This window comes from Neoarius graeffei, chromosome 3, assembly GCF_027579695.1.
Source record: "Neoarius graeffei isolate fNeoGra1 chromosome 3, fNeoGra1.pri, whole genome shotgun sequence".
Classification (NCBI taxonomy): Eukaryota; Metazoa; Chordata; class Actinopteri; order Siluriformes; family Ariidae; genus Neoarius; species Neoarius graeffei.
The window spans coordinates 102,377,920-102,522,098 of NC_083571.1; the positions used below are offsets into that span (position 1 = coordinate 102,377,920).

General features: G+C 42.8%; 1 protein-coding gene and 1 long non-coding RNA gene across 2 annotated transcripts; one reads left to right on the forward strand and one right to left on the reverse strand.

The window, feature by feature from the left end:
- Window positions 1–24,065: 24,065 nt before the first annotated feature.
- Window positions 24,066–92,574, reverse strand: LOC132882638 (aquaporin-1-like). The gene is made up of 2 exons (XM_060915724.1): window positions 92,534–92,574; window positions 24,066–24,795 (listed from the first exon to the last, which is right to left on the reverse strand). The coding sequence occupies exons 1-2, from the start codon at window positions 92,572–92,574 to the stop codon at window positions 24,066–24,068; spliced, it is 771 nt and encodes a 256-aa protein (XP_060771707.1).
- A 17,912-nt stretch (window positions 92,575–110,486) lies between these two features.
- LOC132882999 (uncharacterized) lies at window positions 110,487–111,375 on the forward strand. Its single transcript, XR_009654269.1, has 2 exons — window positions 110,487–110,738; window positions 110,861–111,375. It is a non-coding gene; the product is annotated as an uncharacterized LOC132882999 (long non-coding RNA).
- Window positions 111,376–144,179: the final 32,804 nt, after the last annotated feature.

The following is a 144,179-nucleotide window of genomic DNA, read 5'->3' on the forward strand; positions in this document are numbered from 1 at the left end:
GAGCACCCGGAGGAAACCCACGCGGACACAGGGAGAACATGTAAACTCCGCACAGAAAGGCCCTCGCCGGCCCCGGGGCTCGAACCCGGACCTTCTTGCTGTGAGGCGACAGCGCTAACCACTACACCACCATGCTGCCCATGATTAGTAAATATTCATAAAAAAGATTGTGTTCTTGGATCTTATGCTAAAGAACTTAGAGTTGTGCTAAGAGACTTTAGAACTTGTGCTAAAAGACTTTTGTGCGAAATAACTGTAAACCTTTAAATTTTTCCTGAATGTTCAAGCCCTTACCCAGGATTAATTCTCGCCTAGTTTGGAGAAGCATGTCATCAGCACAGATTTTTCTTCCCACAAATTGTACTATTTTGTTCCAAGAAGGCATTCTATTGAGTTAATTTCCTGTCAGAAGCAGAGGTGGAAAAACCCGGGTGCAGAAAGTAAAAACCCTGCCACATTTTTGCTCCAGCCAATTCAATGAACCAGCTGATCCTAATTACCACATCCCCTAAGCCAGGTTGATGAGCTAATTGGTGAAATCACCTGTGTTGAGAGCACAGGCAGAAGGAAAACCTAAGCAGGACTTTTACTTTGTCAATCCAGTTTTTCCACCTCTGGTCAGAAGTGACTGCACATAAATCCTACTGTTTCATGGAAATCCTAAGTACAAACCCAACCAAAGCCCTGAACATATAAACCTACTATGCGACAAGGAAATTATAAATAATTCCAAAATGTTCCATAAGAAGCACATTTACAATGTGCTACATATCAATTAATTTACAGAATGACAACATTAATTATATGCATATGCAAGTCATAAAATTCTGATTTCTACATTGCAACTGTGTATAATTCCTTCAGACATGAAATTAACTCCATCCATCTTCTCTGCAGACCACAACATTCCGGGTCTTGTGAAACACAAGGTCAAATAACAAGTCACAAGTTCCTGAGAGTGGATCGCTTTCCTGCAGTGTGGTCACACTTATGTTTACTTGAAGTGAAAGTTAGAGCTCTGTTCTTCGATACCAAAAATTGGTTTCCTGGACTACACTCAGATTCAAAACCAGCTTTCACAAATGAACAGATTCAAAGCAAAGCCAATCTCTGAAAGACACATTGAATGGAGTCAGGGATATTTACCTCGCCAGGGACGGAGTCCACCAGGGGGCGAGGTATTGTTTTTGGTGGGGTTTGTTTGTTTCTTTTCTTTTTTTTTTGTTAGCAGCATTACGGGAAAACGGCTGGTCCAATCTTCATGAAACTTTCAGGATAGGTGGAGGTTGGTCTCAAATAGAACCTCCAAAATGTTGAGGGTCATCTGGTAAAGGTCACCAAAAAGGTCAATCATTTTTTCATGATACAGTGTCTTGCAAAATTATTCATCCTCCTTTATGTTTGTCCTGTTTTGTCACATTACAAGCTGGAATTAAAATGGATTTTTGGAGGGTTAGCACCATTTGATTTACACATCATGCCTACCACTTTAAGGTGCAAATTGTTGCTTTATTGTGACACAAACAATAATTAAGATTAAAAAACAGAAATCTGGAGTGTGCATAGGTATTCACCCCCCAAAGTCAGTACTTTGTAGAGTCAGCTTTTGCTGCAATTACAGCTGCAAGTCTCTTGGGGTATGTCTCTATTAGCTTAGCACATCTAGTCACTGCGACTTTTGTCCATTCCTCAAGGTAAAACTGCTCCAACTCTTTCAAGTTAGATGGGTTGTGTTGGTGTACAGCAATCTTTAAGTTATGCCACAGATTCTCAATTGGATTGAGGTCTGGGCTTTGACTAGGCCATTCCAAAGCATTTAAATTTTTACCTTTAAACCACTCCAGTGTAGCTTTAGCAGTATGTTTAGGGTAATTGTTCTGCTGGAACGTGAACCTTTGTCCCAGTCTCAAACCTCTGGCTGACTCAAACAGGTTTTCCTCCAGAATTGCCCTGTATTTAGTGCCATCCATCTTTCCTTGAGTTCTGACCAGCTTTCCTGTCCTTGCAGATGAAAAATATCCCACAGCATGATGCTGCCACCACCATGCTTCACTGTAGGAATGGTGTTCTCAGGGTGTTGGGTTTGTGCCACACATGGCATTTCCCATGATGGCCAAAAAGATACATTTTAGTCTCATTTGACCAGAGAATCTTCTTCCATGTGTTTGGGGAGTCTGCCACATGCTGTTGGGCAAACTCCAAATGTATTTTCTTAAGCAGTGACTTTTTTTTTCTGGCCACTCTTCCATAAAGCCACTCTCTGGAGTGTATGGCTTAAACTGGTCCTATGGACAGATTCTCCCATCTCCACTGTGGATCTTTGCAGCTCCTTCAGTGTTATCTTTGGTGTCTTTGTCGCATCTCTGATTAATGCCCTCCTTGCCCGGTCTGTGAGTTTTGGTGGGTGGCCTTCTCTTGTCAGGTTTGTAGTGGTGCCATATTCTTTCCATTTTGCTATAATGGATTTAATGATGCTCCATGGGATATTCAAAGTTTGGGATATTTTTTTTAACCCAACCCTGATCTATACTTCTTCACAACTTTGTCTCTGACCTGTTTGGAGGCTCATCGGTTTTCATGTTGCTTGCTTAGTAGTGTTAGAGTCAGGGTCCTTCCAGAACAGGTTGATTTATAAAGACATCATGTGACAGATCATGTGACACTTTGATTGAACACCACTGCATCTTAATCAACTAATTCTGTGACTTTTGAAGTGAATTGGTTGGATCAACTCTTATTTAGGGGTTTCATATGAAAGGGGGTGAATACCTATGCACACTCCAGATTTCTGTTTTTTCATCTTAATTATTGTTCATGTCACAGTGAAACAACAGTTTTCACCTTTAAAGTTGTAGGTGTGTTGTGTAAATCAAATGGTGCCAACCCTCCAAAAATCCATTTTAATTCCAGCTTGTAATGCAACAAAATGGGACAAACACCAAGGGAGATGAATACTTTTGCAAGGCACTATATTTTCTTTCATGTTCATCATATTTACTTCAAACCAATTCCAATTCATCTTTCAATTCTGCTTCTATTGGTATGCTACATGATGGGGTATCTCTCATAGTTTTCTTCGCGGTTGTGGATCAAATGTTGGGGGGGTCAAGGTCATTGCTAAAATTTGCATATTTTCCATCATTTGGGCTTTCATTTGGCACCATGACCTTGTTACTTTGTTTGTTTGTTTGTTTGTTTGTTTGTTTGTGTGTGTGTGTCTGTCTGTTAACAATCTAGATGATTCAGTCTAGACGGCTGCACCAATTGACTTCAAATTTTCAGAGTAGGTGGGCAACGGTCCGTAGATTACCTGATTAAATTTTGGGCATAATAAGGTCAAGGTCACCGAAAAGGTCAACCTTTTGGTCAAAATAACATTTTTCATTATAATTCAAGCGGTTGCTGATAAACAAATGTTTACTATTAAGAGCATATAGGGACTCCCATATGGCCTTTAATTTGGCACCATGATCTTTGACCTTGAAATGTCAAACTCAAGGTCACAGATTTTCAGAGGGCTGTAACTTGAAAACGGTTGATGGTAGACAGATGTTTACCCTTATCAACTTATAGGAAGTGCCATATGGGCTTTCATTTGACACCATGATCTTTGACTTTGAAATGTCAAACTCAAGGTCATGGATTTTCATAGGACTATAAACTGACAGCTGATGACTGAGAAATTTTACCATTATCAACATATAGCTATAAAATAAGTGCTGCCGGGCGAGGTTTTTTTTGCCTGGCAACACTTGTTGTAAATGGATCAGCTCCATGGACAGAGATATAGTTGTATACCAGTTAGTATCACTCTGTAGAGAAATGGTATAATCATTCATATAAGCTTTAGCTCTGTGAACCGAAACACCATGAGCTGTAGTACTGAGGCACAAACATATGAGTAATCACAGTCCTAGTCTCTAAGGACCATTTCGCAACTGAGGAAGCAGACAGAAGAGCTTGATTTGGACTGGAGCTGAAATGGACTCCATGCATGTCAAATGGTTTCTGCTGAGCTGCAGAACACACTGCTCATGAAAACACTGTTTCAGAATCCAGACGTGTACATCTTATATTCTCTGTGTCCAATACGAAGGGCTATAACTGTGTTTAATGTATCAGAGATGTTAACAAATTTTGGAAGACCAATATGCTAGAGAATTGCTGAATGGGTTTTTGTTGCCTTTAACTTCCTACTGTTGATTTCGGACTGTTAAATACAACACAGTTTCAGCCCTTTATTACCCTGTTTCCTGACATGAGGCAGGTAATGGTACTGCAGCGCCACTTATCTGTTGTTGTTTTTTTGTGGTCTGATAGAAAAATAACAATCAAGATTGATCATGGCAGCATGGTGGTGTAGTGGTTAGCACTGTCGCCTCACAGCAAGAAGGTTCTGGGTTTGAGCCCAGTGGCTAATGGGGGCCTTTCTGTGTGGAGTTTACATGTTCTCCCCGTGTCCGCGTGGGTTTCCTCCGGGTGCGCCGGTTTCCTCCACAGTCCAAAGACACGCAGGTTAGGCTAATTGGTGGCTCTAAATTGACCGTAGGTGTGAATGTGACTGTGAATGGTTGTTTGTCTCTGTCTCAGCCCTGCAATGATCTGGCGACTTGTCCAGGGTGTACCCCGCCTCTCGCCCATAGTCAGCTGGGATAGGCTCCAGCTTGCCTGCGACCCTGTAGGACAGGATAAGTGGCTACAGATAATGGATGGATGGATGGATATTCACATAACTTCTGTTTTATCACACAAGCCCATAACTTCTATTGCTATCACCAAAACACACCTCTCGTGATAGTGAGTGAGTGCTCTCTATAGTGAGTGCTCTCTATTTATTTAATTGCTTCCTCTGAGGATATGATGAAAGGATAGAAGGATAAGATGCAAGATTTGAGGAATCAACGTGAAATATATATATTACTGAATGTTTCATTCTTGCCCTCTGAGGCATCACTTTTAAGTGATATCATTTCTCAGTGAATTAGCGGACAGTTGAATCTCCTTTCACTGGCCACAACGGGTCTGCAAATCACTACACATCATGGTATGATTGTAAACTGAACAAACATTAATTAAAACATTACACAATGTTCATGACACATAGCTAAATGATGTTGATTATTATTATTTTTTTCAATACAAGACTGTACGCCACACTTGACTTCTAATATGGGCATTTTTTTTTTCAGATGCATTTAAAATTGTGCCATGATTTTTATTTGTATTCATTGTTTCATATTTAATGATATTAATTTTGTACTTGTAGTTCTTATTACTGCATCATTTAATTGAAATTTTATTTATACCGGAGGCTTCTGTCACACACTGCAATAAAAATGACATGTGGGATACACATCTTTGCTCCAGAAGCTTTCTTTCTCTTCATTCCTTTTAACTTGGAGTGGCTAATCATCCTTTCTTGCAGCTGAATTACAAAGGACGTAGCTCAACATGGCCAAGTCAAAGGCATACAAAGGTGCTACTGGCAGCCACCATACTACTCATGTCTGACCATGGAACACAGCTCAAATATTCACACTTATGGACAATTTAGAGTAGCCAGTTAACCTAACTGCATGTCTTTGGACTTGTTTGAACATGGAGTTTGCATGTTCTCCCCATGTCTGTGTGGGTTTCCTCTGGGTTCTCCGGTTTCCCCACAGTTTAAAGACATGTGGTTAGGTTAACGTGGGGCAGCCATGGCCTGAAGTGCCCCCTGACTACTGCTCGGGGTATGTCTGCGCTCATTGCTCACTTGTGTGTGTGTTCACTGCTTCAGATGTGTTAAGTGCAGAGAAGAAATTTTACTATGTGCTTAAGTCTGTGCTTGAGTGTATGTGTGACAAATAAAGGCTTCTTCTTCCTCTTCTTCTTCTTCCATCCATTATCCATAACCACTTATCCTGTGCAGGGTTGTGGGCAAGCTGGAGCCTGGACAAGTCACCACATCATCACAGGGCTGACACATAGACAAACAACCATTCACACTCGTGTTCACACCTTCTGCATGCTCTTGCGAAAAGGCTTTCGCAGACAGCTTTTCGCAGACAGTTGTAATTTATCGTTGAGCGGGGAGTAATAGGCATGCGCGATGTTATTCACCGCTACAACGCAAGGAGGCGCGAAGTCGCGAAATCGCTAGGAGTAGTTGGTGGGTGTGGTTAGTGGAGTGTTTATCCTCCGGTTACTTATAATGACTAGAACTGGAGTCGTATAGATGTACATACTTCCTCACTTCCTCGATCAACCGCTCTTCGTGCTGCTCCATCTTCGCTCGTGTTTTTAAAAATGGCGGTCGTGAAAACAAACCAAACCGGGAAAGTAGGGAAGCGGAAGTGCGTGTACAGCGGATGTAGAGTGGACCAATCAGAGCCCTCTTGTCTGCGACGCTGTCTGCGAGGCTTCTGCGGTGGTCAAAATTTTTGGGAGGTGCGCGCAGAGCGTCTGCGAAGGTGGGGGGGCTACGCAGACGCTATCTGCGACACCGTCTGCGAGGACTGCGTTGTCAGCATAAATTTAGAGCCACCAATTAACCTAACCTGCATGTCTTTGGACTGTGGGGGAAACCGGAGGAATGTGCAAATGTGGGTTTCCTCCAGGAAACCCACACAGACACTGGGAGAACGTGCAAACTCCACACAGAAAGGCCCCTGTTGCCCACTGGGCTCAAACCCATAACCTTCTTGCTGTGAGGCAACAGTGCTAACCACGACACCACCGTGCCACCCCTTCTTGTTCTTCTAAGAATGAATTTAAAAGATCTGTACTGTAGATATATGGCAAGCTTCAATAGATTTCCACGTTAATCTCAAGGATCAAGGTGACAATGAATCATTCATCATTATTGGGAAGCAACCTGGTGCCATTATTTATACCCCACCCCCTGATAGCCTTGTCATTACCTTAGCAAGTTCTGAGTCATGTCTTGGTTTTGGATTTTATTTTATTTCATTTTGAACTCTTCGGATTACACCTTGTTAATTTGGGATTACACTTTCTGTTGCTTCTGTTGGTCAGTGCTACGTGATGATTCATGAATTTGGCTTTTGCTTTGTGTTGATTTGTTTTAAACTTTCCTCATGTAATACTCATTTCTCCACTTAATAAACGTGTATATGGATCCACACATCCCTGTTGTGTCAGCACTGTCACTACTGTCTATGCATGTCTAACAGTCAAGTGAAAGACAACATAGTATGGTTTACATATTTAATTTGAAAATCTGCTCAAAGATTTTTTTTCACCTTCCCAGTAAATATTAGTTGTTTTTTTTTTGTTTTTTTCTTCTCTTGAGCCATTGATTCATGGTTGTACTGGTAACTTGGCTCATTTTCTCACTTATGATGTTTATAAACCTTCTCATGTCCTCATCTCTATTTTGCTGTCATGTAGACAACTTGAGTTGTTGTCATGACGATGAAATACCCTTCTCCCTGTCCCAGCTCCTGATGTCTCTACTTCTTTGGTTCCAGTCTAGCAGGTTTCAAAACTGAATTTGCCAGCTGAGAACCAGTGAAAAAGTGTGGAACGGGTCAAGATTAGACACCTGCTCCAGCACCGTGTCGGTGGGAAAACACTGTGTGTGTGTGTGTGTGTGTGTGTGTGTGTGTGTGTGTGTGTGTGTGTGTGTAAAAATAAATAAATAAATAAATAAAAAATACTGTAGCGAATCAGGCATGTCACTCACAGGGAAATAGATGATAATAATTAGGAGTCCCTCTGGATCAGTCTGCTACATTTCTAAGATTTTACTCCTGGATTCATGCCGCACAAAACATTCCTCCTACACAAAACAAAAACACAGTCGATATTATGGATTTACAATTAGCCAGGTCCTGTTGCTTTTTCAGCTTTAGGCACTCCGTTGATATCTACGTGCAACACCATGTTCATTCCAAAAATAGGACAGCAGTTATGCTCCTGTGACAGCAAAAGTTCTTAGTCTTAGAATAATTTATTATTACTATTATTATTATTATTATTATTATTGGGGCGGCATGGTGGTGTAGTGGTTAGCGCTGTTGCCTCACAGCAAGAAGGTCCGGGTTCGAGCCCCGTGGCCGGCGAGGGCCTTTCTGTGCGGAGTTTGCATGTTGTCCGCGTGGGTTTCCTCTGGGTGCTCCGGTTTCCCCCACAGTCCAAAGACATGCAGGTTAGATTAACTAGTGACTCTAAATTGACCGTAGGTGTGAATGTGAGTGTGAATGGTTGTCTGTCTCTATGTGTCAGCCCTGTGATGACCTGGCGACTTGTCCAGGGTGTACCCCGCCTTTCGCCCGTAGTCAGCTGGGATAGGCTCCAGCTTGCTTGCGACCCTGTAGAACAGGATAAAGCGGCTAGAGATAATGAGATGAGATGAGATTTTTATTTTAACACCATTCAAGGTCACTTCACGAGGTGAAAAAACATGATGTTAGGAAATAGAGATGATGATGCAAAGGACAAAAATTATGGGATGTTTGATATAGGAAAAAAAAAAGAACAGGCACAGGGATATTTTCAAATGACATTACACTTAAAATAAGGTGAACTCCAGATTGAATGTGAATGATTTTTTTTTCCACCCAAAAAATGAGGGGCAGCACGGTGGTGTAGTGGTGAGCACTGTCAACTCACAGCAAAAAGGTTCTGGGTTTGAGCCCGGTGGCCGACAGGGGCCTTTCTGTGTGGAGTTTGCATGTTCTCCCCGTGTCTGCATGGGTTTCCTCCGGGTGTTCCGATTTCCCCCAAAGACATGCAGGTTAGGCTAATTGATGGGTCTAAATTCACCATAGGTGTGAATGTGAATGGTTGTTTGTGTCTATGTGTCAGCCCTGCGATGACCTGGCGACTTGTCCAGGGTGTACCTGGCCTCTCACCCATAGTCAGCTGGAATAGGCTCCAGCTTGCCACGACCCTACACAGGATAAGTGGTTATGGATAATGGATGGATGGATGGATGGATGGATGGATAGCAGCATGAGTCAACATAAAAAAGGTAGGCTGTAGTTTGTATTTTCTCGGGAAAAAATGGAGGAGCTGGTATTTACTAGGCAGTGCTTACACTGGACTTTGGCTCTGTTTCTTAAGGCTGCATGTTGCTCACATTTGCGAAAAAAAACCCAACCTAGCCATTGAACCTAGTTAGCTGTTCACTAATTTACAACATTCTCTCTAAAATCACATCCCATCACTCCCACCAACAACTACTTGAGTTTTGATATAAACAGTGCTTTCCTATGATCTGGGATCCACTACACAAGCGTGAATGAGATGCCAGTGTTATCACCTTTTTTTCTTCCCATTTACAAATAACTATTAATACTCTTTTGGAAGCATTCTGACTCCACTGGCTCTTCTAAATTTCAGAAAAAATTATTTAATAAAACTTTGGAACAGGGCATACTAACTTCATTACAGTTTATAACTTCAACAAAACAGACTTCATGTTAAAACTATAATGATTTTCCTGTTTTCACAGTTAGACTTTGACTCTATAGGATACAGTTTTTGAAGTGAGTTATTTATAATCACGCTATCTGTTATCACCAGTGCTTTAAGTGGGCCGGTACGCACTGGTACACAGTACTGCCACTTCTAGATTTTAACCTCTGGTGTACCGGGACTTTTTACGGTGTACCAGGACTTCTCACAAGCTCACAGTACCCTTTCCTGTCCTCTCCATATCAGTGTCTCTTGGCGATTTATTATGACATTTAAACTACATTACCCAGGGTGCACTACACAACGCTTGTCTCTCTTGACACTCGCGGAACTATGTGACACTCACTCACTTGTCAAGTCAAGTTTATTTGTATAGTGCTTTTAACAAGAAACATTGTCGCAAAGCAACTTTACAGAATTTGAACGACTTAAAATATGAGCTAATTTTATCCCTAATCTATCCCCAGTGAGCAATCCTGTGGCGACAGTGGCAAGGAAAAACTCGCTCAGACGACATGAGGAAGAAACCTCGAGAGGAACCAGACTCAAAAGGGAACCCATCCTCATTTGGGCAACAACAGACAACATGACTATAACATTAACAGTCCTAACATAAAGTCAGCTTTGTTGATGCTATAAACCCCCCACCGACGGAAACCCGAACGCAAAACCGTTCACGACAACCGCAGTCCCAAAGTCAGTAAGTCAACTGCAGTCCTAAAGTCAGCAAGTCAACTGCAGTCCCCAGTTGTTCATGGAGAAGTCAGAAACAACAAATGGGAAAAACAAAAATAAAAACAGGACAGTAATGTTGGCATGGCTACAAAAGGGCACAAAGAGAATAAGAGTCAAAATGGAGTCGGATGATGACACAGCTCTTCAACTGTCAAGAGACAATAACATGCTTTCTCTGGGTGTTTTCACACTTGGTCCCTTTCAGCTATCTAACCAAACTCAGATCGATGACTCAGCATTTTTTGCGCATATGTGAATACTCCAACCGTACCCAGACCCCTTTAAAGCGAACCGAACTGAGACCACCTCAGGAGGTGGTCTCAGTACGGTTCGCTAAAAATCAACGGTACGGTTCGCCTAATCTGCACATTGTGAACAAAAAGCGCACCGGGTTCACTTCGCCTTTTTCACTGTAGTTTAACCTTCTTCGTTTGCCGTAGTTGGTCACGTGACTGTAGGAGGGAAACTCAACTTCCTTTTGGAACTTACCACAGCCGCTTTACTGACTGATGAGTTGGCCACAATAATATAACTATATTATATATATATATATATATATATATATATATATATATATATATATATATATATATATATATATTTTTTTTTTTTTTTTTTTATTTATTTTCCTTAATCTGCACTATTTTGATCAAAGAATACAGCAGGGCAAGCATGGCAGCAGACATTTTGATTCAAGAGAAAATTACCCAGAATTCCGTGCACTGGGGGTCTGAGGGCTCTAGAGGACCTGGTGTGAACAGAAAGAGGACTGAGGCCCCATCAAAGCTTAAGTGGACCAGGAAGAGAACCCAGTCCTCTTTGTAATAAATTCACAGTGTGAACACAAAAAGAACTGAGTTCTTTTTCTGTTGGTCCACTTTTTGGTCCACTTAAAGAGGACTGAGTCTGGTTCCTTTAAAGGGGACCAGGTGTGAAAACACCCTCTGACTGAAGTAGTTTGTTTAATACATTAATTTTGTGAAAATCAGAATTGTCTTCCGATCTTTTATTTACTGTAACAATTCAGAATGTATTACCTGATGATCGGCTGATACTGACCGCCCGACTCATACGCTAACAGGTGACTATGGGGAGTATTGGCACTTGTTTTTTTCCACTTAAAGCACTGGTTATCACCCAAATGAGGATGGGTTCCCTTTTGAGTCTGGTTCCTCTCGAGGTTTCTTCCTCGTGTCGTCTGAAAGAGTTTTTCCTTGCCATCATCGCCACAGGCTTGCTCATTGGGGATAAATTAGGGATAAAATTAGCTCATGTTTAAAGTCTTTAATTTTCTGTAAAGCGATAATGTCTATTATTAAAAGTGCTATACAAATAAACTTGACTGACTGGAGTTTTGGTATGCAAGCAAAAATTTTTATTACTTAATCAGGTCATGATCAAAGTTTGCTTTCCCCCTGAATCTTAAATATCTTTTTCTGTTGTTGTACTCATTTCCTCTCAGGTCACTCTAAAACATGTATGGACTTTGAACTGATGCAAAACCTTGCAGATTGTTCTTAGCTCAGAGCAATTTGTTCTGGACAGTTTTCACATGTATGACCTTTCTTGACTTGACTTGTCTTTGCCTAGCCCTTTGATGATATTTCTGGTATTCTGGTATCCTGCCTTTTCTGTGATTAAAATTTTTTATTATGTTTTCGACTGGAAATACCTGGAACTTTGTGTGACTTTAGCCATTAATGTTTTGACTCTGCTATTTGTATTAATAAATCTCAAGTGAATGGATTCTAACATATTTGCGAGCCCTTTGGTACATAAGGCTTTGCCTAGCATTGCGGATCCAGCTGAGCTGTGCGACTAGGGTTGCCACATCTGAGTTGTAAAAAACCGGGACACATCGGTCGGCGGCCGCGCCTGCGCGCACGTACGAGCGCGGGGGTTGAGGGCTGCGGACACGCACATCTACGATGCCTTATGTGAATGTTCACGTTTAAAAATAAAACAGTTCAACTGGTGCAGTTAGGCGTTTAGTTAAAATTCATTTTGTCTTCTTAACCCTTAAATGGGCACTACCACAAATATTATTACAAAAAATAATTTCATATAGGAATGATCTTATTTGGACGCCAATTTTTTTTTTTAACAAATATTTAATAGTAGGCTAACAGCCCCCTGAAGAGCATGCATCTTACTTTGAAGCTTTAGGCCAAGTTTTAATTACATACAAAAATAAAAGAAAATACATTTGACTCCATAAACAAGTTTTGACATTTGTCTCTTCATAACAATAGTAGGGGTTAACAGAGTAAACAGTTATTTTTATAGGGATAATCTTTTTTGCCCCCCTCCCTTCTTTATCAGTGCAGGTTTTGAACAATGTTTTTTTTTTTTTTTTGAACAATGCTTTTTTTTAGGGCATTCGCTGAATGTGTCAAAATTTGCCCATCCCTCGTTGAATGTCACATGTCTTTTTTTCTTTTTGACAGGTACCGGATCTTCTACTTCATTCTGTCCGACTCCCTCATCGTCTGTCTCTCCTCCCATTCCGTTTCCAAATCAAAATAATACAAATATAATCAATATAATTTCTCTCAGTCTGCTTCGTTGTTGTTTTAGCCTTTTCTCTGGAGAACTGAACTTTAAAAGTTAGACTACCGTATCATACCAAATAGCCCTAATCCTTTGTTTTAATCACAAGAGAGAGGTGCTATGTTATTGGGACAACTGATTTATTCATTTCTCACGCCAGTGTTCAGGCATTCTTTTTTGATATATTTAATGATTTATTTAATGATTCATTTATTGATGAAATTGGCCCAGGCTTTAGAACCAGCCTTTATCAGAATCAGAACATAGGAAGTAGACAGCCAGCCTACTCGCGCACCGACCAAGGGAACTCTCACCTATTGTTTGGTATTACGGTATTCCAGTATCTTTGATTTCGCACGTCCGCCGTTGTATTGACCACGATCACCTAGCAACGGCGACTGGCTGCGTGCGCAAACATTCGGTGAGGCCACACAAGTAGCTGCCTACAATATGCCCGCTTACGTGAAAACTATTAATATGTTAAGTGGCTGCGAGAAACATTAATGATTTGTGTTTATTTCAATGGGGGATAATGTGAGGAAGTAAAAAACCGGGACAAAACGTGTCCCGGGAAGGTTATTCCATTTTCCTGGACATTTTCCATTTTCCACAAAAAAAACGGGACAATCCCGGAAAAACCTGGACATGTGGCAACACTATGTGCGACCTTCGCTTGGCTGTTGTCTCTCAAGGCCAATTGCTTGGAATTCATGCCTAGCAGCTCCAGCAAATTTCCTCAGCCATGGAAGAAATCATCTGGGTCTGTGGTCTTCGTGACTGCTATCCTTTGATATACTGCCACAGATAATGCACTAATTTTCTGGCTGCAGAAAACAGATAGAATGAGCTGTCATTAACCATCTTTTTCAGGCAAGGCCTCAAAAATGCACTCCACTCTGAGTTGGCATATAGAGATGACTCCTTTTTCAATCTTCTCAAGGCCTGTAAACATCAAAGTTCCAGTCCCAGAAACCCAACTGTCATGGCAGATGCAGAACCCATGACAGTCACACAAGTAACACTTTTCACTGAGGAAAGGAGCATCATAAGGGATTCGGTCTTTGTACTGTGGGAATAAAGGGCATCCATGGGCAACTTGCACTCTAAGGCCTTAAAACAGTAGATATAACCAGGTGAGCCACCCTGTGATCGAAAATAAACATATTAATCTGCCCATAAAGCTTTCATGGTTTTCTGGGACCTACATGTTTAACTGCACTCATTGACTCAGGGGCAGCTGGTAATTTCATGGATGAAACTGTGGCTCAATTACTTAATATCTCTCTTGTCCCTCTCACAGGCTCCTTGAGGTTCCTTCAGGAGGTGAAAAAAAGTTTCAAGTCACTATGCCCCTTAAAATGCACACAGGCATATTGCACGTTGAAATGCTCTTATGATAACAAAATCTCCAAGCAACCTCATTGTTTTATGTTCATCATAGTTATCTACTCATGATCCCTAAATATCCTGGAAACAAGGTGAGCTAATTACCTGGGGGTAAATTATGTTATAATAACAACTGCCATTCTTTGTCATGTCTCTCCATCCTTACTGAAACCCAGAGTAGAGTCCCTACTCAGACCTTGTCAAAGTCTTCAACAAAACCAAAACCATTCGGCTGCCACCACACTGCCCTTGGGATTGCACCATAGACCTCCTGGCAGGTACTATGCCCCCTATGGGGCATGCTTACCCACTGTCATTTCCAGAAGACAAAACTATGGAAGACGACAGCCCCAAGGCAGTAACACATACTTCAATCTCACGAGCTGCAGCTAGTTTCTTCTTTGTGAGAAAAAAAGATGGCAGACTTTGGCCATGCATAGACTATCAAGGTTTGAATGCAGTCAAGTACAGCTACCCCATTCCACTGGTTCCTGCCCAAACTGATAAACACATCATCAGTATTTATTTTGCTACTCAGACATAAGGTACACCACCACTCTTGCTGGAGCAGTTGGGGATTAGGTGTCTTGCTCAAGGGCACTTCAGCCAGTCCTGCTCGTCCAAGGAATTGAACTGAATAGACTTGCATGGTGTTTATAACCTCATATGCATCGGAGAGATTGATGAATGGAAAACTGCCTTCATTACTAATGCAGGTCACATGACTATTTGGTAATGCCATATGGTATTACTGGCAACACAGTGGTGCAGTGATTAGCACTGTCACCTCACAGCAAGAAGGTTCTGGGTTCAAACCTTGTGGCTGACTGGGGCCTTTCTGTGCAGAGTTTGCATGTCCTCCCCGTGTCTGTGTGGGTTTCCACTAACAGTAAAAAAAAAAAAAAAAAAAGACATGCAATTTAGGTCACCTGGCAACTCTAAATTACCCAGAGGTGTGAATGAGTGTGAATGGTTTCTTGTCCCTGTGTTAGCCCTGCAATAGATTAGTTACCTGTCCAAGGTATACCCCGCCTCTGGCCTGAAGTCAGCTGAGATTGGCTATAGCTTCCCCTGTGAGCCTGATGGACAAGTGGCAGAGATGATGGATGGATATGGAATTACCAGGTATACCCATGTAAACTATGACATGGGGAACTTGTCTCTTGTTGAATGGCATCATTGGTTAGAGGGAGCTCTAGTTCCCATTTCTGATCCTCATAGAACTTTGAATATATTAAAGCTGCAAAACAATAGAACTCTCATCAAGCCAGGTGGGTCCTCCCCCCAAGGTTTAACTTCACCTCAACACATAGACTTGGTTCTAAGAATGGAAAAGCTAATGGAAATGCCACGAGTATCTGAAAATTCCCAGAAACATAATCATTGGACAATGTATTCCTGGTCCTGTATGCAAGGAAATTCTTGATGACATGGTTTGAGCTCAACAAGATGACCCCTCACCACCAGCATGTCTCCAAGTGTCTCAATACATGCAAGACTGGGTGTTGCAATGGACACACATGCCCCTCAGCTTGGGACACCCTAGCACCTCAAGAACACAGTGGATGGTGGAAAACAAATTCTGGTGATAACTCTTAAAACATGATGTTCAGCAGTATGTCAGACCTGGTTCTGTGTGCACTCCCACATTTCCAGATACCCATGGGGTCCCTGAACCATTCCTGATACTTCAAGGACCATAGTAACACATCTGTCTTGATTATGTCACAGACTTCAACAATTCGCAATGCTAAAATCCATCCATTATCGATTACCACTTATCCTGTGCAGGGTTGCAGGCAAGCTGGAGCCTATCCCAGCTGACTATGGGTGAGAGGCAGGGTACACCCTGGACAAGTCACCAGGTCATCGCAGGGCTGACACACAGAGACACACAACCATTCATACTCACATCTATGGTCAATTCAGAACCACCAATTAGCCTAACCTGCATGTCTTTGGACTGTGGGGGAAACCGGAGCACCCAGAGGAAACCCACACAGACATGAGGAGAACATGCAAACTCCACACAGAAAGGCCCCCGTCGGCCACTGGGCTTGAACCCAGAACCTTCCTGCTGTGAGGTGACAGTGCTAACCACTACACCACCGTGCCTCCCAATGCTAAAATGAACCCAATAAATTGATAATTATAGCATATATAGTTGAACAATAGAAGAGACCTTTGAAATTTGTAATAAGTACTTTGAAGGTCTAAATAAACATAAGCAGTGACATGTAAGTGTTTTTCTTGTAATTGTAACTGACTAAAAGTAATTAAGTTCAATTTCAAGTATAAATACATAAAAATAATATTTAAATATCATAACTCAGCACAACTACTCAGCATTTTCCACCTCAGCATATATTTAATGATGAATTAGAAATGTTTATTTTGCTTTATCCTGAACAATAAAGCACATTAAACTTAATAAGTTCATTCTGCAGTTATAAGTCATCCTAATGTAATGAACTCTCCAAACTCCCAGACTGATTACCTCCCACTCACAGTACACTAACACAACCCACTCTGTCAGCTTTTGCCTGCATATGAAATCATGTTACTCTGTGTTTTTCCTTTGTTATTCCTATTGATTTGTATTTGCTGTGTAAATGTAACAGATGTTTGATCTAGACAGTTTGTTGGCAATTTCTGAGTGATGCTTTCTTGCCTGTTGGATTTAATTAATTTAAAATAATTTAAATAATCGTTGGTGAGAGAAAAGCTTACTAATTTGTGCTAAACAGAGTTAATTAATCTTGTATCATTGTTGCTAAATAAGTGGGCTTTTTTCCACTTAGGTAGGCTTGACACCACACCACTGTGCTGATGAACCTCCCATACATTTGCATAGGAGAAGAGCATGTTTTCGTTTGGCCTTTAAAAATGTTTAAAAGTGTTTAATCTACATAAAACTAGTGTCTATTCAAGGATCAATGACATATTTATGGAATATATTATTAATTTTGTGCAGCATTGTGATGAGTTTTTAATTTAAGTGTTTTTTAATGTTGTGTAATGCAATACACCAAACTCGCAGGCGCCGCCATCTTGTTTTTTTAAGTGATATTCATCACCACTCCATTTGTTCTTTTGTTGCTTCCAGCTTGCTCACTGTTGGTTCAAACAGCTTGAAACTCATGATTCCCACCTAATGGGCAATATTATCTCATGTTGACTTCCATCCATCCATCATCTGTAGCCACTTATCCTGTCCTACAGGGTCGCAGGCAAGCTGGAGCCTATCCCAGCTGACTATGGGCGAGAGGCGGGGTACACCCTGGACGAGTCGCCAGATCATCGCAGGACTGACACATAGACACAGACAACCATTCACACTCACATTCACACCTACGGTCAATTTAGAGTCACCAGTTAACCTAACCTGCATGTCTTTGGACTGTGGGGGAAACCGGGGCACCCAGAGGAAACCCACACAGACATGGAGAGAACATGCAAACTCCACACAGAAAGGCCCTCGCCGGCCGCTGGGCTCGAACCCAGGACCTTCTTGCTATGAGTTGACAGTGCTAACTACTACACCACCGTGCCGCCCCTCATGTTGACTTGTTTTGTCCAATAAAATCGGCTGAACACTTTGCTCTCTAGTGCCCATGAAAGATCGGATCACTGAGTAAAATTTGGTATCCTTCCTAAAAATCAATGATTTTCCTCGTATTTTTTGATGGAGAAAAAATGAGAAGGGGCATAAATATCAGTAATACTATTTTGAAGAGAATTAATAAAAGGTTGACCGTCTTATACACAGCACATTTGAGCACCACCATAATCAGTCATGCTCGGTGTCCACAATTTAAAGTGAACATACCCGCTAAAATATGGTTTTTATGTTCAAACACAAAGGATGGACCAATTTCATTGATGTATTGCTTTTAAGCCTTCTAGGTGCAGAATTGTGATCTACAAGAAGCCTTTATCTGTAATTCCTACCCTGATACTCAAAATTCTAACTCCCTTTATTTTTGGCTTTTTGGTCGGTTAATTTCTGATTGAGGTTTTTCGTCATGAATGGAAAATTAAACCAATGGAAAATGGTTGCTGGTTTGTGACCAGGGCAATGGACAGAAATGGAAATTTTATAAAACTCTAGATTTTCAAGTGTTCATAACTTTTTTTAGACATATCTACAAAATTAAACAAGTTTTCAATTCATATCTTCACGCTCTTTAATTTGATATATCACAGGTCTGTCTCAGCACCCTCGGTAATCAGTTTCACTCCCCCCATCATCTGGAATGTCCCCAGAAGTGCATTCATAACAATATCATAACACATCATAAGTAGCACAGATGACTAAGGTTTGGCCCTACCATTTAGATAGTGAACTTGAATCCTGACAACTTCACAAGACAACAATCAACAGGTGACTCTAATCATGATTTGGTACAAAATCAGTATCCAGGAAAGGCCAAGTCTTTGAGGAGCAAAGATGGGCTGAGGATTGTCAACAAATGTGTGAGGAAAATTATTGAAATTTTTAAAAACAGTGTTCGTCAAGGAAATATAGGAAGGGATTCATTCACATTCACGAGCAAAAAGTACCCAAATTTATCAAATATGTCCCAGTTTTGGTTCTCCATGTCCCAGACGTAGCTCGTATGAAAAATACCAGTAGTGCATTTCCTAATAAAACACTTGTCAAACACAATTTCTCAATTCTATTTTGTGGTGTACAGTACGTTTTCTTATTTTGAATCTAAGATTTTTACCAGGTGCCCATGAAGCATAGTCAGTGGGTCAGTGATTAAAAAAAAAAATCTTACTATAGTGGTGGAAATCACAACTTGTGATTATCAAAGGTAATGTATAGACCCCTTGCGCATGACGCCACACGTCACGTGATAATTACACCTGGGGGTCAAACAGACACCATCTTTCGTGTAAACACGGTGTAACCTCTCTTCAATATGGTTCATTTTTGTGCTGTTTTTGGTGGTTCAAATTGAGAAATAGATAAAAACGTATTACTGTCTGCCCGCTCTCAAGAAAAATGTTAACAAAGAGAAGCAAATTTTTCAAGAACAACGAAGAAACGAGTGATTAAAGAGAATACGATGTGAGGAGCTGAGCCTGAAAACTACAGAGAAATTTGTGAATGTATTAAAAATGTATTTTTTAAAAATAGAAAGTTGGAAGTGAGTTTGGAAATGTTTGCTTAAGAATCTTTTTTTTTCGGCTTGCATTCGAGTTAGCCTCTTCATGAAAGGGTTTGATATTCTTACAGGTGAAGCAGCTTCCTTATTCGACATGGAAAACCCAGATTGGTTTCAAACAGCTCAGACATAACTCAGTAAAAAACTCAACAAGGAGCGACATGCACAATATATCCTGAAAGAACAGAAAAGATTGAGAGCAGAGAGTGCTGGAGCTTTGTTTCTGTTATCAGAGGAACACAGTCCTGTGCAAAATGTCACCATGGAGTTAGAGTGTAGTAATGAACCTACAGTTCGAAAGAGTGCTACACAAACAGACTGAACTTTACAACAGCTGCATGCATGTGAAATGGAAATAAATCGACTAAGACAGGAAAAACTCATCGCATCTCATTATCTCTAGCCGCTTTATCCTTCTACAGGGTCGCAGGCAAGCTGGAGCCTATCCCAGCTGACTACGGGCGAAAGGCGGGGTACACCCTGGACAAGTCGCCAGGTCATCACAGGGCTGACACATAGACACAGACAACCATTCACACTCACATTCACACCTACGGTCAATTTAGAGTCACCAGTTAGCCTAACCTGCATGTCTTTGGACTGTGGGGGAAACCAGAGCACCCGGAGGAAACCCACGCGGACACGGGGAGAACATGCAAACTCCACACAGAAAGGCCCTCGCTGGCCACGGGGCTTGAACCCGGACCTTCTTGCTGTGAGGCGACAGCGCTAACCACTACACCACCATGCTGCCCAGGAAAAACTGTTTTGGATAAAATTGTTATTGTCCATTACACACTTATCAACCTGTGTGACTCAGTTGTGCCTTTTGAATAGAGAATAAATGAAGAGGGAACTGAACAGTAACCGTTTACTTAAATTATTATTGCAAGCGTGATTATAGTTACTATATGACTATAGCTACACCTGGAATGTGCTGATTCTGTTAGCATTTGCAATTATTGTACCATCCACGATTCAATAAAATTAAAATAAAATCTTACAATATTGTTTGAAAGTCTAGAGCAGGGGTGGGGAACCTTTTTCCTATCAAGGGCCATTTTGAGTTTTATAACATCCTGTGGGGGCCAAACTAAATTTTTTAACCCATAACCTCTGCTGAAAATTTTAAGATGCAGCCCATTTATTTTAGCTTTCTTTCATGCTATTCAAATAAAGCAACTTTATTGGTGTAACTTTGTTTTATCCCTTTTTAATCTTCCCATTTTCTTTTTAAATTTTATCCACCTCTTATCGTTTTAATGCTCTGTTTTTAGTCTTGTGTTCTTATTGATTTTATATGTACTGATGTAAAGCACTTTGAGCATTTTATGTCATGAAGATGCTACAATATAATAATATTTTACCAATTTTTATGATTATATCTGGCTGACCTAATGATAGGTCAGAGCTGGAACTGCTTCTCTTTGGCGAGGCGTCTGATGTCAGATGGTACAGATGATGATGCTACTCACAGCTGGTTTTCCAGGTTTGGGTCAGTCAGTCTTGAGCAGAACCGATTCTTTACAAGGGTCAGTTTTGAGAAGAACTGCTCACAGCAGTAGGTTGTCCCAAACAGTGATGCAAACTTCAGTGCATGTCTCCTCAGTGTGGGAAAATCCTCAGGACGCACATACAGTTTGTAGAACTCAAGCAGAGGAAGGTTGTTGTACCTAGCTTTGAGCTCATTGTTGCTTTGCAGCTCAATGATGTCGTGCTGTAGGTTGTCAGGCACATCAGCTGGTTCCACATTGAATGGTGTTGCAAATATGTTCAGGTCCTTCTTGTAACTTCTCATCAGCTGGAATCTCTCTCCAAAGGCCTGGAGTAGTTTTGCACACTCCCCAGCATATTCAGATGTCACAGCAGGCTTTTGTTCTTGCAAAGTAGGAAAGTGCACAGTGTTTCCCCTTTCCAGTTGCACTTGCCACAGCTTCAGTTTAGCTTCAAATGATTTCACATTTGAAAACAGTGAGCTTAAAAGCTGGTTGGGACCTTGGAGCTTAACATTCAGTTCTGAGAGGTACTTGGTAGTGTCCACCATGAAGGTCAAATCACACAGCCACTTGCTATCACTGAGTTCAGAGACTGGTTTGCCCTTCATCTCCATGAACTGCTTTACTTCTTCCCTGAAGTTGTAGAAGTGTGCAAGCATATCTGCACGACTCAGCCACCGCACCTCACAAAGGTAAACCAGGTCTCCATACTCTGACTCAAGCTCACTCAGTAGCTCTTCAAACTGGTGGCTGTTAAGTCCTCTGCTTTTAATGAAGTTGATGGTGGAAACAACAGTAGTCTTCACATTATTGAGCTTCAGGGAATGTGCCCACAGGCTCTCTTGGTGTATGATACAGTGGCACACAACCAACTCATTTGGATCCAGACTGAGACGACTCATTTCTTTTTTAACCAACGCAGTCAATCCTTTCTGAGCGCCAACCATGGCTGGGGCTCTGTCTGTAGCCAGTCCACTTAGCTTGTCAAACTGCAGGTCAAATTTGTTCATAGCCAAAACAACTTGCTCAAACAAATCCTCACCTTTGGTAGTGCCATGCGTGGCTTGCAAAGACAGTATTTCCTCCCGCGTATCAAACTCAGCTGTAATCCCACACACAAAAATGGCGAGTTGGGCAGGATTTGTGATGTCTGTTGTCTCGTTGCAGGCTAATGAGAAAAACTGAAAATCCCTTGCGGTATCCTTCAGTGTTTTCTCAATGTCTTGTGCCATGTCAGTAATCCAATCGGAGATGGTTCTTTGAGACAAACTGACACTTTGGAAAAGTTTCACTTTGTCTGGTGCGAGCAGTTCTGTGGCAGCGACAAAGCACTCCTTCACAAACTCCCCTTCTGAATGTGGTTTCAGTTTCTTAGCGATTAGCTCACTTACCACAAAACTAGCCTGTGTAACGTTTTCTTGGTTACCTTGAGGTCTTGTGAATGTTCCTTGTTGGGCGCCCAAACTCCACCGAAGAGCATTAATTTTATCCACACACACTTGTCCTTTCAGCTCATCCAGCTTGGCGTGTTTGGTGCTGTAATGATGCTCCAGATTAGCCTTTTTCATCACTGCAAGTTCTTCCCTACAAACTAAGCAAACTGGCTTGCCTTTTACTTCTACAAAAAAATAATCGTTTGTCCATTTTTCCTGAAAAGCATGACATTCTGCATCTACCTTTCTCTTCTTCATACTCGCCATGGTATGAAGCTACATGTTGGAATACACCTTCTTTTTCTTCAGGAAAAAGAAGGCGTATTCCAACATGTAGCTACCACTACCGCTAGGCCACAAATCTGCACTGTCACTCCAGTCATTTCGAGGAATTTTGTACAGATCAGAACTGCGAATAAACTCTAATTTCCATGTATATCTATCCTTCACTTCTTTCTGACTAAGATTATCCAAGTAGTCCGGTAGTAGAGCTTTTTTTATTGAAGTTTTCTTCAGACAACAGCAACAGATGTCAGACATCTTCGCTTGGCTTGGTATGTGAAAAGTATGTCCACAAAGTTTGCTTTTCCCCCCGGTATAGGGTAGTGACGGTTGCTCACGTAAACGTGACGTCAGTGCAAGGGGTCTATTTATGAGGTATTTGTTTGACTGGTCACTTGAATTAAATGGGTTAACTCCAACTATCCATAACTCAAAAACAATTTGGCCTGTACTGTACATGTGAGCTTAGACCTAATGTGTACTGATAATGGAAAGTTCACAAATAAAAAGCTCTATGGCTCCAGTACATAGACAATATAATATAGTGCAAACTTCAATATTCTGATGTTTGAGTCGTTGGATTTTCATAAATACATCTGTCTCAGGTGGTCTGTTAACATTATTTATTTTACAGTTAAAAGGGCACCTGGCTGCAAATATTTGAGAATCCCTGGATTAAAATTCCTAACTAGTTTCACTTTTGCTGGTGGGAGTTTATGGCAAAAAGATTGCTTTAAACAGCAGTTAGTTCCGATCCACCAGTTTGATTTGGTTGTTATGCATTTCAAGAGTGCTCATATTTAGTAGAACTGCTGTTATGTCCCCGAGGATTAAGTCCAGGGAATGGGGGAGGTAACAAAGTACATCAACCGAGAAAAGAAGAAGAAAAAAAATAGAGGGGAAACGGAAATACGTGAGTGAGTGAGTGAGTTTATTTATAAAACAAAAAAAGATAAAGGAGCACAACAAAATGGAAAGCAAAACCCAAAACCACTCCCTATGAAGTCAAGGTTGCACCGCGGCACCACTGTTAACACACACAGCATAATCGCTGTTATCTGAAATCAGATTTCAGTTATCCACACAGCATAACTGCTGTAATCCGATAACACCAAAAAACACACACAGAGTAATCTCTGTAATACAGGGTTAAATTGCGCACACGCACACACACACAGCATCCACAATCGGCCTGACGACCAGCTGTGTACTCCTTGGGTGTGGCCAACGGCCCTGTCCGTAGGTTTCCCCAGGTCTTTTAAAGCAGCTGCTTCTGGTGAACAATTAAGCGCCGGCGCAGCTAACCACTCACAGCAACGGTGGAGGGTGGTACCTGGAGAGAGACAAAAAAAAGACGCACCCCCAACACCACAGCTGTAACCCCCCCATAAGAGTGAATGGGTAGTTTGCTAAAATACACATGGCATTCAAATACAAATGACATTACATAACAACGTGTACACCATTCCATTTTTTTTCAATTGGACCCTCTTACCCACGGGACAGTGCGTCAGCCACAACATTGCCTGTCCCTTTTTCATGCCTGATCTCAATGTTGTAGTCTTGTGCCAGCAGAGCCCAACGCATCAACCGCTGGTTATGGTTGTACATCCTTCGAAGTGTTGAAGGGCGAGTAGCATGGCTAAGGTTTCTTTTTCAATAGTGGAGTAGCTCAGCTGATGACATTTGAACTTAACCGAGAAGTAGCATACAGGATGGCATACACTATCATCCCCATCCTGTAGTAATACAGCACTGGCTCCAGAGGCACTAGCATCAACTTCTAGTTTGAAAGGAAGAGAGAAGTTAGGTGCAGCCAGAACCACAGAAAGCCCACATGCAAATGGAGCTGAACCTGCAATCTTGTCCTGCCTTTTATCCATCATTGCTAGGACACACAGCACCAGCTGGAATGTGAGGAGAAACTCGATTCCAAAGCCCTGTCCTGGGCTGGCATCCTTTAGCTTATTCAGCCCAAGTGAATCTACCACTGATGGTCTCACTCCCAGAACAATGCCACTAGCAATCACAACCCCAGTCACCTGAGCCAGAATGTACCACAATGCTCTGCACATGCTAATCTGACAACTAACCAACATGGCAAGTGTGACAGCTGGGTTCAGGTGGGCTTCACTTATGTGGCCTAAACTCTGAGCCAAGATAGCAATTGCTAGTCCAAATGCTACCTTTACTTCTTGGTCTGGGTAGCTGCTGTTCCCATTTCCAATTGCTGCAGAGACACCACAAAAGACAAGCATGGTTGTCCCTATTAGCTCAGCAAGGGCAGCCCTCCAAAAACCCCGTCTGCAGCTCCTTCTTCATTGTACACCAAACCAACCACTAATCCAACCAGTTCTCCTACACTAGCTGAATTAGAGTGGGATTAACCACAAACTCCTCCAAATTAAATGTTGCCATACTCACCAAAAACAAGTAAATTAATCGCACATGAAGACCAAACCTCTCTCTCTCTCTCTCATTATCTGTAGCCGCTTTATCCTGTTCTACAGGGTCGCAGGCAAGCTGGAGCCTATCCCAGCTGACTACGGGCGAAAGGCGGGGTACACCCTGGACAAGTCGCCAGGTCATCACAGGGCTGACACATAGACACAGACAACCATTCACACTCACATTCACACCTACGGTCAATTTAGAGTCACCAGTTAACCTAACCTGCATGTCTTTGGACTGTGGGGGAAACCGGAGCACCCGGAGGAAACCCACGCGGACACGGGGAGAACATGCAAACTCCACACAGAAAGGCCCTCGCCGGCCACGGGGCTCGAACCCGGACCTTCTTGCTGTGAGGCGACAGCGCTAACCACTACACCACCGTGCCGCCCCAAGACCAAACCTAACAAAACTAACAATGTAGCTTCTAACAACACCTTACTGATATAGAGTCTTTCACTGTCACCTAGGCAAACGCAGTAATATTGATATTGGAGTTCATAAACATAATAGGCAACTACCAAACTCAGCCTTACAGAAGCAAAACTCCCACCAGATCCTACCTAACCCACACTATACCTACCTATCTTCTGGAGCGTGCCGGGCTCGAGGCGACTTGAAAAGCTTAACAACAGCAGCCGAAGCCCTGAAACACCTACCCCCACTGGAGAACTTTATCCCCGCCCAGGATTTACCCTGAAAATAAGAAAGGCAAAATAATAAATGAGTGCCCGATGGAGAGGCTGGTACAGCCCACCTGGACACTCACCTACCTAATCCGAGGGAGCTGCTTAAATGTCTAACACAGGCTAGTCAATGCGATAGAATAATAAAATAACAAAAACCACTAATTTAAAAACTCCGCTTACCAATCACTTTCAAATCCCGGATGAGCCCCCAAATATGTTACGTCCCCGAGGATTAAGTCCAGGGAATGGGGGAGGTAACAAAGTATATCAACCGAGAAACGAAGAAGAAAAAAAATAGAGGGGAAACGGAGATACGTGAGTGAGTGAGTTTATTTATAAAACAAAAAAAGATAAAGGAGCACAACAAAATGGAAAGCAAAACCCAAAACCACTCCCTATGAAGTCAAGGTTGCACACCTAGGCGCACCGCGACACCACTATTAACACACACACACAGCATAATCGCTGTTTTCTGAAATCAGATTTCAGTTATCCACACAGCATAACTGCTGTAATCCGACAACACCAAAAGACACACACAGAGTAATCTCTGTAATACAGGGTTAAATTGCGCACGCACGCATATACACAGCATCCACAATCGGCCTGACGACCAGCTGTGTACTCCTTGGGCGTGGCCAATGGCCCCGTCCGTAGGTTTACCGAGGTCTTTTAAAACAGCCGTTTCTGGTGAACAATTAAGCCCCGGCGCAGCTAACCACTCACAGCAAAGGTGGAGGGTGGTACCTGGAGAGAGACAAAAAAAAAAAGACGCACCCCCAACACCACAGCTGTAACACTGCACTGAGACATTCCACTGTTTCTATCACTGCATTTGTCATTTTCCACTTCCCAGTTCAAAATGGTGACTACAGTAGTATTAGCAACATCATTAACAGACATGGCAAATGATACTTTTCAGAAATATAACTTATGAGTTACAATACGAAAGCTTGTCAGATGAAGATGAAAAGGAAGAAGGGATGCCAATTTCACAGGAAGCCCCTTTAATTGCTGGGTTTCAGTCACGTGACTTTTCTTAGCGGTTTTACTGGAAGTGAAATAGCTGGTGGTCTAAACGGCTGCCGTAGTGCAAACAACTAGCGATAAGTTATCAGAGTATGCTCGTAATCTAGAAACCACTGCTCACTTTAGATAGATTCAGAAGATTGCTATGTGAATGGAATCGACCCCTACAGTCTGGGAAAGAAGGATTTGTCATACAATCTTGAAAACTACCCATCATTCGAGTTCCCCGACATCTCGAACTATCTGGTGTTGCAGACGTCCTTCTACACCGCAAAACAGATGAAAGCGTGGAAGAGTATGGAGGCTTACAACTTTTTTGTATGTGGCTGGGTAAAGGACCTCGCTTTCAAGTCGCTGCCGAATGAATCCTGGATTGTTTTTGCCCGTGTAAGTATGTTTTTTTTAAGCTTTTTGTTTGCCTCTTTACAACGAAGCGCTGTAAGTTGAAGTGTAAACAAACAACAGTTGGCTTGATTCTCACTTGTGTTGGCTCTTATCTCTCAGCTAAATCATTCACAAAGATCATCAGAAACCCCTTTAAAGACCTGGATCTTAGTTAAACAAGACGGAGAAGTGATCACGGCGCATTGTAACTGTACGGCTGGGTAAGAATTTTGTCGCGACCTTCATGCATATGGACTTTGTGAGGAGTGAGGAGTAAACCAAGAAACAGCTGGGGACTTTAGTGCTTTGTGACTAAAAAAGTACCGTAAGATAACAACACACAGCAAGAAAAGTACTTGGAAAACACTAAGAACAGAGCTGAGAGGGAGATACAAACCTTTCACCAAGTGATCACTGCAAACTTGAGCATGCTTCAACTCGGCTCCCTTCGATTTCAGTGAGAGGTTCAAAAGCCACCTTTTTCGATGTCTTTTTGTGAAATCCTGTGTTTGTTCACCCTTTTTTATTAGTTCACAGGGAACCCTGAAGAAACTTTTATCAGTTTCACAGTTTGATCAATTCGAACAACCTACAACAACGCAAGCGTAAGGCATTTTTCATGCGAGCAATGCACCTTCTCCGTACAAACACTTTGTCAACTGAGCTTTGGTAGACCACCAGCTAAAGTTTTGAATAACTAATGAGGCGGATGTGACATCACGTGAAACCCAGCAATAGGAATGTACAAATCAATGTGAGCTGGCCAGCTGACATGCTATAAAGTGAGTGTGGCTTCTTTTAGAATCTATTTCCTCTCGCAGAGCAAAAATAAAAAAGAACATTTGGCCATATTGTGTCTGAAATGTTAGTTACACTATACTAATTTCTTAATAGAAATATTGTATAAAAGCAATATATCAGTCATAATCATGTGGTTCTACTGAATACTGGAGCCCTATAAGAGCAATATTGCTGATGTAAACACATTCATGATAAAAAGGGCTTGTAAAACACACACATTGACTTGTTGAATGCATTGATATCATGGATGTTTCCTCTTTGCTACAGGTAAATAGTGATTTGTACATACATGTCAACCTTTGGTCAATCAAACCTGTATAACCAACCTCCAAAATCCGTATTTCCCTTATAAAATCCGTATAAGATGCAAGTTAAAATAATTTACCTAAAATTTGAATGATAATTAACAATGATATACTATCCCAGTTACTTTTTATTCAATATTAATAACAATAAACCTTCAGAATGAATACAAAGCTCCAATGTTTGACAAAAACACAAAGCGTTATCAGCGTAGTTACGAAGGAAATACTTCGTTGTTTGGAGACAGGTTTCACCGAGCGGCTATTATGCGCGAGACTTCATATTAGCCACAAAGTCAGGAAAATCTGTTCGTAAAATTACATTATAATGACCAAATACAATGAAAAGTATTTTTCCAGTCTCACCTGTGAAAGGTAATCCCATGTGATCTCGTTTGGATGGTAAACCTGTTGGCACATTTAATGAGGCATCTTTATTCTCGGCTACTGTCTAGACGCTATACCAGAGACGGTGAAGAATCTCCACTTTGCCACATCCAATATGGCGGCGAGGATGACATATGATTCTACGCAGAGGGCGGCGTCTATTTATATGTCTATGACTTCCCGGATTCTCGCAATGCGGTGTGCGCATGATCAAAAGTGGAACGAAGTCTTGCTACCACAAGATAACACGCGATTTCATAAGACTCTTTACTGGCTGTCTGTGGTGTACAGTACGTTTGTAAATGTTATGCGCTCTTTTATCATCATGGGAATTGATTATAGCTCTAAATAAATATTGAAGTTTTTTTAAAGAATCCGTATAACTTTATTTATACGCCCGTATACTACGTTTATTGAATCAAATCCATATAAAATACGGACATTCCGTATAGGTTGACATGCATGTTTGTAGATGGTGAGGTTGCCTTCGTCTGTGTGTGTGTGTGTGTGTGTGTGTGCATGTGACACTAGCATTATTGATGTGCTCTAGGTGGCCCCTTCTCCAAGGTCTACTCCTCTTATTGTAACAAAACAGTAAGTGCCAGAACTGTAACTTGCTTCTCTGGAAAGACCACGAGCAATCATACAGAAAATCAAAATGACACTGCAGTACAGTGGAAAATCTTGTTAAAGGACCAAAGCCTGACCCATAGAAAGACACATCATTCACACACCTGAAGCATAACTCTAGCTATTACTTGTTAGGGTTTTGCTGGGATTCGAACCTGGTTCGTTGGTGTGATAATCCAGCAAACCCCCACTAGGCCACCAGGGGGATGACTCAAATGCAGAGGCGTGAGGCGGAAGTAGAAAAAGAATCAAAAGGTTTATTTAAACTATATACACTATATACAGGGCAAAACAAAAGGCAAAAAAAAACCAAAGAGTATAATCCAAAAGAAAAGCAAAGTGCAAAAATACAAAAGCTAAGAAGATCAAAAAACACAGTACAAAGGAAACTGGAGATAAACATAACAGCACAAAGACTCCGTGACAAGAGGACTGAACTCAGGGGTATAAATAGACAAACTAATTAAGGACACAGGTGAAGATAATTAGGCAATTAACACAAACACAAAACACAGGAACAGTGGCGGCCTCTAGAGGCCAAAATGAACACGACATGAAAAGGAAATAACAGCGGCCTCTAGAGGCCAAAACAGTCCTAGTCCTAACAGGACCCCCCCCTCTAGGAGCGTCTCCTGACGTTCCCAGGGCGATCCGGATGGGCCGAATGGAAGTCCCGACATAGTTCTTTATCAAGGACATCCCGAGCAGGAACCCAGCAGCGCTCCTCAGGACCATAGCCCTCCCAGTCCACCAGATATTGCAACCCGCCGCGGACCCGGCGGGAGTCAAGCAGGCGATTCACAGTGAACACAGTCTGCCCCTGGAAGATGCGGGGGGGTGGGGGGTTCCTAGGGGCAGGGGCGTACGTAGACGTCAGTACGGGCCGTAACAGGGAAACATGGAAAGTGGGGTTGATCCTCAGAGTCCGGGGCAACTGGAGCCGGTAGGAGACAGGGTTCACCCTGCGCACCACCTTGAAGGGGCCAATGTAGCGAGGAGCAAGCTTGCGGTTCTCCACCCGCAGTGGAAGGTCCTTAGTGGACAGCCAAACACGCTGCCCAGGGCGGAAAGCGTGTGCAGGTCTTCTATGGCGGTTGGCCTGAGTCTGGTTGGTTCTGGAGGTCTGTATGAGGGTCTTCCTGACCTTGCTCCAGGTCTTGCGACACCGTCTCACATATTGGTTGACCGAGGGCACCCCCGCGTCCTCCTCCTGGTCCGGGAACAGAGGTGGCTGGAACCCGAATTGGCACTGGAATGGCGACAGCTTGGTGGCCGATGACTGCAGGGTGTTGTGGGCGTACTCCGCCCATGGCAGCCAGGTGCTCCACGATGTCGGGTTATCCATAGCCAGGCCTCGCAGGGTGGTTTCCAGGTCCTGGTTGAGCCTCTCCGTCTGACCATTGGACTGTGGGTGAAACCCAGAGGAGAGGCTGGCAGTGGCTCCGATGACCTTGCAGAACCCGTGCCACACTCGGGAGGAGAACTGGGGCCCTCGGTCTGAAACGATGTCCTGTGGAAGACCAAAGACTCGGAAGACATGATTAAACAAAAGTTTTGCAGTTTCAAGAGCAGAGGGGAGTTTGCACAGTGGTATGAAGCGGCAGGCCTTGGAGAATCTGTCAACTAAGACCAAAATGACCGTGTTACCTTGTGACTCAGGGAGACCCGTGATAAAGTCGACTGCTACGTGGGACCAGGGACGCCGGGGAATGGTCAGAGGATGCAGGAGACCCTGGGGACGCTGTCGTGGGTTCTTGGTTCTGGTGCAAACCTCACAGGACAGGACAAATGACCTTACTTCCTTCTCCATGTTAGGCCACCAGAAGCGTCTTTTCAGGAAGTCCAGGGTCCTCCGAGCTCCCGGGTGGGCGGTGAGAGGGGAAGAGTGACCCCACTGGAGAACCTTGGCCCGGGCTTGATGTGGGACGTACAAGAGGCCTGGTGGCCCCGTCCCAGGACCGGGGTCCTGGCGTTGGGCTCGTCGGACAGCCTCCTCAATACCCCAGCGGACAGGGGCCACAATCCGGGACACAGGGATAATAGGCCCGACTTCATTCTCCCTGTTAGTGGCAGAGAACAGTCTGGACAGTGCGTCAGGTTTGGTGTTCTTGGAGCCGGGGCGGTATGAGAGGGTGAAGTCAAACCGACTGAAAAACAGGGCCCACCTAGCCTGTCGAGGGTTCAGTCTCTTGGCTTGCTGGAGGTACTCCAGGTTCTTGTGGTCAGTCCAAACCAGGAATGGATGTTGTGCTCCCTCCAGCCAGTGCCTCCACTCCTCAAGGGCCAGTTTGACCGCTAGCAGTTCTCGATCCCCCACATCGTACCGGGACTCAGCAGGACTCAGGCGGTGGGAGAAGTAAGCGCAGGGGTGCAGCTTTCCTTCCGAACGTTGAGAGAGCACCGCGCCGACACCACTGTCCGAGGCGTCCACCTCCACGATGAATGGTTGGGAGGTGTCCGGGAGAACCAGAATGGGTGCCGTGCAGAAGCGGTCCTTGAGGTCTTTGAACGCCTTTTCTGCCTGAGGAGACCAGCCATAAGATCCACCTGTCCCTTTGGTGAGGTCTGACATGGGTGCTGCCACAGAACTGAAGTTCCTGATGAACTTGCGGTAGAAGTTAGCGAATCCTAAGAACCGCTGAACCTCCTTAACGGACTTGGGAGTAGGCCAATCCCGGACGGCCAGGGTCTTGGCAGGGTCCATTTGGAGTTGGCCTGTCCGTACAATAAATCCCAGAAAGGAGACCTCGGGAACATGAAATTCGCATTTCTGGGCCTTGGCGAACAGATTGTTCTGTAGCAGCCTCTGGAGAACCTGGCGGACATGGTGGCGGTGCTCCTGCACGGTCTTGGAAAAGATAAGGATGTCGTCGAGGTAGACAAAAACGTATAGGTTAATCATGTCCCTTAAGACGTCGTTGATTAGGGCCTGAAAAACAGCTGGTGCGTTGGTGAGTCCGAAGGGCATCACCTGGTATTCGTAGTGCCCAGACGGGGTGTTAAAGGCAGTCTTCCACTCGTCTCCCTGTCGGATACGGATGAGGTGGTATGCGTTCCGTAGGTCCAACTTGGTGAAGACGGTGGCGCCTTGGAGCAGGTCGAAAGCTGTGGACATCAGCGGAAGGGGATATCGGTTGCGCACAGTGATCTTATTCAGGCCCCTGTAATAAATACATGGTCGGAGCCCCCCATCCTTCTTGCCGACAAAGAAGAAGCCGGCTCCTGCAGGTGAAGTGGAGGGTCGAATAAACCCAGAGACCAGGGCATCTTTGAGGTATTCCTCCATGGCCTTGCGTTCTGGCTGAGAGAGTGAAAACAGTCTGCCACGAGGAGGGGTAGTCCCAGGGAGCAAGTCGATGGCACAGTCGTAGGCCCGGTGCGGAGGAAGAACGGCGGCCCTGCTCTTGCTGAATACCTCCTTGAGATCCCAGTACTCTGTGGGAACTTGAGATAACTCGGTGAGATCAGGGGGCTCGGCAGGAGACACAGGAGAGCTAGAGAGCAGACAAGAGGCATGGCATGCAGGGCCCCATTCCACAACCTGGCTTGTTACCCAGTCTATGCGAGGGTTGTGGCGAGTAAGCCAAGGAAGGCCTAGAATAACTGGGAACTCAGGTGAAGGAATCAGGTGCAGGGATATTTCTTCCTTGTGACCTTGAGACTGGAGGAAAACTGGAGAAGTAACTTGGGTGACTCTTCCATCACCTAACGCTTGGCCATCGAGGGCAGACACAGACAGTGGGACTTCAAGAGGTGCAGTCGGAATATTGATGCTTTGGGCGAAGTGAATATCCATAAAGTTCCCAGCCGCCCCTGAGTCTATCAAAGCTTGACAAGAGTGGACAGACTCACCCCAGGAGATGGAGACCGGGATGTAGATTCCTTGGCCAGGGAGTCCGGGAGAGAGGGTAGGCCCCGTCACAACCCTCCCTCGGCTGGACGGGGCGGTCCTTTTCCCAAGAGTTCGGGACATGATGCTCGGAAGTGACCAGGCTTGCCACAGTAGATGCAGCACTTGTCCCTCCTTCTGCGCTCCCTCTCAGATGCGGAGAGGCGAGTACGACCCACTTGCATGGGTTCTGGACAGTCACTGAAGGAGGTAGACGGTCTCCAGGTAGAGGTAGGGAGGCTGGGGGGGCTCAAGGCTTGGTGGCGTTCTCTCATCCTGTTGTCCAGACGAATAGCATGTGAGATGAGGGTTTCGAGGTCACTTGGGCATCCAATAGAGGCCAGACCGTCCTTGATGGGGTCAGACAGACCATGGTGGAAGGCTGACACCAGGGCAGTCTCGTTCCATCCACTTACTGCTGCGAGTGTTCGGAACGAGATGGCGTAATCTGCGACGCTTCCTCCTTGCCGGATGGACATGAGCTTTCGGGCTGCGTCGGTACTGATGTCTGCCTGATCGAAGACCCGAAGCATCTCTTCAGAAAACAGCTGGAAATCAAAGCACTCAGGTCCCTGTCTTTGCCAGATAGCAGTAGCCCAGGCTCGCGCCTTACCAGCTAATAAGGTGATCACAAAGGCAATCTTGCGGCGATCCGTAGTGTAGGTGGTAGGCTGAAGCTCAAAGGTGAGTTGACACTGGGTAAGGAACTCTCGGCACTCACTGTGCTTGCCGTCATACCTCTGTGGTGCAGGAAGGCTGGGTTCGCGAGGTGAAGAAGGCAGCATTGCAGGAGGCACTGGAGCAGGAGTGGGAGCTGGATCAGGAGCAGGAGATGCAGGCAGAGATGTCAGCTGTGCCAGGGTTTTCCCAATTTGCTGAAGCAGTTCCTCGTGGCGAGCGAGGGCCTCACGTTGGCTGGTGAGCGTACGTCCATGAGCGTCCATGGTCGCTCCGAAGCGTGTCAAAGCTGCCATAATTCCCTGAAGGTTGGCCGGGTAGACAGTTGAAGCAGCCTCTGCTGAGTCGGTCATGACGGAGTCTTTCTGTTAGGGTTTTGCTGGGATTCGAACCTGGTTCGTTGGTGTGATAATCCAGCAAACCCCCACTAGGCCACCAGGGGGATGACTCAAATGCAGAGGCGTGAGGCGGAAGTAGAAAAAGAATCAAAAGGTTTATTTAAACTATATACACTATATACAGGGCAAAACAAAAGACAAAAAAAAACCAAAGAGTATAATCCAAAAGAAAAGCAAAGTGCAAAAATACAAAAGCTAAGAAGATCAAAAAACACAGTACAAAGGAAACTGGAGATAAACATAACAGCACAAAGACTCCGTGACAAGAGGACTGAACTCAGGGGTATAAATAGACAAACTAATTAAGGACACAGGTGAAGATAATTAGGCAATTAACACAAACACAAAACACAGGAACAGTGGCGGCCTCTAGAGGCCAAAATGAACACGACATGAAAAGGAAATAACAGCGGCCTCTAGAGGCCAAAACAGTCCTAGTCCTAACATTACTGTTATCTCTAAAAAGCAACAGTTCAACCAAAAATGAAACATAAGAAATCCCCAGCCGATGTGTCCGGGGATCAGGTCGTCGAGGCCCCTGCCTTCGACTGCCACCCAATCCACATTGCACCAGTCCCCTACTGCTACCTCTGTGGGTGGTGAACCCACCCTCGGGAGGTGTTCCAGGCATGTCCCCCCGGGAGGAGGCCCCGGGGAAGACCCAGGACACGCTGGAGGGACTATGTCTCTCGGCTGGCCTGGGAACGCCTCGGTGTTCTTCCCGAGGAGCTGGCCGAGGTGTCTGGGGAAAGGGAAGTTTGGGCTTCCCTGCTTAGACTGCTGCCTCCGCGACCCGGTCCCGGATAAAGCGGAAGAAGACGAGACGAGACGAGACGAGAAGAAATCCCCCCTTAACTTAAATGTAGACATTTGGCTTGGTAATACCCCCCCTCCTTAAAAATAACAGAATAGGTTTGTTTTAAAAATGAAAGATACAAACCTTTTTGGAGCTTCACCAGGCTTGTATTACTCAAGTCTGACTCATGCCCTAATTTTAAAGACTCGTGACTTGACTTGAGTACTGATGACTCGGACTTGGACTCAGACTCATGCATTAACTGCATTTGGACTCGTAAATTGGAGACGAGGACTCAGATTTTTTCTTTATTCTTTGCAACATGCTATAATAATTTGGTATAAGATATTTATATCTACATTAATTTTTATACTAATTTTGTGCAAGAGAATGCACATTCACCTGTTCATATGTCATGTTCAGTAACAAACTAATGTTAATGGCGCTAAAATGCCTGGACAGAACGCCCCTAGGATTGTCTGCTTTGCTTATACAGACTTCTCGTGCAGTGGGAAAAAATGCACTGTTATGTGTTCCATATGTAGAAGAACTATCGAGGAGACAACGGGGACAACCTCAAACTTCAATCGTCATTTGGCAAGACTACACCAAGAGAAGACCGTGAGTTGGCCTAGTGGTTACCGTGTCCGCCTCTTGATTGGGAGATCGTGAGTTCTACTCACGGTTGGGTCATACCAAAGACCATCATAAAAATGGTACCTACTGATCGGTGCCATCCTATGCGTCACATGGCGTGGGAAGGGCTTTGACTTAACACTGAGAGAAGAAAGTGACACACTATGTTCATTGCCCTGTTGATAGCGGGGCTTGCTTGCTGAGTGATGAACTCGCTAGTGTTAACCCTCCCTGTGTCCAAAATCATTCACTCGTTCACTACTCCCTATATAGGGAATTATTATATAGAGGATTATATAATGAGCTCATTGGTAAAATGGAAAAATGCTTTCAGACACTAGTCCGTCACGCTGGTATTTACGTCATTACTGTCACACAATTAAAACGTGCCAGATCAGCCGGCTGGTGGGTTTTCAAAATAATAAAATACATGCATGTATTTTTGTGATAAATACATATATTATATTGAGCATATTTCCCACATTAATCAATAGAAAGTACCTGCATCTTTCATCTTTTTTAAATCAAGGCTGAATACTTTCTTCTTTGCCGCTGCCTTTTATCAAATTAAATTTTTAATTAGATTTTTTTCAGCACGACCGCAATGCATGATGGGATATATTGCTTGGTTAGTGACCATCGGTTGTACACTACTTTTCATGATGCATTGTGGGATACTTAGAGTGCACTATACTAGTGCATCTCAAAAAATTAGAATATTGTGAAAAAGTTCAATATTTTCCATCAGTTATTTAAGAAAGTGAAAATTTTATATATGGTAGACTCATTACACATAAAATAAAATGTTTCAAGCATCTTTCTATTTTAATTTTAATCAGTATGGCATACAGTACAAAAACATTAAAAAAAACCCATCTCAAAATATTAGAATATTTCATTTCGAGTTTGAGTAAAACAGTATGAACACAGTGTATCTCTCGGTCTAGTTCAGTACACACAACCACAATCATGGGGAAGACTGCTGACTTGACTGTTGTCCAGAAGATGATCACTGATGCCCTCCACAAGGAGGGTAAGCCACAAAAGGTCATTGCTGAAAAGGGTGGCTGGAAAAGGTGCACAAGCAACGCAGTCTTGAGAGGATTGTCAAGAAAAGTTGATTCAAGAACTTGGGAGAGCTTCACAAGGAGTGGACTGAGGCTGGTGTCAGTGTATCAAGACCCATCACGAACAGACATCTTCAAGAAAGGGGATACAACTTTGCATTCCTAATATCAAGCTACTCCTGAGCCAGAGGCAATGTCAGAAGTGTCTTATCTGGGCTAAGGAGAGAAAGAAATGGACTGTTGCTCAGTGGTCCAAAGTCCTCTTTTCAGATGAAAGTACATTTTGCATTTAATTTGGAAATCACGGTTCTAGAGTCTGGAGGAAGAGTGGAGAGGCACAGAATCCAAGGCGTTTGAAGCCCAGTGTGAAGTTTCCACAGTCTGTGATGATTTGGGGTGCCATGGCATCTGCTGGTGTTGGTCCACTGTATTTTATCAAGTCCAAAGTCAACACAGCCATCTACCAGGAGATTTTAGAGCACTTCATGCTTCCATCTGCTGACGAGCTTTTTGGAGATGCTGATTTCCTTTTCCAGCAGGACTTAGCACCTACCCACAGTGCCAAAACTACTACCAAATGGTTTGCTGACCATGATATTACTGTGTTTGATTGGCCAGCCAACTTGCCTGACCTGAACCCCATAGAGAATCTATGGGGTATTGTCAAGAGGAAGATGAGAAACACCCGACCCAAAAATACAGATATGCTGAAGGTTGCTATCAAAGCAACCTGGGCTTCAATAACACCTCAGCAGTGCCACAGACTGATCACCTCCATGCCACACCGCATTGATACAGTAATTCATGGTAAAGGAGCCCCAACCAAGTATTGAGTGTATAAATGAATATACTTTTCAGAAGTTGGACATTTCTGTATTGTAAATCCTTTTTTTAATTGAGCTTAGGGAATATTCTAATAATTTGAGATACTGGATTTCTGATTTTCATGAGCTATAAGCCATAATCATCAAAATTAAAACAAAAAAGGCTTTAAATATTTCACTTTACATGTAATGAATATAGAATATATGAAAGTTTACCTTTTTGAATTAAATTATGAAAAAAAAGGAACTTTTTCATAGTATTCTAATTTTTTGAGATGCACTAGTATAGGGTGTAATAATCCTCACTGTCATTTTGGACAGCACTACAAAATGGCGTCCTCACTATATAGTGCTCTATATAGTGAATGGGGAGCGATTTCAGACACAGGGCCTCTATCATGTTATTTGCCCTGTTGATAGTGGGCGGGTCTTGCTGAGCGATGAACAAGCTTTTTATCTGTAGCCTATTAACTAAAATGGGGCAGTCGAGCAGTAACGTTAGTCCAACACAGTAGCAGAGATGCTTTCACATAAAGGTAGCAACAGCCACCATCAAATGGTACGGTTGGAGTTTTGTTCTCAGACTCGACTCGAAATTTTCTTTAACGACTCAGACTTGACTCGGACTCGAACACTGGGGACTCGAGACTCGACTCGGACTCAAGGTTTAGTGACTTGACTACAACACTGAACTTCACATACACCCAACATTTGAAGATTTGATTTCAAGATTGTTGCTTCCTCAGGTTTTAGTTCTGTAACATCCTTTGTCTATTTTTATTAACAACAATGTGTCAGAAGCTACATAGACTTCGATATTATAAGACACGAAAACTTGAGCCAAGTCTGTGCGCAATGCTAAATTGGAGGTTTCCTTGACTTGTTGGCTACAGCCTTGTAGCTCCAGTACAATGGTAAAGAAAACTTCAGACACCTTGGAATCATTATGTAGATTTTAGGTAAGGACAGCATTGTGTACATTGTGCCTGAGAACTTATTTAGCTTGAAGCCTGAGCCGAGTCATTTTCAGGGAGTGAGACACTAAATGTGTGACTCAGCTCTCCCTAAAAAGACCATTCCTAATGGGAAAGAAAGCTGGCAGTGCATTTCACTTCACACACACACACACACACACACACACACACACACACACACACACACACACACACACACACACACACACAAACACACCAGCCTCACTGGTGCCTGGAATCCATCCGTTGAATGGATCCATCAATTTACTCACAATTCCCATCTGAACAAATGAAAATAAATGGCCCGTGGATGCAAATGCACCTGCTCAGCAAAATCTCCGTCCTTCTCCATGTGTGTGTAAGAAGAATAGACAGCAATATAATAGGAGAAAATAAATATTTAGCATGTGAAAGTGTTTGGTGAACCCTTTGTTTGAGTGGGCCATGTCCTGAATACAGATGAAGTCTTAAGAGCCTAAGACGAGGCAGGGATTTACTATGGATGGAGAAAGCAGAAGAGAAAGAAAAGGAAAAAATAGCCCTGTTACATAATATACATTAAAATATTTTTTGCAACCCCAATTCCAAAAGAGGTGGGACACTATGTAAAATATAAATAAAAAAAAATAATAATGTGATAATTTGCAAATCATGGAAATCCTATATTTCATTAAAAATAGTACAATGACAACATATGAAGGTGGCGGTGTTTCTGGATATTGTTTATATCTGGTTTTAACTTGCATTTGTGGATGTAGTAATGAACTATTTTCACAGATGATGGTTTTCTGAAATGTTCCTGATTCCATGCATAGATTTCCTTTACAGAATCATGTCTGTTTTTAATGTGGTGACCAAGTTTTGTGCGGAGTGATGAGTTCTTCCAAACAAAACAATTGAAACAAAAATCCATGGAGAATTGATGGAGACAGTGTTGTAGTCGAGTCACTAAACCTCGAGTCCGAGTCCAGTTTCAAGTCCCCGGTGTTCAAGTCCGAGTCAAGTCCAAGTCATTAAAAAATATTCAAGTCAAGTCCACTATTAATCCGAGTCAAGTTCAAGAACAAGACTCCAGTCGCACCATTTGACGGTAGCTGTTTTTGCACCATTAACATTAGTTTGTTCCTGAACATGACGTATGAACAGGTGAATGTGCTTCTCTTTGTCAGGGAGTTTGATGTATTCTGTCAGAGATGGTTGGGAGACAGTTTGTAAGTGCAGAAGGTGTTTTTATTAATACAAGTGAAGACAAGAAAACAATCCAGAATGTCAGGCAAAATCGTAAAACAGGCAATAGGTCGAGCGAAGCACAAACAGGCTATCGTAGACTCGGCAGAATCAAAGACGAGAAACAGGAAATCAGGGATCAGGAAACCAAACAAGGAAATAAGGCTCGATAATGCGTCAGCAACGCAACTCAATACTTTGCAAAGTATGTGCGTTTTCAGAGTAAACGCTGATTGTGCCTTAATCCTGTGCAAGTGCGAGTCATTTACTGTCCGGAACACGCCCGAGAGTCTATCTGATGCACGCGCCAAGGCACGCAGGTGTGACAGTCTTGCACAAAATTAGTACAAAAATTAACGTAGATATAAATATCTCATCTCATCATCTCATTATCTCTAGCCGCTTTATCCTTCTACAGGGTTGCAGGCGAGCTGGAGCCTATCGTAGCTGACTACGGGAGAAAGGCGGGGTACACCCTGGACAAGTCGCCAGGTTATCACAGGGCTGACACATAGACACAGACAACCATTCACACTCACATTCACACCTACGGTCAATTTAGAGTCACCAGTTAACCTAACCTGCATGTCTTTGGACTGTGGGGGAAACCGGAGCACCCGGAGGAAACCCACGCGGACACGGGGAGAACATGCAAACTCCACACAGAAAGGCCCTCGCCGGCCACAGGGCTTGAACCCGGACCTTCTTGCTGTGAGGCGACAGCGCTAACCACTACACCACCGTGCCGCCCAGATATAAATATCTTATGCCAAATTATTATGGCATGTTACAAAAAATAAAGAAAAAATCAGAGTCCTCGTCTCCAATTTACAAGTCCGAATGTAGTTAATGCAGTTAATGTATGAGTCTGAGTCCAAGTCCGAGTCACGAGTCCTTAAAATTAGGGCACGAGTCAGACTCGAGTACTACAAGCCTGGCTGAAAGTAGTTTGTATGGAAGTTCTGCTGTATACCATGCCTCATATACAACATTACGAACACTACATTGTGATTAAGATGTGGCAGACTAGATCAGATCGTGGTGTGATGCCGCACTTGTGTGCTATGCTAGAAGCAGACAAGTAAAATGATACTACTTTATTTTATTGCTGGTTATTTCTCAAGAAAACAAGAGTGGAAGAAGCACTCAAAAGGCTGAATCTAAACAAATAGGGCTTCTTTAATTAGAAGCAGCAATGAGTCTTGGATTAATATCAGATTAGCTGCAGTCCCGTGAGTGCATATTGCCTGTGAGAAACTGCTGTGAGTGTTTGCGATGGTGTATCTGAAAGAGAAAATGGGTCTGTCAAATAGATGATCTAATTGGGCAAACACTCAAACACATATGCATACACATATACATGCAGAAGCGTCAGTGTGCCTTTGATCCATAAAATATGAAGTTCATTAGGTTCAAACACACACACACACACACACACACACACACACACACACACACACAGTGCACCAATTAAACATTTCAGGAAGCAGGAAAGAAATGTCAGCAACAACAGAGACAGTTGCAAGCAATAACGGAATGTTTTGCTTTTTGTGAATATTATGCATTTTTTTTTAATGAATCCTCTTTTTGAGAAGTCATTGATTGAGAAGTGAATGATTCTTAACATTTATAAAGCTACTGTGCTGAGTTTAAGGTTTGGGTTTGTTTGTGTTGGTTCTGGAGTTGTAATTACTCACTTGATATCATCCTTCTCGGGCCACGTATTGTACAACACTCGCACTCAAAATGATTTGAATACCTGTACAACATATGACAAGCCAATTACAGGCATGCATGGGGGGGGGGGGGGTCAAAGCTACTTGGAATTGTGACTTGATTTAGTATTGCAAATACCGAGATATGCCTGCCATTTTTAAATTCATTTTAATTTAAACAAATAAACAAAATGAATCGTTATGTGGGATTGAGCTGAAGAGTTTATGGTATGAATTAATATTTAATAGTAGGTTCCAGCTTAGGTTTATTCGCTTGTGACACAAATGCAGTGTAAAGCAAGCTGGACGAGTCCTGTTGGAGTTTAACAGGGCACAGGAACTTCGTGCATCAACATAATAACATACTGTATTCCCGGACTGCATTGTAGACTACATGTAAAGCAGTGGCGGCTGGTAGTCTTTCAAAGGGAAAGGGGAGGCTGGTCGGTTACGATATTTCCAGATTTTAAAAGAAAAAAAACATCAATTTTGCCCATACTCTTGCCTCTGATCTGGCTGATTGTTGGCAGGGTCACAAACTGTGAAATAACAGGTTCTTTTGGCCCATTAGCCTACTGTCCAATATACATGATGGTGGTGTTGGGGGGGGGTATATTTTAACATTTTATATTTTAAAATTGTGGCATGTTGTTTAAAAATTTATCATTATTGAAAGCAGCTCTTTGTCAGGAACCTCAGCAGTAACAGCAGAGTGTTCTGGAATAGGCACAAGCACTGACCTTGGGGAGCCAAACATAGAGCTGGGTGCCACACATTTCATTCAATGACACTTTCCCTATATGTTACTTATTTTGACTGAGAAATGTTTTATTGACAATTTTGATAACCCTTCACTTTTAATCCAGGTCTGTAGTGTGAAATGTTCTCGGCTGTGTTTTTGTTTAAAAAAGTTTTCCAAATTGTAGCTGTGTTTAATTCATATCCAGAAAAATATATATTCCAATATAATATACTCAGCATAAACATTTTAAATAGATTCTATATTTTTGGTCCATCCATGACATATTACTAAAGTAGCCTATTTACTGTTGTTGATGTGGGTCACTTGCTGTTAGCCAATTCACTTTCTCATACCAGGAGAGCTGAAAGGAACGAGTATTATTCCCTACCTTTTTCACCAAGTCAGTTTGAGGCGTTGGTCTACCCTGCTCTTTAATTTTAATTTTTTCTTCGAAAGGAAGACTGGCAAATGGCTTCGCCAAAATTAAATCAGCAATGCTTGGCATCCGTGCGCAGCTTTCTTGCTAGCTGACTAGCCCCCTCAAGTTCAAGTTCAGTCACTCAAATAAATTAAATTTCTGGAACTAAGATAGCAAACTTGACAACACTATATTTACACTTTATTTACAATGAAAATATATACAAACTAAAAAAGCTGGTAGAAACCGTATGTAATGAATGAAATCGAAATGTAAGCTGATCTCTTACAATACACCACACCACTTGTGAATCCGCATGGGACTGAAATGAAATTCACCGCTGCCTGTCTATAGTTGAAACGAGCTGTCAATCAAAGAAAATATCCGGCTGCTTTCACCAATCACCAGTCTCTTCGCGGAAACTGCCATGTCCCTCCCACTGTGAGGCTGGGAGTCCGTGGGCGGGCATTTTCGCAGTATTTGTCCAATAATCGTCTTGCATTTTGAAATTGACAAGCGCATAGCTCCCAAATGCCATTGAAGTGCACTGAGGCTGGGCTGCATCGCGCTGTCACGAGGGGGAAAAACTCACGCACACATTAGGCGAACTGGGGAAAGTTATAACGGAATGATTTCACACTGTAGTTGGGTTGAGCACATATATTTCTATGATTCTGGATCTGAAATAGCAATGTTATAAGGTCAGCTATAACATAAGCCTAGCGCAATTCATCCTACACGATGTTCGTCATTTTTAGAGGAGGCTGAGCCTCCCTCGTTGTCTTAGAGCAATCGCCCATGATGTAAAGGGTGTGTGCCATCCTTTTATGTTTATGGTATCATTAACATGCATGTTCATAAGCCAGAATGATAAGATGGTACAGCAGGCTTACTGCAAACACACACGTGTCGGCTGTCTGGCTACTGCTCATATTCATTAATAGGGTATCCCTGTACTCACTATACCCTATGTACATGGTACACGTGCTGTTTTGGAGGTGAGCCTCACTTTGATTTTTAGGACAGCGGCTGGATAGGTCTGTGAGAGATGTTGATTTTTGCAATGGCTCTGAAGAAAAGCTGCTTGAAATCCCCTGAGTCTTGAAACTAAGACTCATTATAGGACTTGTTCACATGCAACTCACACAATCATTGTATAGTTCTCTCGGTCTATTAGACTCAGGAGCTCAGATTGCAGTTACTGACCTTGTATTACAGACATGCAACTCTTGCAGTCTTTGTTTATTGTTATCTCGGTATTAAGCTCTGTCTTAAGTGGCCACTTACATTCCCTCAGTTTACCTGCGTATATTCACTGTCTTATACCGCATGTACATTGAATGTCGTGAGCAGGAGCTCAGATTGCAGTTGCTTAAATAGTAATAATTTATTGATATAAGGTGTTTTGTGGTCAGGGTACTACACTGTAGTGTGTCATGTGGTAATGCATTATATAACAATGCAACTTTCATAAATATTACCATACATAATTTATAATTGTGTTCTACACATACCTGCAACTCTGACAATATCATTTTCAGCGACTAATAAAATGGTTTGGAAAGTTCCTACTTTAAAACATATTTTTGACATGGTAATTTTCTTTAAGAGATTTCATTTACAACATGTCTCTGACAGCTCAAAATACATCTCCGGGCATTGAAAAACTGCAGAGGTTCCAGGGGCCTCTGCCGGCCCTCAGACCCCCAGCCTTACTGGGTTGATGCCCCCCTTCCCATTTTTCTGGATTCACCCCTGAATGAGAATGAACTGAAGGACACATCATTGATTACGACAACAAAGTAGCATTTTATTTTAAGACCACAGCCCATGGATGGCTATATCCACAAATGACAAGACAAAACTACATACAGTTGACCCCAAATTAAGCAGTTTGTACAGGTAGAAATTGAAGAAAATGGTGTTTCCACATTGTTGTGATGAGATAATGAATACTTAGTCATCCACTTAACCAGTCTCCTTAATAAATATTCGAGCACTTTTCCCCACTGAATAACTTAACCCCTGCACTACTCTGGAGTGTTACATTTTATAAAGTGCGAAATCCTCATATAAAAATAGAAGATCTAAAATGTTATGCTGTAATGCACTGAAAACTGCTTCTTTTTTTAAAACTGTGGAGCAGCAAGCAGCATGACTTTCACACAAACCCATATAAATAAGTAAAACGGATTTAATATACAGTGGGGCAAAAAAGTATTTAGTCAGTCACCAATTGTGCAAGTTCTCCCACTTAAAAAGATGACCGAGGCCTGTAATTTTCATCATAGGTATACCTCAACTATGAGAGACAAAATGAGGAAAAAAAATCCAGAAAATCACATTGTCTAATTTTTAAAGAATTTATTTGCAAATTATGGTGGAAAATAAGTATTTGGTCAATAACAAAAGTTCATCTCAATACTTTGTTATATACCCTTTGTTGGCAATGACAGAGGTCAAACATTTTCTGTAAGTCTTCACAAGGTTTTCACACACTGTTGCTGGTATTTTGGCCCATTCCTCCATGCAGATCTCCTCTAGAGCTGTGATGTTTTGGGGCTGTCACTGGGCAACACAGACTTTCAACTCCCTCCAAAGATCTTCTATGGGGTTGAGATCTGGAGCCTGGCTAGGCCACTCCAGGACCTTGAAATGCTTCTTACGAAGCCACTCCTTCATTGCCCGGGCAGTGTGTTTGGGATCATTGTCATGCTGAAAGACCCAGCCACGTTTCATCTTCAATGCCCTTGCTGATAGAAGGAGGTTTTCACTCTAAATCTCACAATACATGGCCCCATTTATTCTTTCCTTTACACGGATCAGTCATCCTGGTCCCTTTGCAGAAAAACAGCCCCAAAGCATGATGTTTCCACCCCCATGCTTCACAGTAGGTACGGTGTTCTTTGGATGCAACTCAGCATTCTTTCTCCTCCAAACACGACAAGTTGAGTTTTTACCAAAAAGTTCTATTTTGGTTTCATCTGACCATATGACATTCTCCCAATCCTCTTCTGGATCATCCAAATGCTCTCTAGCAAACTTCAGATGGGCCTGGACATGTACTGGCTTAAGCAGGGGGACACGTCTGGCACTGCAGGATTTGAGTCCCTGGCGGCGTAGTGTGTTACTGATGGTAGCCTTTGTTACTTTGGTCCCAGCTCTCTGCAGGTCATTCACTAGGTCCCCCCATGTGGTTCTAGGATTTTTGCTCACCATTCTTGTGATCATTTTGACCCCACGGGGTGAGATCTTGCATGGAGCCCCAGATCGAGGGAGATTATCAGTGGTCTTGTATGTCTTCCATTTTCTAATAATTGCTCCCACAGTTGATTTCTTCACACCAAGCTGCTTACCTATTGCAGATTCAGTCTTCCCAGCCTGGTGCAGGTCTACAATTTTGTTTCTGGTGTCCTTTGACAGCTCTTTGGTCTTGGCCATAGTGGAGTTTGGAGTGTGACTGTTTGAGGTTGTGGACAGGTGTCTTTTATACTGATAACGAGTTCAAACAGGTGCCATTAATACAGGTAACGAGTGGAGGACAGAGGAGCCTCTTAAAGAAGAAGTTACAGGTCTGTGAGAGCCAGAAATCTTGCTTGTTTGTAGGTGACCAAATACTTATTTTACTGAGGAATTTACCAATTAATTAATTAAAAATCCTACAATGTGATTTCCTGTATTCTTTCCCCCCCTTCTGTCTCTCATAGTTGAAATGTACCTATGATGAAAATTACAGGCCTCTCTCATCTTTTTAAGTGGGAGAACTTGCACAATTGGTGACTGACTAAATACTTTTTTGCCCCACTGTATCTAGATGTTTAACCTGCATCAGCCAAGTCAGATTATAGGATCTTCTGATACAGGTTGTGAAGATAAGCAAAAATTGAGCTCATGATTACAGTGGTGCTTGAAAGTTTGTGAACCCTTTAGAATTTTCTATATTTCTGCATAAATATGACCTAAAACATCATCGGATTTTCACACAAGTCCTAAAAGTAGAGAAAGAGAACCCAATTAAACAAATGAGACAAAAATATTATACTTGGTCATTTATTTATTGAAGAAAATGATCCAATATTACATATCTGTGAGTGGCAAAAGTACGTGAACCTTTGCTTTCAGTATCTGGTGTGACCCCCTTGTGCAGCGATAACTGCAACTAAACGTTTCTGGGAACTGTTGATCAGTCCTGCACACTGGCTTGGAGGAATTTTAGTCCATTCCTCCATACAGAACAACTTCAACTCTGGGATGTTGGTGGGTTTCCTCACATGAACTACTCACTTCAGGTCCTTCCACAACATTTCGATTGGATTAAGGTCAGGATTTTGACTTGGCCATTCCAAAACATTAACTTTATTCTTCTTTAACCATTCTTTGGTAGAACGACTTGTGTGCTTAGGGCCGTTGTCTTGCTGCATGACCCACCTTCTCTTGAGATTCAGTTCATGGACAGATGTCCTGACATTTTCCTTTAGAATTCATTGGTATAATTCAGAATTCATTGTTCCATCAATGATGGCAAGCCATCCTGGCCCAGATGCAGCAAAACAGGCCCAAACCATGACACTACCACCACCATGTTTCACAGATGGGATAAGGTTCTTATGCTGGAATGCAGTGTTTTCCTTTCTCCAAACATAATGCTTCTCATTTAAACCAAAAAGTTCTATTTTGGTCTCATCCGTCCACAAAATATTTTTCCAATAGCCTTCTGGCTTGTCCACATGATCTTTAGCAGACTGTAGACAAACAGCAATGTTCTTTTTGGAGAGCAGTGGCTTTCTCCTTGCAGCCCTGCCATGCACACCATTGTTGTTCAGTGTTTTCCTGATGGTGGACTCATGAACATTAACATTAGCCAATGTGAGAGAGGCCTTCAGTTGCTTAGAAGTTACCCTGGGGTCCTTTGTGACCTCGCCGACTATTACACGCCTTTTCCTTTCTTTCGATTACGTTCATTATGTCTTATATTAAATATAGTTAGTTTTTTTTTTTCTTTTTTATCAGACATCTAATTTATTGGGTTTGTTTACCTGACATGTTTCGACGTACAACTTCCGTCTTCCTCAGAGTGTCACCGGATGTTAATTGGTGACGCATCTTTTATCAGCTGCTGTTTCTGAAGGCGTGGCCTTCCTGTCTGGTTTGACAGGTCGGTCACGCCTTCTACTGTCTGTTTGTCCCCTGCAAGATGGCACTCCAGGTGTGGGAGAGCATGTATGCTCCCTCATCCCGGTTGATGGTCCTCGGGCTTCGCTTACGGATCTCCATGGCCTCCCTGATCCAGCGCTGATGTTTGTTATCTTCTGTGCGGATGACTCTGGCATTCCCCCAGTCCATAATGTGATTTTCCCTTTTACAGTGATCTGTTATAGCTGACTTATAATTTTCCTGTTGTGCCTTTTCTTTTATTGTTCGGGTTTGTCTTGTAGCTGTCTCCTTTTCGCACTCTTTCTTATGTTCATGTTTTCTTGTGTTGAAACTCCTTCCTGTCTCCCCAATATAAGTTTTATTGCATAATTTACATGGAATCTCATATATGGTGTTGCATCTGTTGTCCGGATGTATTCTGTCTTTGGGATGCACCAGGATCTGACGGAATGTTGTGTGTGGTTTGACAGGTGTGTTAACATTGTGTTTCCTCATTACTCTTTGAATGCGTTCAGTTATTCCCCTGATGTATGGTAATGTAACTACTCCCCTGTGTTCTTGTTTGTTAGTTTGTTTTTTCTCTTTCTTTTGTGTTTTGTTGTTTTTAACCTGTTCCGCCCCTTTGGATATTGCCCATTGTGGATATTGACATGCTTTCAGTGCGTGTTGTATATGTTGTTCCTCCTGTTCTTTGTCCTGTGGATCTGTAATTATTGCTGTGCGTTCATGTAATGTTCTAACTACGGATATTTTGTGCATTATGGGGTGTTCGGAAGTCCAGTTTAAATATTGGTCGGTGTGTGTGGGTTTTCTGTGTACTTTTATTTTGATATCCCCATCTTCTGTGTGTTGTATTTTTAAATCCAAAAATGCTATTGACTGCTCCGTTTCTTCTTCATGTGTGAATTTTATATTGCCGGTATTGTCTATGGTGTTAAGATGGTCGGTGAGTTGTTGAGTGTGTCCCCTCTTTACTTTTTCCAATATGTCGTCCACATACCGTTTCCAGAGTGTTGGTCTGTATTCCGCTGGTATTGTGGTGAGTGCTTTTTGCTCCAGATCCTCCATGAAAAAACCGCACATGATGGCTGATAGTGGGTCTCCCATGGCAAAACCTTCCTTCTGTCTGTAGATTGTATTCCTGAACTGAAAGTATGTGGATGTGGCGATGAATTGAAGAAGCTGAGTGATGTCTTGTACGGTGAGGTTTGTACGTTTCTTGAGCGTCCTGTCTGTTTTTAATTTGTCTTGTACTATCTGTATGGTGGCTTCCGTGGGTGTTCTGGTGAAAAGAGATATGACATCATGTGAAATGAAAACTTCATCTTGCTGCATTTTGATGTTTTTTAGTTCTTCTGCCAGATGTTTTGAGTTTTTGCAGTGTTGGTCTGTGAGTCCTAGTAATGGTTTAATTATTTCGGTGAGTGCTTTTGATAAGTTGTATGTGACTGAACCAATGCTATCTACTATGGGGCGTAATGGTGTTCCTGGTTTATGTATTTTTGGTGTGCCGTAAATCCTGGGGATGACATTGGCTGTGGGTACTAAGTGATTGTAATCCTGCTTATCTATTTTATTTTCATTGAGTAGTGGTTTTAGTAGTGCTTTAAGTTTCTTTTTCTTGTCTTCTGTTGGGTCTTTTTTTAATATTTCAAATGCGTTGTCGCTGAGTAATTCATTCATTTTTCGTTCATATTCATCAGTGTCCATAATAACTGTTGTTCTGCCTTTATCTGCTGGGAGGATTGTGATGTCTTTATTTTTTGCTAACGTTCTCATGGCTTTGGCTTCCTGTTTTGTGATGTTACTGGGTGGTGGTTTGGCCGTTTTCAATATACCAGCTATTGCGTTTCTTAGTGCTGCTTTTTGTCCCTGATCCTGTATTTTCTCACATGCTAATTCAGTTGCCAGAATGAATTCGTCGTGTGGTATGTTGTTCGGTGTGACAGCGTAGTTGAGTCCTTTTGCTAATATACTGCGTTCTGCTTGTGAGAGTTTGTACCTTGATATGTTGTAAATCCATTTGTCGTTGATGTGTGCGTGCTCCGGTTCTGCCTTCTTTTTCTGTGCGATGAGTTTGTCCAGTTTTCGTATTTGTCGGGTTTTTGTCTCTGTGAATTCCTGTTCGTGTACGTCTGCCAAGTGTCCGTGTATTGCCATTTCCATTTCCTTGTTTTGGGGAAACCGGCGTTTGAAAGTTTCCGTCTCTCTGTGTAGTTCGCTGTTGATATTATTTAGTTTATCCGTTGTGCACCGTATCCGTTCTTTTACCAGAGTCATCCGCACTTTCCTGATCATCTTTTCCGCGTTTCTGGTTGGAATCGGGTTCTTGATGTTCAGGCTGGCCGGTACGACTTCCTCATCCCGGCAGCGCAGATTGAATCTCAGGTGATTCCTGTAGCGTGCCCGTTTCCGTGTCAATCGCTCTAGGCGGCGAAACTCCTTGATGCTTTCGTCTCCGTAACTAATTCTTAATCTTTCGATTACGTTCATTATGTCTTATATTAAATATAGTTAGTTTTTTTTTTCTTTTTTATCAGACATCTAATTTATTGGGTTTGTTTACCTGACATGTTTCGACGTACAACTTCCGTCTTCCTCAGAGTGTCACCGGATTGTCACCGGATCACGGGATTAAAAATACAACACACAGAAGATGGGGATATCAAAATAAAAGTACACAGAAAACCCACACACACCGACCAATATTTAAACTGGACTTCCGAACACCCCATAATGCACAAAATATCCGTAGTTAGAACATTACATGAACGCACAGCAATAATTACAGATCCACAGGACAAAGAACAGGAGGAACAACATATACAACACGCACTGAAAGCATGTCAATATCCACAATGGGCAATATCCAAAGGGGCGGAACAGGTTAAAAACAACAAAACACAAAAGAAAGAGAAAAAACAAACTAACAAACAAGAACACAGGGGAGTAGTTACATTACCATACATCAGGGGAATAACTGAACGCATTCAAAGAGTAATGAGGAAACACAATGTTAACACACCTGTCAAACCACACACAACACTCCGTCAGATCCTGGTGCATCCCAAAGACAGAATACATCCGGACAGCAGATGCAACACCATATATGAGATTCCATGTAAATTATGCAATAAAACTTATATTGGGGAGACAGGAAGGAGTTTCAACACAAGAAAACATGAACATAAGAAAGAGTGCGAAAAGGAGACAGCTACAAGACAAACCCGAACAATAAAAGAAAAGGCACAACAGGAAAATTATAAGTCAGCTATAACAGATCACTGTAAAAGGGAAAATCACATTATGGACTGGGGGAATGCCAGAGTCATCCGCACAGAAGATAACAAACATCAGCGCTGGATCAGGGAGGCCATGGAGATCCGTAAGCGAAGCCCGAGGACCATCAACCGGGATGAGGGAGCATACATGCTCTCCCACACCTGGAGTGCCATCTTGCAGGGGACAAACAGACAGTAGAAGGCGTGACCGACCTGTCAAACCAGACAGGAAGGCCACGCCTTCAGAAACAGCAGCTGATAAAAGATGCGTCACCAATTAACATCCGGTGACACTCTGAGGAAGACGGAAGTTGTACGTCGAAACATGTCAGGTAAACAAACCCAATAAATTAGATGTCTGATAAAAAAGAAAAAAAAAAAAACTAACTATATTACACGCCTTGCTCTTGGAGTGATCTTTGTTGGTCGCCCACTCCTGGGGAGGGTAACAATGGTCTTGAGTTTCCTCCATTTGTACACAGTCTGTCTGTCTGTGTATTGGTGGAGTCCAAACTCTTTAGAGATGGTTTTGTAACGTTTTCCAGCCTGATGAGCATCAGCAACACTTTTTCTGAGGTCCTCAGAAATCTCCTTTGTTCGTGCCATGATACACTTCCACAAACATGTGTTGTGAAGATCAGACTTTGATAGATCCTTGTTCTTTAAATAAAACAGGGTGCTCACTCACACCTGATTGTCATCCCATTGATTGAAAACACCTGACTCTAATTTCACCTTCAAATTAACTGCTCATCCTAGAGGTTCACATACTTTTGCCACTCACAGATATGTAATATTGGATCATTTTCCTCAATAAATAAATGACCAAGTATAATATTTTTGTCTCATTTGTTTAACTGGGTTCTCTTTATCTACCTTTAGGACTTGTGTGAAAATCCGATGATGTTTTAGGTCATATTTATGCAGAAATATAGAAAATTCTAAAGGGTTCACAAACTTTCAATCACCACTGTAAGCTGTACGTCTGTGGAAATGCACCACACTAATCCTTTGGATCTATGATGTGAGATTTTCATGAAAGGTATAATTCCCTATCTCCAGGTAGTGTCTGGAGGATAATCAATAATGCTCACCATGCAAAGCACAGACTGTTCAACCTGGGTTCCTTCTGGTAGGCTATCTCACCTACTTCCAGTGGTGAACTATTACTATTAGAGCTGGGACTTGAGCTCAGCCAAAACTTAGCCAGACACACCAGAAAAAGCAACAGGGCAAAGGATTTTGCAAGGGATTAGCGGCAGGCTTCCAGGTCTCTCCATTGTGTGTAGTTGTCGACGTTGATTTTAAAAGTAACTAAGTAAATTAATGAATGTTTAAGTATGAGTGAAAAATACTGTGATGAGCGTGCGTGGAAGAAGAGTTTGGAGACAGAAATCTTAGGCTGTTAGCCTGTGCTACTTGCTCTCGATAGCACTGGCTTGACCACTTCATTAGCATTCACTAACACTACTGATGAATGCTACCGCGAGTTGGCCTAGTGATTAGCATGTCCGCCTCTCAACCAGGAGATTGTGAGTTCTACTTGCGGTCAGGTCATACCAAAGACCATCATAAAAATGGTCTGGCAAGGCACACTGCAATACAGATGCGAGTAGGGAAGTCAAACTTTCGTGGTTACCAGAGGACTAGCCCCCCAGTGTAACCCTAGCTGTATAGTTGAGAGGCTGAGGGCTATCGAAACGGAGATCGGCGCCACACCCATACGCTTTAAAGAGTTGGTTAGTACTAGGACAGGAGACTGCCTGGGAAGACCAGATTCTGGCATGAGAGGGACTTTGACTTGATTTAGACTGATGAATGCTACACCGGCTGGAAGATTATTTCACTACTGCACCGACTCACGGTTGTCAATAATAATGTGGCAGCGGGGTCATGGTCAAGCGCCGGTCTGTGATAGGAGGGCGGAGTCAGGGAAGGTAAGTGGCAGAATCACTACACCTGGTGTCAATTAACCTGTGTTTGTGTGTCTTCCCAGTGACCGCACCCTATATAAAGAGAGAGAGAGAGAGCAGAGGAAGGCAGCTCTCTCCTGAACCAGCCAACTTGTGTGTTCCGTGTGACTGGGAGTATATTTGTCTCTGAAAAGAACAAATAAATTGAATTATGGAACTTTATTCTGGCCTGCCATCTTTCTGTGCTCCTCCCCCTCCTACGAACTGCCACAGTGCTGCCGAAACCCAGGATGGAGCACAGGAAAAGAACAGCCCCATGGAGTCCTCCCCCTTCGCAGACCTGGTCCATGCCCTCGCCACGGCCCAGCAGAGCCAGCACCAGGCGCTAATCACCCTCCGGAAGGAGCAAGAGCGCCGCTTCGAGGCCCTGGTGCTGGCGCAGCAGGAAGATCGTCAGGCACTCTAGCACCTCCTTGCGTCGGCGGGGTCCACCAGCGCTCCCACTGCGGGCCCGTCCCCCCTCACCCTAACCAAGATGGGCCCACAGGACGACCCCGAGGCATTCATCATGCTCTTCGAGCAAGCCGCGGAGACCTCGGGGTGGCCGATGGAGCAGCGCGCCTTCTCCCCCTGCTAACGGGAGAGGCGCAGCTGGCCACGCTACAGCTCCCCGCCGACCGCCGGCTGGCCTACGCGGACCTTCGCCAGGCCGTCCTCCAGCGGGTGGGGCGCACCCCCAAACAACAGCAACAGCGCTTCCGCGCTCTGCGGCTGTAGGAAGTCGGCCGGCCGTTCGCGTTTGGCCAGCAGCTCCGGGATGCCTGCTGGGGGTGGTTGAGGGCCAACAACCGCGACACCGAGGGAATCCTCGATCAGGTGGTGCTGGAGCAGTTCATCGGCCGCCTGCCAGAGGGAACCGTGGAGTGGGTCCAGTGCCACCGCCTGGTGTCGCTGGATCAGGCCTTCGAGTTGGCGGAGGACCATTTGGCGGCTGTTCCGATGGCAGGACAGCAGACATCCTCTTCTCTCATCTCCTCTCTCTCTCTCTCCCTCTCTCCTCCTGTGTCTCGTCCTCGCCCCATTCCCCCACTGCGGAGGCGGGGGCTGGACCCTCCCCAGCCGGCCCGTCGCACCCGCGGTGTCCTCCCATTTTTCCCTTCTGTGTCTGTCTCTTCCCCCCCTCAGGTGAGTGAGCCCCAGGGCGCCGGTGCAGAGAGGAAGCCTGGGCCAGTTTGCTGGCGCTGCGGGGAGCCGGGCCACCTCCAACAGCAATGTTCAGCAATGGAAGTGGGCGAGGTGGTTCGGATCCCCGACGTGCCAGGAGCTGCCCTCGATCAGGCCAGAGCGTATCGCATACCGGTGAGTATCCAAGGGGATACATATCAGGCGTTGGTGGATTCTGGTTGTAATCAGACCTCAATTCACCAAAGCCTGGTGCAAGACAAGGTATTGGGGGGAGCACAGGGGGTGAAGGTGTTGTGTGTGCACGGGGATGTTCACAGCTACCCGTTGGTGTCGGTCCACATTTTGTTCCGAGGGGAAAAATTTATAGTCAAGGCAGCAGTTAATCCTCGCCTCACCCACTCGATAATTTTGGGGACTGATTGGCCGGGATTCGGGGAGTTGATGAGTCATCTAGTGAAGAGTGGGTCCTGCCATAGTTCAGCAGGGGGAGGTCCCGGTGTCGCTTTGGCGGGAGCAGCTGTCGCAGAGCCGTCTACGTCATCTCCACGTCAGAGTGAGGAGCCACAGGCTCCTCCTCCCTCTCTCGGGGAATCCCTTGCGGATTTCCCGTTAGAGCAGTCGCGAGACGAGACTCTGCGGCATGCGTTTGACCAAGTGAGAGTAATCGATGGTCAAATGCTCCCGCCGAACGCCACCCCGTCCTTCCCCTATTTTTCTATTATGAAAGATAGATTATATCGAGTGACGCAGAACACTCAGACGAAAGAGCAAATCACACAGCTTTTGATTCCAAAAAGCCGCCGGGAATTGGTATTCCAGGCAGCTCACTTTAATCCCATGACTGGACACTTAGGGCAGGATAAGACACTAGCCCAAATAATGGCCCGAGTCTATTGGCCGGGGATTCGCGGCGATGTCCGTAGGTGGTGTACGGCGTGCCGTGAATGCCAGTTAGTAAATCCAGCGGCCATTCCAAAAGCGCCTTTGCACCCCCTACCATTAATCGAGACCCCGTTCGAAAGAATTGGGATGGATCTCGTCAGGCCATTAGATCGGTCAACACGAGGGTACCGCTTTATATTAGTTCTGGTGGACTATGCAACGCGATACCCGGAAGCGGTGCCTCTTCGCAATATCTCAGCACGCAGTATTGCGGAGGCACTCTTCCGCGTCATCTCCCGAGTTGGAATCCCGAAAGAGATTCTGACTGACCAAGGCACCTCGTTTATGTCACGAACACTGAGCAAACTGTATGGGCTATTAGGTATTAAGCCGATCCGCACCAGTGTGTATCACCCACAAATGGACGGTTTAGTTGAACGGTTCAATCGCACCCTCAAGAATATAATTAAAAAATTCGGAAGTAAAGGCTGCACTGTGCGGGGGGGGCCACTATTACACTCCCCTGACTTTTCTCTCCCTTTTATGTTACAGACGGATGCACCGGACAGAGGGCTGGGGGCTGTGTTGTCCCAGGAGGTGGAGGGGGAGGATCGTCCCGTGCTGTACATCAGCAGAAAGCTGTTGGTATGCGAGGGGTGCTACAACACGATAGAAAAGGAGTGCCTCGCGATCAAGTGGGTGGTCCTCGCCCTCCGCTACTACCTGCTGGGATGCCCTTTCACCCTCTGTTTGGACCACGTGCCCCTCCAGTGGCTCCACCGCATGAAGGATGCCAACGCGCGGATCACCCGTTGGTATCTGGCACTCCAACCCTTTAATTTCAAGGTGATCCACAGGCCGGGGGCGCAGACGGTTGTGGCGGACTTTCTCTCCCGTCAAGGAGGGGGAGTCGGCTGCAGGCCGGACGGCTGCCCGGCCTGAGTCGGGCGGTGGGGGTATGTGGCAGCGGGGTTGTGGTCAAGCGCCGGTCTGTGATAGGAGGGCGGAGTCAGGGAAGGTAAGTGGCAGAATCACTACACCTGGTGTCAATTAACCTGTGTTTGTGTGTCTTCCCAGTGACCGCGCCCTATATAAAGAGAGAGAGAGCAGAGGAAGGCAGCTCTCTCCTGAAACAGCTAACTTGTGTGTTCTGTGTGACTGGGAGTATATTTGTCTCTGAAAAGAACAAATAAATTGAATTATGGAACTTTATTCTGGCCTGCCGTCTTTCTGTGCTCCTCCCCCTCCTACGAACTGCCACAAATAATAATAATAATAATAATAATAATAATAATTTGCATCTTTCTCATACCCATGGTTGCTTTACAATTTATAAAAAAAAAAAATCCACCAAAAGAAGGTCAGGATGTCATTCCAATGGTGTAGCTGCCACAGTCCCACCAAAAGGCACATAAAGATAAATCCCACACCGCCTGCACAGCCGCTGTGACACCAGCAGGCAACATCGCTCAGAACACTGCACCATGGATCCACAAAGCGAGCACAGAAGCACCACCACGCAGAGCGCTGGTATGTCCCAAGCCACCACAATGCCACTGGGCAACATCGCTTGGTACACCGCGCCAAGCACAAAAGCAGTGCCACACAGAACATTGGACAACCATGACGTTAAAAGAGCAATGAGCTTCCTGCAGTCCACAGCCAGGAGCACAGGCATCACCCACGGCGACCCAAGGCCTGGAGGGAACTGATGCTCAAAACCGTGTCCGGAGCTATGCCACAACTGGCGGACAAAACACTCAAACAAAAAACAAACATCAAACTACACAAACACAAAGAAAAACAAAAGGGAAAATAAAATAAAAAGCTCTGGTGAGAAGCGGCGGCCAGAATGTGCACAGCGTACTCTCAACCGAAAATGGAAACAGTTAAGCTCGCATTGGCCTTCAAGACGGCCAAGGGTGATAAATTTTTGGGCCCTCCCAATATAAATCAAAATCTGATTGGTTAATTCATCTGTCACTTCCTACATAAGCACAGAGTGCCATGGCCTTCTGTCCCAGCAATGAAGTCCTAACCAATGAGTGAGCCAGCTCTAAACTCTTCTCAGCCTAGAGACAACAAACAAAATAAATCTCATTGGATAACTCAATTTTAATGTTTTCAGGACAGTAACCCTTTCATTTCTGAAGCAAATTTGATAGAAAATGAGGCCAAATTGGAATTAGAAGAAAATAATTATAATGAAATTATGAAAGAATGAAATAAATTAAATATAACATTTGAAATGCTGATGTGTTTGGGCCTTCTCTGAAGGCCTAGAAGGCCCTGACGGGTCCCCTCTGCCTACCTCAGGCAATCACTCAGGTTTGTTGTGGGGTGGAGCGCTGGTTATGTCTCAAATTCTGGCTCTCATTTGTTGAGGCTCTCATTTGTATGGGCGCTGTGTGAGACGGCTGCCTCTCCAGTAGCTCTGTAGTTTTTAGCTCTTTAAACCTCTTTTTTTCCACCTTTTTTTTTTTTTTACTTTTCTGCTCTTCTTACGAAGACAGTGTATTTTACTTACATAACATGGATATTTTTAACTTTAACACGCAACCAGGAGTCAGTTTTCTCGCTTATTCGAGAGAGGAACTGCTGGCCCTGAAAACAATGGGACGAGCTGGGATACGACACCCCATCCCAGCAGAGCTGAGGAGGAAACCCAGGGGCTGCAAAGCCAGAGCTAAGCTAAAGGCTAGGCTAGTGGACAACCGGCGGCGCTGCAAACTATCCATTCCCTCCATTATCATGGGGAATGTGAACTTGCTGACGAATAAAGTCGACAAGCTTTCCACTCTGAACAACCAGCGGATTTACCAGGAGAGCAGCTTATTTATCTTTACGGAGACATGGCTAATACACCTTGTACCAGATGCTAATGTGGACCTGCGGGGATTCACTGTTGTGAGAGCCGACAGAGACACTAACACATGAGGGAAAAGCAAAGGTGGGGGACTCATCATTTATGTTGACAACCGCTGGTGTAACCCGGGACATTTCTCCGTAAAGACAGTCTTATTTTGCCTGGACTTAGAGCTGATAGCCTGTGGCCATATTATCTGCCGAGGGAGTTCAGTCACGTGATCACCATCTGTGTTTACATCCCTCTGAGGGCAGATGCAGCCGCTGCATGTGAGAGGATTCACTCTGTCACAGCAAGGCTGCAGACACAACACCCTGAGGCATTTATCATCATTTCTGGGGACTTTAATCAAGCTACTTTGGACTCTACTTTGGCTGCTTTTTACCAGGCTGTGGATTGTCCAACAAGGAACAACAGGACAATTGACTTGCTGTATGCTAATGTGAGGGATGCATACAGAGCCACACCCCTCCCCCCACTAGGGAAGTCTGACCACAACCTGGTTCTTCTACAGCCAAAGTACACCCCCCTGGTTCAAAGGCAGCCTGCAACAACTAGCTCCATCAGGAGGTGGTCCCCTGAAATGGAAGATGCCCTCAGGGACTGCTATGACATCACAGACTGGGATGTGCTGCTTAGCCCACACTGTGAGGACATAGAGGGGCTGACACACTGTCTGACGGATTACCTTAACTTCTGTGCAGACGTGGTCTTCCCCGCCAAGACTGTACGGTGTTACCCTAATAACAAGCCATGGGTAACACAGGAAGTCAAAGCTGTCCTCAACAGGAAGAAGGCCGCCTTCAGGAGCAGGGATAGGGAGGCGATGAAAGCAGCACAGCAGGAGGTAAAACGCTATGTGAGGGAAGCTAAGGACAGCTACAGGAGAAAGGTGGAGCAGAAGCTGAAGGAGAACAGCATGAGGGAGGTCTGGGAAGGTGTGAAAACCATCACAGGCCACAATACAAAGACCAGAGTCGTTGAGGGGACAGTGGAGAGAGCAAATGAGTTGAATGACTTCTTCAATTGGTTCAACCAGCCCACATCCACCCCACCCTCTCCCTCACTGCAGCCATCTCTCATTCTTCCCTCAACACACCTCCCCCCAGTCATCACAGCAGCCCCCTCTTCCCCCTCATCTCCCACCTCAACACAGACTCCTCCATGCATTACTGCAGACCAGGTCAGAGGTCAACTGAGGAAGCTTCACCCCAGGAAAGCAGCAGGCCCGGACAAGGTGTGTCCCCGACTACAGAAGACCTGCGCTGCTGAACTGGGTGAACCACTCCAACGCATCTTCAACCTCAGCCTGCAGCTGGGGAGAGTGCCCACCCTCTGGAAGACATCATGTATCGTTCCAGTTCCCAAAAAGAATCGGCCCAGCTAGCTGAACGACTTCCGACCTGTGGCACTCACTTCACATCTGATGAAGACATTGGAGTGGCTCTTCCTCAGGCTCCTCAGACCTCAGGTACAACATGCCCAGGACTGTCTGCAGTTTGCGTACCGGGCAGGTGTTGGTGTGGAAGATGCCATCCTCTACCTGCTACACCGAGTCCACTCGCATCTGGATAAGGGAAATGGCACAGTGAGGATCCTCTTCTTGGACTTCTCGAGTGCCTTCAACACCATCCAGCCCCTATTGCTTCAGGACAAACTGAACAGGATGTGAGTGGACCCCTGCCTGGTCACCTGGATCTCCAGCTACCTCACTGACAGGCCGCAGTATGTCAGGCTGAAGGACATCACATCTGACACTGTGATTAGCAGCACCAGAGCACCCCAGGGCATGGTGCTGGCCCCTCTTCTCTTCACCCTGTACACTGCAGACTTCTGCTACAACTCGGAGATGTGTCACATTCAGAAGTTTGCCGATGACACAGCCATTGTTGGGTGTATCAGTGATGACAGAGAGGAGGAGTATAGAAGCCTGGTGAGGGACTTTGCTGTGTGGTGCAACAGGAACCATCTACAGCTCAGCACATCGAAGACCAAGGAGCTGGTCACTGACTTTGGGAGGTCCAGACCAAAGTCATGACCAGTTCTGATCGAGGGAGTCGAGGTGGAGGCTGTGGATTCCTACAAGTACCTCGGGCTGTGGCTGGACAGGAAGCTGGACTGTACTTGTAACACCAAACACTTATACAGGAAGGGACAGAGCAGGCTATACTTCCTTAGGAGGCTGCAGTCCTTTAACATCTGCAGGAAACTCCTGTGGATGTTTTATCAGTTTGTGGTCGCCAGTGTCCTGTTTTACACCATGGTGTGCTGGGGGGGCAGCACATCCAAGAAGGACACATCCAGGCTGGACAAACTGATCAGGCGGGCCGGCTCTGTGGTCGGCATGAAGCTGGACTCTCTGGTGACGGTGGCAGAGAAGAGGTCTATGGACAAACTATTGAACATCATGGATGATGGCAGTCACCCTCTGCACACCGTCATCAGCAACCAGAGGAGCCTGTTCAGTGACAGAATGCTCCTTCTGAAGTGCAGGATGAACAGACTCAAAAACTCCTTTGTCCCTCATGCCATCAGACTATACAACTCCTCTCTGGGGGGGAGGAGGGGTAACAGGAGGACAGAGGACGGGAAGGAGCAGTAGCCTAGCCTAACAATAAGCAATACCGAACAATGTGCAATATCAAGTACAATATCTCTCCTGCCGCCGCCTCCCCTCCCCTTTTTCCCCCCTCCTTCCCCCTTCCTCTCTTCCCCATATCTTATTCTTTTTAAATTTCATCATCTCTAGCCGCTTTATCCTGTTCTACAGAGCAGGGATCTCTCATCTCATCTCATTATCTCTTAGCCGCTTTATCCTTCTACAGGGTCGCAGGCAAGCTGGAGCTTATCCTAGCTGACTACGGGCGAAAGGCGGGGTACACCCTGGACAAGTCGCCAGGTCATCACAGGGCTGACACATAGACACAGACAACCATTCACACCTACGGTCAATTTAGAGTCACCAGTTAACCTAACCTGCATGTCTTTGGACTGTGGGGGAAACCAGAGCACCCGGAGGAAACCCACGCGGACACGGGGAGAACATGCAAACTCCGCACAGAAAGGCCCTCACCGGCCACGGGGCTCGAACCCGGACCTTCTTGCTGTGAGGTGACAGCGCTAACCACTACACCACCGTGCCGCCTCAGGGCAGGGATGAGAATGAAAAATATTTAAAAAGTCTGAAAAACGCCAGGGGTTTGGGGGCCCAGGGGCAGAGACCCGGTGGGGACCCAGGGGGCGGGAACTAATGATTTTTGGCTATTTTTTTTACCCCAAAACCATTAATTTTATCAGCAAAAAGTTGCAATTTATTTGGAAATAAATTCCCCTTCTTGGTGGACTACCAGGTGAAAATGATTAATATGGTACAATAGATTTGTTTTTAATCAATTCACATTTGATGATTTAAAAAAAAAAATCAATGCACCTTTTAATATAAACAAGCTCTACAGTATTATATTTTTGCTATTCATGTCTTTGAATACTCTAATCCTTTAAAATGAAGTGCAAACCAGAAAAAAGTTCTTTCATATAATTCTCTTAAGCTTTCTTCTGATGTTATCATGGTAGCAGGAGGTCTTGCATATTAAGCAGCCAACATTCAACATCACTTATCACTTCCCTTTCAACTGTTGTGTGTACTAACTAGGTTTTATCTGGACAGGATGTTGTGTAATGTAATACATATACCATATGGTCAATTTGAAGATCAAGATGGTGATTTTGAATGAAAGAACAGGCATTACATATTGGAAATTTTTTTAAGTCAAAAACTATAAGTTCATCTCGGCCTAAAAAATTTGGGCAGACGCTCCCGCGCGGCACATACGAGCAATCCCCTCCCCCCGAAATGAGCAATAAGTAGGAGAGTTATACATGGTATCATACCTAAAATTTTATCAGAAATATAGATATGATACTATGACAACATGCTACATTAGATAAGCTAACCCCAATTATAAAAAGATACACACTTACATGATTCGTGCGATATACATTATAAATATGAATCATTGAACAGGCAAAATAATTTTCAACCTACCTTTGTGTTTTTGGTGTGTATGTGAAGTTCGATAGTCCTTGCCCCTCTACTAGCATAGTTTATCATGTCAGAACACAATGAGCAAAGTACTTTTCCTGGGACGTCTATTTTCCGTATGTGATCACCGAGCTTCGTTGTGACAGTCTGCTTGTCAATCTTGACATTCAGTGTTCTTTCTAACCAAGCCCATCGAAAACAGTTCTTTATTCCTGCGCCTTTACCAATCTCCCTCGCTCGATCCTCTTCTTTCTTTTTATTTATTTATTTATTTTAATTTACTACAAAACCAAGATGTGTGTAACAAACAATATAACAAAAAACATACAACATTAGTGAACCAGGACATAGGACATTCAGTAAGGGCTATGGACATGGTACTGGGGGGGGGTTATTAAAATGTATGTGTGTGTGTCTGTGAGTGTGTTAGAGGGGGATGTTTGAGTGTGGGTGTGAGGGGGGTATTTGTGTATGCGTGTGTGTGTGTACATGAATACATATGTATATTATCAGTTTAGCAATTATGTAAATGATATGTGAGCAGAAAAGTCCGGGGCATGGGGGATTAGGATGAGTCCCACTGGGAGGGAGTGGAGGAAGGGAGGAAGAGACAAGGGAGGGAGAAGCAGACTTCGGGAAAACTGACACCCCCCCCCCCCCCCAGACACAATCACACCCCCAAGAGAAAAAATAAATAAATAAAATAAAATGGAGGGGGTGGTGGCAAGATGACTTCCTCTGACCACTCCAAGCCCCAGTGCATCAGAGGTACAAGCCGAACCCTAGCGGGAGGAGAAGACAGGATAGGGCCGCCACAGAGCCCCCCAGACCACCCCCGGCCCCCACCATCCCGAACAGAACAGGAGCCCAAGGATCCCCCAATCCACGCGCCTCACTGGCCCTATGATGTGTTTTATCTAATGTCTAAATGCATTAAAAAGAGGGGGGGCAGAGCAGACAGAGAGCCTTACTAAAGACTCCCCCCCCCCGACCCACCTTTCCTATAAATTGAGATTGTGATTTTTCTAAGATGTGATGCATTAAAAGAAGTGAGGCGCAAGCTGATTCGGGCCTTTTTACAGGCCACTCTACAGAGCGCCCCACCTCGGCCCTTACTTACTGGAGGTGTTTGTGTTATTGAGTGGGAATGTACCTTCCGAGTCAGCTAATGTGGAGCGTTAAAAAGTGAGACATGCAGAGTGGAGGCAGCCCGGTCCATGGGTCTTTCCGATGTTACAAATGCATTTCGTCAGTGTGTATGGTCGGTGAACGGCGATTGTAAGCCACGCGTGGAGAGCATGCGCACTTGTGTTTATGCACTGCAAGCGATGGGATTTCCTGAAAATTCTACCGCAAATAAGTCGAACATTGTCGCAAAAGTGAATGTTAATTACGACATCTCGAAAGACTCGAGTGTGTTAACCCGGAGCCCACCAAGAATCAAGACGTTATAAGGTGACCACAGATCGTTAACCATACACCCCGAAAATTTCTCAGTGGATTTATATCAATCTCAAAAACGATCATTTTGGTCTGAAAAAGTCGGAAATCTGCCGATCGGCAGAAAATTCTCATCCCTGTACAGGGTCACAGGCAAGCTGGAGCCTATCCCAGCTGACTACAGGCGAAAGGCGGGATACACCCTGGACAAGTCACCAGGTCATCACAGGGCTGATACATAAACACAAACAACCATTCACACCTATGGTCAATTTAGAGTCACCAGTTAACCTAACCTGCATTTCTTTGGACTGTGGGGGAACCCAGAGGAAACCCACCCTGTTAGGGTTTTGCTGGGATTCAAACCTGGTTCGCTGGTGTGATAATCCAGCAAACCCCCACTAGGCCACCAGGGGGATGACTCAAGTGCAGAGGCGTGAGGCGGAAGTAGAAAAGTATCAAAACGTTTATTTACAAAATGTACAATCCATGGCAAAAAACAAAAGTAATCCAAAAGCTCAGAAGATAAAGGGAAAATAAAAAATATCCAAAAGTTCAAAGTCCAAAAATAAGAAAAGAAAAGGCAAAAATGCAAACGCTCAGAAGATCTCAAAAATGGTACAAACAAAATTCAAAAAGGTCCAAAAAGAAAGCAAAGTACAAAAACCACAAAGACACAGGCAAGGACCATGGACCAGAGGGAACTAGCACTAACAGGCATAGCATAGGAAAAAGACTCCATGACAAGGGAACAAACAGAGGGGTATTTATACACACACTAATTAAGGAACAGGGTGGGGCAGGAAACAGGCAATGAAGACAAACACAAAAACACAGTGGCGGCCTCTAGAGGCCAAAACAAACATGACAAGATGGTAATAACAACGGCCTCTAGAGGCCAAAACAGTCCCAGTCCTAACACGGGGAGAAAATGCAAACTCCGCACAGAAAGGCCCTCGCCAGCCACGGGGCTCGAACCCAGACCTTCTTGCTGTGCGGCGACAGCGCTAACCACTACACCACTGTGCCACCCCCTTTTTATATTTGTATATGTAAATACTTAATTTATTTTAATTTATCTAGAAGTTTTCCTCTATTTCTTTTCTCTGTTTATCTGTAATGATGCTGCTGGAATTTTAATTTCCCTGAGGGAACCCTCCCAAAGGGATCAATAAAGTTTTACCTAATCTAGCTCTCTAATCTGAACAGCTGAGCTGTTATAGCAAGACCTGATGGATTCTCTGCTTGCACTATGATTACAAACACCCTGAGTTTTGACAGTGTACACCAGCCTACCTAACAGTCTATTATTTCCTATCTGGCATTACCCTGACGTATGACACTGACACACAAGCCTTGCTGCAGTTTGTCCTTCTTCTTCACTTTGTCAAATAATGTTGCAGTAATTTGCAGTGATTCTTCTTTCTAAAGGGACAAGTGAACCCAAACCAATGTCAAATGCTTCCAAAAGAATATGTAATAGCACAACATAACTCAATATATAGTGAACTCTCATGTGAGAATTTAGTGGCATTGTGATTTCTGTTAAGCCCCAAACTGGGATGCCTCTTCCCGAAGGTTAAAACTTCGTCATACATGAGTATCTCAACAGCACAATGACCCCAAACATTCATTCAAATCAACACAGAAGCAGTTACAGAAACACAAAACTACTGCCATAATAATAAGTTGTTGTGGTTGACCTAAACCTACAGTACCAGTCACAAGTTTGGACACACCTTCTAATTCAATGGTTTTTCTTTATTTTTATTAATTAAAAGACACTCCATGTCTTAAGGTAATGATGGATGCCATTTCTCTTTACTTAGTTGAGCGGTTCTTCACATAATATGGATTACTACAGTTGTGGAATAGGGCTATTTACTGTATTTTTATTATTTATTATTTACTGTTTGATCTCAAAGACATTATAAGATAATGCCAATAGTGTGCAAAGCATCATCAAGGGTTAGCGTTATTAAAGAAATCATAATTCTATATATTATATAGACATGAATGTTTTACTTGGAAATACAACACCCGTATTCCGCATTCAAACTACATTCGGGACATGGAGAACCAAAATGGTGACATAAATCTCTATACATCACTTGTGAGGAAATTGATGAATTGTTTTGATAAATTTGGGTACTTTTTGTTTGTGAACGTGTCTATATAATAAAAAGAACATCACATGTTGGCTTGAAGATATGAAGTTTATCTTCTCGTGTTGAAAAACTCACATTTTTCATATGAAATACATCGTGGATCTGAGTGACGTATTTAAATAATATTGGCTGGCTTTGAGTGGTATAATAGATATATTCCATTCAGCGAGCATGATATTGAACAAGTCAAAGATGAGTAGCTGAATGGAATATATCTGATATACCATGAAAAGAGCTATTATTATTATTATTATTCTGCGATGACCTGGCGACTTGTCCAGGGTGTACCCTGCCTCTTGCCCATAGTCAGCTAGGATAGGCTCCAGCTTACCTGTGACCCTGTAGGACAGGATAAGCGGCTACAGATAATGGATGTATTATTATTATTATTATTATTCATACACATTTGATGGAACAATTATAGATTTTACAAAAAGTTAAGAACGGGGGTAACTTACCAATATTGAATGCTGAATCTGATCAAATGTAATTGAATGTTCCTTCAATCCAATGTACTGTACATGTACAAAGTCATAATTCTAATAATAAAAATGGTACAAGTCCAAAAAGCCTGAACAACAACCCAACTTATATACAAGCTATATACAGGTTGACGGTTCAAGTTCAAAGTAACTTTTGGTCGTAGTTAATTGTTACATTGCAGTTGTTCAAAACAAAAAGGGCTTTGCTGAGTGAAGTCCACGAGTGAAGTCCTCTTGTAAAAGTCTCTGTCACTTTTCCTCACTTCCAAGTAGAACTTTATATTTCCGCTGTTGCTCTCTTTTCCAGTTTTTCAATGTCCATTGGTATGTTTTTCTCATGTAAATATGAGTGAAGAATATCCAGTGAAGTTTTTGTAGGCTTTCGGGTGTTCAGCACGTCTTTCTCTTTAAATCTTCCACTTTTAATGAAGCAAATCTCGCCGCCATTTTGTGAACAAACTGTCACAGTCACTCACTAGCACGGAAGTTTTATGTCTCCGATGTGTGTCTTTTCCAGTTTTTCCATATATTTAATGCGGAAGATTAAATGCATGAAGAATATCCAGGGAAGTTTTGGTAGCCTTTCGGGTGTTCAGCGCATCTTTCTCTTTAAATCTTCAGCTTTCAATGAAGCAAATCTCACGGCCATTTTTGTGAACAAACTGTCAGTCACTCACTAGTGCAGAAGTTTTACATCTCCGACGTGTCTCTTTTCCAGTTTTTTGATGTCCGTTGGTATGTTTTTCTCTTGTAAATATGCATGAAGAATATATAATGAAGTTTTATTTGGTAGCCTTTCTGGTGTTCAGTGCATCTTTAGTTTCAGTTTATTTATTTAGTGCTTAAACCAAGCACTGAATTAACTCCGTCTTCTCTCTTTCCTGGTGGACAAAGAAATGATTGTGCGCCTGTGCAACAGAAAAGTTTTGTCATTGGATCTTTGTGTGTGATGTTGTGTTGTCTTCACAACGTGCAATATTATAACAGTATTTCACGCTCATTCTCCATTGGGGAGAGTGGCGTAATACATGGAGGATAAGCGATATGATAATATTGCATGCCATCAATAAACCCACTAGAAGGGAATAGAATACATGTTTTTATTTCATGGAAAAAGTGGCCTGTATGTATAATAATTTCTGATATTTCACTCCGATGACGTCACTCCCAGTGTTTTCCCGCTGACTAAATGTGCATTGTCAAAATGGCAAACCGGTTCAAAATGAAAATTCTTTTGATTAACTTGCATATTGTTTTTTTGTGGATGAGTCCATGTGTGTTCGCTTCCCTCACTCGTGAATATGTTCACCACTCAAAGATAAACTTCATATCTTTGCGCAACCTTATAATATCCTCTATATATGTTCCATATGTTATTTCATAGTTTTGATGTCTTCAGTATTGTCCTACAATGTAGAGAATAGTCAAAATACAGAAAGAACCTATGAATGAGTAGATGTCTTCAAATTTTTGACTGGTGATGTATGTCTATGTCATCTTCTGTGTTTGGATACAAACTTTATAAAAAATCTGATGAAATATTCAAACAAGCAAAGTTGTAAGCAAAGGTATGTTATGCTTATATTCTGAATATGTGGCATTGGATAAACTGATGAATAAAACCCCCTAAAGAAGAATCAGCCTTGAAAAATCCACTCCATCATCAGCTAACGTAATCCTTTATATGAAATAATTATTAATTATACAGGCAGTACTCTGGCCTTGATGTGATTCTTTAATCATTCTTCACATCTCAAGATCCGCAATGTAAAATGAGATCTCAACTGGTTTCATTAACGTCACCTCACATTTGAGCAAACACCCCCCATCTCTCTTTCCCCACTCATCTCTCCTTCAACCTTCTCCCCTTCCTCTGTCTTCCATTAGCTACTTAATAAACATCATAGCCCATACAACATGTTTACTACAAACAGTTATGAAGAGCATCAACAAAACATCATCAAAAGAGTGTTTTTTAGAACGTGACTATGTTCCAAACTAAATATTAATGTACTAACAAGTTAAGCCATTTCTTGCTATAGTATAAGCTGTAGTTTAGAACCCATTAATTTTAGAATAGACACTCAAAAATGCAAACTTTACTATCATTTCTATTCACTGATTTTCTATACCACTTGAAGATTGTGGGTGAGCTGGAGCCAATCCCAGCTGGCATTGGGTGAGAGGCGGGGTACACCCTGGACTGGTCACCAATCTTTCAAAGGGCTAACACAGAGAGACAGGCAGCTATTCACACATGGGGTAATTTAGAGTAGCCAATTGACATAATTCATATGTCTCTGTATTGTGGGAAGAAACCAGAACACCTCGAAGAAACCCATGGAAACATCAGGAGAACATGCAAACTCCACACAGAGAGGCCCCAGTCGCAGCAAGGTTGGAACCCAGAGGCGACAGTTCTAACCACCACACCCTTATGCCACCCAAAACTGCAATTTAAGTGAATAAATTACAACCCCAAACCAGAAGAAGTTAGGATGGTATAGAAAATGCAAATTAAAAAAAGCAGTGATTTCTAAATTTATTTTGACTTGTATTTCATTACAGACAGTATGAACGCAAGATATTTTATGTTTTGTCTGGTCAACTTCATTTATTTTGTTAATATACATCCAGTCCTGTATTTAAGGCCTGCAACACATTCCAAAAAAGTTGGCAAGGGGGCAATTTAGGGCTAGCAATGAGCTGAACAATTAAATAATGATGTGATTTGAAAATTACTGTCATGTTTAAAAACAAAATTCCTCAAAGAAAGATGCAAATGGATTTGGATATTTCACCCTCTATGGTGCATGATATCATTAAAGATTCAATGAATCTTTTTAAGAATTTTGGTGCATAAAAGGGCAAGGGCGCAAGCCTAAGCTGAACACACATGATCTCTGATCCGTCAGACGGCACTGTATCAAGAACCATCATTCATTCATATATCATCTATATATGATATAACCACATGGACTTGGGATTACTTTGGCAAACCTTTGTCAAGCACAGGGATCTTGTACCATTTTAAAAGTAAAATTTAATGCCTTTTAAGACCTTTTTACAACCACCAAAAATGTTGAAACTCTTTCACTGATAGAAAAGAAACAATATATTGAGTCCTACTATATTAATAACTTGTTAAAAAGAAGTGTGGAATTCCTGTGTCATCTCCTGTAAAACATAGCTCAGGATCGCTCAGGATCTTCAACTCCAATGTAAAAAGCATCCTCTTATATGGATCAGAGACATGGAGAACTACAAAGACATCTAGCAACAAGCTACAAACCTTTATTAACAACTTTTTGAGAAGAATTCTGAAGATAAGATGGACAGACAGAGTAACAAATGAAGATCTTTGGGAATGATCAGGTCAGGAACCCATTCAAATGCAAATCAGTCGATGTAAATGGAGATGGATTGGCCGCACCTTGAGGAAACATCCAGACAGTCAGTACGTTTACATGCACGTCCAAATCGAGCTGCTGTCGGTAATCGAGCAAAGGGTCCCAGCAGGGGTGCCAGAGAAATCCAATCCTACATGCACAAGTGAAATCGGGCTATTGTGCAAGGTGCATTGTGCACCCGAGCCACACGTGGCGCTACACGCCCCATCGTGTTGGTACACTTCCGGTTGTCGTCATGAAGAAGAGCTATAGTGTTGCCAGATACTGCTGACGTATTCCAGCCCAAAACATGTTCAAATCCACTAAAATGCACTTAAAACCCCCAATCTGGCAACACTGGCAGTTCCGTGTTCAAGCTCTTAGGCCATAGTGTTAGGCTTGCTCTAACAGACTGTATGGCTACAAACTGTCTGGCGCAGACCACTGTTTTGTAAGACAACTTATTTTGCACAATAATATTTTTCTAAAGTCCATTTTTTGCTTACAAAAAAATATATATTTTTTTTGCTTACAATTTAACTTATGTCTTAATAAACACACAAAAATTTCATTTTTTTTGCTTTTATTGACATTCTTCAGATGTTGGACATATATTATATATACACACACACACACACATATATATACACACACACAAATACAGTGACTTGTTTATGTACACAATTCACAGCTATGCAACAGCTGTACAGATGTATTTGGTGATACAGTAAGTGAGCTAAATTTTAACAGTGCAAACAATGCCACAAAAAGAAAAGATTCATGCTGTTGTCATGATTCGTTGTCATGCCGACCGAGGCTGTTGTGTTTCCCTTGTGGTCTCGTCACTCGTCACTCCCGGAAGGGGCAGTGCTGAAGTAAGTAGCTCGAATACGTAGCTCAATAGGGTATACATGCACTAAGTAGCTCGGCAGAAATCGCATAATCTAGGTCGTGTAGCTCGATTCCGAGAAATCAAGTTCGGTTCAATTTCAGCCGAATTAAGGTGTATACATGGCATTTTGAACTTCGATTTCAGTCGAGCAACGGCAGAAATTCGATTCTCTCTATGTGCATGTAAATGCACTGAATGTTACAAGGCAAGCTTTAAAATGGAATCCCCAGGGCAAGCAGAAAAGAGGACACCCCAAAAACACCTGGAGGCTGTGATGAAGAGCTGGGGCCACACCTGGAACACGCTTGAGAGGCTAGCCCAAGACAGGATGAGATGGAGGAGGGAGATCACCGGTGGCCTATGCTCTAGGAGGAGCTAAGGGCCTAAGTAAGTAACTATTAATAAGCTTAATAACATATCAATGGCGGCACGGTGGTGTAGTGGTTAGTGCTGTTGCCTCACAGCAAGAAGGTCCAGGTTCGAGCCCCGTGGCCGGCGAGGGCCTTTCTGTGCAGAGTTTGCATGTTCTCCCCGTGTCCGCGTGGGTTTCCTCCGGGTGCTCCGGTTTCCCCCACAGTCCAAAGACATGCAGGTTAGGTTAACTGGTGACTCTAAATTGACCGTAGGTGTGAATGTGAGTGTGAATGGTTGTCTGTGTCTATGTGTCAGCCCTGTGATGACCTGGCGACTTGTCCAGGGTGTACCCCGCCTTTCGCCTGTAGTCAGCTGGGATAGGCACCAGCTTGCCTGCGACCCTGTAGAAGGATAAAGCGGCTAGAGATAATGAGATGAGATGAGACATGGCATTTTGAACTTCGATTTCAGTCGAGCAACGGCAGAAATTCGATTCTCTCTATGTGCATGTAAATGCACTGAATGTTACAAGGCAAGCTTTAAAATGGAATCCCCAGGGCAAGCAGAAAAGAGGACACCCCAAAAACACCTGGAGGCTGTGATGAAGAGCTGGGGCCACACCTGGAACACGCTTGAGAGGCTAGCCCAAGACAGGATGAGATGGAGGAGGGAGATCACCGGTGGCCTATGCTCTAGGAGGAGCTAAGGGCCTAAGTAAGTAACTATTAATAAGCTTAATAACATATCAATGGCGGCACGGTGGTGTAGTGGTTAGTGCTGTTGCCTCACAGCAAGAAGGTCCAGGTTCGAGCCCCGTGGCCGGCGAGGGCCTTTCTGTGCAGAGTTTGCATGTTCTCCCCGTGTCCGCGTGGGTTTCCTCCGGGTGCTCCGGTTTCCCCCACAGTCCAAAGACATGCAGGTTAGGTTAACTGGTGACTCTAAATTGACCATAGGTGTGAATGGTTGTCTGTGTCTATGTGTCAGCCCTGTGATGACCTGGCGACTTGTCCAGGGTGTACCCCGCCTTTCGCCTGTAGTCAGCTGGGATAGGCTCCAGCTTGCCTGCGACCCTGCACAGGATAAGCAGCTACAGATAATGGATGGATGTTTTTGCTTTTTAATTACAGATTACTATTTGCAGATTGATGAAAAAGTTGGAGTAAAAGAAGGTTTATTTAAATTTTGATTCCTGCAACACATTTTTTAAAAAAGTTGGGATGGTAAAACATTTACCACTTTATATTGTTTCCATTCCTTCTCACAACAGTTGAAAGATGTGTAGGGGCTGAAGACACCAAGTGATGAAGTATTTCAAGTGTTATTTTGTCCCATTCTTCCTGCAAACAGAGCTTAAGGTTTGCAACAGGGATCATTGTTGTCGTATTTTTCAGTTCAAAATTTGCCACACATTCTCTATTGGGGACAAAGGGGACAGGCACCCTCTTCTTCCACAACCATGCCTTTGTAATGTGTGCAGAATGTGGTCTTGTTGAAATATCCCTGGAAAACATGTTGTCTTGAAGGCAGCATATGTTGCTCCAAAATCTCAGTGTACTTTTCTGCATTAATACTGCCATCACAGAAGTGTACGTTACCTTTGCCAAGGGCACTGACACAACCCCATACCATGACAGACCCTGGCTTTTGGACTCGTTGCTGGTAATAGTTTAGATGGTCCTTTTTGTCTTTGGTCCAGAGCACACAGCATCCATTTCTAACAAAAAATCTGGAATACTGATTCATCTGACCACAATGCACATTTCCACTGTGTGATGGTCCATCCCAGAAGCCTCAGAACTCAGAGAAATCAACGGCACTTCTGGAAACAGTTAATATAAGGCCTTTTGCACAGTAAAGTTTTAACTTTTGTAGACCATTTGTGGATGTAACTCCGTATTATAGTGCTTCATGGTTCCTGCGGCTCCTTAAAAAGTCTTAAAATGTCTTAAAATAAAATCAGTGAAATTAAGGTCATAAATTGTCTTAAATTCACTGTAAATTTGTTGTAAGGTATTAAATTTGCAGATGCATTTAAGGCTGATGAGGAAAACTGTCACGTACAGTGGCCTATCATAAAACATCAAATTGTGTATATTTGTTTGATTAGCATTAGACACTGCATTTTAAAGACTCTGCCTTTAATATAAAGGCGTTATGTTTATGTCTGCTAGCATTGAAGTTCCCTTGCGTGTCTTCCACAGACAGTAAGTCATCACCAGTTCCTAAATGCAGCAAGATTGGGCATTGCAAATGTAACAAGAAATGGTTGGAGAAGGATACATTTCTGAGTTGGTTGGAGCCAGCAGGTGAATATGAGGCAAGGTGCAGTCTATGCCGAAAGACCTTCACTTTAGGGACCATGAGGGTGAAAGCCATTGAATCCCACATGAGATCTCAAAGGCACCAATGGTATGCAGTGGCAGTTAATGCTAGTGGTAGTAGGGCTATGCTAATATCTGTTGTGTCTGAACGTAGCACTCCTTAGTTCAAACTGTCTAGCAACTTCTCAACAGTCGACTTTGAGTAGTTTTGTGTCACCGCTGGACTCAAAGACTCAACTATGCTCGTTGTACGTCACGCTGGATAAGAGTGTCTGCTAAATGCCTGTAATGTAATGTAAATGTTTGTGAAAGACTAGAAAAGGATGCAGACAGCCTTGCAGAGAAGGCTGAGAATACAGCAGGGACCAAGATCAGCGGTCTCAAAAGTAGCCGGTCACCGGCGGCAAATCGCCGCCTATGGCTTGTTATGCCGCCGGCTATTGTCAGTCGAGTCACAAAATTTAATATTAAATATTTCTGACAGCAAAAAAAGTTGTGAACATAAATTACATCCACTATGTCATGTATGTCCGTTGCCGCGTCAAGGGTGTTTACATCCTCGACATGAGTGCAGCCATTACTGCCGCCTGTGTTGCCAGATTGCGCAGTTTCCCGCCCAATTTGGGCGGTTTTAAGTGCATTTTGGCGGGTTTTGAACATATTTTGGGCTGTAAAACGTCAGCAGTATCTGGCAACATATTTTTTTTACTTAATACAAGAAATTAATGGATGCCAACATTTTTGCCAAAATGGTATTTTATTTTCCATTGTTTAGGCAGCTTCAGCATCATACTGTGAGATTCTGTTCAAATTGGGGTTTTTTTCTCCTATGAAGCCTGAGCCATTTATTTTATTAGTTTATAATAATTGTTTAATTTAGTCTTCAGGAGAGACTGCCTGCACACAGTACTCGTATTAATAGTTTTTTTTTTTTCTTACATGAAAGCTGAGGCATTTATATTATATTTGAAGGTAACTTCATGTTGTGCTGTGAGGTTCTCTGCACTTTAACTTTTGAACCAACAGGTGCATTTGGATAAGTAAAGCCTATTTTTCTGCATTTTTGTAGTCCTGGTAATCTTTTATATTGGTAAAGTTGTTTATAGGACCATTTCTCAGTGTCTGTTTTTTTAATCAATAGTTTTTCAGTAATAACTTAATATTTAACATATCACTCAATTTTAAACAACCCCCACGCCTCCCGCATAGTCTCCAAAATTTCTGTGGGAAACACTGGCATGCGTAACAACACTAATCAAGCTTAAGCTAGACGACCCGCCTCAAATACCCGTCCCAGGTAAATGTTATCCCAATTTTAGATGGCCTGTTCCAAACCATCCCGCCCCATGAAAAATTCGTACTTGCATATCTATCTATCTATCTATCTATCTATCTATCTATCTATCTATCTATCTATCTATCTATCTATCTATCTATCTATCTATCTATCTATCTATCTATATCCCTGCACACTTTGCGTGCATTATGTCTGCCGCTGGCAGACATTTTACCATTTTGCACCCTGCTGTAAATTATTTGTACCCTGCTATTCTCCCAAACTTTGAAGCCCCTGCAAGATGGCCAGACTCATCACAATATCCAACTCCATGAGAAAAGCGTGCAAGGAAAAGAGAGGAGAGTTGATCGAACCTAGACCGTGAAATTGAAAAGATAGCAGCAGAGCTATACCACGTATCTTGAAGAAAGTTTGGGGTGGTGTTATGAAACAATGGTTATGGTCACAGGGAGTGGTTGAATGGCTTTTGTTTATTTGGTTTATCTTATGTCTGTCTCTTGGCATGTGGTCCACTCATAATATTGGTGTTGTTTTTCATAACATTTTTCAACTTTTTGGCTTGGGACAAGCTGTATTGCAATCTTAAATTCTTAAACTCATTGATATGTTCATCTCATCTCATTATCTCTAGCTGCTTTATCCTGCTCTACAGGGTCACAGGCAAGCTGGAGCCTATCCCAGCTGACTACGGGCGAAAGGCGGGGTACACCCTGGACAAGTCGCCAGGTCATCACAGGGCTGACACATAGACACAGACAACCATTCACACTTATGGTCAATTTAGAGTCATTGTAGACGTCCTGTCAGCTCAAACCATCCATTATCTGTAGCCACTTATCCTGTAGAGGGTCGTGGGAGCCTATCCCAGCTGACTATGGGCGAGAGGCGGGGTACACCCTGGACAAGTCGCCAGATCATCGCAGGACTGATACATAGAGACAAACAACCATTCACGCTAACATTCACACCTACGGTCAATTTAGAGCCACCAATTAGCCTAACCTGCATGTCTTTGGACTGTGGGGGAAACTGGAGCACCCAGAGAAAACCCACACAGACATGGAGAGAACATGCAAACTCCACACAGAAAGGCCCCCATCGGCCACTGGGCTCAAACCCAGATCCTTCTTGTTTTGAGGCGACAGTGCTAACCACTACACCATCGTCCCACCCTATTTAATGTACTGTGTGTTTCAATATTTAATTCCTTATTCTTGGTCAGTTTTTATCCAAGATAATGAAGTATTAATTCTGTATTCTTGTGTATAAAAGAATATGATTTGTGTCAGGGGGCGGCACGGTGGTGTAGTGGTTAGCGCTGTTGCCTCACAGCAAGAAGGTCCGGGTTCGAGCCCCGTGGCCGGCGAGGGCCTTTCTGTGTGGAGTTTGCATGTTCTCCCCGTGCCCGCGTGGGTTTCCTCCGGGTGCTCCGGTTTCCCCCACAGTCCAAAGACATGCAGGCTAGGTTAACTGGTGACTCTAAATTGACTGTAGGTGTGAATGTGAGTGTGAATGGTTGTCTGTGTCTATGTATCAGCCCTGTGATGACCTGGCGACTTGTCCAGGGTGTACCCCGCCTTTCGCCCGTAGTCAGCTGGGATAGGCTCCAGCTTGCCTGCGACCCTGTGGAACAGGATAAAGCGGCTAGACATAATGAGATGAGATGAGATGAGATTTGTGTCAGTCAGGAAACTGTTATGTTATAGCATACAAAGATATCCGATGCAACTTGATCGTTCCAACTTTGTAGCAACAGTTTGGGGAACAACCATATGATGTCCACATACTTCTGGCCATCAGCCGTTGTGAAACCTTCAGAAAAATCCCTAAATCTGGCAGAAATATTTAGTTTGCTTTGGCTTAACCAAACATTTACACACAAGGTTAATAAAAGCTTGATAAATGAGGCACATTGTTCATATGCTATTGAACAAATACTGCCTGTTAACTCCATGCAGTGGTGTTTCTAGCTTGTATGGTGCCCTGGGCGATGCGCGCCCCCCCCCCCCCCCCCCCCCACACACACACACACACATACTTCTAGGTATAGGACACCCAAAAAGACTCAATATATCACAAATGATACAAAATATCAACATAATGTAGACGTTTTAAGTTAACATACATCATTGCAAATTCCCCTTACTGACTTCAGGACCGAGTCAATACAATTAGAGAAAATCTTTATGATGTCACCTCAATGAAATTAATAATTAATAATGTGCTAGTCAGGTTGTAATCAATTTGCTGCTGGCTAAATGGAGCATAAGGCTACATACATTATCATAATGAAACTGTGAAATTATATGCAATGCTAAGTAAGTTAATTGGACAGAAAACAGAATATTGTGCAATAGCATAGCAAGCCACATCACAACATAGGCTAACAACTTTAAGTGTTATACTTGCCCATTTCATTACATGCATAATATCCATCCATCCATCCATCCATTTATTATCTGTAGCCGCTTATACTGTACAGGGTCGCAGGCCAGTTGGAGCCTATCCCAGCTGACTATGGGCGAGAGGCAGGGTACACCCTGGACAAATCGCCAGGTCATCGCAGGGCTACATGCATAATACTATACTCATAGTATGATGACACAGAAGAAGAAGAAGAAGAATGAGGAGAAGCCTTTATTTGTCACATGCACACTCAAGCACAGTGAAATTTGTCCTCTGCATTTAACCCATCTGAAACAGTGAACACACACAAGTGAGCAATGAGCACACACACATCCCCAGAGCAGTGGGCAGCCATGCTACAGCGCCCAGGGAGCAGATGGGGGTTAGGCATACTTCAGCCCATGGCTGATCCTAACCACATGTCTTCGAACTGTGGGAGGAAACCCACGCAGACACGGGGAGAACATGCAAACTCCACACAGAAAGGTCCCCATCAGCCACTGGGCTCAAACCCAGAACCTCCTTGCTGTGAGGCGACAGTGCTAACCACTACACCACCATGCCACCCCAATAACGTTGCATGCTCTGTCGAAGCAAACACATCCTTCTAGCCATATTCAAACCAGCGACCTAAGGATGGCAACTGTAAGCACCTACAGCCCTCTGCTCTACCAATTGAGCTATCGAAGGCTACCTAGCTGCATACCTTTATCTTTTTTCACATTTCTCCTCTGATTTTATTAATTCCATTAATCATGTACTAAGTTAGAGCTAATAAATGTCCCCACTCCTGCTACCTCTGGCTTTCTGTAGGGACAGCTAAGGTCATCTTATCTCCCACTCTCTCCCCGTCTCGTGCTTCTGAGTGGGAGACCAGGAATTAACCTGCCGAGCTCACAAACTAGAATCAGGGTGCCCACTCCAACAGGTTAATTAACCCACATGGTGACATGATAGCATTGATGTGATATGCAAATGAGTGAAAATCAATCGCGTAAATGTCACTGTTCTGAATTTTTTGCACGGGTACCCCATGCCGCCTCTGCCAAGATGCGGCCCTGGGCGGCTGCCCGTGTCGCCCATACCTAAATCCACCACTGACTATATGACAATGAACCAGTGCTTCTGTAGGTACTAAAAAAGGCAACTGGACTTGCTTGAAATTCGTGAATTCGTTTCACGTCTCATCTGAAAGGCTTTTTCAGTTCTGTATGACTAGTAGGGAGTTCCAGGTATTTATCCTCTAGTGCAGTGGTTCCCAACCTTTTTTCCTTGAAACCCCCCTTACTTGTGTCCAAGACAAGCCACCCCCCCAACCCCAACCCCAACCCGCACGCACGCACCAAAAGAATAAAATGATTCATTACAAACTTTTATTTGCAAAAATAAACAGCAGTTGCAGGTTTTTGTTCCTATTCTCTTTGTTTTACAGTGTATATGGATAAATGTTTTTCTTTCCTCCTTTTTATGTCATCAGATGTATTACTTACACACACACACACACACACACACACACACACACACACACACACAAATAACTGCAAGGACATTAAAATATGTATCTCTTTTCAAGAGAGCTTAACATTTAAACTTCAAACATATGCTTAACTTTTTTTCCCCTTTAACAACCAAACAGAGTGGGCCTACCTCATTACAAAAGAAAGATAGTGATTCATTGTCAGATATATCAGCATCTGTACAGTTTTCTTTCCTTCTGTTTGTCACCAGGTGTATAAAACAGAAACAGAAATAACAACTGCAACGACAGTTAATTATGTCTCTTTTCAGGAGAGCTAAATCTCTTCATCACCCAAGTGAGGATGGGTTCCCTTTTGGGTCTGGTTCCTCTCGAGGTTCTTCCTCGTGTCATCTTGGGGAGTTTTTCCCTTGCCACCATCACCGCAGGCTTGCTCATTGGGGATGGATTCAGGATAAAATTGGTTCATGTTTGGGGTCGTTAAATTTCTGTGGAGCTGCTTTGCGGCAATGTCTATTGTTAAAAGCACTATAAAAATAAACTTGACTTGACCTCCTCATGGAGCAGGTTCATGAGACAGGTAAACTCTATGCGTAAAGACGCATGCACAGTGCCATCAGACTGCTTCAGCAGCAGTGGAAAATGCTGTAACTCCCCTTTTGACATTTTTGCAACTCTGTACTCCAGTTTGCACACAAAAGCATCCAGAGCGTCTTTTTGCACTGCATGATGTTTGATTCAGGTCCCTGTATCCACTTGTTCATCTCACTGTAGAGCGTGAATAGGTCCACCAGGTATGCTGCTTTGATCCAAAACACATCAGTCAGCTGTTCACACAGTGGTCAATTGCGATCTTGCAAGAATTCCTTTATTTTTTTCTTGCGGTTCCATAAAATGCACATGCACTTGTCCATGCGACAATCACCGTGCCTCCATGGGTAGCAGTAGTGTTTGATGCGCTTCATCCTTGCACAGCTGGTCAAAAAGTCTCTTGTTAGAAGGGCGAGCTTTAAAGGAACAGTCCACCGTATTTCCATAATGAAATATGCTCTTATCTGAATTGAGACGAGGTGCTCCGTACCTCTCCGAGCTTTGCGCGACCTCCCAGTCAGTCAGACGCAGTCAGACGCGCTGTCACTCCTGTTAGCAATGTAGCTAGGCTCAGTATGGCCAACGGTATTTTTTGGGGCTGTAGTTAGATGCGACCAAACTCTTCCGCGTTTTTCCTGTTTACATAGGTTTATATGACCAGTGATATGAAACAAGTTCAGTTACACAAATTGAAACGTAGCGATTTTCTATGCTATGGAAAGTCCGCACTATAATGACAGGCGTACTAACACCTTCTGCGCGCTTCGGCAGCGCATTGATATCTGAGCTCCGTATCAATGCGCTGCCGAAGCGCGCAGAAGGTGTTAGTACGCCTGTCATTATAGTGCGGACTTTCCATAGCATAGAAAATCGCTACGTTTCAATTTGTGTAACTGAACTTGTTTCATATCACTGGTCATATAAACCTATGTAAACAGGAAAAACGCGGAAGAGTTTGGTCGCATCTAACTACAGCCCCAAAAAATACCGTTGGCCATACTGAGCCTAGCTACATTGCTAACAGGAGTGACAGCGCGTCTGACTGCGTCTGACTGACTGGGAGGTCGCGCAAAGCTCGGAGAGGTACGGAGCAGCTCGTCTCAATTCAGATAAGAGCATATTTCATTATGGAAATACGGTGGACTGTTCCTTTAAAGTTTATAACTTTAACAACAGTTGACAGGGTATTACTGAGGTCTTCTGAAAGATTTTTTTTTTTTTTTACTGGCCAATGCTTGGAGGTGTAGCATGCAGTGGAAAATCACGCAACCTGGGGCTTTTTCCTTCAGGCGGCTGAATGGGATGAGCTACTCGGTATAGCCGCTAGCTGACCTGACGAAACTGTTGCTTACGCAGTAATGGTCATAGAGGTTCAGAGGTCACAGAGGTATTGGTAACAAATAGCTGAATAAATTTAAATGTGGACCAAACAATGTTTTCATTCAGGTTGTACAGTTTTGATTATCCAATTGGGTGTGTTATTGGGATTTTTTGTTTAAATTTAATATGCATAAATATAATTTTGATAACTTCACAACCTGAGAACAGACAAAGCTTTGTGCACCCCCTGTGCAACGACCCATGTGACCTCTGGCACCCCCCTGTGGGGGGCCCACACCCCAGGTTGGGAACCATGGCTCTAGTGGACCAAAAACAACCTTATGGAAAGTTGTTGAGATCACATGGGTCGTTGACACCGTCATCCTGTAGGTGTTAGGGTCACTGGAGGCCGGGTGTGAATGGTGTTAGCAGCCTAGACGGTCGTTAGGGTGATCTGTGGGTCGGGTCTCTCTGACATCTTGTGAGTCATTGAAGTCAGCTGAGTCTTGGTGTGGATGTCTATTCAGTTTTCTGGGAAGTGTGCCAAGGACTGCATTGTAGGTGGCTGATAAGTGGTATCTCAGACCACTTCCTCTGTTCAGTGATGGCCGTTCCAGGTTGATGAAGATGGCTTCTTTTACTCTTCTTTCAAACCACCGGTCTTGGTAAGTCTTTGGCAAGTAAGCATGGAGAAACTGGAACACACTCTTGCTGTATCATCATATTCCAAAAATGTATTTCCGTTGATCAGAACTTCTTTTTTTAATCCATATGCCATGACTTTATCTACCTGCCTCTCAGGCACTGTCTCTCAGCAATGCAGAGCAGCACTGTAGGAGCACTGTTCAATCTCTCTTTCTAAAAATCAGAGACAAATTCTCCAGGTTAAAAACCTAAAAGCACAATGAATTTGAATTGATTGAAGAAAAGTGGGAAGGGAAAAAGAAATTCATTCATGGAGAAGGTCGATCATTACCACAAACAGATCACTCAGGGTTCAGCTGCTGGCAGAGAACATTAATAATGCATCACAAAAGCTATGTCTCATGGCTAATATTTTCCTCATTTTTCCTTTTTAAAGCTCTATCAGCATGGTGTCACAAACAAGCAAGAAGAGTTTATCACAAATAAATACAGGGCAAACAGATCCAAAATATAAAGCAAAATCGTGGTAAGCGAGCAAGGTTCAGGCGATCAACAAACTACTCATCAAAGGCAGAGAATGATATTAAGAGACAAGAACAGGATCAATAATCAAAATAGTAAATACAAGAAAGCAACTCTCGGTAAAACTATGCAAAAACCCCCCTGAATGAATACTTCGCAACAACACACTGGAGATGCATAACTGGATATAAATAGACAAACTAATTAGGGACTAAACTGTAAACTGAAACAGGTAAACATAATGCTGACACAGTAGGGAAGTAACCAGTAATAACACAAGGGAGAAGACTAGACAGAAACCAAAACAAACACATATGGCAAAGTAAACAAAGACATAAACACAGCGCTATGCAGAAGTACGCAAGAGCACGCTTTAGGAGGCATATCAGACGCTCGCTGGCTGTGCTGTGAAAATTGTGCATGCAGATGCTTATCTAAGTTTCCAAATCTGTCATTGCGTAACTCTTGAATATTTTCTATCATGGATATTATCATTAAAAAGCTTATCTCTGCTTTCCAAAGAAATTCATCTCGTTAAGATCTGTTCAATACTTTGGGAGTAACTGCAGGTTGAAGTTGGTACAACAGAGTAAAAACTCTGCTCATGTGACGTCGGGAAACTGACAGTGATTTCTGAGTCACGGGAAAGTGGTCAGGCTCTCTCTCTTCTGATCAGTTTCCTATTGGATTACTTGTGAATATCAATCAGATAACTTTTATACAGATGTTCTCTCACACTCACTGTTTCTGATGAAGTATTCGGCAAAATTTTCCGTCAGCTAGTTTTGATGTTATGATTCACGGGAGTTTGAGGCGAGTTTTCATAGCTTTACCTACTTATTTTTTCAAATCAAACTGATTCATGCAAATAATTAACTATTTTAGAATATAACTGTTGTTGTTTTGATGAAAAATATTGAGATCCCAGTGGTCGGAATGATATTTTAAAAAACAGAAGTCAGAAACGTGAGTGTCAATTTCAATTCAATTAATTGGTATTGTTTATTGGATGCGGATCAGAGTTTTTTCGAGGTTTGGCTTGAAAGGTGTGAATATTATCATTTATATTCTTTCATATAAACACTAGTAGGCAGACCCCTTGCAACAAGGTAGGCAGACTTGGCAATTGCCTAGGGCCCCAGCCCTCAAAGGGCCCCTGCTGCCGAACGACTGGTTATGTATTCAATAGCAATGACAACTTTTTGAGCGCGGCAGAGCAGCGCCTAATGACACTTGTTGAAATACCCTAGTTCCAAGGGGGGCCCCCAATGCACAACAGCGCCTCCCTACATGCTTTGGCCGAAAAGTGCAATGACAGTCTGTTGTCAACCCCTCAATGCCCATCTCCGTCCAGTCAAGTGGTTGCAGAGCTCCGCGGCAAAAAAACCCCAAAATCAAATATGAAGCGAAATTACCCCTCAGGGAGCCAGAAGAGAAAGAAGAAAAGGGAAGAGGAAGACAGAAAAAAACAAGACACTGGTAAGTGAGAATGTACACACTCATTAATACCAAGCGGGTCAACAAGCAAATTTGGTAGCTAGCTTACGTTAATGGTAGTTATCTTGTAGACAGTGTTTATAACAGTGATGTAAACGTTGTCATGCACAACAGGCTTACAAACTTGCAAGGACTGGCTAAAAATTCTATGTGCCACACAAATAGGTGAAAGACTGTCAACTTCTCCCAGATTAACTTATTGTGTTTATCAAAATGTCATAGTCAGAGTTAGTTTCAGCGAGCTGCATGGCTTTCATCAGAAGTAGCTAGTGTGTCGTGAGCATGAATGGAGTAGGACAGGGGATGGCTCACAAGAAAGCTCTTTTTTACATAAATAGGCTACGTTTGTGACCTTGGTCGGATATTAATGCAGTAATTCAGCTAAGAAACCCGAACTTTCTGCAAGGAAGCCCTGCTGCGATCAGCACGGCTAATGGCTACGACATGGCAAGTTTGCTTCGCTTGTGTCTCTGTATTGTTTTTGCTTCCATGGGAAGGAAGGACAGCCCTTGCCATTTTCTCTGATTCTAGTAACCTCTGCAAGAATTCCATGCATCATGACTGAACTGGAACGTGAACGTAATGCATAGATGCAGAGCCCTTTCGAATATTCAACTGAGCCAAGGAAAGGTGACAGCAAGCAACCACACCCGCGACATGGATTTTAAATGCTTATGATCATGTTTGTAAATCTTCATGTCAACCACGTTTGTGTAATGATTTCACGATTTACCATAACGTCAGCGAATAAGCCTGAATTCGTCAAGGGGGGATAATTATGGGCCCCAGATCCCCCTTTGCCTAGGGCCCCCAAATAGCTTGAAACAGGCCTGCTAGTAGGCCCTACTTTTGAGAAATACAAAGGCCTTCAGAGCACAAAGAGGGTATTAAAATAATCTTTTATTACTTTTTTATTGAGTGTACAGATTTAATACTAATTTGCGTAATTTGTTTTTACTAATTTTTCAAACTTTGTATTCAATATACAACCATCTATTTGCCTGCCAATTTCCATGTAAATGTTTTGAATAAAAAAAAAGTTAAGAAAAAACATTTGATCTCATTGTTTAATGAGGCCCATTTTGGACCATGTGATCCTCATACAGAATATTACAACAGTTTTCTAAAAATTAAGCCAGTTTTTTTTTTTCAAACTTTGATTTGTAATATCTCAAGAATGGATAAAGGTATTTTAATTATGTTAAAAGTATGTTGTTCTGCATCCAATGACCAGTTGACCAGTTTCAAGCAATTTGGATTGAATTTGAATTTTAACCTGATATGCCTACTTTAGACAGTTAAAAGCAGCCCTCAAAGCAACAGACATGATTCCTAACACATGGATGGAAATTTCTCCAGGAGGGCTAAAACTGCAGGTCAATGCAACCTGACAACATGCTCCACTGCATTATGGGGCATAAAGACAGCCAAAGGGGATTATAATTGCAGCAGTAGTCGCTGGCAGATGACAAATTTTACATTCCTCAGATAAATCTGATTGATCACTTCAGTCTTGAACGTTAAGTGTGAATAAGTTTGAGTTTCTAAAAACAATATTTCGTTCAATGGTCTGGCTTCCCCATCCAGGGTGTATTCCCACAACATTCCCAGTGTTCCCAGGATAGGATCCAGAACCACTGCATCCCTGATGAGGGTAAAGTGGTTACTGGAGATGAATGAATGAATGAAAACAATTTCAATATGAATCATTTTAACAGTAACAATATTTCTTTTATCACCCTGTTGCCTTCAGCTCTTTGAAAGAGCATTATTATTATTATTATTATTATTATTATTATTATTATTATTATGCCGCAAATGTCTCGCCTGTCTCTATAATGTTCAGGTTAAATTGACCCTTTAAGTGAAAATGGAATACTGCACATGACTTTTACCAAGCATGGCATTTTAAATACAGAACTGTGCAAAAGTCTTAGGCAAAAAAAAAATATATATGTAACAGTAATCAGTTAGCCATAATAAATGAAACAAAGTCAATATTTGGTGTGAGACGACCCTTTGCTTTAAAAAAAATAGTAGTCTCATGTACAGTGAGTGCAGTTTTATAAGAAAATGAGCTGTAGGTTTTACTGAGCATCTTACAGAATCAGCCACAGTTCTTCTGGACACTTTGACTGTCACACTCGCTTCTTAAAGTGCATATCACGGGTAAATTCAGGAGCAAGATCAATGTAATTCTCCTATTTTATATTAAACTTTGGTTAAATATCTGTAACATTTTGCATTCTCTGCAATTTTTTTACCTTGCGCAATACCAGAAAAATTCAGTTGAAATCAAGCCATTTGAGGCGAATTGGTCCGCCTCTGACAAAACTTGGCATTTGGATTTCCCGGCAAACATTGATTTTTGTGATGTCAGGTGCGGGACGCCTCCCTCTGAATCCTACGTCAGCGCTGGTTTGTTTATGAGAAAATGACCTGGTGGTTTTCTGCAAATTTGTGTCAGAAAACAGAATCCAGGGACACGTCTGCCCGGGGGCATTTTGAGTTATTGACAGATTCAGAAAGTACAGTTTCTAAGCTTTCCAATGATGCCTTCCATGTGGAGATCTGACAATATTTGAAGAATGTGTGGCCTTTTGAAAGTGGAAACTTCTTAAAACAGAAAAGGGAGAAAATCGCCCTCAAAGTTTTCCATCTCAGCTACTCTGGCTGCAGGGCGGGCACATAATGGTGCTCATCTGCATGATATTAAGGAAAGCTCTACCCCTTACGAGCTACCACGATACTACTTTCATGTAAACAAAGATCACCACGTCAATTTTCCTTCCATGCAAAGTATGCCCAACACAATTATGAAGTACAAAAATAAGTCCTAAAGTATACTTTAACATTTTGTGGTTGAAAAATTACTCACACCATAAGAAAGAAAGATAGCACGATGATGACACAACTAACACAACACTAGTTTCATGTAAAGCCCCGGTCACAGCCGGCCGTACCGTGCTCCTACGGCCGGTCTACATGCAAAAAACGCAAGAAACGAACGAGAGCGCGCATGAAACGCACGAAAGCGCGTGTGTGATGTGCTGATTTTCGAGCCGCAGAGGTTCTTTGTCATGTCAAACAAACTCTACGGGTGCTTACGTTTTTTTCAGGTTGCAAGACAAACTTACGGCCAATGCACGTCTTTCTCCACGAACAAAAAAAAACCCCGCAGCGATTTGGGAAACGCCAAAAATCGCACGGCCAAAAAATCGTACGTCCGGTTGTGACCTAGGCTTAACCAAACCACAACACTCTCCGTTACATGCAAAAATAACCACACAGCCTTAGATTAATAAACTTACCCCATCAGAAAGAGAAACGGCGCCTTGCACACACCAATGCCTCCGATGGAATGTAATCCTAGAACGGTCCGTGTATCATTCGATCATTCAAGTATTCCATTCAATCTGGAAAACGAGGTTGCGTTTTTTTTGCTAGAAATGGTTATCTCCGATGTAAATAGCGTGTGTCTGTTTGCGTCACGGTGTTTCAGCTCCTCTGCGCTCTGTTTAGTAACTCATTCCATAGTGAAATTACATGCCTGTATGCAGTTAAGTAGCCATGCGCTCAACTTGTATCATACAGCTGATTCGCGAAAAAAAAAAGACTTAAATCATCATGTGAATGGCCCATATGGTAATTTACCCACACCCCCCAGCAGGCTACAGTCCTGACAAAAACGAGACAATTTGCAACAAAAAATGTATGCTTTTCCAACAAAACAATCTATTATCTGAAATACTGATTGCATTCTTCAAGATCTCAACTTGCACATAATGGAAAAAAACAAAAATCACAAATTTCGAAAAAAAAAATGCTTCTTTTGCGATTATCTCGGATTCGTTTTGGCCGACATGTGTCCCTGGATTCGGTGAGGGGTCACATTTCTTCAACGTAATTATTAAAATGGTTAACAAATGTATCGTAGGAGGGTGTAGCAACACCAATCATGATGGGATTAGTACTCATCATTTTCCAAAAGACCGGACAACGAGAGAGAAATGGGAGCGCTTGGTCTACACAGGCTGTGCACTGAAACCATGCAAAGCTCTCGCAGCCTGCTGGCGCTTCCGCAGGTGACGTCACGAATCTGGCTCCAGACTCCCTTGGGATTTTTCCAGACTCCTTTTATTTTATTTTTTTCTGCTGTAGACAGATGGCCTTATGCAAAATTACCCTTCTGGATGAGTGTGTAAAGGGACATACTTTCATATTAAAAAAAAACACAAAATTGGTCCAGAATATGCACTTTTTGCATCAAAACCCAGTAGCCTTCATTATTTCTTTATTAATCTGAAAAGTGGTCTCTTGTGTAACATGCTGCTCAGATACAAACTTTTTTTTTCTGTAACATTTAATTTTGTGCTGGAAAATGAACGTTTGGAACTCTAAAATGTTTTTTTCTACTGAAAATAAACACACACTCAGCTAATTGGTCAAATCACAAATCATAACAGTGTGTAGCTACAATAATAATATGTAACACATAGAAGAATGCATGACTAATGGAGTCAATGGGATGTTTCTTCAGGATATACTTTCCGGGTCCACAACAGTCCAAACATCCATCCATTTTCCGTAACCGTTTATCCTGTGCAGGGTCACAGGCAAGCTGGGGCCTATCCCAGCTGACAATGGGCGAGAGGTGGGGTACACCCTGGACAAGTCTCCAGGTCATCGCAGGGCTGACACATAGAGACAAACAACCATTCACACTCACATTCACACCTATGGTCAATTTAGAGCCACCAATTCGCCTAACCTGCGTGTCTTTGGACTGTGGGGGAAACTGGAGCACCTGGAGGAAACCCACACAGGCATGAGGAGAACATGCAAACTCCGCACAGAAAGGTCCCCAGCAGCCACTGGGCTCGAACCCAGAACCTTCTTACTGTGACTACACCACCGTGCTACCAGTCCAAAAATCAAGCCTCAGATTTTTGTGTTTCTCTGCTTCCAAAAATGACCTTTTGAGATGGAAATTAACTGCAGAATTTCAGATCTACAGGTCATACAGTATGCTGGGTGTGTTACTTGTGGTGAGAAGACAGCATATAGTGTATTTCTAAAACTGACCCACTTTCTTTATAGTCCACAAGAGTAAGAGATATAAAGTGAAAAACTGTTGAAATGGATGTGATTTAAGTAAAAAATTTCAAGTACTGTGCAGCAATGTTTGTACATGGTAGTAACTGTAATAAAAACTGAAGTGGTGATGATCCTTGTGGTTTTCCAGAGAGGGCACTTTTTGATTTAACTGCATTACGGACAACGGATGCCACGCCATGGCAATAGCTCATCAGCCTTAAGGCCGGATGAGCTAATAATTTCAGTGAAGCAGAATTTCTGACTAGACCGTGAGTTGGTCTAGTGATTAGCGTGTCCGCTTCTTGACCAGGAGATCCTGAGTTCTACTCGTGGTTGGGTCATACCAAAGACCATCATAAAAATGGTACCTATTGCTGTCTGGCAAGGCACGCTGCAATACAGATGTGAGTAGGAAGTCAAGCTCTTGTGGTTACCTGAGGACTAGCCCCCCACTGTAACCTTAGCTATGTAATAGACGAGAGGCTGAGGGCTACAGAAACGGAGAATGGTGTGGGAAGGACTTTCGACACTCTTTGATAGACACACGTTTCAACTACATGTGAAGCTCTGCTGCAAATGTGTCTTGCATCTGTTTCAACTCCTTTTTTCTATAAATACTGTGCAACAACAGTGTATTCTGCTTGAAATAGAGACAAATATTTTCCTAAAAAATAATTTACAGCCATATCATATGGTGAGTGTTTTCCGGAAAGGACATTTTCAAGGACAAAGGATACTGTCGGACGCACTTAGTTTACTAAAATAAATAAATAAATAAATAAATAAGGAACTTAGACTTAAATATCTTTCTATTGTGAATGAAAGTATGTGTCCCAAAGTAAAACAAAATTAGGAAATGCAATTCTGAATTTAAACAGTAAAATGGAAGTGTAATATCTCATCTCATCTCATTATCTCTAGCCGCTTTATCCTTCTACAGCGTCGCAGGCAAGCTGGAGCCTATCCCAGCTGACTACGGGCGAAAGGCGGGGTACACCCTGGACAAGTCGCCAGGTCATCACAGGGCTGACACATAGACACAGACAACCATTCACACTCACATTCACACCTACGCTCAATTTAGAGTCACCAGTTAACCTAACCTGCATGTCTTTGGACTGTGGGGGAAACCGGAGCACCCGGAGGAAACCCACGCGGACACGGGGAGAACATGCAAACTCCGCACAGAAAGGCCCTTGCCGGCCACGGGGCTCGAACCCGGACCTTCTTGCTGTGAGGCGACAGCGCTAACCACTACACCACCGTGCCGCCCAGTGTAATATTTAAAGTAGAATTAAATGAAATGACCACAAGGTCAAAACTGAGCCAGCATTTGACTTTTACAAACATTTATAAGAACCTATCAGAGACATGACTGCTGGGGCCGGTGTGTCCCTGTAAAGCAAGGTACTGAAATATCATGTTGATAAGAATGTATTTATTAAGAGTTTTGGATATATTTTGGGCATTTCCATCATGCATGTTATATATGTCACTTCCTGTCAAATGTCTGTGAATGAAAACGACTGAATGATGTCCATGCGAGTTCTCTAAGGAATTCTAAGTCATGCAACCAAAGAAGTTGTAAAATCCAACCAACAAGCTGTAAAATCCTCTCTTAGTTCACAAGCAGGCAAAAGTGGTATGTAGAGTGATTTCTGTCTAATTATGATTTTATTGATGTCTAAGTTCGTCCGTGGATTTGAACATATGACTGAATGTTTGTCTCGTGTTTGTTAAGGAACAGAGTGTCGAGGGTCTTAGGAGTTGGCACACAGATACGGCAGGAGGCAGGAGATGACGTTTTTGCCTTTATTTTTTTTTTCACACCACGGGTAAGATAATGAGCCAGAGACCAATAACCAACTAAAATAAACCAAAATGAAAGTGTAGAAAAATATAACTATACAATATTTACAAATATACAGAAAATAAACAGGCAACATGGAGCCAAAATAAACATAAAAAAAAAAAAACTAGCCTAAGGCTCAAGAATGCAAAGTTTAAGTCAATGTATTCACCCAGCTGAGTGTAGGACAGAGCAATATAAACACAGGTCTTGTCTCTACCTGGCTCTCCCAACAACTGAATACATCACCATTATGAATGATACCTGTCTCCTCCCTATAGTTGGCCAATACACTTGCCTAAACCAAAAAGCAGGGAGTTTTAGTTAGGCACTCAATAATAATTAATTTAAACATTTTAAAATAGCGCTATAAAGAAATACATACTCTCAGGCCTTACAAAAATACTACACAAGTACATATACATATAGGTACACAAATACCAATTATTCAGACATTTTACACGCTTAACTGTCACCGCGAGGGCGTGAAGACACGCACACGTGAACGTGCCCAATGATAAAAACGTCCTCAGAACCGTCACGCAACCCTTTGCCACAACAAGGAAGCGCTGCGACACCGGTAAGACATGGAACTTTTAAATGCCAAATGAACATTGGTTGGTGTTCTTAAACACTTAAAAACCACTCGTTTGCACTCATTAAGGCTAGATGTTATGACTAGGCACAATAAATAAAGAAACAAAACATGTTGACAAAACGTTGTTTCTGAGTTGTTTGTGTCGATGTGTGTGAAATGTAATGTGTTTTAATGCTATGTGCGTGAATGGTTGTTACGCTAAACATGTGTCGTAACATGTGCCATGTTAACTAACAAAACCACAATGCACAGTAAAAGGGTTAAAACTCACATACTGCAGTTTGTAAAGTCCCTGAACAATCATAACAGTGCAAGGAAAGTTTGAATGGGGGAAATGACAGTACATGCTTTCAATGGCGGCTGCCATAGCAGACGCCGTGATGGCGCGCTCATGGGTCGCATCATCACAGTCTTGTTTAGTTCTACGGTGTTGATGTTGTATGTTGGTGCTTCGCAATAAAACATCTGTGAGAAAAGAACCTGAGCCTTTGCACTGTGACTAAGGGTGGCATATAAGGTGTTTATTAAGAGACGATAACAATTAAGACTGTGTTATAGATGTCTTACCATTTACATAAAATATATAGTGTCACATTTTGAAGATAAAAAGTAGCAAATGCTGTGCGAACAGGAGACTTGGATATATTTCAGTTTATTGCAAATATTTCTCAAATAAACAAAGAATCTGTCTCAGTTTTAAATAAAGGATTCTCTAATAATAAAGATCAGCTGAGTATGACAAAGCCTTAGGGGACTGTCAACACTGACAACGAAATACAATCCTTGCAGCTTTATTTTGCCTGGCCAGAAAAGTCATTTGAGCTCAGGCAGGATGTGAGTCTGCTGATTAAAAACAGATACAGCTGCAGTTTTGATCAACCCCTACAGCTTCCAGCCCTGATAATGGATTCCTCCTTTAACAAGGTCGATATCAAGAGATGAAACATTTGCTGCTAAGTTACAAACTGATTCAGTTTAAGGCAAGTTTAACCCCTTATAAGAATTTCCATCCATCCATCCATCCATCCATCCATAACTGCTTATCCTGTTCAGGGTCGCGGGCAAGCTGGAGCCTATCCCAGCTGACTATGGCCAAGAGGTGGGGTACACCCTGGACAAGTTGCAAGATCATCACAGGGCTGACACATAGGCCAAGTTTACATTAGACCGTATCTGTCTCGTTTTCTTCGCGGATGCACTGTCCGTTTACATTAAAATGCCTGGAAACGCCGGGAAACGGGAATCCGCCAGGGTCCACGTATTCAATCTAGATCGTGTCTGGTCCGGTGCTGTGTAAACATTGAGAATACGCAGATACGCGGATACGCTGTGCTGAGCTCTAGCTGGCGTCGTCATTGGACAACGTCACTGTGACATCCACCTTCCTGATTCGCTGGCGTTGGTCATGTGATACGACTGCTGAAAAACGGCGCGGACTTCCGCCTTGTATCACCTTTCATTAAAGAGTCTAAAAGTATGAAAATACTGCAAATACTGATGCAAATACTGCCCACTGTGTAGTTATGATTGTCTTTAGGCTTGCCATCCTTCCACTTGCAAGTGGTAAGTGATATGCGCTGGGATCACACACACAGCGGCTCAGTCCCGAATCACTGCTCGTGCACTTCACTCGCGCGCTCTGTGAGCTGCGCAGGGCCGGAGTGCGCACCCTCCAGAGGGCACTCGCTGTTCAGGGCGGAGTGACTTGAAGCTCAGGATGCCTGCGGAGCCGAGCGTATCCGTGTATTGGTGTTGCTGTGTGCACGCGAATCGTGTATTGGTGTTGCTGTGTGCACACTAATCGTTTTAAAAACGTTAATCTGATGATCCGCTGATACGGTCTAATGTAAACCCCACCATAGACACAAATAACCATTCACATTCACACCTACAGTCAATTTAGAGCTGCCAATTAGCCTAACCTGCATGTCTTTGGACTGTGGGGGAAACCGGAGCACCCAGAGGAAACCCACACAGACACGAGGAGAACATGCAAACTCCACACAGAAAGGCCCCCATCGGCCACTGGGCTCAAACCCAGAACCTTCTTGCTGTGAGGTGACAATGCTAACCACTGCACCACTGTGTCACCCCTTATAGGAATTTGATATTCCATATTAACTAACGTTTAACTAGTGAAATAAAAATGTATTGGTCAGAGGGGGCAGCGCAGTGGCATAAGGAGATTAAATTGTTCTCCTTGTGACCACACGGGGTTTCCTCCTGGTTCCTCCCACCTCCCAAAACCATGTCAACATATAGGTGGACTCACTTCTCGACTCTACTGCCCCAGTGTGTGTACATGGTGCCCAGTAATGGACTGGAATCTGATACAGGATGTATTCTCACCTCACACCCAGTGTTTCTAAGACAGGCTTCAGATCCACCATGACCTTGACCAGGATAAATTGCTTATGATGATAAATGAATGAAAATGTTCATGTATCAACATCTCATCTCATCTCATTATCTCGAGCCGCTTTATCCTGTTCTACAGGGTCGCAGGCAAGCTGGAGCCTATCCCAGCTGACTACGGGCGAAAGGCGGGTTACACCCTGGACAAGTCGCCAGGTCATCACAGGGCTGACACATAGACACAGACAACCATTCACACTCACATTCACACCTACGGTCAATTTAGAGTCACCAGTTAACCTAACCTGCATGTCCTTGGACTGTGGGGGAAACCGGAGCACACCCAAGCGGACACGGGGAGAACATGCAAACTCCGCACAGAAAGGCCCTCGCCGGCCACGGGGCTCGAACCCGGACCTTCTTGCTGTGAGGTGACAGCACTAACCACTACACCACCATGCCGCCCCATGTATCAACAATATATCAAAATACTTATTTCTATCAATGAAATAATTACATTAATGTGTTTCTAAAGGTAAAGCATTCAGTTCATATCACATGTAGATTTTTACAAATTACTTTTTTTTGGTACTTATTTTCCACCTGGTTTCTGAATGTTGGTGTACTTTTGGGGAGAGAGAGCGAGAGAGAGGTGGCTTAACAATAATGAGCTGATTATCTGGATTAGGTGTACTTGGAGTTAAGAAAGCTTGAGGATACAGGTCAATGGGTACTCACTTTTACAGTTGTTGCATTTGGCAATTGTATATATTCAGAGGTACTCTCCACTGAATACAGGTGGCCTTCTCCACAAATCCTATTTTTGGAAATAATCTATGCCTAATTTTAAACCATTCCATTTTCAAAACCACAAGTCTGGGTCATTGCAGTTGCAAAGTCATCAATAAAAATTCAATTTGTGAATCAAATACACCCTATGGTTAAAAGTTTTACAACCCCGATTCCAAAAAAGTTGGAACAAAGTACAAATTGTAAATAAAAACAGAATGCAATAATTTACAAATCTCAAAAACTGATATTGCATTCACAATAGAACATAGACAACATATCAAATGTCGAAAGTGAGACCTTTTGAAATTTCATGCCAAATATTGGCTCATTTGAAATTTCATGACAGCAACACATCTCAAACAAGTTGGGACGGGGGCAATAAGAGGCTGGAAAAGTTAAAGGTACAAAAAAGGAACAGCTGGAGGACCAAATTGCAACTCATTAGGTCAATTGGCAATAGGTCATTAACATGACTGGGTATAAAAAGAGCATCTTGGAGTGGCAGCAGCTCTCAGAAGTAAAGATAGGAAGAGGATCACCAATCCCCCTAATTCTGCACCGACAAATAGTGGAGCAATATCAGAAAGGAGTTCGACAGTGTAAAATTGCAAAGAGTTTGAACATATCATCTACAGTGCATAATATCATCAAAAGATTCAGAGAATCTGGAAGAATCTCTGTGCGTAAGGGTCAAGGCCGGAAAACCATACTGGGTGCCCGTGATATTTGGGCCCTTAGACGGCATTGCATCACATACAGGCATGCTTCTGTATTGGAAATCACAAAATGGGCTCAGGAATATTTCCAGAGAACATTATCTGTGAACACAATTCACCGTGCCATCCGCCGTTGCCAGCTAAAACTCTATAGTTCAAAGAAGAAGCCATATCTAAACATGATCCAGAAGCACAGACGTCTTCTCTGGGCCAAGGCTCATTTAAAATGGACTGTGGCAAAGTGGAAAACTGTTCTGTGGTCAGACGAATCAAAATTTGAAGTTCTTTATGGAAATCAGGGATGCCGTGTCATTCAGACTCAAGAGGAGAAGGACGACCCAAGCTGTTATCAGCGCTCAGTTCAGAAGCCTGCATCTCTGATGGTATGGGGTTGCATTAGTGCGTGTGGCATGAGCAGCTTACACATCTGGAAAGACGCCATCAATGCTGAAAGGTATATCCAGGTTCTAGAGCAACATATGCTCCCATCCAGACGACGTCTCTTTCAGGGAAGACCTTGCATTTTCCAACATGACAATGTCAAACTACATACTGCATCAATTACAGCATCATGGCTGCGTAGAAGAAGGGTCCGGGTACTGAACTGGCCAGCCTGCAGTCCAGATCTTTCACCCATAGAAAACATTTGGCGCATCATAAAACGGAAGATACGACAAAAAAGACCTAAGACAGTTGAGCAACTAGAATCCTACATTAGACAAGAATGGGTTAACATTCCTATCCCTAAACTTGAGCAACTTGTCTCCTCAGTCCCCAGACATTTACAGACTGTTGTAAAGAGAAAAGGGGATGTCTCACAGTGGTAAACATGGCCTTGTCCCAACTTTTTTGAGATGTGTTGTTGTCATGAAATTTAAAATCACCTAATTTTTCTCTTTAAATGATACATTTTCTCAGTTTAAACATTTGATATGTCATCTATGTTCTATTCTGAATAAAATATGGAATTTTGAAACTTCCACATCATTGCATTCCGTTTTTATTTATAATTTGTACTTTGTCCCAACTTTTTTGGAATCAGGGTTGTACACCCATATGTGTTTTTTCCCCCAAATTGTTGTCACAAAGTTGGAACCACAATTGTATACACTGTAAAACCCGATAAGGTCACTGAGCTCAAAAATTTTATTGAAACCGATGACGTAAAAATTTTTGAGGTAACTTAAATTTTTTAAGGTAAGATTTCTTAAAAATTACAATTAAGTGTAACTATAGTGTAATTTTTAAGAAATCTTACCTTAAAAAATTTAAGTTACTTACCTCAAAAATTTTTACGTAATCGGTTTCAATAAAATTTTTGAGCTCAGTGACCTTATCGGGTTTTACAGTGTATGATTGGAATATGCTGTAGCATTACATTAAGCTAAAAGGTCTAGCCAAATGACAATGACCCTGTGCACAAAGCAAGGTCCATGGTTTGCCAAGGTTGGTCTGGAAGATCTCGGCTGGCCTACACAGAGCCCTGACCTCAGTCCCACTAAACACCTTTGGGATGAATTCGAAGCTGACTACATATCAGGCCTTTTCACCAAACATCAGAGCCCAACCTCACTCATGCTTTTGTGGCTGAATGAGCACAAATCCCTATAGACACACTCCAAAATCAAATGGAAAGCCTTCCCAGAAGAGTGCAGGTTATTATAACAGTGAAGAGGTACAAAATCTAAAATGGGATGTTCAAAAAGTGCATATGGGTGTGATTGTCAGGTGTTCACATCCCCTCTCCCTACTGTGGTGAGAGTACTTACGAGCAGAGAATCTCACTGAATCTTCAAGTCAGAGTGGGTAAAGGATCCCATAATGCTTTGTAAGAAGAAGAAGAAAAAAAAAACCTTTTTGTCAGTACATGCAGGGTAAGATGACATCAGGACAAGACGATATTACATTTGCAAATGTAAGCAATATTTGCTGACGGGATTATCTTCCCAGTTGTTCCATAATGGAGCTAGTCAGCTGATTTAGCTATATGGTAGTTTAACAGCTCCACTGCTTTTTGTTGAAGGCCACTGTTGGAGACCATTAACTACCATATTCTGTATGCACTTGCTAAAAAAACATCTGTGATTAGTTAATGTCATTCTGATCCACAAAGAGAGAGAAGGTCATTCTTCCCACCCAGAGAGCAGGACAATCTGTAGGTCCTGATTTTGCAGATTGACAGGCCTCCGAGTTAACAAAATCAAATCCAGTGTTGTAGTTGAGTCACTAAACCTCGAGTCTGAGTCCAGTCTCGAGTCCCCAGTGTTCAAGACCAAGTCAGTAAAAAAAATTTGAGTCAAGTCCACTATTGATCTGAGCCGAGTTCGAGAACAAGACTCCAATCGCACCATTTGACGGTGGTTGTTTTAGTGCTATTAATATTAGTTTGTTCCTGAACATGACATATGAACAGGTGAATGTGCATTCTCTTGATCAGGGAGTGTGAAGTATTCTGTCAGAGATGGTTGGGAGATGGATGTAAGTGCAGAAGGTGTGTTTATTAACACAAGTGAAGACAGGTAAATAATCCAGAATGGCAGGCAAAATTGTACAACAGTGAAATAGTCAATAGGTTGAGCGAGGCACAAACAGGCTATCGTAGACTCGGCAGAATCAAAGACGAGAAACAGGAAACCAGGGATCAGGAAACCAAACAAGGAAATAAGGCTCAGTAATGTGTCAGTAACGCAACTTGATACTTTGCAAAGTAAGGCCCCGGTCACACCGCCCGAACTTTGCTGGAGCGTTCCTTGAACGGTAGGGAGGGGGGGCCGAATTTCGACAACGCTCGTCACCGCGCACAAAATAGGAAAAAAATCGAAAACGCGGGCGTTGGCTTAGCGGTGCACCGCTGAAGCCGGCGTTGCTTTAGCGTTGGTTTAGCGGTAGCGAGCGGTAGCGAGCGTTGGTTTAGCGGTGACGCGAGCGTTGGTATAGCGGCGTTCTGCGCATGCGGGCTTTGGCTCGGCGGGGGTATAAAGTTGGTTTAGCACCAATCATAGCAAGTCTCTCAGCATCCATGGTGATACAGTTTTACTGTAACTTTGAGCAAATTCGATATAGATGAGGTCTGAACTCAACGGCAGCTCGATTCCAAATGAGCTCCTGGTCCATTTCTCCCCGTATTTATAGCCAAATTCTGGTCCCGCTCCGACACCTCTATACCAACGCCAAACCAAAGTTCATCGCCGCCATGGATAGCTGCTTCAACGCCCGACACCATTCCAGCAACCCCGTGTCCGCTCGTAAAACGCTTACAACCGCTCCACCGAAGTTTGTGCAACGTTTAATCGCCGCCCGGGCAACGCTGGCGAAGCAGCGGTGGTCCAGCGTTCAAGATTTCTGCGTTGGCCTAGCAGACCCAAGCGTCCACGAACTTGCGTCTAGCGGTGCCAAACTTTGACTGGGCGTTGGTGGAGCGGGGGTGAACTTTGCCGGGGCGGAAAATTGCCCCATCCTCACCGCTCGCAATATTTTGTGCAGCTCAAAACTTTCGGAGTGGTAGGAGGGCCCCTCGAGAAACATCAGCGGTGGCCGAGCGTATACGGCGTTGCTTTAACGGGGGCCAACTTTTGTTAAACGGTGGTGAACGGTTACGAGCGGTGATGAATTTTTTTCACCGCTCCAGGAACGCTCCAGCAAAGTTCGGGCAGTGTGACCGGGGCCTAAGTGTGTTTTCAGAGTTTTTATATCGGCATGCTGATTGCACCTTAATCCTGTGCAGGTGTGAGTCGTCTATGGAGTGCGCGAGAGAGTCCGCTTGGTGCATGCGCTGTCTGGAGTGCGCCTGAGAGTCTATCTGATGCACGCACCAAGGCATGCAGGTGTGACACTCTTGCACAAAATTAGTACAAAAATTAATGTAGATATAAATATCTTATGCCAAATTATTATGGCATGTTACAAAAAATAAAGAAAAAATCTAAGTCCTTGTCTCCAATTTACGAGTCCAAATGCAGTTAATGCACGAGTCCGAGTCTGAGTCATCAGTGCTCAAGTCCACCTCACAACAAGAAGGTTCTGGGTTCAAGCCCTGTGGCTGAATGGGTGTAGTTTGTATGTTCTTCTTGTGCCTGTGTGGGTTTCCTCTGGGTGCTCTGGTTTCCTCCCACAGTCCAAAGACATGCAGATTAGTTCAACTGACTACTTTCACATTACTTATAATGCTTTGCACCTTAGGGGGTAACCAAAATATAAACAAACTAAAACAACATGGCGTTGCACACTGACAGTAATCTTCCAAATTTAAATTTCCCTAAAACCTTCAAAGAAGTGTCAAAACTAACTAAACCAAAGCTTCAATAAATCTGCAAAGCCTTTTCTGTGGACTTCAAGAAGTCAGTCGGTAAAAAAGCACTTGTAAATATCATATCGAACGCTTTGAACATCTCCACTTCGGGTGACAGAGAGCAGCCTTCTTCATCTGTCAACACGAGTGTTCCAACAATTACTGGCCTGCAGAAGAGCTGAGAAAGATCAACACTGATCATAGAAGAATCCACAGTGAAATTGTTTTTGCTGGGTGCTGATTACGACGAGAAAGCCGTAAGAAAATACAAAACGCTTCGTGCATGAGAACACAAGCAAGGAATTCACTCAGTCAAGCAAATACTGTGAACACAGCAGAACTGTCTCATTTATTTTTGAAGTTGAAGTTGATTTTGATTTCCTTCACTCTGATTTTCCTCGAGCTCATATGCTCCCAGATTATGACAATCTTTGGGCTGTTAGAGGAAGTTGTTAGGACTACAGGGTCAAATACTACATTCACTCTACCTACATAAATACAAAAAGGGGAAGGACATGTAAGCTTACAGTGCAAAACTGCATCGTTTGCGCTTTGTTTTGGGAGTTGATCCTTCAATAAAATCGTCCTTTTCAGTTCTTTGACCGGCGAGTGGCCTAGTGGTTAGTGTGTCCGCCTCGAGATCGCAAGTCCTACTCACGGTCGGGTCATACCAAAGACCATCATAAAAATGGTACCTACTGCTGTCTGGCAAGGCACGCTGCAATACAGATGTGAGTAGGGAGTCAAACTCTCGCGGTTACCAGAGGACTAGCCCCCCACTGTAACCCTAGCTATGTTACAGTAATAGGCGAGAGGCCGAGGGCTACGGAAACGGAGCTCGGCGCTGCCCTATGCGCCACTTGGCATGGGAAGGACTTTGGCTTGGCTTTCAGTTCTTTGACCTGTCCTTGTTTTTCAGTTTTCGCACTTTTTATGCCTAAACACAAAGACAGAAGGGTTGTAGGCTTTGCGACTTGGATCATCAGACTTTACTCCACCACTGAAGCGTGTAGAACACAGTCGCGTGTTGTCTTTTGGTGTAAATTTTTGACGGTGAATTCTGTCGAACCGCGCTTTTCGATGTTTAGCCTCTTTAGGTATTCAATAAACCTTTAAATCAGGAAAAGCCATTTTTCCCCATGTGAATTCAAAGAAATGACTGAGGTTATCTGACTTAGTAAACAAATATAGTGCCTGGTTACTCCCCAAGGCGCAAAGCATTATGGGTATGTGAAAGTAGTCAATTGGCTACTCTAAATTGCCCATACTGTAGGTGTGTGTGAATGGCTGCCTATCTCTCTGTGTTGGCCCTGTAATGGATTGGTGACCCATCCAGGGTGTGCCCTGCCTCTTGCCCAATCTCAGCTGGGACTGGCTCCAGGTTCCTCGCAATGGATAAATGTTGCAGAGGATGAATGAATGAAACAATGTTCATAATTGTGATATTAAAGAAACATATTACTGAGTTAACATTGAGATGCTTTCCTCTTTTTTGGCCAACATTTCTCAGGTATGGAATCCCTTCATTGGATTGCAGCTAATAGTGTTCTTTATATTATAGTGCAGGTCTGCAATCCCATTTCCCCAGCTGATATTCATAATATGTCACATTACCGACAAAGTTCTTTGCAGATAATGTGTCCTATTACACCCCATCCCACTAGTCCTGTCTACTTGAATACAGTGCAGCAGGATCGTGCCAAATGCCTGATGTATTATACAGCCCAGTTTCATGGGGGAATAAATTTACATACAACTTATTTCCACTACTTTGTATATGATGAATATCAGTGTTCTGTCACAAGCACGCATTATAAATAAACATTTAAAATTTTTACTTCAACACTCTAGGTCACATTCTCCACTATATTATTTGAACAAGATCAATACTTAATATACTTTTCCCCACTTTTAAATATATTGTGCACAGACAAGAAGCCTTTATTTCTTGCACATACATTCAACCACAGTGAAATTCCTCCTCTGCATTTAACCCATCTGAAGCAGTGAACACACACATGTGCACACACACAAGTGAGCAATGAGCACACACACATACCCAGAGCAGTGGGCAGCTATGCTACTGTGCCCAGGGAGCAGTTGGCGTTAGATGCCTTGTTCAAGGGCACTTCGGCCCAAGGCTGCCCCATGTTAACCGATAAAGATTATATTACAGATTTTTTACAAGCATTTTTTGGTGTTTAATGTGTCTAAATGCTGGCATAGACATGTATGTACAAAGCTTTATCCAGCTTTTGGATAATGTTACAATTCAAATGTAGTTAAATGTGAAGATTCACTCCTTCTCAGAACATACTGTTGTAATATGACTCTTGTATTGTTTAATCAAGACACCACCAGTCATTACTATTAAAAATGGATTGGAAGTTATTTTTAATTCTATTCAATTCTGTTCTATTTTTTGTACACAGATTTTGACAGGAGACGCTGCCACAAAGCAGCTTTACAGAAATCCAGATAAAAAATGATATTTTAAATTGAGCCCTTATTATCTCTATCTATCTATCTATCTATCTATCTATCTATCTATCTATCTATCTATCTATCTATCTATCTATCTATCTATCTATCTGTTATTTTACTAGATGAGCTCTAACAGGAAATACCAGCAATTAGCAACGGAGCCTTGTGAAATATATGTTGAGAAATGGACATGCAAAACTTTGAAATTAATTTAGATTGTAATTAAAAAAAGACTCTAAGTAAAAATTTTGATTATTAAAAAAGCGTATGTCTTTGAACTGTGGGCGAAACCAGAGCACCCGGAGGAAATCCATGCAGACATGAGGAGAACATGCAAACTCCACACAGAAAGGCCCCCAATGTGCAACTGGGCTCGAACCCAGAACCTTCTTGCTGTGAGGCGACAATGCTAACTAATACACCACTGTGCTGCCCACTTTGTGTGCACTTTAGTGCTTTATAAGGCTCATTAAATAATCCTAATTTCTCCACTTCTCAGCTGCAGATAAAAAAATAATCATGCTTGCAAGTTGCTATGGAAAGGACTTTTTGTATTCATTAAGATATGGGCGGCACGGTGGTGTAGTGGTTAGCACTGTCGCCTCACAGCAAGAAGGTTCTGGGTTCGAGTCTAGCGGCCAGCTGGGGCCTTTCTGTGTGGAGTTTGCATGTTCTCCCCGTGTCTGCGTGGGTTTCCTCGGGGTGCTCCAGTTTCCCCACAGTCCAAAGACATGTGGTTAGGTTAACATGGGGCAGCCTTGGCTGAGGTGCCCTTGAGCAAGGCACTTAACCCCCATCTGCTCCCCAGGCGCTGTAGCATAGCTGCCCACTGTTCTGGGTATGTGTGTGCGCTCATTGCTCACTTGTGTGTGTGCATGCATGTGTTCACTGCTTCAGATGGGTTAAATGCAGAGGATGAATTTCACTGTGCTTGAGTATGCATGTGACAAATAAAGGCTTCTTCTTCTAACATATTCAGCATCCACAAGTACAACTGTTTAGACGTTAGTTCTGGCAGAATGTGTTCATCTATTATTAGGATTTGGAAAAAGATCAGGGTGGCACACTGCTGCTGCAAAACTCTGGGGTCCCCAGTTCGATATGGGGTTTTGGTTACTGTCTCTGCAAAGGCGTTTTGGGTTTCCTCCAATTTCCCAAAAAACATGCTGACTAAACTAACCTTAGCTATGTTCTTTTCTAAAAAAAATAAAAAATAAAAATACATGAATAATTAAAAACAAAGCAGCAAAATTTAATATACTGTAATGATGTGCCTTAATGGCCCTGCACAAAAATAAGGCTCCTGGAGGCAGCAGGTAAGTTGCATTGCCACTTGATATAATGAGGGCATGAAAGATTTGTCTGAACCAAGCAGATCAGCTACAACATCTCAGTTTGTGAAAAATGAGGTGAGCTTTCTCACACACTGCTTTAAAACGCCATTACAGAGGTGGGATGTCATTGGAAGCAAAGTGCCTGCAAACTGGAGGGGGAAGAGAAGTGTGTGTGTGAGAGAGAGAGAGAGAGAGAGAGAGAGAGAGAGAGAGAGAGAGATGGAAATACAGGATGAGTGATTAAAAGAGACTGGAAAGAGTAGGAGAGAAAGTGGGTATGACAGTCAGTATGATGGAGACAGAGAAAGGGGTTAAATTATGGAAAGAAAAGATGGAGACGGGAAGGATGAAATAGAAAAAAAGAAGTAGAACTCAATGCCAATGGTGTCAAGAGGGAAGTCAAGTCTCGCCTTGTATGCCAGAAATACCGCTAAAATATTCTTCAAATGTGGAGAACACTGCTGAAGAAAAATCCTGGAGACACCTGACCTTGCTGTATCAGTTCATCTGCTGGTTACAACAAGAAATTCCACATAAATCCTACAAACATTTAACCAACCACTCACCAGTGTTGTAGCCGAGTCACTAAACCTCAAGTCCAAGTCTGGTCTCGAGTCCCCAGTGTTCAAATCCAAGTCAAGTCAAGTCATGAAAGAAAATTTCAAGTCGAGTCCACTATTGATCTGAGTCGAGTCCGAGAACAAGACTCCAACCACACCATTTGACAATGGCCACTGCTGCCTTTATGTGAAAGCGTCTCTGCTACTGTGTTGGACTAACATTACTGCTTGACTGCCCCATTTTAGTTCATAGGCGACAGGTAAAAAGCTAGTTCATCACTTAGCAAGCCCCGCCCACTATCAACAGGGCAAATAACATGAGAGAGGGTTAACACTAGCTAGTTCATCGCTCAGCAAGCAAGCCCCACTATCAACACAGCAATGAACATAGCATGTCACCTCCTTCTCTGGGTGGAGTCTTGCCAAATGACGATTGAAGTTCGAGGTTGTCCCTGTCGTCTCCTCGATAGTTCTTCTACATATGGAACACACAGGAGTGTATTTTTTCCCACTGCACGAGAAGTCTGTAAAGCAAAGCGGACGATCCTAGGGGCTTCTCTTCAGGCATTTTAGCACCATTAACGTTAGTTTGTTCCTGAACATGACGTATGAACAGGTGAATGTGCATTCTCTTGCACAAAATTAGTATAAAAATTAATGTAGATATAAATATTTTATGCTAAATTATTGTGGCATGTCACAAAGAATAAAGAAAAAATCCGAGTCCTCGTCTCCAATTTACAAGTCCAAATGCAGTTAATGCGCAAGTCCAAGTCCGAGTCATCAGTGCTCAAGTCCAAGTCAAGTCACGAGTCTTTAAAATTAGAGCATGAGTCGGACTCAAGAACTACAAGCCTGCCACTCACTCATTCTTGAGATATAGCACTAACGATAATGCACGGATGGAAAGATGGACTGTTACTTCTGGTACACACAGTACTTTTTGTTTTTCCTCTATTACACCTGTACACTGTAATTGTTTTATAATTGGCGGTGCTGGTGACTCAATGGGTTATGGTGATTACTGATAACTGATTATAGCCAAGCTACCACTATTGGGCCCTTGGGCAAGGCCCTCAACCCTATCAGTTCAACCTATCCACAACGATCCCAAATAGAAGTGAGAAAAAGATATAAGAACATTGTAACTATTTATAATTATAATGTTCAAAATTCCTTGAGTGAAAGTAATTTCACTTTCACTCAAGGAATTTTTCCTTGCACCTGTCACCTCTGGTTTGCTAATTAGGAATCTAAATGTACATCTGGATCTCTGTAAAATGGCTTTGTGTCTATTGTAAAAGTGTCATACAAATAAAATTGAAATTCAGAGACAGAAAAAGTGAGTTGAAAAGAAATCTTAGCTGAAAAGGCTAGAAAAGAATGACTAGAAGAGCACTATCAAGAGGGATTTAGCAAAAGAGGAGTGACACTGTACTGTGTAGACTGCATTGAAATACTTTACCTCACATAACTGAGCTTGTGATGCCTAGTGAATAATAAACTACTTTCAACTTTTCTTAGAATTGGCACTATACAAGCATTTACGCACAAGGCTCACACACTGCATGATCTTTTCACCTGGAGATATCAAACTGTGGGTGGCATAGTGGTGTAGTGGTTAGCACTGTCCCCTCACAGCACAAAGGTTCTGGGTACGAGCCCAGTGACCGACGGGGGCCTTTCTGTGTGGAGTTTGCATGTTCTCCCCGTGTCTGCGTGGGTTTCCTCTGGGTGCTCCAGTTTCCCCCACAGTCTAAAGATATGCAGGTTAAGTTAATTGTTGGCTCTAAATTGACCGTAGGTGTGAAGGGTTGTTTGTCTCTATGTGTCAGTGCTGTGATGATCTGGCCCCTTGTCCAGGGTGTACCCCGCCTCTCACCCATAGTCAGCTCGGACAGATGACTTGCAACCACGTGATCAAAATGTGTTACGTCATGAGCGTCCGCCATGATGGTGGATATACAAAGCAACTAGGATGGCAGCTGCTGAAAGCATGTCTGTAAACAATACAGAATTTTCTCAGTATTACCAAGATTTGAACGGTCAAATGAAGATTCAATACAAAGAGAAGATAGATATATGTGTGGTTTTGACCCATATTATTTTCTGAAGATAAGACGCTTCTAGGGCGGCACGGTGGTGTAGTGGTTAGCGCTGTCGCCTCACAGCAAGAAGGTCCGGGTTCGAGCCCCGTGGCCGGCGAGGGCCTTTCTGTGTGGAGTTTGCATGTTCTCCCCGTGTCTGCGTGGGTTTCCTCCGGGTGCTCCGGTTTCCCCCACAGTCCAAAGACATGCAGGTTAGGTTAACTGGTGACTCTAAATTGACCGTAGGTGTGAATGTGAGTGTGAATGGTTGTCTGTGTCTATGTGTCAGCCCTGTGATGACCTGGCGACTTGTCCAGGGTGTACCCCGCCTTTCGCCCGTAGTCAGCTGGGATAGGCTCCAGCTTGCCTGCGACCCTGTAGAACAGGATAAAGCGGCTAGAGATAATGAGAATGAGAGAAGACGCTTCTACCGACCATTGAGTACCCAGATATCATGTTCTATCTGGTTTGGCTACCGAAGAATCAAGTCCAACCTTGGACGAAACATAGCCCATTTTCTGAGTGGGTGCCCAGTCTGGATTGTTTCTATCATATAATTTTGCTGGTGCTCCTAGAAGCGAAATGGTAATACAGGTGTTAAAATTATAACAACAACCGAGTGAACCACGACAAGAGAACGCTCATTTTATAGCAAAATTCTAGCAACACGAAATAAAATTCTTCCATGATATTATTGAGAAAGCTTTTGAATCACACCTGAGATAAAATGATTACTGCAAACACAAACTGTTTTGGTTGTAACCTCTGTTAGATCAGCCCTGCCGATGTTGTTCAGCCGTGCTCATCTCCTGTCCGTACTAAGCCTCAGAATTTCCTTGCCCTCTTTCTGAATCATGGACGGAATTCTAAAAAATCGGAACATGCCACGGTCACAAGTACTGTTGTGACCACAACCATATACAGCACAAAGATATGGGATAGATAAAGAACGCTTAAAGCAGTGGAAAAACAAAGAGTTGCGCACGCGTGACTATGTTTTGTATGGAATGTCACTTGATTCCGCATTTGTATATCCACCAACATGGCCGACATCCGGGTTTCTATTTTGCTTTGACGTCACTTGCAAGTCAAGGATAGGCTCCAGCTTGCCCGTGACCCTGCACAGGTTAAGCGGTTATGGATAATGGGTGGATGAAGATCAAATTGTGCCTGGTGTCCAAATCCTGCTTTCTCTTGAAAATGAACATGAGAGCAGGTGACTTTGTCACAATGGAGAGTAAGAGGCTGTGGTAGTTGTTTTGGCACAATTTTCTAAGAAAACAAGAGGAAGGAGAAACAAGGGAAAATGTAGTGGAAATAATGGTTGGGAAGATGCAGGCAGTGACAGTCATCTCATTTAAAAAAAATTAAAATAAAAAAAAAAAGTCTGGAAGCACAATGTGAAGAAGCATAGCTATTTTTATACTGTGTGCCACCAGGGTCATGTTAAGTTTGCTTCTATTTTTGCTGTTCCGAACAACCATTTGGGCATTGCATGCCAGATTATTTCTTAGTGAAGCAAGATTATTTTGGTGACAATAATGGGACTCTCTGAGATGGGGGGGTGTCATCGGAGAGGGAGTGTAATATGAATTGAATATAAATTATCATAGCCGGTGTGTCTGTTTTGCTAATTCTGCCTCCGCACACTGAATCATGACCAATGAGGAATAACTCGTTAACATGTTATTAATTGATACACTAACACTTAGTATGTGCCCACACTGAGGGTGCATTATGGCTTCCTCCATTCACTGCACACAGAAAAGCGTATGATTAATATATGGTCTGCTGTGTTAATAAAAGCTGCACTTCTGCTTGATGAGCTAAGCAGGAGACACCAGGAAGCTGAGACGTGTGTGTGTGTGTGTGTGTGTGTGTACATGAGTAGGAAAGGACACACCAACCTGCCTCTTTTATACTCCTCCACATTCATCTGCCTTTAAATCTCATTAAGACTGTTCAGTCCTCACGTTGTTCCACAATCACGATCTGATTTTGCAAATGACAGGGTCAGCAAGTTAAATTTGAGTCAATCATAAACTTCATCATATCACCACAAAAGTTTCTCGAACATTAACTTGCTAATAAACTTGGCTCCATGTAAGCCCCGTGCATAACAACTCCTCCAAAGTCTTTTGTAGACATTATCCTATTTGTGATGAAGCATGTAAACGTATATTTAAAACTATTTGATGCAATAACATCCACAAACTAGCAAGCAAGCTACAATCCCAATACCAAAAACGTTGGGATGCTATGTAAACTGTAAATAAAAACAGATTGTGATAATCTGCAAATCTCAGAAACCCTATATTTCATTGACAATAGTACAAAGACAACATATCAAATGTTGAAACTGAGATACTTTATTGTTCTTTGAAAATATATGCTTATTTTGAATTTGATGTCTAACACATTTCAAAAAAGTTGGGACAGGGGCATATTTACCACTGTGTTGCATCACCTCTACTATTAACAACACTCTGTAAACATCTGTGAACTGAGGAGACCAATTGCTATAGTTTGAAAAGAGAAATGTCCCATTCTTGCCTGATATGCAATTTCAGTTGCTCAACAGTTCGGGGTCTCCTTTGCTGTATTTTGCGCTTCATAATGCGCCAAATGTTTTAAATGGGAGACAGGTCTGGACTGCAAGCAGGCCAGTTTAGCACCTGGACTCTTTTATTACAGCACCATGCAGTTTTGATATGTGCAGAAAGAAGGAAGGCCTTCCCTGAAAAAGATTTTGTCTGGATGGCAGCATATTGCTCTGAAACGTGTATATATCATTCAGCATTAATGATGCCTTCCCAGATGTACAAGCTACCCATGTCATGTGCACTAATGCACCTTCATACCATCACAGATGCTGGCTCTTGAACTGTGCACCGATAACAAGTCGGATGGTCCCTCTCCTCTTTAGCATGGAGGACGTGATGTCCATGATATCTAAAAAAAATTTCTACCTTTGATTCGTCAGACCTCAGGGACAATTTTCCACTTCGCCTCAGTCCATCATAAAAGAGCTCAGGCCCAGAGAAGGTGGCGGTGTTTCTGGATGTTGTTTATATCTGGTTTTAACTTGCATTTGTGGATGCAGTAATGAACTGTTTTCATAGACGATGGTTTTCTGAAGTGTTCCTGAGCCCATACAGTGATTTCCACTACAGACACATGTCTGCTTTTAATGTAGTGTCGCCTGAGGGCCTGAAGATCACAGGCATCCAATGTCAGTTTTCAGCCTTGTCTCTTGCATACAGAGATTTCTCCAGATTCTCTGAATCTTTTAATGATATTATGTGCCATAGATGATGTGATCCCCAAATTCTTTGCAATTTTACATTGAGGAACGTTATTCTTAAATTGTTGCACTGTTTGCCCACGCAGTCTTTCACAGAGCAGTGAACCCCTCCTCATCTTTACTTCTGCGAGACTCCGCCTCTCTGGGATGCTCTTTTTATACCCAATCTTGTTACTGACCTGTTGCCAATTAACCAAATTAGTTTTTTGTGTTTGTTTGTTTAGCATTACACTTTCCAGTCTTTTGTTACCCCTGTCCCAACTTATCTGAAACGTGTTGCTGACATCAAATTCAAAATGAGCATACATTTTTCAAAAAACAATAAAATTTCTCAGTTTTAACATTTGATATGTTGTGTTTATACGATTTTCAATGAAATATAGGGTTTCCATGATTTGCAAATTATCGCATTCTGTTTTTATTTACAGTTTACATAGCATCCCAACTTTTTTGGAATTGGGGTTGTACTTGTTTAGCGCTTTATTTTTAACAACCCCAATAACACCGCCACAGTTTAGTGTTATACCTTATATTCTCAGCTAACACCTTAAACCTGTGGTCTCCAAACCACGGCCCGCGAGCCAACTACGGCCCGCGGGCAGCGACTTTATGGCCCGCCAAGTGACGTCTAAACAAAGGTCAGGCATGCGCAATGCGATCCCTCCACATCCCTGGGTGCCTTCCGCTAATCACAGAGTGAGTAAAACAATATATCATTGACAGATGAAATACTAACAACAGACAATGGCTACCACTTCAAAGAAACGTAAAGTTGACCGCGAAAATCGCCAGTTTAAACCGGAATGGACGGATGAGTTTTGTTTCATTTTACCGGCATATCAGAACGCTAAGCCAACATGCCTGATATGCATGCAAACTGTCGCAGTCTGCAAGGTTGACAACATCAAGAGGCACTTCAGAACTATGCATGCTAGCTTTAATTCCAACTTCCCAGAACATTCTGATCAACGCAGACAAAAAATAACCACCATGCAGTCTTCTTTAAAGCGCTCAGTTTTTAGAATTGAAACGTGTAACACGGCACATCAAAGGGCAAGAGCAGCGTCTTTACGTGTTTCGTGGAGTCTCGGAAAAGCAAAGAAACCTTTCACAGACGCAGCCATGGTTAAAGAGTGTGCGATTGGTATGGTGGAAGAGGTTTTATGCCACGATATGAAAACCCAGCAAACTGTCGTGGAGCTATTAAAGCAGGTACCGTTGTCAGCCAACACTACCGCAAGACGAGTCGAAGTTTTAGCCGAGGATTGTACATCCAAACTGAAGGCGGATCTCGTTAAAGCAGATGCCATGTCCCTGGCAATAGACTCGTCGTGTGACCGAACGGATATGGAGCAACTGTCTGTTTTTGTCAGATTTTTTGATGGGAATGCATTCAGGGAAGAGCTGCTATGTTTGCTTCCTCTACCTGGGCGCTCAACGGGGGAGATTATCTTTAACGAGCTGACACGGTTCTTTGAGAAGGCTGGCTTGGACGTGGACAAAATTGTGTCAGTTGTCACTGATGGAGCCCCGTCCATGGTGGGACTTCGACAGGGATTGGTGAGCAGGCTGTCCGCAATTAACCCAAAGATGTTGACATTTCACTGCATCATTCACCAGTCAGTGCTGTGCGCGAAACTCGACAACAAAATGAAAGATGTCATGGATTTTGTGACCAGGCTAGTGAATTTCATTCGAGCGAATTCAAGTCTGCAACACCGGGTTTTCCGAGCCTTCTTGGAAGAAATGTCAGCTGAGCACAGAGACCTTTTGCTGCAGAACGACGTGCGCTGGCTGAGCAAAGGCCGTGTGTTGGAGCGTGTGTGTGACCTGCACGCCGAGCTTGTTTCGTTCCTCTCCAGCCTGCAGAGTCAAAAAGCGCAACAGTTCCAGACTTTTTTGACCGATCGGAAGGAGATGGCATACGTGTGTTTTTTAAGCGACATAATGTCTCATCTGAATCACCTTAACCTTAAACTACAAGGCAAGAATCACACTGTTGCAGACATGTACGAAGCTATTGAAGCATTCCAGGGAAAGCTGAACATTTTCGAGAGAGACATTCGAGGGAGAAAGTTGCACTTTCCTCGTTTGCAACAGCACTGTGAAAAGAACGGCATGCGCGAAGATCCAGCAATGGTGCACTTCGTGACCAAACTGGCGGAGAACTTCAAGGAGCGATTTGAAAGCAACCGCAAGCTCTCCCGTGACATCCTCCTTTTTCTGAGACAGCCGTTCTCTGTGACGCCTGATGGCCAGTGGACATCGGAGGCCAAGAAACTGCTGCCTTCTATAGATGAAGCATCGCTTCAGATGGAGGTCTCGGAAATGGCAACATCCGACACGCTTAAAGCGCACCACCAGGAGCGCGAATTGGCTGAATTCTGGATCAATGTCGACCGTGATCGATTCAGAAACACCAGATCAGTTGCAATGCTCCTTTTGACAAGTTTCCCCTCCACATACATATGTGAAGCCTCATTTTCGGCAATGAACTGTCTCAAAAATGACGCAAGAAACAGATTGTCTGACGCACACCTTGGCGATTGTTTGAAGATTGCCACAACAGAATACAAACCAGACTTCATGAAGGTTGCCTCCTCATCCAGTCACTGCCATCTCTCACACTGATTGGTGAGTAAAATATTTGTGTCTATCAGTAGTAGGCCTATTACTCAGTAAGCATTTTATTATCCCAGACATTTAATATCTGGTCTGTTTGCTCTCTCTCTATCTCTCTCTATCTCTCTCTTCAGTGACTGACGTGGCTGATATGGTCCTGCAGAATCCTCTATCTCTCTTCAGTGACTGATGTGGCTGATGCGGTCTTGTAGAATCCTGCACCTCTCTCTCTCTCTCTCTCTCTCTCTCCCCGGCTAGGAAGGTGGTTAGTTGTGTATAGTTTGTCCATTGCCCATGTATACTGCTTTTCCTGGCACTAGTGTGGCAGCAGATATAGTTGTGTGGCAGCTGATGTTTTATTTTACATTTTTAAAGAAAGCTGATGTTTTATTTTACATTTGTAAAGAAAGCTGATGTTTTATTTTACATTTTTAAAGAAAGTGATAATTCTGTGCACTGTCTCCCTCCCTCCCTGTGTGTGTGTGTGTGTGTGTGTGTGTGTGTGTGTGTGTGTGTGGAGGATGGTTGTTAGTTGTCCATACTTTGTAATACACAGCCCTTCTGGACACTTAATATTTGTTTTTTTTTTCATATTGCAAAATGTTTGCTACTGCGAGTAGGCCTAATAAAAATTACTATTTTTTTAGTACTACCTTCTGTGTCTTGCATGGCCATGTGGGGTGGGTGGGTTTGGGGTGGGGGGGTGGCTGCGGCCCTTGGCCTCACTTACTGTTCATAATTTGGCCCTCCATGAAAACTAATTGGAGACCACTGCCTTAAACCTTCCATTCTTAGCATACATAGGTACATGCTAGCTATATAGCATGCTAATTTGATTCTGTGTACAGTTGTGGCTATGTTGTCTTGTCTTAGATGTCAAGTGTGTTTCTGTTGAAAACTCCACTATATTTGATGTAGGCAGTTTCAAGCTGCAATGGTAACGACCACAGTTTTAGGCCAATAGGTGCCCAATGCTGATACTCAGGGTAGATGTCAAAAAGTTAAATGTGTATAAGTGTGTCAGCCAGACTATTATCTCATAAGCAGAATGAGTCACACTGAAGGCATTAAATAACAAAAGTGCTGAAAAAGTACGATTTGTTTGGGTATGACCCCAATCCCCTCTCAGATCATGAAGCTCTAAAGAAGTCAGGTCCAGCTAAAGCTCACACAGAATGCTGATTACAGCCACTTGACTCATTTTTAAATCAAAACTCTAATGTTTTTAATTCCATTACTCATCCATCCCACATCTCTGAACTCCCTCCCTCCTGAAAGAGGTCAGATTTTTGAGGATGACAGAATTATTGCAAACTTTATTGGCTATTTCATGTCTTTGGAGGATTTTGAGGACTTTGGGATTCTGACTCAGACTTCATCTCAAAATACAGAAAGACTGGTCAGGATGTCACAAGTTGCTTTTCACTTAGGAAGTGTTAAAGTGAGGAGGAGCGATGAGAGCTGTGATAAGAACTAAAAGGTAATAAGTTCAAATGAGTGCCACACTTTTAGCCTTGAGCTCTTTACCAATATTAAGTCTCTTAATCATTATTGAGCCTGGTTTATGAGGTCTTCCAAACAGAATAGAAAGGTGTTTCTGAGCAGGACAGGGAGCTTTCAGACAGATGGATTATATAACCCAAACAAGAGAGTTTGATACCGACTGCTGTCTGGCTCTTTGTCTGTACAGTTTGTCTGTACACTTACTGAACAGTTTATAGCTAAATATCAGGGCTGAATGCAGACATATATGACTAAGAGAAAGAAACCGATACTGATTAGGGTGTGTGGAAAAATGTAGCCAAGTAATGTGAGTGAGAGTGATGTCCATCTCCTTATGACGTTACGAGGTCACTCATTTATTATCACTTACTGTTTATTATTCTGTCTCCCTTGTTTGATGGACAGCCTGCAAGTTCATAAACAGCTAAGAATGTCCTCTTTTTTGATAAACCACTAACATTACAAGCATTTGTGTGGCTCTCAGAAGCACTTTTGATGAAGAATAGACCAGTCCTTTCTGAGGTGCTCAGGCCCACCGACAGGGGGGGACAAACGGGTATGTTGTCCCGGGCCCAGGAATGGGGGGGGCCCAGAACTGGGCTCTCATGAAGTTGCGATTATTTTATTTAATTTCAAAATGTGTTGATTTGGGGGAGAAATGTGCTATATTTGCATTCAATAAATGATTTCTAGATCTTTTGCCTTTATTGTCTTTGAAAAAGGCGTCAAGAACCCCCTACCACCCCTAATGCAAAAATGGTTTGGTCTGACTCTTTCAGCCCGTCCCTTCTGTGTGTGTGTGTGTGTGTGAGAGAGAGCGAGCAGCCCCTCCCCCAACCCGCGCGCTGCGAGCAGTGTCACAGGATTTTCTCAGTGCGCTCCCTCCAAACAACGGGGATTTACACGAAAACAGAAGGAGATATTCACAAAATTCTTTCACAGTGAGCACCACAAGGCTCTCCTGAACACACTGATGTAATTTTTTGTCTGTAGTGTAAAAAATGAGGACACTAGAGCGAGTTAAAAACAAGTGACTTTTCTGCCAAGTTTATAATGGCAGTCTATGGGGCTGCGCGCCTGTTCTCTCCTCACTTTCAGGCTTCTCATTCAAAAACTGCAAGTCCTATCGGTTAGGTAGACACATTGTGTGAATCAGGACAAGTGTGGCTACTACTTTTGAGAAAATTATGTGTGTGGAGTGAAAATTGGGGCTGAAAACACAGTTTAAATGAGAAAGTTTGAGCTATTTTTCCAAGCTCTCTACACTCTAACTTAACGAGCTCCACTGGTGTGTAACGCAATAGACACCCATTATAAAGCCGGAATTTCTCAGGCTTTATAAGGGGGAGGGGGGTGGAGACGCGGGGGGGGGGGGGGGGAAGCATGGCGAGGGCGGGCGGGTTTCTTTTCAAAATATGGCTTGCGGGAACCGTTATTCCAAAATCTCGTACCCCACCTTTAAGGCAAGGCCGGATTAACTATATGGGCCTGCGGCACAGTGCCCAGGGGCACCAACCACTCACAGCCAGTGGGGGGGCACCACATGACAGAAACTTCAAAAATATTTTTCGTGAATGTTTGTACACTTAAAATGGTTATACAGTTGACATTGTTAAATAGTCATATATAATTCATTATGAACACTTTCATAAGAACAACAACAATAATCATAATTCTGAGCAAGAGTGGCCTATGTGACCATTAACCCCCCTTTCCTCAACCTGTCAGTTGAGCCAGTCCACCTACGGTGAAATGCATCAATTTTTTTAAAACCACAGTAGAAATGAAAAATGGACAGACATCAATTGAGTGGTTGTGCGAAGAGAAAATTAAAAAAAGAGAGGCTCCAGGCGTGTAGCTGCAATTAAAATGTTCCAGTGTTAGATCTTTTTTTTTTTATAAAAACATCGACAACTGCTGTCACTACCAGCACTGAAGCCGAAGCTAGTGAAATCAGCGATGCTAGTGAGGGAGATGGCCCTGCTAGCACTAGTCGGGGAGATGCTACAACCACAGCCAGTGTTAGCCGAGGGAGACATACAAATATATGCTGCTCATTTTTGAATAAGACATTTCAATATGCCTACATGCATATCGTTGGTTGTTTTCAGTGAATTTGATGGGCTGATGTAGCCTACTTAATAAATTTTCAATGAGGAAGAATGACCTTGTTTATGTGTACTATTGTTTATGTATATGCTACTATTTTTGACAGCAAAAGGCAAGGTTTGTGAGTGTGTGCAGGAGGTTACTGAACGCGTGCACGCAGGGTGTGTGTGTGTGTGGGGGGGGGGGACTTGAGGTATAGTGCCCAGGGGCACCGCATTGGCTTAATACGGCACTGCTTTAAGGGGAAAAAAACGACATCGTTCGATCATAGCGCTTCGACAATCAGCGTGCGTGCCATTTGCCAACATGTACAAGTCAGGAGCACAGAAAAGAAAAGACAAAAAGAGAGGAAGAAACCAAGAGGCTCAGGGGCTCACTGCATAAATATTTTAAAAAAGATTCGGATGATGCAGCAGGTACTAGCAAAGGCAGTGGGGCAGCTGAGCCAGGTAAGACACAGCCAACTTTTTCCAGCCGCATAAAGTAACCCCAACCAAGGCACGTGCGGCACGCAATTCATGTTATAAACGAGGGGAGAGCAAGTCACACTGAACACCATATCAAACGCACAGGGCATTGAATCATTTCATAACCACAACGGCTTAATAACATTGTGTTTCATATATCTGATTGAAGCTAAGAATATTCACATTAGCCCGCAATCATATCCCGCCGTTTCTCGAGCGGTGTGTTCTTCTCTGCTTTTCACACTGGACAGTACGCACGCACAGTATACTATGTTCGCCCCCAGCCCTGCCCGAAATCCCCCGTCCATCGCTGCTCCTTCAAGAGCACCCCAATCGCGTGAGTAGAGACTGGGATAAGAGAGGTGGGTGTGTGTGTGGGTTGACCCGGGGGGGGGCCCATTCAGAGCATTTTGTCCCGGGCCCAGCCAAAGCTGTCAGCGGCCCTGGAGGTGCTGTACAATGGGTGACCAAAGTAAGGTGATTTGATCTAACCTTACTTTCAAGCTGAGGTATGTGAGACACCAATTGTTGCCATAAGAAGCAATATGGCTAGGGAAATCAAAAGTCCATCGATCCATCCATTATCTGTAACCTCTCATCCTGTTCAGGGTCATGGGCAAGCTGGAGCCTATCCCAGCTGACTATGGGCAAGAGGTGGGATACACCCTGGACAAGTTGTCAGATCATCACAGGGCTGACACAGAGACAAACAACAATTCACATTCACAGCTACGGTCAATTTAGAGCCACCAATTAATCTAACCTGCATGTTTTTGGACTGTGGGGGAAACTGGAGCATCTGGAGGAAACCCACGGGGAGAACATACAAACTTCACACAGAAAGGCCCCATCGGCCACTGGGCTTGAGCCCAGAACCTTCTTGCTGTGAGGCGACAGTGCTAACCACTACACCACCATGCCACCCTATTCTGCACCATAGAAGGTATATCCAAATCCCTTTGTATCTTTCTTTGAGGAACATTGTTTTTTTTAATCATTTCAATAATTTTCTCATGCATTTGTTGACAAACTAGACATCCTTGGCCCATCTTTGCTCCTCAAAGCCTAGGCTTTTCCAGGATACTGACTTTGTAACAAATCATGCTTACAATCACCTTTTGAAATGACCTGTTTCAAATCAAATCATTATTTTAATTGCTTTATCTCATTACTAGCCATAAATTCCCCCATCCCAACTTTTTTTGAAATGTGTTGCAGGTTAGAAATGCAAGAATGGGTGTTTATTAGCAAATGAAATCAAGTTGACCAGACAAAACATGAAATATCTTGGGTTCATAGCATCTGCAATGAAATACAAGTCAAAGTAAATGTAGAAATCACTGCTTTCTTTTTTATTTGCATTTTCCATTCCGCCCCAACATTTTCTGATTTAGGGTTGTATGTCTGTAGCAACTTGCAAACATGCTGATATTCTTGGGTCATTCCCATGGGCCAGACTGCTGTGCTACAGTGGCCTGTTCATGTGGAATGCCAGATTCAGTCTGATAGCATATCAAAAGACAGAACCATGGTGGTGGTGATGCTATTAATACACCAGTTGCACAGTTTGTGAGACACACTGCAGTGTCATCCAAAGCAGCAGTAGCAGTGGAAAAGCTTACCGTTATAGGTTTGGCCAGCCATACACCAATACACCCTGGCCTAAAGCCTTCAGCTCTACTTTTTCTGGTCGGCCTCATTATACTAAACAGTCTGCGAAGGAGTCAAGTGACTCTCTTCATGACTGACATTTATTCCTTGTGTTTCTGCATCTGAGATCAGGAGCTTTGTGTGGCTCGTCACCTGCTGTTGTCCTCACGGCAACCCAATGTCCTGATAAGGGAGTGTGCACAGATCCTGGCACAGCAGGGGCTCTACTGTGCTTTGCATACATTTTGTGAACACACTGTGTGCCAATGCTAACACAAAGCAAAGGGTATGTCAGTCCTGAAAGTGCCTATATTCTACAACAATTAGAATGTGGAAATGAATTTGTCAGATCTGTGTTCCCAACCAGTCTTGTTTATTCACTGCTCACAGAAATTCTGGTCTGCTTAGTGTACAGAAAAAAAATAGTTAAACAATTTTAGCATCATTGTCCATTTGCATTGATGCCTATCAGAACAAACAGTTCACTATCCTGCGCTGAAATTCCACAATTTAATGTATGGATGGATAAACAATTCATGAATGTTCAGAAATTCATACACCCTGCTACACTCTGACAAACAAAAAGACCACATGTTTGTTTTAAGCACACAGTCAACCATTGAATGAATAGTAATAAGTCAAACCCTAGCATTACCATCCGCATGTGTCAGTGCACCCTCTGATGGTGCAGATTTAACAATGACAAAATTAGCAAGAAACAAAGGAGTACTTAGGATCTTTGAATCCACTTGACAAGACAAAATGGAAATGAGGAAATTGTTTCCCATTTCCTCGTTTCCATTTTGTCTTGTCAAGTGGATTCAAAGATCCTAAGTACTCCTTTGTTTCTTGCTAATTTTGTCATTGTTAAATCTGCATGATGTAGCAGGGACCTTTTATACGCTACCTTTATAGTAGGCATAGCAGGTGAAAATTCAAATTCAGTCCAAATTGCTTGAAACTGCTCTCACTGAATTCAGAATTGAATGCAGAACAACATACTTTTCACAGAATTAAAATATCCTTATCCGTTCTTGAGACATTACAAATCAAAGATTGAAAAAACGGTTTAATTTTTAGAAAACTGTCATAATATTCTGTATGAGGATCACATGGTCCAAAATGGGCCTCATTAACCAATGAAATCAAATGTTTTTTCTTAATAACTTTTTTTTTTCAAGATATTTACATGGAAATTGGCAGGCATATAGATGGCTGCATACTGAATACAAAGTTAAAAAAATAGTATAAATAAATTATGCAAATTAGCATGTAATTGGTATTAATTATGCTAATCAGGTAAAACCGTTAAATCGGTATACTCTCTTTTTCAGAGTTTCACCAAATGGCTTTATTTGTGCAATATAAAGCTGATCTTAACTCTCATTTATACATCACAAAGGAGAAATCAATGTTAATTACAATTACAAATTCAATTACAAAATATGCATAAATAAGCACTGAATGTCATTCACATCTGCCATTTTCTATCAAAATAAAAAACGTAATAAAAGATTATTTCTAATACCCTCTTTGTGCTCTGTAGGGTTTTGTATTTCTAAGTAGGGCCTACTAGCATTTATATGAAAGAATATAAATGATAATATTCACAGCTTTCATGGCTAACCTTGAAAAAACTGTGTGATCCACATCCAATAAACAAATCCATTTAATTGAATTGAAATTGACACTCACGTTTCTGACTTCCGGTTTTTAAAAATATCATTCCGGCCACTAAGATCTCAATATTTTTCATCGAAACAATGACAGTTATATTCTAAAATAGTTAATTATTTGCATGAATCAGTTTGATTTGGAAAATAAATAAATAAATAAATAAATAAAATAAGTAGGTAAAGCTATGAAAACTTACTTCAAAGTCTCCCGTGAATCATAATATCGAAACTAGCAGATGGCAAATTTTGCTGAATACTTCATCAGAAACAGTGAGAGTGAGAGAACATCCCTATAAAAGTTCTCTGATTGATATTCAGAAGTAATCCAGTCAGAAACCAATCAGGAGAGAGAGAGAGCCTGACCGCTTTCCCCTGACTCAAAAATCACTGGCAGTTTCTCGACATCACATGAGCAGAGTTTTTACTCTGTTGTACCAACTTCATCCTGCTGTGACTCCCAAAGTACTGAACAGATCTTCTCGTCTCGTCTCGTCTCGTCTTCTTCCGCTTTATCCGGGATCCGCTTTATCGGTCAGCTTCTCGGAAAGAACACCAAGGCGTTCCCAGGCCAGCCGAGAGACATAGTCCCTCCAGCGTGTCCTGGGTCTTCCCCGGGGCCTCCTCCCGGGGGGACATGCCTGGAACACCTCTCCAGGGAGGCGTCCAGGAGGCATCCGAAAAAGATGCCCGAGCCACCTCAGCTGGTTCCTCTCGATGTGGAGGAGCAGCGGCTCTACTCCGAGCTCCTCCCGAGTGACTGTGCTTCTCACCCTATCTCTAAGGGAGTGCCCAGCCACCCTGCGAAGGAAACTCATTTCGGCCGCTTGTATCCGTGATCTTGTTCTTTCGGTCATTACCCAAAGCTCATGACCATAGGTCTTGAACAGATCTTAATGAGATCAATTTCTTTGGAAAGCACTGATAAGCTTTTTAATGATAGTATTCATGATCGAAAATAAGAGTTAAGCAACGACGGATTTGGAAACTCAGATGAGCATCTGCATGCACAATTTTCACACCATGGCCAGCAGATGATTAAAAGACCATCCATCCATAACTGCTTATCCTCTGCAGGGTCGCGGGCAAGCTGGAGTCTATCCCAGCTGACTACGGGCGAAAGGCGGGGTACACCCTGGACAAGTCGCCAGGTCATCGCAGGGCTGACACACAGAGACACAACCATTCACACTCACATTCACACCTATGGTCAATTTAGAATCACCAGTTAACCTAACCTGCATGTCTTTGGACTGTGGGGGAAACCGGAGCACCCGGAGGAAACCCACACAGACACGGGGAGAACATGCAAACTCCACACAGAAAGGCCCCTGTCAGCCACGGGGCTCAAACCCAGGACCTTCTTGCTGTGAGGCAACAGCGCTAACCACTACACCACTGTGCCGTCCTGATTAAAAGACCTTATTGATGATTACAAGTGCTATGTCACCTATACATTTCCATTAAACTGGTTATTTTTAAAATCAACAGGACCTTACCATGATTTGTATTTCTTGGGGCTTAAAATTATTGATGATAAATTGAAAACAGGCTGAAAGGCTCAAAATAAACTTGTTTTTCTCCCTTTTTTCCCTCCGAGGTGTAAATACAGTCGTCCTTTGGGACATAAATCTACGTCTGACCTGTCTTCAGTGCATGAGTTTTTGTCAGAAGTGTTCTCACAGTTCCACACATAAACTGACATATACTGCAGCAGCACTGACATTTCTGGCTTACTGTGTCACATCTCATTTCACATCAGAGAGCCTCTATCTCATACCGTTTCGCAGAAAAAATGCACCGAAAAGTGCACATTACCTTTGACAGCCAAGAAATCACTCAGAGAATCCTGTGCAAAGTTGTTCACCTTTCACAGACATAGAAAACAAGCTGGAAACATTGTGTCATGAATGATAATTGACTGAGTGTATGTACAACCCCGATTCCAAAAAAGTTGGGACGAAGTACAAATTGTAAATAAAAATGGAATGCAATGATGTGGAAGTTTCAAAATTCCATATTTTATTCAGAATAGAACATAGATGACATATCAAATGTTTAAACTGAGAAAATGTATCATTTAAAGAGAAAAATTAGGTGATTTTAAATTTCATGACAACAACACATCTCAAAAAAGTTGGGACAAGGCCATGTTTACCACTGTGAGACATCCCCTTTTCTCTTTACAACAGTCTGTAAACGTCTGGGGACTGAGGAGACAAGTTGCTCAAGTTTAGGGATAGGAATGTTAACCCATTCTTGTCTAATGTAGGATTCTAGTTGCTCAACTGTCTTAGGTCTTTTTTGTCGTATCTTTCATTTTATGATGCGCCAAATGTTTTCTATGGGTGAAAGATCTGGACTGCAGGCTGGCCAGTTCAGTACCCGGACCCTTCTTCTACGCAGCCATGATGCTGTAATTGATGCAGTATGTGGTTTGACATTGTCATGTTGGAAAATGCAAGGTCTTCCCTGAAAGAGACGTCGTCTGGATGGGAGCATATGTTGCTCTAGAACCTGAACATACCTTTCAGCACTGATGGTGTCTTTCCAGATGTGTACGCTGCCCATGCCACACGCACTAATGCAACCCCATACCATCAGAGATGCAGGCTTCTGAACTGAGCGCTGATAACAACTTGGGTCGTCCTTCTCCTCTTTAGTCCGAATGATACGGCGTCCCTGATTTCCATAAAGAACTTCAAATTTTGATTCATCTGACCACAGAACAGTTTTCCACTTGGCCACAGTCCATTTTAAATGAGCCTTGGCCCAGAGAAGACGTCTGTGCTTCTGGATCATGTTTAGATACGGCTTCTTCTTTGAACTATAGAGTTTTAGCTGGCAACGGCGGATGGCACGGTGAATTGTGTTCACAGATAATGTTCTCTGGAAATATTCCTGAGCCCATTTTGTGATTTCCAATACCGAAGCATGCCTGTATGTGACGCAGTGCCGTCTAAGGGCCCGAAGATCACGGGCACCCAGTATGGTTTTCCGGCCTTGACCCTTACTCACAGAGATTCTTCCAGATTCTCTGAATCTTTTGATGATATTATGCACTGTAGATGATGATATGTTCAAACTCTGCAATTTTACACTGTCGAACTCCTTTCTGATATTGCTCCACTATTTGTCGGCGCAGAATTAGGGGGATTGGTGATCCTCTTCCCATCTTTACTTCTGAGAGCCGCTGCCACTCCAAGATGCTCTTTTTATACCCAGTCATGTTAATGACCTATTGCCAATTGACCTAATGAGTTGCAATTTGGTCCTCCAGCTGTTCCTTTTTTGGACCTTTAACTTTTCCAGCCTCTTATTGCCCCTGTCCCAACTTTTTTGAGATGTGTTGCTGTCATGAAATTTCAAATGAGCCAATATTTGGCATGAAATTTCAAAATGTCTCACTTTCAACATTTGATATGTTGTCTATGTTCTATTGTGAATACAATATCAGTTTTTGAGATTTGTAAATTATTGCAATCCGTTTTTATTTACAATTTGTACTTTGTCCCAACTTTTTTGGAATCGGGGTTGTATATGTGTGTACGAGAGAGAGAATAAATGTTCAATAAATGTTCTGTTTTTTTCATCTTAGTTATTGTTTGTGTCACAATAAAACAATGATGTGCACCTGTAAAGTGGTAGGCTTGTTGTGTAAATCAAATGGTGTTAACGCCCCAAAAATCCATTTTAATTCCAGCTTGTAATGCAGCAAAACAGGACAAACACCAAGGGGGATGAATAGTTTTGCAAGACAGTGGATATTACACATCAAATTCTACATGTACAAGCTATTTCTCGACTTGTCTGTCTGTTTCTCTCCTTAATATATACAATCACCAACAAGTGTGCATTTGGTCCTTCTTCTAGTTTGAACACAACCCCTATTAAACTCATTAATCTTCTTATATGACATTCCTTTAAAATGATAAATGCAGAGATATTGGACATTAATCCCTGGCCTAATGCACATTTATTCATGCTGACAGTCTAGACAGAAGCTCTATTACACTCAGGTCAGAAGTGTGAACTTGACATTAAAAAAAAAAATGTCTCAGTGAAATGGTAATATGGAGAGCAAGCACTGAACAAAACTCCGTCCAAGACACACACCATTATCTAGTAAAAAGCTGTGAGTGAGCTGAAGATTTTCTGACCCCTCCTCGTGTACCAGAATGGAAAGGTGAAACTGAGATAATGAACAACCATCCCAATTTACACAGGTCCTTCAGCAAAGAAAAAATTAGATGTACTTTTCTCAGAGAAGCTGGTGAAATTAGACTTGACATGGATGGGTTGCCATCAAATGCAAATTGCACTTACAGTAAATTGTTCTGAGACCTTTCAGAGCAGAGGCAGTTATAACACTAAACACGTTAGAATTGTTCAAAAGAAATATACCGTATACACTAAATATATCAATATCTTTTTATAATACACTCACCTGGCGACACGGTGGTGTAGTGGTTAGCGCTGTCACCTCACAGCAAGAAGGTCCGGGTTCGAGCCCCGTGGCTGGCGAGGGCATTTCTGTGCGGAGTTTGCATGTTCTCCCCGTGTGGGTTTCCTCCGGGTGCTCCAGTTTCCCCCACAGTCCAAAGACATGCAGGTTAGGTTAACTGGTGACTCTAAATTGACCGTAGGTGTGAATGGTTGTCTGTGTCTATGTGTCAGCCCTGCGATGACCTGGCGACTTGTCCAGGGTGTACCCCGCCTTTCGCCCGTAGTCAACTGGGATAGGCTCCAGCTTGCCTGTGACCCTGTAGAACAGGATAAAGCAGCTAGAGATAATGAGATGAGATGAATACACTCACCGGCCACTCTATTAGGAACACCCATCTACCTGCTGTTTTATGTCGTTATCTAATCAGCCAATCACTTGACAGCAGCACAGTGCATAACATCATGCAGATACAAATCAAGAGCCTCAGTTAATGTTCACGTCAAACATCAGAATGGGAAAATTTGTGATCTCAAAGTGCGACTTTCACTGTGGCATGGGTGTTGGTTTGAGCCAGATGGACTGGTTTGAGTATTTCAGAAACTGCTGATCTCCTGGGGTTTTCACACATAACAGTCTGTAGAGTTTACACAGAATGGTGCGGAAAACAAAAAACATTGAGTGAGTGAGTGACAGTTCTGTGGGTGGAAACACCTTGCTGATTAGAGAGGTCAGAAGAAAATGGTCAGATTAGTTTGAGCTGCCAGGAAGGATATAGTAACTCATACCAACTCTTTACAACCGTGGTGAGCAGAAAAGCATCTCAGCATGCAACAGCAGAAGACCACATTAGGTTCCACTCCTGCAGCCAAGAACAGGAATCTTAGAATCAAGAACAAGTTCCTATTAAAGAGGCCAGTGAGTGTATATTTGAATATTTTAAACAGTTTATATTTATGAATAGGGGTGGCATGGTGGTGTAGTGGTTAGCGCTGTCGCCTCACAGCAAGAAGGTTCTGGGTTCGAGCCCAGCGGCTGACAGGGGCCTTTCCGTGTGGAGTCTGCATGTTCTCCCCGTGTCTGCATGGGTTTCCTCCAGGTGCTCCGGTTTCCCCCACAGTCCAAAGACATGCAGGTTAGGCTGATTGGTGGCTTTAATTTGACCATGAGTGTGAATGGTTGTCTGTCTCTATGTGTCAGCCCTGCAATGATCTGGTGACTTGTCTAGGGTGTACCCTGCCTCTAGCCCATAGTCAGCTGGGATAGCCTGTGACCCTGCACTGGATAAGCGGTTATGGATAATGGATGGCTGGATTATATTTAGGGTGGCACGGTGGTTTAGTGGTTAGCACTGTCACCTCACAACAAGAAGGTCCTGGGTTCGCGGCCGGCGAGGGCCTTTTTGTGTGGAGTTTGCATGTTGTCTGTGTGGGTTTCCTCCGGGTGCTCCGGTTTCCCCCACAGTCCAAAGACATACAGGTTAGGCTAATTGGTGGCTCTAAATTGACCGTAGGTGTGAATGGTTGTTTGTCTCTATGTGTCAGCCCTGTGATGACCTGGCGACTTGTCCAGGGTGTACCCCGCCTCTCGCCCACAGTCAGCTGGGATAGGCTCCAGCTTGCCTGCAGCCCTGTAGAACAGGATAAAGCGGCTAGAGATAATGGATGGATGGATTATATTTAAGAATATATACTGCAATATAAATAAAGGATTTGGACTGTGAATATATATTTTCTTAAGATATATGCCAATATATGTGTCAAATACAAGGCAATATACATAATTAAAATCATCACCAAATTCACTATTTATACTGCAATATATTCTTCTAAAATGGGCTAATGTCAAATATTTGCACATAGTCTTTGATAACACACACACACACACACACACACACGATTATAAATCATTTGTTTAGCTATATGAAAATTAATTTTTCTATCTGGGTTTTTTTTTGGTTTGTTTATTTTTTTTCTTTGTTTCTGATTGTTTTGTTCTCCTGCGCACAGACACATTCTGCTCTCCAGACACATTCATATACTTTGAGCAACAAGAGAACAGTGAAAAGGTCAGTGATGTGGACATTAGACAATCAATTTGTAGTATTATAAGTAGTATTAAGTATATATTATATCAAAATATATACTTTTTTTAACTATTTACTGTACATGACTGAAGAATCATCTAAACGTCCACAACCCACAGTATTTACAATTGCCACTGCCAGCAAGCAGTTCCTGACTCCACAGCTGATAATATGCTGTCCTCCCCTACTCTCTTTCAACCTGAAATGGTGGACATTCTCATTTTCTTTTGAGTTCTGGACAATTGTTGTCTCCTAACAAGATTTTAAACACATACACTCACTCTTATAGCCAAATGTTGTCCAGACAGGAATCCAATAGCCATATCATGTGCTAATATGCAAATCAGCTGATTACGCTCAAACTCTGACTTACAGTGTTGTTTAAGATGCATAAAATGACCAAGTATCGAAGGGTCAAAGCAGAATGCCACTTAGTCACAGCAATAAACAAAAATCTTATCAGGATTAAAGAGATAGAAAAGTGGCAGGTATAAGTGAAATCCGATATTCACAGTATTTAATCATGTTAAGGAATTCAGGTGATAATGACTAACGTGGAAAGACAGAAGTGTAAAGAGGAAAGACTGCGGTCTATAAATTTAAAAGGATAAAATATAGTAAATACCGTATATTTTGTCTAAACTAGATGATAAAATGGCGATAAAATAATCACGGTTTCAATACGCGGCACGGAGCTGTTGTGGTTAGCACTGTTGCCTCACAGCAAGAAGGTTCTGGGTTCGAGCCCAATGGCTGACAGAGGCCTTTCTGTGTAGAGTTTGCAGGTTCTCCCCATGTCTGTGTGGGTTTCCTCCAGGTGCTCTGGTTTCCCCTAAAGACATGCAATTAGGTTAACTGGCTACTTTAAATTGCCTATAAGTGTGAATGGTTGTTTCCCAAGCCAGGAAATGGGAGGGTTGTGGCAGGAAGGGCATCTGGTGTAAAACTATGCTCCAATAGAGATCTTGCAGTCACGTGACCGGAAAGTTCACAGCAGCCATCTTGTCGGTAAAAAACACAGCTGAATACTGCTGCACTCGTGTACAGAATGGATCAATTTCAACCGACGGACTACACGGCTCATTTTTCTAATGAACAGATAACTAGATATATGTCTAAAATAAACGATCTACAGATTAGTGACCCTTATGGCTTACCGGACGGAGTTTTCACGACCGTGTCAGTGGATTTTGAACTGCCAGCGGAATACCCAGACGTGTATAATTACCTCATCAACTTTCCCTCGCTGTTCAGTGGTGAAGCACTGCGTGCTTATAAATCTCTGGACAGTTATCTTTACAGAAATTCAGGATTTGTCAGCGACTCAGATGTGGCATCTTGTAAACAAGAAAATAACAAATCCTCATTGGATGGGTAAGTCACTTAAGTATTGAGTATAGCACTGACCAGCCGATTATAGAATAGAATAAGGTAATTCCAGCTGTAATTCCAAATCGTCCGTCTTGTTTACCATGGATCTGGCGTTGGAGAGGTAGAGGCTTAGCAGTGGAGATTTGAGTGGCTGTTTTCTGAGCTTAGTCAACAGGCCGGCTCTGCAGCCTCGCTTTTGCTTCCGCTCCCGACGCCGCCTCCTTCACTTTGCTTCCAATAACAATCCACGGAGACCCCGCTGGTCTCGCTATCTCGTCCGGAATGTTGTGCATGCGATGGAAATCGCTACGAACCATCATTTTCTGCTGGAAACCAATGTCCAGTAAGTCCATACGGTTGTAGTGGATATTGAAGTCCGGTACAGACGAACAACACGCAAAAATACACACAAAAAACATAAAAAGTGTGCACAGGTAGGGAGAGCTTGTAGCCGCAGCCGTTGTAGTAGAATTGTATATAGTAGGGTTTTCCAGAAGAAAAGGTAGAACCAGAAGTAGAAGGCGGAAATATGGCGTTTGACCGACAAAATGGCGTCTGTCACAATCTGGATCGGCTGTGACGTCACATGCAAGTGCTCCATCAAAGCTAGACGGCCTTTCAATTTCATAAAATCAGTGAAATTTAGTTCTCTCTGAAATTTGGCCTTTGTGATATGTTTATTTCTGTAATATCTCAACAACAACAAAAAAAACCCAGGCCATTCTGTGCCTGGGAAGTTTTTTAATTTGAAGGGATTCCCTAGCAAATAATGTGCATGAAATCGCTCGCTTTGCGCAGTCAAGCAGACAGAGGAAGTCCGTGTGTGCATGCACAGGTTTACCTTCTTCTTTTATTTCTTCTTTTGGGTTTTACGGCAGCTGGCATCCACAGTGTTGCATTACTGCCATCTACAGGTTTACCTTGACTGTGCACTGACAGTTCCATCATTCTGTCGCTAAACGAACGGCTGATCACACCGAGGTGCTCGCTGACCGCCGATATTTATTAGTTTGGTCCTGCGTTTTCTTTCCTTCGCAACATAATGTCTTTTCTTCCACATTTCATTTGCACACTCACATCCTCCATTTTTCTCTCCTGTTTCAAATTTGTATCCCACAATGCCTTGTGCAAACAGGGAAAGCCCACCACATGATGCATGACGTAGTATCTTGAATTGGATCATGGTGAAGCAGGGAAAAAATAGCGGAGAATTTAGGGCCACATGGCCTTAAATTTATTAATTGTTCTATTAAAAAAAAAAAAATAAATAAAATTGGAAGTCTGTGATTTGAATTCAGTAGCTTTCAGTCCGCTAAACAAAAATAATCAGTGTCAGGGAAAATTCTTTTTATGACCTAAACTTGAAATATCTGAAAGGCAGTACAGCTTTAATATAACATGTGGATCAATCGCGTCCACATAGACCCTGAGCTGGCAACAGTGTTGGACAAGGGAGATGATGATGAATCATGATTTCAATATTGGGGAAAAATTATAGTGATTGTCATTTTAGTCATTATTATGCATCCCTATTGCATAATATATTGTTATATTATTGCATAATATATATTGCATATATTTGACCTGGACCCTGTATGTACATTGTAGACACACAGATCTGTGAAGATACTTAACATCAGGGTAATAAAATTACACTGTAATTAAAGAAGCATGAGATTATTTAAAAGATCCATGCCTTATTCATTGCCCATTAATAAGTAGCTCACAAGACACTATAATGATTCTTCTCTATGGGTCGGCATGGGCCAATATTATACTTTCATATTACAATGATTTTCACATTTTATGCTATTATCATGATACTTTTTTAACTTACTTTGTGTTTAGCAGTCGTTGTTCTCAGAAGGCACCATTTTTACCACCAGCATTTTAAACTTCTTATATATGTGGTGGTGCGATGTGGCCACTTTAGTATTTTCCCATAACAGTATCCATCCATCCATCCATTATCTGTAGCCGCATATTCTGTACAGGATCACAGGCAAGCTGGAGCCTATCCCAGCTGACTATAGGCGAGAGGCAGGGTACACCCTGGACAAGTCGCCAAGTCATTGCAAGTCTATTACATAGAGACAAACAACCATTCACACCTACGGTCAATTTAGAGCCACCAATAAACCTAACCTGCATGTCTTTGGACTGTGGGGGAAACCGGAGCACCTAGAGGAAACCCATGCAGACACGGGGAGAACATGTAAACTCCACACAGAAAGGCCCTCGTCGGCTGCTGGGCTCAAACCCAGAACCTTCTTGCTGTGAGGCGACAATGCTAACCACTACACCACCAGGCCGCCCCATAATAGCATGTTCAGCATTATTTTATTCTTGTTCTAAGCTAATGTTTAGATCTTTTTTAAAAAATTAACAAATGACAAGTTCAACATTTTAAGTATTTATCATTACATTTTAATGTTGTGGTACAAAATTTAGTATCATTTATGTTAAAAGCAGATATTAATAGTTGATCCCTTACAAGTCTCATTTTTTCTCTCTCTCCTGAAGAATACAAAATGCAGCTTGTCATGTTTCTGAGAAATTGCAAAACACAAAATCCTCTATCATTGACTCGTAAGTGACGTCACAGCAAAATAGAAACCCGGATGTCCGCCATGTTGGTGGATATACAAATACGGGGTCAAGCGACATTCCATGCAAAACATAGTCAGTCATAGATGTACACACTTTGTTTTTACACTGTTTTAAGTGTTCTTTTAGCTCTGCCATATCTTTGTGCTGTATATGGCTATGGTCACAACAGTACTCGTGACCATGGCATGTTCCCATTTTTTAGAATTCCGTCCGTGATTCGGAAAGAGGGCGAGGAAACTCTGAGGCTTAGTACGGACAGGAGATGAGCACGGCTGAACAACATCGGCAGGGCTGATCTAACAGAGGTTACAACCAAAACAGCTCGTGTTTGCAGTAATCATTTTATCTCAGGTGTGATTCAAAAGCTTTCTCAATAATATCATGGAAGAATTTTATTTTGTGTTGCTAGAATTTTGCTATAAAATGAGTGTTCTCTTGTCGTGGTTCACTCGGCTGTTGTTATAATTTTAACACGAGTATTACCATTTCGCTTCTAGGCGTGCCAGCAAAATTATATGATAGAAACAATCCAGACTGGGCACCCACTCAGAAAATGGGCTATGTTTTGTCCAAGGTCGGACTTGATTCTTCGGCAGCAAAACCAGATAGAACGCGATATCTGGGTACTCGATGGTTGGTAGAAGCGTCTTATCTTCAGAAAAGTCTGATTTTTTAAAATAATATGGGTCAAAACCACACATATAATCGATCTTCGCTTTGTATTGAAGCTTCGCTCGACTGTTCAAATCGTGGTAATACTGAGAAAATTCAGCATTGTTTACAGACACGCTTTCAGCGGCTGCCATCCTAGTTGCTTTGTATATCCACCATCATGGCGGACGCTCCTGACGTAGCACATTTTGATCACGTGGTTGCAAGTCATCTATATGGAACAGTTTCCTGTTGGGGAAAACTTAAAGGCACAGCTTTAATGCTAACTGTTTCAAAACACAGACACTGGAGACTCCTTCCATTAATGATACATACATGTCACCTATAATGTTCTCGAGGAGCTGCATCATCCTAAATGATCCAATGTTCTTCTGAGCTACTGTACATCAGCCACATCTCATTCACCATCTAATTCTCTTCATCACACCTTTATATGTTACCTCACTCCAAATAAACACAGCTACAGTGGTGCTTGAAAGTTTGTGAACACTTTAGAATTTTCTGTATTTCTGCATAAATATGACCTAAAACATCATCAGATTTTCACACAAGTTCTAAAAGTAGATAAAGAGAACCCAGTTAAACAAATGAGACAAAAAAAATTATACTTGGTCATTTATTTATTGAGGAAAATGATCCAATATTACAGATCTGTGAGTGGCTAAAGTATGTGAACCTCTAGGATTAGCAGTTAATTTGAAGGTGAAATTAGAGTCAGTTGTTTTCAATCAATGGGATGACAATCAGGTGTGAGTGGGCACCCTGTTTTATTTAACGAAAAGGGATCTATCAAAGTCTGATCTTCACAACACGTTTGTGGAAGTGTATCATGGCACGAACAAAGGAGATTTCTGAGGACCTCAGAAAAAGTGTTGGTGATGCTCATCAGGCTGGAAAAGGTTACAAAACCATCTCTAAAGAGTTTGGACTCCACCAATCCACAGTCAGACAGATTGTGTACAAATGGAGAAAATTCAAGACCATTGTTACCCTCCCCAGGAGTGGTCGACCAACAAAGATCACTCCAAGAGCAAGGCGTGTAATAGTCGGCGAGGTCACAAAGGACCCCAGGGTCACTTCTAAGCAACTGAAGTCGTCTCTCACATTGACTAATGCTAATGTTCATGAGTCCACCATCAGGAGAACACTGAACAACAATGGTGTGCATGGCAGGGTTGCAAGGAGAAAACCACTGCTCTCCAAAAACAACATTGCTGATCATCTACAGTTTGCTAAAGATCACGTGGACAAGCCAGACGGCTATTGGAAAAATGTTTTATGGACGGATGAGACCAAAATAGAAATTTTTGGTTTAAATGAGAAGCGTTCTGTTCGGAGAAAAGAAAACACTGCATTCCAGCATAAGAACCGTATCCCATCTGTGAAACATGGTGGTGGTAGTATCATGGTTTGGGCCTGTTTTGCTGCATCTGGGCCAGGATGGCTTGCCGTCATTGATGGAACAATGAATTCTGAATTATACCAGCGAATTCTAAAGGAAAATGTCAGGACATCTGCCCATGAACTGAATCTCAAGAGAAGGTGGGTCATGCAGCAAGACAACGACCCTAAGCACACAAATCGTTCTACCAAAGAATGGTTAAAGAAGAATAAAGTTACTGTTTTGGAATGGCCAAGTCAAAGTCCTGACCTTAATCCAATCGAAATGTTGTGGAAGGACCTGAAGCGAGCAGTTCATGTGAGGAAACCCACCAACATCCCAGAGTTGAAGCTGTTCTGTACGGAGGAACGGGCTAAAATTCCTCCAAGCTGGTGTGCAGGACTGATCAACAGTTACCGGAAACGTTTAGTTGCAGTTATTGCTGCACAAGGGGGTCACACCAGATACTGAAAGCAAAGGTTCACATACTTTTGCCACTCACAGATATGTAATATTGGATCATTTTCCTCAATAAATAAATGACCAAGTATAATATTTTTGTCTCATTTGTTAAACTAGGTTCTCTTTATCTACCTTTAGGACTTGTGTGAAAATCTGATGATGTTTTAGGTCATATTTATGCAGAAATATAGAAAATTCTAAAGGGTTCACAGACTTTCAAGCACCACTGTATCTCTTTGAGTGAAAAGCCAGCAAGGTAATCGAGCTAGCTAATGCTAAAATAATAATAATTTTAGGGCCTTGGGTAAAGATTTACCTGTTGGTGCATGACTGCTACGACTAAATAGGTTAAGTCCTGAATGTAGGTTAAGTACTATACATGTTAAATCCCAGAAACACAAACACACACATGAGTGTGGGGCAATGAGATACATCACAAGGAACACAGCAGATGGGTTTAGGCCCCACACACACACACACACACATACTTGAGTTCATGCCAAGGAGGTTACTGATTGTCTCTGTCTAACATTCATTTATTTGTCTTCCATGTCCAGAAGGAGAAGACTGTTTCTGCCTATATTCTATCCGTTTTTTTCCTCTACCAAACGAGGTTTCCATCATGAGGTGCAGCATCTCTGATCTCCTTAGGCTTTCATCACACTTCATACACTCCTTCACACTAAAAGATGGCAACCACATGTGCTGTAAAAAAAAAAAACCACCCACCCCCCTGCATGAAGAACAGGAACTGCCATTTGTGATGAAAATAGTACTGGTTAGGCAAGGCCATGTGCTGCCAGAGAATAAATATAAGTGAAAAAATATTTACATTTGCTATTTACTTGCTATTTAGCCAGCAGCAGAATGAGTTAATCAATTTCAGTCCAGCTACTTACAGAAAAAAGTAAGTAGAATAACTTCAGCCTTGTAAGTGTTTTTTTTTCTTTCTTTTTCATGCAGGAAGAAGCAGGTAGGCAGAAGAAGGTAGGCAGAAGCAATAGGAAAACGTCTATAGTGAGCACACAGGAAGTTTATGCCTATTACAGGATGCTAAACATTCATGACTTTAAATATTTCTTCTATCCACCATCCATACAAGTGCTTGGACATAGAGTTGCCATGTGTATGGATGATCAAAAACAAGGATACGCGATAGATTATTTTAAAAATAAAATAAATACACAGCATGTTTTGATTTACTCCTTTCAGTTGGGTTAATTCAGGGTTACATTGTGTTCTCACTGCAATTGAACTGCATTATGGTTTGTTTGAAGGATCGGATCCATCAGAATAAGACGTAAATATACCATCATTTGTTTCAAACAAAGTACATGTAATAGTTGGTTGTTGTTATGCTGTTCCAAGTGTTTTCAGGGGGAATGGAAGTTATTGAATGAAAGACACTTCACCTGTCTACTGTGGGCTTTTTCACAATCGGTTCACACTGTGTTGCCACGGAGGTGCATGGAGATGAGGACGGTACGGCGGTGTAGTGGTTAGCACTGTTGCCTCACAGCAAGAAGGTTCTGGGTTCGAGCCCAGTGTCTGTTTCTATGTGGAGTTTGCATGTTCTCCTTGTGTCTGCGTGGGTTTCCTTCAGGTGCTCCGGTTTCCCCCACAGTCCAAAGACATTCGGTTAAGCCTAGGTCACAACCGGACGTACGATTTTTTGGCCGTGCGATTTTTGGCGTTTCCCAAATCGCTGCGTTTTTTTTGTTCGTGGAGAAAGACGCACGTTGGCCGTAAGTTTGTCTTGCAACCTGAAAAAAACGTAAGCGCCCGTAGATTTTGTTTGAAATGACAAAGGACCTCTGCGGCCGGTCTGCGGCCAGTCTACGGCTCGAAAATCAGCACGTCACACGCGCGCCCTCCGTGCGTTTCTTGCGTTTTTTGCACGTAGACCGGCCGTAGGAGCACAACAGCCGGTTGTGACCGAGGCTTTAGGTTAACATGGGGAAGCCATGGCCTGAAGGTTGGGCTGAAGTGCCCTTGAGCAAGGCACCTAACCCCCAACTGCTCCCTGGGTACTGTAGCATAGCTGCCCACTGCTCTGGGTATGTATGTGTGTGTGCTCACTGCTCACTTGTGTGTTCACTGCTTCAAATGGGTTAAATGCAGAGGAGGAATTTCACTGTGTGCTTAAGTCTGTGCTTGAGTGTATGTGTGATAAATAAAGGTTTCTTCTTCTTCGAATACTTCTAGTGTTGCTTTGAAGCAGGGTGTTGAAGTCAAGATGTTGAGCTAGGATGTTCTCTGACGACTGAACCCTCACAGTTGATTACGACAATTCACTCTTTGGCAAAGGCATTTTCCAACTGTTTGAGAGGAATCAACATCTAACACTGAATCTCTCAGCCTGTATACTTCACACCAAAATGCCCAATATAATTATTGGACCAGTTGACAGAGACTGAGCAGTGGTGAATTGTCACTCTTGTATCTGTCTCTCTGACAGCTGGCATACTGTAGCAAATAAACCATATGTTTCATGAAGCAAGAGACCGCAGCTCTTTACAGTATCTTGCAAAAGTATTCATCCCCCTTAGAATTTGTCCTGTTTTATCGTATTACAAGTTGGAATTACAATGGATTTGGGGGGGGGGTTTAGCACCACTTGATTTACACAACATGCCTATCACTTTAAAGGTGCAAATTGTTGTTTTATTGTGACACAAACAATTAAGATGGAAAAACAGAAATCTGGAGTGTGCATAAGTATTCCCTCCTCCCAAGTCAATACTTTGTAGAACCACCTTGTGCTGCAATTACAGCTGCAAGTCTCTCTATTAGGCGGCACGGTGGTGTAGTGGTTAGTGCTGTCGCCTCACAGCAAGAAGGTCCTGGGTTCGAGCCCCGTGGCCGGCGAGGGCCTTTCTGTGTGGAGTTTGCATGTTCTCCCCGTGTCCGCGTGGGTTTCCTCCGGGTGCTCCAGTTTCCCCCACAGTCCAAAGACATGCAGGTTAGGTTAACTGGTGACTCTAAATTGACCGTAGGTGTGAATGTGAGTGTGAATGGTTGTCTGTGTCTATGTGTCAGCCCTGTGATGACCTGGCGACTTGTCCAGGGTGTACCCCGCCTTTCGCCCGTAGTCAGCTGGGATAGGCTCCAGCTTGCCTGCGACCCTGTAGAACAGGATAAAGCGGCTAGAGATAATGAGATGAGATGAGTCTCTCTATTAGCTTCACATATCTAGCCACTGTTGGGCAAAACTGCTCCAACTCCTTCAAGTTAGATCGGTTGCATTGGTGTACAGCAATTTTCAAGTTATGCCATAGATTCTCAATTGGATTGAGGGCTCGGCTTTGATTAGGCCATTCCAAGACATTTACATGTTTCCCTTTAAACCACACCAGTGTAGTTTTATCAGTATGTTTATGGTCATTGTCCTGCTGGAATGTGAACTTTCGTCCCAGTTTCAAATCTCTGTTTGGCTTAATCAGGTTTTCCTCCAGAATTGCCCTGTATTTAGTGCCATCCATCTTTCCTTCAGTCCTCACTAGCTTTCCTGTCCCTGCAGATGGTGAGTGTGAATGGTTGTCTGTGTCTATGTGTCAGCCCTGTGATGACCTGGCGACTTGTCCAGGGTGTACCCCGCCTTTCGCCCGTAGTCAGCTGGGATAGGCTCCAGCTTGCCTGCAACCCTGTAGAACAGGATAAAGCGGCTAGAGATAATGAGATGAGATGAGTCTCTCTATTAGCTTCGCATATCTAGCCACTGTTGGGCAAAACTGCTCCAACTCCTTCAAGTTAGATGGGTTGCATTGGTGTACAGCAATCTTCAAGTTATGCCATAGATTCTCAATTGGATTAAGGGCTGGGCTTTGATTAGGCCATTCCAAGACATTTACATGTTTCCCTTTAAACCATACCAGTGTAGTTTTATCAGTATGTTTATGGTCATTGTCCTGCTGGAACGTGAACTTTCGTCCCAGTTTCAAATCTCTGTTTGGCTTAAACAGGTTTTCCTCCAGAATTGCCCTGTATTTAGTGCCATCCATCTTTCCTTCAGTCCTCACTAGCTTTCCTGTCCCTGCAGATGAAAAATATCCCCACAGCATGATGCTGCCACCACCATGCTTCACTGTAGGAATGGTGTTCTCAGGGTGTTAGGTTTGCACCACACATGACATTTCCCACGATGGCCAAAAAGATACATTTTAGTTTCATTTGACCAGAGAATCTTCTTCCACGTGTTTGGGGAGTCTGCCACATGCTGTTGGGCAAACTGCAAACGTTTTTTCTGAAGCAATTACTTTTTTCAGGCCACTTTTCCATAAAGCCCCACTTTGTGGAGTGTACGGCTTAAAGTGGTCCTATGGACAGATACTCCCATCTCCACTGTGGATCTTTGCAGCCCCTTCAGTATTATCTTTGGTGTCTTTGTTGCATCTCTGATTAACGCCCTCCTTGCCTGGTCTGTGAGTTTTGGTGGGTGGCCTTCTCTTGTCAGGTTTGTAGTGGTGCCATATTCTTTCCATTTTGCTATAATGGATTTAATGGTGCTCCGTGGGATATTCAAAGTTTGTGATATTTTTTATAACCCAACCCTGATCTATACTTCTCCACAACTTTGTCTCTGACCTGTTTAGAGGCTCCTTGGTTTTCATGTTGCTTGCTTAATAGTGTTGCAAAGTCAGGGTCCTTCCAGAACAGGTTGATTTATACAGACATCATGTGACAGATCATGTGACACTTTGATTGCACACAGGTGGCGCTTAATCAACTAATTATGCGACTTATGAAGTGAATTGGTTGGACCAGCTCTTATTTAGTGGTTTCATACAAAAAGGGGGTGAATATCTATGCACACTCCATATTTCTGGGTTTTTTTTCCATCTTATTGTTTGTGTCACAATAAAACAAGAATTTTCACCTTTAAAGTGGTAGGCATGTTGTGTAAATCAAATGGTGCTAACCCTCCAAAATTCTATTTTAATTCCAGCTTGTAATGCGACAAAACAGGACAAACACCAAGGGGGATGAATACTTTTGCAAGACACAGTATCTGCATATTCATGTTACTTGAATGTTAAGCTTCCTATTCATTCACTAGATGTAATGTGCACTACTGGTGAAGTAGTGTCTGTGGATGTCAAATAGGCATTCTCAAATTCCTGTGGTATTTCTTCTGAATTTTCTTATTCCTTTTATTCATTTGCTCTGTTTCTACTGTATCTGTGTGAATGGAGTCCCATGGTGTATTATGCATTGCACCATCCTGGGAAATTGGTAGACAAGTATATGAAAGGGATGATGATGATAACAGGCTGCATCTTCCCCTACCCTTATGAATTTCTGCATCTATCCCATCATGTTTACTGTGTGAGAAACAGCATGATTGCTATAAAAACTACAGTTTTGATCAAACACCCACAGCCTTCAAATGACCCATGAAACACCTTAACTTTCATAGTGACACGATCAGTTATAACCAGGGCTTTGAACCGGTTCAAGGAACGAAAACGAAAACCGGGAACTTTTTCTATTTCACATGGAACAGAAACGAAACCAGAAACTTTATTATTTTTTATGTTCCGGAACAGAAACGCTTATTAAAAATAATGGTAACCGGTTAATACCGGTTTTTATTTCGTTCCTCAAAGTTTCCGTAGCCTACAAATAAAAAAGCCATTCTTCTCCTGCGCAAGTTTCTATGACCCGCTGGGGTTCACTTCCTGTGTGACGTTCGCTGACTGAATGGAGAGCGCGGGAAGGTGGACTGCTATCACGTCTCCATGTGATAAGTGAATTACTGAGTGTCTGAGCAAAGAAGAGCCTGAACGATGCAACCTCCCTATTGGCTGTTTGTAAAAATGTATCAGTTGTTGCCCTTCCCACGGGAATCATCGCGGGCTCGAGAGACGAGACCTGACGAGTTAGTTCGTTGGTAGCAGAACAAAATGTCTGGACACAAATCGGGTTTTCAGAAAAGGAAAGAAAATAAACGGAGGGTCGAAAATACAAAAAAGGAGGCAGAAAATGCAAAACGAGTTTTAAGGTAGGACAAATGGTTACTTTTTAAGGCAGCCCGCCGTGGCTGCAGGCTTTCAGTTGTCATTGAATGGTTACTTTTCTGAGGCAGCCCGCCGTGGCTGCCTGCAGGCTTATTTATTATAGCCCATTTAGTTAAAATAGTTGATATAAAATGTTTATAGTTATAGTTATGTGATGGTTGTCCTGATTTAGACTGGTGTTTTTTTTGGGGGGGGGGTTGCGCGATGTTGCACCCGGGTCCAGATTAGGGCAGAACCGGCCCTGGCTACATTTCAGGTGTAGTTTGTTTTATGAATGTATGTACTTGCATAGATGTGTACTTGGTCTTCCAATATGGCGCCTAACAAAATCTCGCGGCGCGGTGACGTCATGCGGTAGCCCTGTATAGGGCCTGACTAGCCTTTGGTAACACACTAAACGAATTATCTTTCATTTTTGGCACTTTTTCTGTTTGTGTAGATGGGAAGACATACTAAGAATCCAAATCACCAACATTTGAAATAATAATTGTTTTGAATTATTTCTTGTCTTATTTAATGAAGGTTGTAATAGAATTAGCCTACATTTGGCTTAAGCTGGATGAGACAGAGACATAACTTTATAGCCATTTGTTAAACAGCTGACAGGGAACGTAATTAACCGTTCCGGGAACGAAATTTTTTTGTTCTAACCGGTTCGGGAACGTCTATTTAATGGTGGAACCCAAAACCGGAAACGTTAAAATTCCGTTTCTGTTCGGAACGAACCAATAGGAAAAAAATTCTGGTTCAAAGCCCTGGTTATAACATCCATATACTGGACAGAGAAGAAAAACAGTTTGAGAGAGGAGTCAAGCAGTCTGTCATTTTCAAAGTCGAACAAACCATTCCTGAAAACGGGGGCGGTCCTAACACCCCTATACCTCCAGACTCCAATCTCATGTCAACCAAACAAATGGCATTATGGCACCCACACTGTGGTCTTTTTTTATTTTTTATTTTGAAGTATTGGCACCCTTAATTAATGTGATAAATATTCGATATATCCACTCATTGGCCATTTTAATAAGAACACCTCCTTGCAAACCTGCTCATTCCTGCAATAATCAAATCAACCAATCATGTGGCAGCATCACAACTTATAAAATCATGCAGACACAGGTCAAGAGTTTCACTTAACGTCCACATCAAACATCAGATACAAGAGCAAACTGTCTGTAAACTCGACAGACATTTGTGCATGAAAATGCCAGGAGATCAGCAATTTATGAAATACTCAAACCACCCTGTCTGGCAACAACAAACCCGGCAGGGTCAAAGTCACTGAGATCACATTTCCTCACTGAGATCTTCTTACATTTTCTGATGTTTGATATGAACATGGTGGTGTCATCTAACAGCTGAATTTGAAACAACCCTATAATCAACTAAATGAACCAAATTTTCCCACCGTTTATATAAGTTTATAACCATTACCTGCATTTAGCAGGTCAATCTATCTGTTTTGTGATAAAAGTGCTTGTTTTTGCTCCATTGTGATAGATGACAAAATGATTTTACATAAATACATCCTCATATGTATTCAAGGGCAAAAAAAAAAAGTGAAAACGGAGAGCAATTAAAAGCTACATGATTGTTTCAAAGATTACAAGACAGTATTATTCAATACAATGTTCTTATGAGAAAGACAAAAGATAAGTGGGCTATAAGATAGCCCACACAGTAGTCCTACAATTATATCTTTCAGAGTGAGTTGAATATCTTTTTGACAGCTAAGTCTTCAAATCTCATTCTCATCTCATTATCTCTAGCCGCTTTATCCTGTTCTACAGGGTCGCAGGCAAGCTGGAGCCTATCCCAGCTGACTACGGGCGAAAGGCGGGGTACACCCTGGACAAGTCGCCAGGTCATCACAGGGCTGACACATAGACACAGACAACCATTCACACTCACATTCACACCTACGGTCAATTTAGAGTCACCAGTTAACCTAACCTGCATGTCTTTGGACTGTGGGGGAAACCAGAGCACCCGGAGGAAACCCACGCGGACACGGGGAGAACATGCAAACTCCGCACAGAAAGGCCGCCGGCCACGGGGCTCGAACCCGGACCTTCTTGCTGTGAGGCGACAGCGCTAACCACTACACCACCGTGCCGCCCCTAAGTCTTCAAATAGGTATCTAAATATAATAGGGCTGAATATATCTCATCTCATTATCTCTAGCCGCTTTATCCTTCTACAGGGTCGCAGGCAAGCTGGAGCCTATCCCAGCTGACTACGGGCAAAAGCCGGGGTACACCCTGGACAAGTCACCAGGTCATCACAGGGCTGACACATAGACACAGACAACCATTCACACTCACATTCACACCGACGGTCAATTTAGAGTCACCAGTTAACCTAACCTGCATGTCTTTGGACTGTGGGGGAAACCGGAGCACCCGGAGGAAACCCACGCGGACACGGGGAGAACATGCAAACTCCGCACAGAAAGGCCCTCACCGGCCACGGGGCTCGAACCCGGACCTCCCTGCTGTGAGGCGACAGTGCTAACCACTACACCACCGTGCCGCCCCTAAGTCTTCAAATAGGTATCTAAATATAATAGGGCTGAATATATATATATATTACACACACACTCACCTGCCACTTTATTATGTACACCTATACACCTGCTGTTTGATGCAATTATCTATTCATCCAATCCCTTGACAGCAGCACAATCTATAAAATCATGCAGATACAAATCAAGAGCTTCAGTTCATGTTCAATTCAAACATCAGAATGGGAAAAATTTTTTATCTCTATGACTTCCACTTTGGCATGGGAGTTAGCGCTAGTTGGACTGGTTTGAGTATTTCAGAAACTGCTGATCTCCTGGGCTTTTCACACACAACAGTCTCTGCAGTTTACACAGAATGGTGCGAAAAACAAAAAAACATTGAATGAGTGACAGTCCTGTGGGTGGAAACAAACACGGTGTTTATCAGAGAGGTCAGAGGAAAATGGCCATATTGGTTTGAGCTGCTAGGAAGGATATAGCGACTCATATAATCACTCTTTACAACCGTGGTGAGCAGAAAAGCATCAAAGCAGGGAACAGCAGAACACCACATTGGGTTCCAGTCCTACAGCCAAGAACAGGTATCTTAGAATCAAGAACAAGTTCCTATTAAAGTGGCCAGTGAGTGTGTGTGCATACTGTATATACGAATATACATATTTGTGTATTTGTATGTCTGCATTGCATTGTCTAAAGCACTTGAGAGAAGGACCTAGTGGGAACCATTTCTTTAGTACTTTGTACAGCACTTTAATCTGCACTTTAATCAACTAAAGTTGTTTAAATGCAACTAAAATATACTTATATTTTATTCATATTTATGTGATTTAGAATTTATTTATTTTTAAACAAAACTGATTGGAACTAGCTGATTTGATAAACCTTTCTACTGAAATATCTTTTTAAAAAGTTGCTGACCTTTTCAGTCTTAAATACAGTGGTGCTTGAAAGTTTGTGAACCCTTTAGAATTTTCTACGTATATTTCTGCATAAATATGACCTAAAACATCATCGGATTTTCACACAAGTCCTAAAGGTAGATAAAGAGAACCCAGTTAAACAAATGAGACAAAAATATTATACTTGGTCATTTATTTATTGAGGAAAATGATCCAATATTACATATCTGTGAGTGGCAAAAGTATGTGAACCTCTAGGATGAGCAGTTAATTTGAAGGTGAAATTAGAGTCAGGTGTTTTCAATCAATGGGATGACAATCAGGTGTGAGTGGGCACCCTGTTTTATTTAAAGAACAAGGATCTATCAAAGTCTGATCTTCACAACACATGTTTGTGGAAGTGTATCATGGCACGAACAAAGGAGATTTCTGAGGACCTCAGAAAAAGTGTTACTGATGCTCATCAGGCTGGAAAACATTACAAAACCATCTCTAAAGAGCTTGGACTCCACCAATCCACAGACAGACAGACTGTGTACAAATGGAGGAAACTCAAGACCATTGTTACCTTCCCCAGGAGTGGGCGACCAACAAAGATCACTCCAAGAGCAAGGCATGTAATAGTCGGCGAGGTCACAAAGGACCCCAGGGTAACTTCTAAGCAACTGAAGGCCTCTCTCACATTGGCTAATGTTAATGTTCATGAGTCCACCATCAGGAAAACACTGAACAACAATGGTGTGCATGGCAGGGCTGCAAGGAGAAAGCCACTGCTCTCCAAAAAGAACATTGCTGCTTGTCTACAGTCTGCTAAAGATCATGTGGACAAGCCAGAAGGCTATTGGACAAATGTTTTGTGGACGGATGAGACCAAAATAGAATTTTTTGGTTTAAATGAGAAGCATTATGTTTGGAGAAAGGAAAACACTGCATTCCAGCATAAGAACCTTATCCCATCTGTGAAACATGGTGGTGGTAGTATCATGGTTTGGGCCTGTTTTGCTGCATCTGGGCCAGGACGGCTTGCCATCACTGATGGAACAATGAATTCTTAATTATACCAGCGAATTCTAAAGGAAAATGTCAGGACATCTGCCCATGAACTGAATCTCAAGAGAAGGTGGGTCATGCAGCAAGACAACGGCCCTAAGCACACAAGTCGTTCTACCAAAGAATGGTTAAAGAAGAATAAAGTTAATGTTTTGGAATGGCCAAGTCAAAGTCCTGACCTTAATCCAATGGAAATGTTGTGGAAGGACCTGAAGTGAGTAGTTCATGTGAGGAAACCCACCAACATCCCAGAGTTGAAGCTGTTCTGTATGGAGGAATGGGCTAAAATTCCTCCAAGCCGGTGTGCAGGACTGATCAACAGTTACCGGAAACGTTTAGTTGCAGTCATCGCTGCACAAGGGGGTCACACCAGATACTGAAAGCAAAGGTTCACATACTTTTGCCACTCACAGATATGTAATATTGGATCATTTTCTTCAATAAATAAATGACCAAGTATAATATTTTTGTCTCATTTGTTTAACTCGGTTCTCTTTCTCTACTTTTAGGACTTGTGTGAAAATCCGATGATGTTTTAGGTCATATTTATGCAGAAATATAGAAAATTCTAAAGGGTTCACAAACTTTCAAGCACCACTGTAGGTGTTTTTTGTTGTTTTTTTAGAAATTAAATAAAAATATCATGAAATGTATTCTGAATTTTTCTTAAAAGTACAACACTACTGTTTTGCTGGCAGTTTGTTAGCAAACTTATATACGTATATGTTACATATTGCATATTGTAGAGATGTCTTCAAATATCGTCATGTATTTTTATGTCGCCCACTTGTGATCTACAACTTGAATGGTTTCCGAAAGAAGAACACAAATAACAAATTCAGTTCTGAATCAAATGTGGAGAATAGCTTTGTAAATGCTGTTTGGAAATTTTTCAGCTCAGCATTATGAAGCATCCTGAGTCAAATGCAACAGAACACACTCAAAACATGAACTGATGATTCCCTACAGCAGATTTTATTTGAGAAATTAACATAAAGAACAGTTTTATCTGACACTAAACACTAAAGTAAATGGAAAACGATCTACGATATACAGAGTTGGTACACCAGCTCATCCTTCAAAACCCACAACCTTTCCTCTACAAACTCACTGCATCATCATTTATTCCATACACTCTTTTTCTGCCCATTTTCATCGTATCTTCTCTTTCACCAGTCTTATTTTTATAATCCATAAATTTACACACACACACACACACACACACACATTGATGGGCTGTGTCACAAATCATATCATTAGCACAACTCGATACATTTACTACAGTAAAATGAAATGTTTGATGTAGCCTTGGACAGACTGGAGGACCATTTGTTGCAAACACTGTTTATCTCCCACCTTCTCTTTCATACCTCACACCTCAACTTTTACACCCCAGACATACACCCACACTCGGTTATGGGCTGTATCTCATATAACTGATATCAAAATACTTCACCATCTGTGGTACCTTTAATTTAAGAATTACTGTTAGTAAGCTGAGCAGTTGTCAGCCATGATAAAACACTCAGTTACTGTAAACATTCACTCTTGGCTGTATGACAGTGACAGTATGCCAGACTACTACACCACTATACTATACATAAGCAAAATTATTTAGTCTCCCACTGAATAGAATCTGTTGCCACCCAGATGAGAATGTTTTCCCTTTTGAGTCTGGTTTCTCTCAAAATGTCTTTCTCATATTGTCTCAGGGAGTTTTTCCTTGCCAGTGTCACCTCTGGTTTGTCACCTCACATTTAAATTCATCACTATCTGACCACCTGTGCCCTTGACCCTATCCCCTCGTCTCTCCTCCAGACCATCACTCCTGATATCCTCCCATTTATCACCTCCCTCATCAACTAATCCTTGTCTTCTGGATACTTTCCCTCCAGCTTCAAACAGGCCCACATCACCCCTCTGCTGAAAAAACCCCACCTTAGACCCCTCTGTCATCCAGAACCACCACCCTGTTTCTCTCCTCCCGTTCCTGTCAAAAATGCTTGAATGTGCTGTTGCTAACCAACTCTCCTCTTTTCTCTCACAGACAACCTCCTGGATCCTCATCAGTCTGGCTTCCATGCCAGGCACTCAACCAAGACTGCACTTCTCTCAGTCAGTGAGACACTTCATGCAGCATGTGCTGCCTCCCTCTCCTTGGTCCTGATTCTCCTTGATCTTTCTGCTGCACTTGACACTGTTGATCACTCCATCCTCCTGTCATCCTTATCAGCTCTAGGGATCTGTGGAACAGCCCTAGACTGGTTCAAGTCCTACCTCTCTGGTCGCTCCTTCCAGGTTACCTGGTCTGGTTCTGTATCAGCACCACGCCCACTTACCACCGGTGTCCCTCAAGGTTCAGTCCTTGGTCCACTTCTCTTCTCCCTCTATACCCAGTCTCTTGGCCCAATTATCTGTGCCCATGGACTATCCTACCACTGCTATGCTGATGTCACCCAACTGTTTCTCTCTTTTCCTCATTCTGACACACAGATCTACACTTGCATCTCTGCTTGTCTGCGTGACATACAGAGC

Excerpts from the sequence above, each read along its gene's own strand:
- LOC132882638 (XM_060915724.1), bottom strand. The coding sequence starts at position 92,574 with ATGGTGGATCTGAAGCCTGTCTTAGAAACACTGGGTGTGAG. Across the intron at positions 24,796-92,533 it reads TTAGAAACACTGGGTGTGAG|AAGGAGCTGCAGACGGGGTT; the intron begins GTGAGAATACAT and ends TGTACAATGAAG.